This window comes from Oenanthe melanoleuca, chromosome 4A (assembly GCF_029582105.1).
Source record: "Oenanthe melanoleuca isolate GR-GAL-2019-014 chromosome 4A, OMel1.0, whole genome shotgun sequence".
NCBI lineage: Eukaryota > Metazoa > Chordata > Aves > Passeriformes > Muscicapidae > Oenanthe > Oenanthe melanoleuca.
The window spans coordinates 13660133-13790031 of NC_079338.1; the positions used below are offsets into that span (position 1 = coordinate 13660133).

Here is a 129899-nt window from a genome sequence, read left to right on the forward strand (position 1 = left end):
CAAACACACCTCTGAGGTCATTACTGCCATGAGATCACCACCTAGGCACAGTGCTCAGGACCTCTGAGGGCTCCTTTTGTCTTTTTTTGACATTTTTTTCTCCTATTTGAAGCTGATCCAGGGCAACTACAATCCACCAAAGGAACAAACTGAAACCCTTTACAAACCTGAGCTGTAACAGCAGGGCATGGAGATGGCATGCAGGGGCTGAGACAAAGTGTGTGTGGCTGTGGTCTGATTCTTCAGGACTCCAAACTCATGAAGTCAGTGTACATATCAGATTACCATGATCCTCTGGAATTTTGAGCACAGCCTCCCACTAGGTCACTATTTCTATGTTTTCACTTTCTGAAGGATATTTATGAACAGGTTTGATTTTTTTTTCCCCCCTCTACTTTGTCTTCAAACCTGTTAATTTTATTTCTCAACCTCTTTGGTCCATGCCAACTGCTTTTCAGGAACCTGGCTTAGAGAGGGGTCTGATTTCAAATCACTTGCTAGCACCCCAAGGTGTTTGGGAGTCAGCTGCATCTTGGTCTAAGAATGTGGGTCAAGCAGTCTCCAAACAAAGCTTTTTTTTTTTTTTTTTTTTTTTTTTTTTTTCTTTAAGCAGAAGAAGCAAAAACTTGAACTGCAAAATGTTGAAGTTGTAGGGAGGAGTGTAGTTGGAAGGCTACTGCAATGAAGGATGAAACTTCTGTTTTCCCTGTGGTAACACTGATATGTGTGAGTATTTTTTGTAAGGAGAAGATGGCTCAGTGACTGAAAAATCAGGAGAAACATTTCTGGAGGAGTTGCTCTCTAATGACCCTCAGACCCAACACTACAGCAGCTCTGAAGCCTCTCTGCATGCTCAAGGGAGCTTTGAAAAGATGCTGTCAGTTTGCTTGAAGGGATGGACAGCTCTTCCTGAACCTTGGCAGCCTACCCAGAATTATTTTTTTCAGACAAGGACGTTGGATATAGAGGATTAACAGGGTAAAATAGGGGTGTAGTTGGTGGGGTTGAAAAGGTGGTCAGAGCATCTGGGATGGAGTGTTCTGCTTGGCAGCCCAGAGCAGGCTCTGCATCCTTCTCCATGCCACCCACAGACATTCTGCCTCTCATCTCCCTTTGCAATCCTCTCTCACAGCCATACACAGCCTCTTTTGTCTCGTTCCCACTCCCTCGACACCACCCACCCACCCACCATCCACTCTCTCTCAAATACTTTCTTCTGCTCTGGTTTTCCTGCAGATGCCTCCCCTCTGGAGGATGTCTTGCACAACATCCCCTCCTGCCTGGCACTCGCAGCCTCCCTCTCCAGACCATATGCAGAGCAGAGGCATTTCCTCTCATTGTCCCTGCAGCCCCACCCAGCTCCCGCCTATTCCCTGCAATAACACATTCGGAGTGGAAATAGTCCTGCTCAGAGCAGCCACACAGACAACACAGGAGAGCTGTCTTCACCCCAAATTCTTCTACTTGTAGACTACTACTTCCTGCCTGTGGTCCCAGAGGAAGGGGTTAGCTCAGGCTTGGAATATGTGTTGATGAGATGTGCTGCTCAAAGGCTGTGAGAGTGTTTGCAAAGCACCTCTGTGCTCTGTTCTGCAAGAACAAACCTGGTACAGGCAGCTTCAACAAGGACTTCTCCAGCAGATGCATTCCTGGGACATCCACCTGGTCTGCAAAAATGTGAGAGCATGATGGGGATCAGAATGACATGGCAATGTCTTTGTGGGTGGTAAGGCACTTCATGTCCTTGTTGAGGGTGATGGCAAAAGGGTTGGACAGGACAGTGATGACCATCTGAGACCACCAGTTTGTATTACACAAGTCACAGGCAGAACAGCTTCAGTGCAGTCAGAGAAATAACACCAGCTTGTGCATGCCAAGGAACTGACCCTAAAAGGTAAATCATAGTAGGTGACAAAAAAAATCCACCAGAAATAAGATCATAACCAGGGCCCTGCCCATGTAATTAATTTCTCCCTTAGAAATGCAAGTTTGGAGGCAAAGAGCATTTCTGTATTGCAATAAACTGTGCATCCTACAGGACCACACTGGAATAGGGGAGATTTCCAGCAGTGCCTCTGAGCTCTTTCCTCTGGACTTCCCCATAAGGAACTCCTGTGCCAGTCATAAGCTGGGAGCACTTTTAGCTTTCCATCACTGTCCACTCACAAGAGGCCAAACATAAACTGGAGCCCACTATTTAATCCAGAGCTTGTCAGCCCCTTCACAGCAAATCTAAGTTTTCCCTTATTCCTCATCTCCAGAATTCCCAGACCCTGCCAGTGCACTGCCAGCTCCAGATGAATGTGTTACAAGACCTGCTCCTTGCTTTATCTTTAGTGTTGGTGTATTTTGCTGGCAGGGTGCACCTTGCTGGTGAAGGACCAGTGATGCTGCACAGGGCCAAGGGCCCAGTGCAATCAGTGCTGCAGCGTGCCAGGAGCTGTTAGTGAAGCACAGCCTGACCCCTAAATCATCAGACTCTGGCATGGAAAGGACAAATGATGCCCTGGTAAACACTGGAAGCTGGCTGGGTGAAATATATGTGCTGTTTTGCTGGGGTGAAGCTGGGATAAGATCTGCAAGCACCATGCAAACTCTGTGTCAGCACTGCTGCTGCTGCTGGTGGTGAAACCAGCTTATGCCAGATTAAAGAGAATCTGGAAGTTAAATATGGGCAAAGGGACAGAGAGAAGCCAAACCCCTGTGGTGGTCAGTGCCAGGGCTGGGATGTAACAGCCAGGGCAGCAGTCACTCACTCAAGCTTGCTGTAGACATGCAGAAGCAAATAAATACAGCAGGGAAGCCACAGAACCTGGAGACTCCAGGTCTGTATCTCTAACCTCTTCCTCTCCTCATGTAGCTGGAGACATTTGGCAAGGGATATTGTGTCAGGCCTTCCTGAGCTGGGGGAGTGAAGGGCACTGAATCCACCAGCCCTAACCCTTGATACACCATGGCTGTCCAAGAGTGGTGAGACCATGGGCATGTGGCAAACCTGACTGCTGCCTGGAGATGGTTTTGATAGAGAAACTCACATTGGGATCACTTCTGGGACATTCACATCCCTGCCAGCTGCCCAGAGCAGGAGGAGTAGTTGTAGGCACTGAGAGGTGCTCAGTGCTGATTTCTGGACATGTCTGACAGCCCCAGTAAGAACTACTGACTCTCCTTGCCAGGGAAGTGATTGCCAGAACTTTGTTCAAAGTTTAATTAATTATGAGCTTAATTACTTTTGTGTTATATGCAAAAGGAAACCCCTTTAGCAAGGCCTTATGCCACACAGACAGATGAGAGGCCTACATTTTTCCAACCAAAACTAATGAATCTGATGAAAATTTGGTGAAAATTTGCAAGTACTCAGATGTAAAACCTCCCAGTTCTTAGACCTCACTTCATTTTATGGCTTGCCAGACTTGGTTCACAATACTTTCCCTCCCACTCCATGTTTTTTGAGGTGTTAATAATGCTCATGAAAATGAGAATGAAGTGAGGACCTTGTGTTCCATTGTTTTATATCATTTCTACTACTAAAAATGTAACTACAAAAAGTCACAAGAACACTTTCTAAGCGTGAAGACATGCAAGTCCTCTGGCTTTGTAGTATGGCTGGGCATAATTCCATTAAAATTCATTAAAACACCATGTCCAGGTGAATGAGAGCCTTCTGGTGTGTGTTGTAATGGAATTATGTGTTTTTCATGCTCAAAATAAGCAAAGCTATCTCTTTATGGCCTCTCCCATCTCATATAAAGATATATTTAGGTTTAATTGTGAAGTGCTTCACAATTCTTGGGTGAAAAGTGCCAAGTACCACACTGCTGCAATTATCAGTCTGGCCCCCTATTAAAGATGCTGTGATGTTCATCCTTATTAGAGAGGGGAACCTTCTCATGAGGATGAACTGGTGTCAATCTTTTCTTTTGGAGTGTTGGATGCCAGACTTCCCTTCTGCATCTGACATATGGGTTTTATTGTTCAACTGGCTTTCTTCTTGCACAAACATCCTGGCTGAAGCACATGGAAAGGGAGGAGGGCAGACATTCCTTCTGTATATGTTTGAGCTCTTCTGTCTTCTTGCTATGTGGTCCCAGGAACACAGGGAGGTCCCTGCATATTTATAAGCTCTTTGTTTCCCAGTTTCCAAGGCCAGATGACACATTCTGGTGTCTTGTGTCTCTTTTACCTCTAGGCTCTGAATTTGTTATAAACAGAGCTGAGGTGCCCTCACCAAGGCACTGTACAGCTAAGGAACTTCTTATTGGTAACCACTGTGGTAATAGAGCAAGTTGCACCAGAAAAAAAGGCAGAGGAGGTCCTGGCAAGGCACTTTTCTTGCAGTAATCTTGGCAGAGGGCGCTGTTCTCATCACCATGAGATCTGGCACCCTGCACCTTGGCCACTGGCACAGCACAGATAATGGATTTGTTGGCCACACCCGAGTCCATTGGACTGCACTAAGTGCACAGGTGCCTTCCACTGAGCTTTAGACTTGGTCCTTTGTGCCTTTGTTAGCAAAACAAATTGTCAGATGATCCCACCTGGTTTTGCATCTCCTTTATTATTAAACAGGTTATTGTTGACTGGATTGTTCTAATACCTCAGTGTAAAATTTTACATAAGCTGAGGTCACAAGGAGGTGGCTCATAATCTCATGCAAGGAGAGGAATAGAAGAGTCAATAGAAGACTCAGGAGTAGAAGAGTCAGAGTTCATTCACTTTATGGACATACCTTTTCTCGTTCTGTTTGGAAAAAGTGCTCCAAACCATGTGTGATTGAGAAGGTGAGCTGGTAGTTTATCATGTGGACTGGGTTTCTGCTAATGTGCAGGAAGTAGAAGGAGGTATCCACTTGTCAGCACAAGGTCTTGTCTGAGATTGTGAAGTTACTTTTTATTTTTTTTAGAGGACAATATAGATCCATGACCTACAGGGCACAAAAATTCTTATTTATCTTTCAGTCAAAACCTACAAGGTATTTCATGTCAGAGAAGGGATGAACTAGGTTATGTGCTTTTCTGAAATGAAAACAGTGGGATGGCCAAGGCCCAGGGAGCTGAAATGCTGGGGAGTGGGAGCAAAAGGAGCCAGGACATCCTCCTGGGGTAGCAGTGAGGCTCTTTAACCCCCCTGGGCTGTGGGAAGGGCACCCTGGGCTGTGCACGGCACACTCTGCCCTGCCTGCCCACAGGGGCTCCAATGGCCAATCCTCCCTGAAAGAGCTTATTTAGCACCTAGGCGGGACAGCACAAAGGAGGCATGGAAGTGAACACAGTGAAACCAGGCTTTCAGCTTTCCACCCTTTAAAGGATGAAAACATAAGGGAAGGTGTCACAAGTCAATTTTCCTTGGCAGAGAAAGGGGGAAAGAAACCCAGTGGGCTGGCTGGGGGCCAGAGGGTTTGTGCTGGCCACAGGCAGGGAGATGCTGTGCTGAGGAACAGAGCAAGGTCTGTGCCTGGGGCTGCTGACCCAGCTCTGAGCACTGGGGAGGCATGAAGGTTCTGTGGGGTGAGGGCAAGGACACACCAGCTGCTGGTATCATCTGAGGTCCTGGCCTGTGTCCTGCTGTCCTGCAGGGAATTCCTTTCCTTGCTCCAGGATGTGTGTGTGCCAGACCCTGTGTGTGTGTTTGTGTGTGTGTGTGTTGGAATGGGGGGGTGGAGGAAAAAAAAAAAAAAAGCCACCATTCAAGCTAAATAACCTCCTTGGCATTAGCTTTCACCTTCCTGGCTTTTTCTGCCCAGCTGGACAAAGCAACTCTCTGAGGGATGAGCAAAGGAAGATCCCATTCCTCTATGCTGGGTAGCACACAGCCTTCTTTGCATGGAAATTCTTTAGGGACACCTCAATTTGTGTCTGTCTCTTGTGTCTCTCTCACTCTGTTTATGAATTTCCACATTCTAGACAGTACTGAAAGAGCCTGAACACCAAACTTGCTGACCTGGAGGAGATAGTCAAGGTTTTAATCTAAACTGGAAGTGAAAGGTGCATCTGCTGAGGCTCTTTAATCAGTAAAGCATGATCATGGTGTTGAGAGTTCAGTCCATGTCAAACCCTCCCCACCTCACACCTCTAGCAATAATTCCACCTCTGCTCACTGACACATCTGTTTGCAGCTGATTTTATTTTGTTGGGGTGATGGAGACCAAAACAGAAAACAGGACAGATCTTACTTAAAAGGACATGGAAATCCTGCTCTCATCTAACAAGCTGTATCTATCTCCTAACCTGTAGTTCTTGTTTTTGAGTCCTACATATGGAAATTGTTACTCTGAGTTATTACAAATAATTACTTCGTGACACTGGAATTCCTATCACACCCATGTTAAGGCTCCCTCGGAGGTGCTGGACTGTGCTGGCTGTTCTTAGGACACCACTGGGGCAGGAGCAGGCTGCTGTCTGCAGCCTGTGATTGCTGTTCTGAGGAAATGGGCTGTATGCAGCAGTTAGTCACAGAGCTCTGAAATGGGTGGAGGAGCTTTTCAAAACTGTCTCGCCCTTAGAAGCATCAGCAGGACCAGATCAAGCAAAGTGTCATCAAAGTGTTTCTCTCAACTGCCTCCTGCCTTGGACAGCTGCTTATTGAGGTGGTAAAAATCCCTTGTAGGGAAATGACAAACATGTAGAAACAGTCCCAGTCTCCTTCCAGCAGCTTAGTAATTTGCCTGTGACCTCACTCCTTCTGTAAAAGTTCATGCAAAAGCTCCAAGATTTTAATCTTACTCTCCACACCATTGTCCTGTGCTCCCAAAGGTGGAGCAGCTTAGAGAGCTCTCCAGGAAGTCAGAAATCCTCGAAATATTCCTACTAAGATGCAGCAATGCTGATATACAAAAGTTTGCCATCATCCCTCCTTGAAGAGGGAGGCCCATCAGCCTCACTGATGGGAAATAAAAGCCCATCATTGTGCCAGTCCTGGGACACTGTGGGGCACAAGCTGTGTGCATTGGGTCAGAGAGTGAGGCTCATGAGCCACGTCACAGAGCTGGTGATGTGACAGCCATGTGACCTCCCTCATCACACTGCCATTCTGGGCAGAATGAGCAGCTCTTCTTGTTCCCAAGCATTTTATGGGATCATTGTGAGACACTGTACAGTTAGCAGACATAAGTCAATGTCAGAAATGGATTTTTGTGACTCTCAAGAACAAAGAAAACAACATATTTCTTTCTGTTTTCTTTCTTTTCTGCACAAAGGCCAAAACACTTCAGAAATGAAACAAAACAAAATCAAACCAAACAGTTAAAAACAAACAAATGAAACGTATTGTATGTTTCTGTTTTGTTGTTTGTTTCCCCCCCCCAAATTAAACTTGGGTAGCTTGAAATCAAACTACTACTATTAAAACAAAAAAGCTACTATCCTTTGACTTATCACATTTTTTTTGGGTTTTCTGGACAAATAAACTGGGTAGAGGGATTTGGCTGCTGGAAATATTGGGGGCATTTGCTCTCAACAAGCATTACTAGTTTGCTTAATATTACTGGTTCTTTCTGCTCATCTTCACCAGGAAACTGCTGCTTGCTGATAAAGGAGAAAAACAGAGGAGAAAAGAGAAATAAACTCCAGGGACTTTGGCTTTCATTTGGCCTTTAGGACTTCGGCTGGCGATGCTCATCACCCTGGCAAAGAGAGCTCACACAGAATTCTTGGGAAGAAATGGCAAGGAGGGGACAGCAGAGCAAGGTTGGTCCAGGGGACAAAGTGATGTGAGGGTCTCTCTAAAACTCTCAATCTGTGAGTCGATGGGTGTCAGAAGAAAAACATCTAATGGCAGCAAGTGTAGGGGTATGGGGGCACTGGGGAAAGGGGAAACTGCTGAGGAGAAGCAATTTTAATTCTGTTCTGCTGTTTAAAGCTCATCCATTGGTTCACCCTGGCAGCCAAGACTGCCCACAAGGCTGGGAAGGGCCAGTATTGCCTGAGGAGCTGCTGGGGAACACTGGAAGGAAAAACTGCTGGGAGAACCACAGGAGCAGGGGATGGTGGTGAGCTGGTGTGAGCTGGATGGTTCTAGGGCAGTGGATGTCAGGAACTGCACACTGCTGCTGGACCCAGCTCTCTGCCTTCTGACCTTGCTCTCAAAAATGTCTGCAAGGACTCTGAGAGCCACATCCAGACCCTCTTCCAGCAGGAAGGAGCTCTCAGGGGGTAAGGCAGCTTTGTGAGGATATGTTTGAAGGTGGTTTCAAAAGACAAAATATACTGAGCTTTGTGCCTCCTTTCTATGGCCAGTTAAATCCATCAGAGACTCATTGAAGGGGGCAAAATTAAGATGAGATCTGATCTGCTGAAGCAATGAAGAAATTGAATTATTCCTCCTGAGCTTTACCAACCTCCTGCTTTACCACAGCCCTCATTAAGATTCTGGTCATAGCTCCAAGGCCTGGACACACTGAGAGCTCTGCATGGACAGAAGTATCCCTCATCCTTGTAGACCAGGGCTCAACCCTGCACATTTTGTCAGACAGCATTTCTCTGAACTGTGAAACATGGAGAAACATAGGAGATGTGTAACTTGTGCCTTTGACTTACATGAAATATCCACTGCAGTCAGGCTCCCACCCATACCTGGATGTGCAGGCACACCGTCCCGACATCACCGACCAACAGGTCGGAAATTCACACCCCGAGGCTTTTAAAATGTTTTTAATTTTTTGTGTAAAAAGTGTCCCCCTTCTTTCTTTCCACTAGTGCTACACACTTCCTAGGATAGGAATTAGCTGGAGAAAAAAGGATGAGGGAGACAGGCAAGCAGAAACATCTGTCAGCCAAATGGTGACCCAGAAGCGAAGCTCCAATTTTCAGTCCATGAATGGCACTTTTTGTCTCTGCCGGAGGGTGAGTCTGGGTGAGTGCCCAGGAACCAAACAAGAACTGAACACAGAAAGCATCAGCACAGTCAGTAATACAGGAAAAGGCGGAATTTTTGTGGAATCTTCACTCTTTCCTGCTGGTTTCCTGCTTGCTCCATGTGAGCCACAGAGACATCTTTTGTATTGCAAAGTAAAGTGGAGCAGTGATTCTGTGATGACCAGACTGAGAAAAATAGCCCCTGGATAACCCATTGCTATTAACCTGACTTCAACTTATGTTGTGATGTGCAAGTCAACCAACAACTGCTCTGATTGCCAGGAGTTTGGTCAAAGTTCCCATTCTCTTTATTTTCTCATTGCTTTGGTAACAGCCTGGCAGCCACCAGAGAGGATGGTCACACTGGAACCCAGTGCCATGACCAGACCTATTGATGTCACACAGGCACCCAAGCAGCTCCACACCTGCATGGGTTTTCCCTCTCATGGTTATAAGAGTTTGTGTTTATTGATGTATGCTAACCTATGTGTGTATTAATTCAGGAAAACCTTTATCTGTAGACCTCTCAAACCTTTTTGGTTTTGATGCAAGGACTAGAAAAAAAACTTTCACATGAGTTTCCTGCTGTTGAGGACAGAAATAAAGCTAAGATATTCACTAAGAAGTTTCTTTTATTTTGTTTTAGAGTTGGTCTGGCAGTGAGGTGATGTGATTTATGGTGAATACCACATCCAGCACAAGGCTGCTGTAAGCTATGTGAGTGTGTGTTTTTATAAAGAGATTACATTTATCTCAAAACCAGAAGGCTGGTGGGGGAAACTTTCCCAGGGTTCTTACAGTATCTTGAACAGAAAGGATGGAAAAAACCCAACATAAAACCTTACAAAATATATCATACTGCAGTTTTGGAATTGCTTCTACTACCAAAGCATGACCTACCCAAGAATAAAACTCAGAATAAATGAGTCTGCTGTTGAAAGAAATGCTTGGGTTTTTTTTGAAAGAAAACAGTCCATGCCCCATCCCAAGGCAACTGGCTTAAGAGCAAGTGCCAGAGAGATGGGAACCTCAGAGATAACACATGAACCAACCCTCTGTTATCATGGCTCAAACATGATTAATTCATGTGGAACTTGTTGTAATAATATTAGTCTGGTGACCTCATTTGTTATACATTTTGCTGCCATTAGAACTCCAATACATCACCTAAAAGATACAGAGCTCACAGCCATCTGTGCTGTACCTGCTTGTGAGGTTCTCTGGATCTCCTCTGCAATTGCTGCCCAGTTCTTTTCCCCTGGTAGCTGAAGCTGACAAAAGAGAAAACTGCTGGCAGTGATTTGGATGGTTTAGGTTTCAGGACCAGTCCAATGTCCCAGCATGTTCAGACCTTGTTTTGGTGCTGCTCCACTCACTGAGAAATCCACACTTTGTTCAATTTGTTGTTATTGAGTTTTGGTATTACTTTTTTTGGTTCTCTTTCCCATCACCCTCATCAAATCTCTCCTCTTTATCCATCTTCTTAATTTTCTCACCTGACAGATACTGGGGGTCTGCTGCCCTTCCTTCTGTCCACACCATGGCTCTCATCTTAACCTGATTATTAGAAAAAGCCAGAACTATTAAATCAGTTTTAAACTCTCTTTTGTTTGCCAAATGTATGTGTCAGAGGTTGCTGGGTTTGGATCTTCTACTCAGGGTTTAGGCTGGCAATCCATTTTCAGTGCAGCTGTCACTAAAATTCTCTCCATGCTGTTTAGCACTTATACAATCAAACAAAGTTTGTCAGGTACTTAGAGTCAGATTAATGAACTTCTCTTGAGTTTGAGCCTTGCTCCTAGAGGCTACCCACTTGCCTGTGCATTCCCTAGCCAGCAGGTCCAGAAGACTCCTGTGGGGATGCCCAGCACTGGAGATAACCCAGCTGTGTGGGGGCAGGCACAGGCTGCTTGATAACCCATGAGATCCAAATGTACACCCTGCAATCCCCTACCCTGAGCTACCCTGATCACTTTGCAGGTCTGCACTATGAGGTTAACACATGGGGACTTCACAGCAGTTTAAAAACTTCTTTGGTGTCTGCATCACGAAATGTGTTATTAACAATCAATTTCTTTGTTCTCCCAAGGACATTTTGTCCCCTTCTATCAATGTACAAACATCACTTAATGCTTTTCCCTTGGCTTTGTTTCATATCGTTCTTCTTCATTTTAGCTTGTATCTAAAACTTGTGGGATGCAACTGTGCAAAAGGATACTTAAGATTGAAACCTAGTAAGAAAAATGCCCTAACAGCAAGATTCGTAAAACCTTGGCAGCATTTCCCAGCATGAGGGGATGGAAGCTCTGCCACTTAAATCATGTTAGTCTGGGCTCAGTCTGCAGCTCAGGAATGTGCTGCAGGGAACCAACTTCTGCTAGGCCAAAGTACCTTTCCATGCATATGGATATTCCCACTCCAGATGTGAGGCTTGGAAGAGGTGCCATGGAGTACAGGCAGCTCTTTGTCGTCTTCCAGTTTGATTTTCTTCTGCCCTCATTTTTCATCAAAAGTCTCTGGAATAACTGACAGGTAGAAACATCTAAGAAATAGTGAAATTATGTAAAGCTGAGAAGAAATAATAATGTAGGGAAGGGCAGCAGAAAAAGCAGTCCCTTGGCAGTGGCCATCTCATTGCTCACCCTAGCTGAGCCAAGTGTATTCACTAGGAAGATGAGGTGCTGATTAGTGCACCTGAGCTGGGAGCTGCCTGTGGCAGAGGATGTGATCTCAGACTGGACACACAAATAGTTTTAAACAGTGAGTAAATAAAGAAAATGGCGGGGAAGAATGTCAGAACAGAAAACTTGCAGAGGGTGAAGTATCTTGGATCAATTACAAACTATTAGCAATTTCTGCTGTGCTCAAGAGAAAAAAATGAGCTGTTTAAGATACTCTAATGTCCTTCAAAACACATTAAAAGTCTTTATTCCTAAATGCTTTTCTTTTAACTTAACAACCTTGAGATGTTTTTGACTACTCTTCCATGGAAATGTGGACCACCCTGATTTTAGGAATAATCCACATCGATTCCTTCCTGAACCCAATAGTGCTTCCATAGTATCTGTATTCTGAACAAATAGCAGGAGCAAAGAAGCTTGCTGGGCATTAGAGGAACAACCAAGGCAGCCCTTCAAAACCATACTATCAGTGCAACCAGCCCTGATCCCAGTTGCTTTAGTATCCACAATCTCTAAGAATGGTACCACAATGCTACTTGTGATGCTGTCACTCTCCCCGGAGAAAAGCCTCCTCCTGCTCTCCAGGTGGCAATCCCCTGCTTGCTACAGACCCAGCACATCCATTGCATCCCATTCCTGCCAGAACCCCTACACAGTGTGCAACTCTTCATTCAGGTTCCTCTTTTGAACCAAAATAACCTGCATAGTAGAACTGATTTTGTGATTGTTTATATAACTATTACAGTGCTTGAATTATGCTATGGCAGCTGATGGTCCCTGAAAAAGAAGAAACAGGGTAGTGTTGGAAGGACCAAGGTTTCCTGATGTTATGGGATATCCCAGTTGGCAGAGCAGTTTATAAACTACATATCTCCCAAACCATCTCCTTCCAGCTTCCATTGATTCCCAGGCCGTGGCTATGCTGTGAACAAAACATTCTCAGCTTAAGAGCTTCAGCACTGGAGCAGTGATTGTCTATCCTACTTAATTATTAGCTCACACCCTGGCACTATTTTAGTTTTGCTAATAATACTCTCCTAAATGATGCCTGAACACTGTTTGGACAATATCATAAATCAGGAACAATTGCCAATAGGCAGCATGGGCAAGTGTACAGTTTCATGCTATGCAAACACTGCTCAGATGAACTGCAGCACAGGATGTGCTTTCTTTTATGCACTTTGAACTGAAAAAAAACCCCTGTGATCCAGAAGGTTTTAGGGGTTTGTGTCTTTCAAGTTCTTCCTGAGAGAAAGAGTTTTCACTGCAGAGGACCCACCAGGACCTCTTTCTCTGGTGCCACTGCTGGCAACGTCTGGGACAGGCAGGGTCCAACTGGCCAAATGCTGTCAGTGTGTGGCAAGTTCAAGAGAGGCTAAAGCCAGGACTCTGTGAGAAATGAAATGCTCCCAATCTTTTTTATGTGGGCTAAAAAAAATTGGGGAAGACAAACTTGCTTTCAAGCTATTGTCACACTGTACATGCAGGGAAGTGTGTGTGTCTGTGTAAACTGAGAAAAGGTTTAAGAGACAAATTCTCACATGAAGTCAGAAATACTTTGTATCTTTCCCATGGGCACATAATGCAAAAGGCTAAGAACCAAGGGATGAAAGGAAAAAGTATCTGAAATATGCATTTATTTTATTCTTCTCATGTTTTTGCAAGTGAAAAATGTTATATATCTTAAGAAACTGGAGAGCCCTCTCACTTCATCAAATAAATGAAAGGAAATGTGAGAAAGACCATGCCACACTCAGTATGCATGTATACTTTTATCTATCTCCCAAAGATTGATTAAAGTGAAAAAATGTGTCCCTGGGAAACAAAATGCTTAATTCCCTAAGAAAATGGCATTGTAAACCACATTTTCATCAACCAATTGCCCCAGTGACAGTGTGATTGGGAGCTGCTCAAAGGGGATGAACGAGCTCAGTGTAGCTGTGAGCAGGAAAGCTTGTGGCACCCCAGGGATGGCAGCCAGAGCCCTGCAGAGCTGCACGGGGAGCTCTGGGTCTGCTGCAGGAGTGAGGCACGCTGGCACGACCATGAGAGAGCAGGCACTGATATTTTGTCTGCTTCAGCCTTGGCTCTCCCCACCCCATGGTCATAGGAGCTCCAATTCCCATTGTTAAGTGTAGATACTCTTGATGATTCAACTCAGGTGTCCTTGAAGAGTAATAATGTCTCCTTTTTTGCCCTTGCTCTACTGTGGTTTGTAAATGCCATCACTCTTCCCAGCCAGCCAAACCCGCTGTCCCTTCTCTCCCCGAGGTTCCCCTTCCTCAGGATGTGAGCTGCCTGTGGGTCAGCTCAGTTCCTCATTTCATCTCATTTCACATCCTCTCAGGCCTGGCACAGGCCCCTTTCCTGCAGGACATTCCAGGGGTGAGTACACACTTGCACCCTGAGCAATGGCACCTCCACACACCCAGTGCTGGCTGTGTGACACAGTCTGTCACTCACCCATCCCTTCTGTTCCTCGAGTTTCCCCTGTCTCAAGGCATTAGTAGCATGAAACTCATTACAGTGCTCATCCCAACTGGAAACACCTGCAAAACCTGAGGGACTGTAACTGCCAGGTAGCAAGGAGGAAATTCCCCTGGGTCAGGCTGAAGGATGCACAGTTAGAGCAGTGATGGTCATTGTGATCCTGTGCAGATGCATGAGATGCCCTGTGCCCAGGAATTGGCTCCATGGCAGCTGTTTGCCATCAGCTGTGTGCACACAGTACCCAGAAATGCTTAGGGACAGTCCCTGAGCACACAGTGCTTGGCAGCAGGGCTGGGACGGGGATGGATATGGCACAGCAGCGTGAGTTTGATTATGGTTTGGGGCTGACAAGAACCAGGCTCTTGCCATTACTGACAACGGCAGGCCCTGCAGTTTTCCTTTTCAGCCGGGTCCCAGCAGAGAGCAGCGGCTGACACAGTGATCTCGAGGGCCACAGCAGGGCTGTCAGGAAGGCAATTCCCAGCACAAGGAATTCCTCGGTGCTGCAGCTTCCCGCAGTTACTGAGCGGGACTGCCCGGCGCTCACTGCCAATGAGCCTCCGGGCCCGTCAGCCGGCTCGGGATTTATCTGCAGTATTTTTACGCGGAATTTAAAAATAAAACCCGTCCCCCCCGCCTGCAAGTCGTCCTTGTCCCTTTGTGACCAGCAGCCCTCTCCCTGGAGAGGCCGCGAACCCAGGACCGCCAAGAATGTTCCCACGCAGCTCCGACAGCACCACCCGCGGCGGAACGCGGGGCTCTGCCGGCCGCCTGCCCGCCGGGGCGCGGGGTCCGCGGGGCGGGGCCGGGGGCTGGAGCCGGGGAGGGCCCGGGGCTGGAGAGGGGCCGGGCCTGGGGCTGGGCCTGGAGCCGGGGAGGGCCCGGCAGTGGAGCGGGGCCGGGCCTGGGGCTGGGGCTGGAGCCGGGGAGGGCCCGGGGCTGGAGCGGGCCGGGCCTGGGGTTGGGGCTGGAGCCGGGGAGGGCCCGGCAGTGGAGCGGGGCCGGGCCTGGGGCTGGGGCTGGAGCCGGGGAGGGCCCCGGGCTGGAGCGGGGCCGGGCCTGGGGCTGGGGCTGGAGCCGGGGAGGGCCCGGGGCTGGAGCCGGGCCGGGCGGCGAGCGGCGCGGCAGCGACACCTGACGGCCGCGGGAGGGAGCGGGGGCTGCTCCGCCTCAGCGCCGGCCTGGCCCCTCCGCAGCTCCGGGCCCTGGCCTGAGCAGGAGCCGCTCTGTGCTGGGGGGAGCCCGGCCCTGGCCTGAGCAGGAGCCGCTCTGTGCTGGGGGAGCCCGGCCCGGCCTGGCCCCTCCGCAGCTCCCCTGCTCTGAGCAGGAGCCGCTCTGTGCTGGGGGAGCCTGGCCCGGTTCGGTGCCGAGAGGCGGCTCTGCGAGGCCGGGCGGTGGCAGCTCATCCTTCCCTGCAACCTGCGGAGACTGTGCCTCTCTCCCCGGTGTGTCCATGCCTTCAGGAATACAGCCTCTCTCCCTCTGTGTCTCCCCCACCTTCTTTGCACCAATCACACTAAATTTGACTTTTTATCTACTAAAAAGTTTCAAATCCTTAATAAAACACATACTGCAGAATACACAGCAGAGACGTTTTTAAACGACACTTGTCTTCGTGGCCAGCCGGATTCCAGGCTGTGGCTATCCCGACAGGACACTACTGGAACAGCCGTGTCCCTGCCAGCCTGCTCATCGGGCTGGGTATTTCCCTGCTCAGAGAAGTGGCCCTGCCTCAAGTTACCCTGTCTGCTCCAGGTTTAGGTTTCAACATCCACGTTTGCTCAGCCTTTGACAGAAAGCCACGAGAAGGGCCGTGTCCCTGCCAGCCCGTCCGAGCAGCCCTGCAGGCAGATGGATGGCCTGACTCCTTGCCTGTGGGCATTTCAGCGGATAATCGGTGCTCTGGCACGAACACCTCACTCGGGCCATGTGCCCTGATGGGCAATTTCTTGTCTTTCTTGGTGCCAAGTGTAAGTTCACTGTCTGGATAAAGCTAGGGTGCTGCTTAAAATAGACTTAATGTGCCTTGTTGGATTTGTGCAATGTTCCATAAGCTGCTTTGGAAAGAGAAATTTGTGTCTACATTTGAACTTTTCAGCCTGAGTGTTTTTAAAGCTCATTCACATCCTGGGATAAGATTAAGCCATCAGGGTCAATAAAACCTCTTTCCTTCCATGTACTTCCATGCTCTTGCCTGAAGGGATCTCTGATTCATACCTGAGTAAAGGATGTGAAGCAACTCAGCTGCTTTGGGAAGGGGGAGAAATTCCCAATTGCTACAGGCTGGCCTTTCAGCCTGCATCACTGCTCGAGGCTGTCACATGAGGCACTGCAGAGGGAAGAGGTGTGCTGATAGAATTTCACTGGACTGGAAAACACCCTGGAATGTCTCAAAAGCTCCAATACAAGAGGGAAGATGTGATGGAAATGGATAATAAGTGTTGGAGAGATTCTGGTCTGCTTGGTGTGTTTGTCCCAGTTCAGCTACAGTGTGAAAGCATATGACTTAATGAATAATCTTTTAAGAGTCCAAAAGAAAAGAAAAAGCTGCCCAAGTTGTGGCTGTGGCCTTCTCTCAAAGTACAGTTTTCCTCTTGGGAAGGGTGAGAAGCCTTGCAGCAGCCAAGGCAATGCTTATGAAAACTGGGCTCCCACTTTTGCAAACTCGCTCGCAGTTGTACCAACCCACACAATTCTGTTTTGTCTTTTCTTGTGCCACTCTGAAGGGGTCTGATGAAGCAGGTGATCCTGCTGTGACAGATGTTTTTCCACAACATCTCTGAACATCTTCTGTGTCCCAAACGAGGAGGTTTGACGTAATGATTAAGAGGTGGCCAAGCAGCATGATACTCATTGTGCTGAGACAGAGGTGTGTTGTACAGAAAGCCCCTTTTGTTCTGTTATGATGGTCTTGGGGAAGCACTTCATTGCCACAGAGAGAGGTGGCTGATGTAAACCCAACTGTCACTGTTGAGCAACACAGCAGGAGAGCTGCGAGCCTGAGCCCCGCGGTCACATACTTCCCTTTGACAGTGACTCTGCAAGCAGCGGTGTCGAAATGGCCTCTGTGTTCTAAAAACTGCACATCTGCCTCCTCCTGGAAGCCCAGAGTGAAGGGTCTAAGAGGTCAATGCTCAAGGGACATCTCTGTGACACTGCAGCAGTTGCCTGTGGAGTGCTGGACTGATAAACACATCAGCTTGGCATGTAGGTGTCCTGGTATGTTGGTCCCATGCTGTTCCTACTGTCATTCCTGAGGTTTAACTGAAGAGCAGAACATCTGCCCAGGATCAGAGCAGGGGCTGGCTGACACAGCAGCCTATCACTTGGGGTTCAGAAGCAACAGATGCTAAAGGAAGAATGGAAGAACTGGGCAATTGGTATCTCTGTAGCTGCAGTGCTGGTTTCCAGTTATCTGTGACTTAGGAACCTTTAGAAGTGATATCTCCAAACATGGAAAGCCTGAAGTGGTTTTCTTTCCTGACTGCCAATTGCTTTTGCCAGCACTGGCCCCTTGAACAATGGGAGGGCAGTCTGAGAGCACCACTGTAAAGCTGCTTTTCCTGCTGTATTCCCATGTGGGAGAATGGCATGGCACAAAAACTGTAGTCACAGAGCAGGAGTGTGCAGGTTCATCACAGGCCTTTGCCTGCTATATCTTGTAGCCATCACCAGTGATTTGTACCCAGGATATTTATTTGGTAGGATCTCCAGAAAGTGGCAGCAGAGAAACTTGGCTAATGTGTGGTTTCTGAAAATAATATGCAGAGAAAAAAAAATTTAGTTACTGCATGTTCAGTAAAAGACACTGCTGAGTGTCAGAAGCACAGCTGCTGTCTGTCTTCATTGTCTGTGAAAAAGAATTGGCACAATCCTGTCTTGAACAACTTAAATGCTTGTTAATATTTTTATGGAAAAATATATATATCTGTATGAATCCACAATTATCTTTTTAGAATTCCAGGGTTGGATTCTGTTCTCAGAAGTAACTCTATTGATACCAGCAGTGAATAAAGCAGCTCCATAGCTCATTATTTCTTTAAGAAATAAAGTCTATCAATCTTTTACACCTAGAATAATATTTTACTTGTTGTCTAGCCATGTAATAAGTTTACTGCCAGAAAAAAAAGATAGTCCTTTGAGAGAGCAAATATGGGAAAATATAGCTTTATTTTTCAATGATGCACTGGAATTAAGGAGATAGGTGGCTGCAATACAACTTTATTTTGAAGCAAAATTCTCTAGACAAGGTTACTTAGCACCAATGAACAGAGAACTGGTCTCAACCACATGGGTATGTCAGACCTGGGGAAAAAAAAAGGAAATCTGGTTTTCCTCCACTCCTATAAAATTCCAAATGTACTCATTAAAATTAAATAAGAATAAATTGAAGCTACCTGAACTTGCTTGACCTCTGGCTGGTGCTATTTTTCTATTTCTTTAGGATTAAGTATCAACACTACTACTATCCCCTGAATGCTATTCTTAACAGTGTATGAGGTACAGGATGTCTTCTGGGTCATTCAGTAGCTGTGACAGTTATTGGGGTTTTCTTATCTCTCACTGTCCATCTGAAAAACAGCTTTGAACCTCCTGGTTGGTGTCTGCCTTGTTTTTTTTTCCTGTCTCTGTCTCTCTTTCTCATTTTCCTCCCCTTAACCAGAGGTCTAAAATAAATGTGCCAAACACATAATCAGCCATGAACAGAAATATCCTCTGTTTGCTGGAGCCCAGCCTCTGACTCTTGTTGCTGTGCACCTGCCAGAAAAGAGGGCAGGATGGCACTGACAACAAAACTTGAAGGTCCATGTGGTGTATGGACTTGTTTGTCTTTTTCTGAACAAGATGAAGAATGGAAACGAGAATAAGATGTTCACACAACTCAAAGCTCAAGCTGGCCAGTGAGGCAGGGTTCAGCTAAGTGAGTTTTGCTGACAAAAAGTGGCAGTTGAGAAGTCTTGTTCCTAGAGGCAGGTTGATGGTGAGAATGAAATTTCTCTAACCCTGCTGGCTGAAGAGATCCCTGCCCAGATGCAGGGATTAAAGACCTCCCAATTGAGTTCCTCCATCATGCCCAGCTTGGCCTTCAAGGAATAGTTGTGATATTTTCTTGTACTGTTGCAGATTGTTTTAGTGCCTGGAGCTAAGCTGTCATAATCAGCCATCTTCTGGAGGGAAGGAGCTGTGAAAACACTGACCCCATCTTGCTCCCTGGAGAATCCAGCACCATGAGTGCTTCCAGAGGCCAGGGAAATGCTGCAGTGGCAGCTCAGGGCTTAGGCCCTTCCCTCCTCTCCTTGCTCACATGGTTACTGTGGTCTCTCACATAAACACCCTTCTTTTCACTGTGTCCCCTGTGTGCATTCATGCTGGGCTCTCACCGGGCCTCTCAGCTTCTCCCAAGCAGGATCTGTGTGCTGACAAGTATCAAAGCTCACCCACATCTGGACAAACTGAAAAGGGTGGTGTTAGAGCTGGCTGGAAGGGTCACTGCTGGCTTTGTTAGAGCCTGAGTCATTAACACCTTGCTGCAGGGCAAGGCAGTGCCTGCTGTTCTCACAGATAGCTCGGGATAAAGTTTGGTAGCAACTGGCTCTCTGAGATTTAGTCTGAAAACTTTCCAAGAGCTAAGGATGAAAGAAAATTTGAACAGTTAGCCAATGCAGGAGTAAATAATAGTATTCTTCACCTGGAAGGAGAAACTTCAGAAGAGTGGTTTGGTATTCTTGAATTTGATGTATGAATAATTTGTCTTTTCCTCCCTTCATATGGTGGCTTCAAAACTGATGGACTTAATTCTGGATGCTGCTGGATGGCAGAACTGGATTGATTGAGCAAATTGAAATGGAAGACAGTCATTGATGACTGGAGTTGGGCCTGCCTTGGTAACACACAGCTTTAATTCCTTCATCAAAAGTAGCATATTGGCTTTGAAGATATTTATGCAAGGAGCTGTCCCAATGTAAAATATCCTGGTGTGCTGTGAAGGCGTGCTGACCAAAGACCAGATCACCTGCAATCACCTGGCCTTGGCTAAGTCAGTTTGGATCACAGAAATGCAGAAAGTTAAGAGTTGGAAGGAGCCTTAAAGATCATCTAGTCCCAACTTCCCCTGCCACAAGCAGGGACACCTTCCACTAGACCAGCTCGCTCAAGGCCTTATCCAACCTGGCCTTGAACTCTGACAGGGTTGAGGCTTTTACAACTTCCCTGGGCAATCTGTTCCAGTATCTCAACATCTTTATAGTAAATAATTTCTTCCTAATATTCAGCCAAAATGTCCTCTCTTTCAATTTGCACCCATTGCTCCTTGTTCTGTCACTACAGTTCCTGATGAAGAGTCCCTCTACAGCTGCCAGTATCTGTAGGCCCTTCAAATACCAAAGTTGCTAGAAGTTCTCCACACACCCTTCTGCTCTCCAGGCTGAACAGCCTCAACTCTTTTGCCTGTCTTTGTCAGGGAGGTACTCCAGTCCTCTTATCAACATTGTGGATCTGCTCTGGACTTGCTCCAGGAGTTCCATGTCCTTTTTTGTTTTGTTTCATGTCTGCATGGATTGATCTGCACAGGGAAGCATCAGTATTAAATGAGTCCCAGTTTTTCCATGTCCAGTACAAACCTGCTAATCCTTCAATCACTTTATGGAAGGTGAAAAGTACAAGATTTTGAGACTGCAGTGTGAGAGATATTGCTGCATGCTAGTCAAATGGATGCACTTTTTTTCAAGTGATTTTCCAAGGAAATTTGGGGAGCAGCATGCAGAAGCCTCTGAAACATTATTTGATGGCAGATGGTGTTACCCACAGCTTCTCTACCTCCTTTCTTCCTCTTCCCAGAGCAAGCTACAGAGCTGCATATATTGCAAGTGCACTGAAAACGCTCCATTGGGAAATGCTGAGTGTGGTTTCAAGGCTGTTGCACAGAGTCAGGGCAGTGTGGTGACATCTGCAAAGCATGGAGGAAATCAGCTTCTCTGAGAGCCTTTTGCCTTGGACATTACTGTGGGCCCACAGGACTGGGCTGGGGTCAGGTTCAGGCAAAGCAGAGTGTCCTGGCTGGGGAAGGGTGCTTGATCTCCCACTGCCCCAGCTGATGAGTCTCAGGTTTCTGGTGGTATGTTGAGTAGGAAGCCTTCATGGACTGAAGCTCATGCTGGCCTGCATAAAAAACTACATAGACTACATGAACAGACATACTTCTTTCCCCCAGTTAAAACCAAAGTAAAAACAGAACAAAACCACCCAGACCTGTCCATTCCTCTTTTGCTGTATATTTTTAAATACAGGCAAATGAAAGAGGAACTGGACAGTAACTGTATTCCTCATAATCTAGCTCTTGCTCGGGCACAGGGAATGGGTTTGACTGTTAGCAGGATGGCTGGTCTTACTCTGTCTGCACACAGCCTCAGGAGTACTTTGTGGGTGCTCCCATGGGGCTCAGTTACTTGGAGGCATAAGTAAGTTATTTCCAGATCAGGGGTTTGGTCAGAGCTGCAGAAACATGAAGTCTGTGGTTGCAGTCCTGGCATGCTGATAATGTAACTGAAAGCTGCTGGACTAGGGCAGGGCCCAGCCAGCAGCACTGGAGGGTGTCTGTGGGGTTTGGTTGAAGAGCCAGACAGCAGTGGGGAGGCAAAACTGGAGAGGGAGGGCTGCAGCTGAATGCTGGGAGTGGGAAAACCAATCCTACAAGAGGGATGTCCCTCAAGTGTCCATCACACTGTCAGGGCTAGCTAATGGCAAACATACTTGGGATGGTGCAGACACAGAGCAATGTATTTTTAATGAATCCTGGCCTTACAAAATATACTTTGTGTCATACTGGCCTAGAAAGATGAGGAATGTCTCTAAAATTCCTGCGTTTGCTTGTATTCATTTTGCTCTTGCATGGCCAGCCTGTGCTGCTGGGCTGGGCAAATGCAGCTTTTGGTGTCTGTCCCCACAGCTGCACTGGCCAGTTGGGGTTCTGGACAGGCTGGATGATTCCAAATACCTGAGACTGCCTCATGCTGAGGGTGGTACAGGGAGGGGACAGGAGAGGAGAAGCTGTGGGGCTTGCTTTGGTTACAACTCTAAACTAAACACTGGTGTTTACTTTTCTGTGCAGGGATTGTGGATGCTCCAGAGACAGGGATGGGGACTCAGTGGACAGCAGAGGGTGTGTGGAGAGACTGGCACAGAAGCAGGGCCAGCTCCTTGGTCGGGTGCTGCAACTGGGAAAGCAAAAGCTGTCTGCTCATGAGAGCGTGAGGGAGCAGAAGAAATGAGGCCTGGCCGTGAATTCAAACATGATGTGAGCCTTGTGGGGCTGAACAACCTCAACTCTTTTGGCTGTCTTTGTCAGGGTGGTGCTCCAGGCCTCTTATCAACATTGTGGATCTGCTCTGGACTTGCTCCAGGAGTTCCATGTCCTTTTTTTGTTTCATGTCTGCATGGACTGATCTGCACAGGGAAGCATCAGTATTAAATGAGTCCCAGTTTTTCCATGTCCAGTACAAACCTGCATCCTTCATGTCCTCCTACTTTATGGCAGGCGAAAAGTACAAGATTTTGAGACTGCAGTATGAATTTGCTGCATGCTAATCAAATGCATGCACTTTTTTTAAACTGATTTTCCAAGGAAATTTGGGGAGCAGTATGCAGAAGCTTTTGGAACAAAACTTCCTGCAATGGCTGAAGCTTCAGCCCAGCCCTAAGAACAGAACTGTGCTTCCCTGCACCTCATTGACTCCTCTCAGGGTGAGAGTGCTCTGTGCTCAGCCTGGGCATGAGCCTTTCTCCTGAACCAGAGCCCTTCACAGCCTCTGCATGGCCCCTCAGCAGCCAGGCCAGCCCAGCCTGACCACGGGGAGATGGATGCCTGAGGTGGCCGGGCTTGGGACACTCGGTGTGGCCTCACAGCTGCCCTGGTGACTTTCCTGTGGCCGGGCCGGCTGCAGGCCCCGGTGCCCGGCCCACAGAGGCGTCGGGGCTGCGCTGGGCAAAGGCCGAGCTGCTCGCCCTCACCCGCTCGTGAGCCTCGTGCCCCGCGGCAGGATGGGGAGAGCTGCTTTCACAACCTGGATGTGTTGTCACTCACATCCAGACATTTCCTGTTATCTAACCTCAGCCTTATCTTCCCCATTCGCAGCTTCCTCTTGAAGGAGGAGCAGCCCCTTCAAAACCAAGCGGTGTGCCCGGGCTGTGCCCCCACGGCGCTCCTGCACGACCCCCGCTCGGCCCCGCGCTGCCGGCCCTGCCTGCTGGCCCCTCCATGGTAGGTGTCTGGTCCCGTCCTGCCCACGGAAGGGGTGGCTGGGGATAGGGGAGGATGTGGCCTTTGGGGTTCATCTCCTGTTTCTCCCTCAGGAGGTCCCAAAGGCCCGTGGGTGTTGGGATACCGAAAGGTGCGGGGTGTCCATGTTCATGGCAATGAAGGAAGCTCGCACCCCATGTTACACATCGAGCTTTGAGGGGTCTTAATCCTGCTTGGGTTTGGGCTGCCTGCCTTCGGTGCTGGGGCTGTGTCTGCCTAAGCCTGAGGGGATTTTTGGTGCCTCCTTTCTTGGCTGGGTGTTCGTGGGGAGGGCTCAGGGATGGAATGCTGCGGGTCCCAGCCTGGGAGCACTGCGCTCTGGACACGGCTCCTTGATGAAGATGAATTATGATTAGCAGAGATACATAGACCTACTCAGCACTAGGGTACATGTGTGCGTGCTCCCTCAGCTCACAGACACACACACATGCTGCTTGTGAGCTGCTGGCAGTGGGAGATTTTGATCTAAATTAGTCATAGATGAGGCAGCTCACAATGAACAGCGGAGGGTGTGGGATGGAGGAGGGTGTAACCAGGGAGAGACCCTGTCCCAGCCATGTGCAAGTGAGCTCTTCACTCCATTTCTCATTGTCTTGGTGGCTTCAATAGAGCAGACTAAAGCTTACTGCCCTTCCCCTCTCCCCCTCTTTGGGTGCCTGGGGCATGAGCAGCCATGGGACAGAGAGCAATGTGCAGGGACAGGGGCTGTGGGAGCATGTGAGGCTGGTGACCTGAAGGTAATGGGGAGATTATCAGGCTCTTCCTGAGGGCTTTGAAGTGAGCCAGCGTGGGTCTGGCAAAGCTCCTTGCAGTGTCCACTGCTGGGCTGGGGGCATAGCAAGGTCATATATGGAGCAGGACAGCATCCAGTGGAAGCCTGCCATGAGCAAAGCCTTGTTTGTCTCTGTTATGACAAAGGCTTCCAGCTTCTAGGAGAAGCTCCACCCAAGGTTTCAGCTGGCCAGGGGTTCAGCAGACCCTGTTGCCATAGATCTATGGGGGCTCTTGCTTTCAATTCAGGCTGTGATTTGTGTTTCACCAAGTGGACAACAGAGATGACCCTGATTCCAGTTCAAATCCTGCATAATAAATGCAATGCCTTGAAATGGCTGCAGCCTTCATCCTAAGGCTCTGCTACTCATCATGAGAAAATCACACAGCCACACTTCCATGCACGCTGCTATTAGGTTTAGAGTTGTATCTATCCAATAATCTTACTTTTGATTTATTTTCATTACAGGTTGCTGAACAGTCTGACAGCCCTGTAAAAATACCTGAGTGATGATGTGCAGCCTGGAGGGGACTTTTTGTGGATTTGGTAAGGGACTGACTTAAAAATGCAGGAAGAAAAGTTCTTTCTATGTTGCCTTCAGAGTATGCACTAGATTGCTCAGTTTTATAACACTAAGCTTTTACTTGGAAATACCCACTTTAGCCTGAAACCAGAAGCTCTGACAATGACAAATCCATTCACAGCAGATATGATCTCTATGGGTAGAGTTGCAAGTTCCATTCCCATCTGCTGATAGAATTATCTCCATTGTGTCCCCACCCCTTATCTGTCCCTCACAGCAATATTTTAAGTGGCTGTTTTTCCCCTCAGAAAGCCACAATGGGGGATTATTTTAAGCTTCAATTGCAGAAGCAGTGCTGCCTTGTTTTCTTCTTCCCCCTCCAAGGCCAGATCTGCCCCCTATTAGACATCAGCACTGAAGCTGAAGGCAGTCTGGTCACAGATACCTGTGGAAGAGCCTGCTTAGTCCTTCTCTAGTGGCTTCCCCACATTTTGGTATGGCTTAGAGTCTTGGGGGTTACAGGTTCACATGTACTCCAGTAGGCTGATCTTAAATCATCTTATTAACACTGTTTTCTTACCTTCATGAAATGCACATGCTGCTGTTATCTACTGCCATGTAGTTTTATCTGCCATGGCTGAACTGCATTTGGAATGAGGAGCCAGAGCACAGAACTGGTCACTATCTACATTGCACCCAAGGCGAAGGTGGAGACAGAGGAATGCCAGAATTGCAAAGCCTGGGTAGTGACTCAGTCTGGAAGCAGATTTTACCTTTAAAGCTGTAGCTGTTATCTTGCTTTTAAGTCTTACTCCACTCTCTTCTGGGTTCAGTGAACACATATTTGCCATGCTTTCACCTCAAAAAAAACCTTTTCCTTTCCAGGTAGGTTTCTTTATGTGATATTAGATGGAATCCTATGATCATCTGTGTAAAATAGTGTCACAGAAGTTAGAGGTAGAAATGGCTTATGATACTGTTAATATACTTGATCTAATTCTACTTTAGTGTCTTTAATGGTCTACCTTAAAAATATAATTAAAAACATTTCAGTTTTTATTTTTATACTAAAAATAGTATGACTGCTTTCTTACAAACTGGTGATGCTGGTCATGTGAAATTAAAATCCATGGACTGGTAAGGAAGCTAAAACCCTGTGCTAAAAACTCAGTTATATCTGGACATGTCCACAAAGAGTAAGAATGGCATAAACAGTGCTGTACAGAATGGGTGTGTGACTTAGGAGCCAGTATAGATTTTTTTGGGAGAGCTGTACAGTATCAGAATTTCCGATCTGTTTTTAGACTGAATTTCTAAACAGTCAGCTTCTGAGAAGGACACAGAACGACTAATACTGTGCAACATCTTCTCTCGTGTATGTTTTGTTATTTCATTTTCTTTAGGTGCATTTCTGCATTTTCTGCACACTCCTTTTACAAGAACAAGGGAATAACAGTGCCTTTTATATCTGTGCAAGAAGTGTGTGTGTGTGAATAGAATGTTGACCCTTAAAGGCTGGATTATGCCAGTGTTTGGAGGTAGAAAGCTCATTTATTGCAGGAAAAGCTTTTTCTGTTTGCTAGAAATGAAGCAGGAGGGGATTAGTTTGTCAACGGAAGAGAAAGTTTCACTTCGCTTCTGAAGAAGTTCATTGTTTCCCTATGTGGAGTTTGGTTTTCTTTCAGCTTCATAACCTTTACAGTATTTTGCCAAATGGAGGAGCCTCTAACAGAATCACTGATGCCCCTATGTTCATGCCCAGGGGCAGAGTTGTATTTCTTTTTCTGACTTTTGAATTAATATAGTGGATATTTTCCTCAGCAGAAGTCAGTGTCTGCTGGTGTGGTTCTCTCTCACCCAATAAAAAGTGAGAGGAGGGGGAAATATGAGAGGATTAATGATGCTTTTTGCTAACTGGAAAAAGCCTTTGAAGTTAACAGCTGCTGTGCTTCTTTTCCTCAGTGTGCCCAGGCTGGCATCCAGCGAGGACACTGTGACCCCGGGAGCTGCAGTGTGGCACTGCGTGTATTTGACAAGCTGAGTCCGACACTCAGTGTGCAGAGTGTCAGTTTGTCAAATACCCCAAGTGAGGCACTGCTGAGCAGCGTGACGCCGAGGGTCCAGCCCTTCCCTCCTGCTCTGGCAGGAGTCTTCCTCCAGAAACCCACCGAGGTACCAATTCCAGCCCATTCCATTGTTCCAGAACACCTGACTGTTCCTGTGCTGCCAGGTTCCCTTCCACCCCGGTTTTGGAAGTGTTTGTCAGAGTATCCCTCCCAACAGTAAATCAGAGCAGAAGTGGTGCTGGTGCAACTTCTCTGCACTGTGAGGACAGGGAATTGTGCCCTGGGTCCTTGTTCTTTGCATGCAAATACAATGCTGTTCTCTTACACACCATTAACTAGCCAGTTATAAATTAAGCTCGGTTAACAAGCATCCTGGCAACTATAATCAAAACATCATAGGTAAAGGCAGCATTATCCATAATAAAGAATCTTTCCTTTGCACATGTAATAATCTTTTTTATATGGAGTACAAACTAATGAGGCTGCTCATTAACTTCCCTCTGGCCCATTAGCCTGTGAAAAATGCATGTTTGCTCAATCTGTTTTAAATTAGGCCATGGAGTTCCCTCCTGGGAGCCTTGCTGTTTGGAGAAGACTACTTGTCTCTGGATGGTTTGGATGGATGGCTGTTCTTTTGGAAAGTCCTAGTCAGCACTTGCAGCAAGGTTGCCTGTTCTGCTACTTAATTAAAGTAATTCCCTCTAAATCATCTGACTTGAAGATGTAATGGTTGATAAGTGTTTTCAGTAACTGACTTGTAGCATTTCAGATGTCAGGGTATGGGAATGACAGGGGCAGCATCCAGCCCAATTTGACAAATCAAACTCTCTGAAAGCATTTGACATGGAAAACTCAAAAATAAAAAATATCCCAAGACCCTACTGACTAGTTTTAGGACAGTACCACCAGCAAATTTTGCAATATTTGAGAGAATTAATAAACTTGAATACTAAGCTTTTAGACTTTTTGTTGTGACTGTTTCTCATTAAAAATTTTGAAGAGGTTGGAGTTTGTACAAAGCTGGGACCTATGAATGTATATCATTGCCTAAGCAAATTGTGTTGTGCTTTTTGAATACCTTGTGTACTTCTGGACAAACATGGTCCATAAGTGGTCAAGAAATGGCTCTGCTCCTTATGACTCACACTCCCATGGTTTCTCTCAAGCACCTCCTCATGACTCACACACATCACTCTGATCTTTATCACTGAAGTTAGCTTCAAAAGAGAGCAAGGTCTATGATTTCAGGCTTTGCTTTGTCCCCAGTGGATACTCCATGAAGCACACAGCCACATCAGCCCCAAGCCCTGCTGTCACTCACACCTCGAGGTTTCAACAGACCCCACCTTCCTTGTACCACAGTTGCCCAAGTGTTTGTTTATGCCCTTCATTCCTGTTTTCTTATGCATTTCTAATTTTTGCTTTCAGCAGTTTGCCCTCTGCTTTTTAGATAACTCCCCCCCTTCAGCTCCAGTTCCTTCCAGATAACTGGGGTGAAGGGGAAGAAAGTAAACCTCTTCCTCTCTTACTAGAACAAACAGCAAATAATAGTGGGACAAATTTCTCTGGGACTTCATCTCCCACCTCCCTGCTCTGAAGTATGGTAAAAACCCAGCAGCTGTAAAAGCCAACAGGTCCCCTCCATGGGACAGGCACTGGAAGGGGAACTGTCAGTCTCATGACACTGCACTGGGAACTTGAAATGTTGTGTTTTTGGGAGGCAGTGTCCTTTCAGGGCAGAAGCTGAGCTTATCCTTCCCTTCTGCAGCACAGCTCAGCAGATGAGCACTGGGTGAGTGACCAGTGCAAGGAAAGGAGAAGTTTTCTGGTTTGATGGTGATGCAACACAGCAGAAACCTCTGTGGCTTTCAGAAGAAAAATGTTCTCTTGCCAACAGGTTTTACTAGAAACATAGAAAACACGCCAAAAGTAAAATAAAGAAATAATGACACATTTGTTGCCCAGAGAAAAATACCTCAACACTGGAGACAGGCTTCTAATGTTTCTACTGTTCTACTTGTGACCAAAGTCCTTTTGCTGCCCTAACTAGAAGCAGTGGCAACAGGGAGTACATGGGGGCTGGTCCATCTGAGGCATCCACTCCCCCTTTCTTAATTCCTGTTGTCTTCTTCCTCTGTAACTTTGTCCCAGGCTTCATGTCTTCTGAGGAAGGTGTCCAGACCTTGTCAGAGCAGATCAGTGCTGGGAGGAATCACAAGATGGAAAGACCATAGTGTTACATAGTCAGTGAGTGAACCTGGAGCTCAGAGCTTATAACAAGCAGGAAAACTTGCACAAAACACCAAGTTAATTGAAAATTAATGAGGATGATATTTGGAGGGAAAGGAGAGTGCCATGTCATGTGTTTTGGGCTTAGATCTGCTGAGGTAAGGATGGGGAAGCTGAGAAACTTTCAGTTCCCTTCCCATCCAGTATTGACCTTGCACCATATGCTACTGCCCAGAAAGAGCTGCCACTCCTCATTCCCCTCAACTCCTTTGTTCTGCACCACCCCTGGAACTGCTGATGCCAGCAGCTTCTGCAGCATGGGGTCTTCAGGGCTGGCTGCCATGGGTCCCACAGGGACAGACTGGATCCTGTCTGCCTCCCTGGAGCACAGCCCTCCCTGCATGGCTGTCACCGTGTTTGTGAAGCCCTCACAATATAGGCAGGAGAAATTTTTTTCTCTAATATTGCCCATCTCATGTCCTGCAGAAGAAGCATCATTGCAATTCAGAGCTGTGAAGGTGAAAGTGTGGCTCTACACAGCACTCAGGCCACAAACAGCAATGTGACCCTGCTGTCAGGATGCTGAGCCGAGAAGGGATGATCCATGGCAGCAGAGATGAGCCTTGTGGGTGAAATCAGGGCCAAGCAGGAGGGTGTGTGTGACCTGAGCTCAGCTGCTTCCCCATGCTTTCTTTGCTGCACCCACTGATTTAAAAAAAGCTATTACATTTTACAAATTTGGTTTGCTAAAGCCAGGAGGCATTCCTCCTCCTTGCCAAACCTGGAGAACAAAGGGATGCTGGCTGGAGGCACAGAAAGGGAGCTGACAGAGCTGACAGCAGCACTGCAGCAAAGGCAAGATGCAAACAATTAACAATGACCAGGCAAATCAGGCTGCTGAGTGACACTGCAGCTGAAGGCAGGAACTGCATCCACATTGCACAACAGGTCAGCATTAGTAATCACACAGACTGACTTGCCTCTCACAGAGTAAATTGGTGGTGTATTCAGAGAGGTCCCTTACTCAATCATTATCTAAATGCCCCAATTTTATCTCTGTTTTATCATGTCTCTGGCCCCCATACTGTTCAAATGAAATGCCAGCATTTCCTTCAACATCAGTTCTGGTTTTCCAGAAGAAAGCCAGTGGGTGACAGTTCAGAGACTCATTGATTCTCTCTCTGAGCACTGAGCTCCAGTCTGACAGCAAAAATCACATTCCTGGGACATCAACCTCCCCTCTGTGGTGCCTTTATCATGCTGTAACAAAAAAAAAAAACAAAAAAAAAAACAAAAAACAAAAAACAAACAAAAAAAAAACCCACAAAAAAACCACAAAAAAACCACAAAAAACTCAAGGACAGGTAGAATGTACAACCAGTATTTGCTGAGTTGCAAAAGCCAGAGGATCTCCACTTCCAGCACAGTCCTAGTTCCTTGCAGCCTGGGATGTCTCAACAGGAACACACATTGGAGAGTACATCTTGCTAGTGTTACTGATTGGCAGCATTGAACTGACTGCTCCTGGATTTACAGGCTAAAGAATTTCATGTTCTCACTCCTTTAGATCCTCTCTTCCTGCCCTCAGTCCTTCAGGTTGCTCAGAAACAACTTGCTCTATAGAAGTGCATAGACAAACAGTTGGCTGGGGGTTTCTGCAGGGCCTGGTCTGCCAAAGACCAAAAGGTTATGCAGCTCCTCTGGGTTAAAGCAAGCAGTGAGAGCAGAACAGAGGGACAACAGGAGGAAGAGTTCCCTTCTGTTAAGTTCACTATTCAGTACCTGCAGCCCTGCATGAAAAGCTGGTACTCTACTACATTCCTTCTATTTCATATTGTGATTCCATTGCAGTCACAAGGTTCTCATACTCAGGACTTTTCCTGTCTTTCATGGTGGTCTTTTCAGTGTTAGAGCACATTTCCTTCTGTAGGCTCTTAGCAGGGACTTCCCCCTCCGTATGCAGCAGGGCGACTTCTGCAGTGCTGCGGCTGGGGCAAGAGAGACACGAGTGAGAGGGACGACTACAGCAGGTGGCACTTCACTTACATGTTAGAGACAAGATCTACCACATAACCTGTGGAACAGCAAAATTCATATTATTCTAGTCAGGGCCTGGGGGGCTCTGAAAGACACCAGAAAGTGACGTTGAAAGAATTACACAAAAAGAAGCACTGGTTAATACTGGTACTAGAAACTCTCTTGGCATGATCATGTTATACTCTAAAGTTACCAACAGACAGTTTAGCCTTTGGAAAGTAAATACCAAGAATAATTGGGAAAAATCAGATGGCTACAGTGTGTCTCTGAGTAGGAAAGCAGTATGAAGGTTGAAGATTGAGATGAGGACAGGCAGAAGGTGTGTTTGTATAATTATATACTAATAGGAACTCTGCAAAGTAATACTTGGCCAAGCACTAAGACATGTTTCTTATAGAGAAAGTGTAAGGGGAACTTAAAGGAAGAGCTGAGAATTTCTGTCCTTTGCTTTGCTAAATAATGGTGAGAATTTCCCAGAGAGGACAGGATGCCCATGGCACATGACAGGCAGAGCAAAGCACCCAGAGTATCTATCTGTTTTTCTACCATAATTAAGAGCAGTCTGGCTATCTCCTGTGACCACATGTTAAGTCCTCATGTTGCTAACTAAACTGCCAAGGTGTTCAGATCCTCCTCCTGCAAGGCAAATAAATCTTTGCTTTTCACTGAGCAAATAGGCTTTTTAGGAGCAGATACCAGTACAGTCTCAATGTCTCAAGTAGAAAATTGCACTCACAAAGCAACTTCATAGAGAGGTTCTGGGGGAAAGAAAAAAAAAAAGAAAAGAATCTAAGATATGCATCGATTTGTTTTATGTATCACAGAACAAAACCCAAGTTCAAGGTGTTCCCACGTTAGGGAATAACCCTCCCACAGGCATCTCCCTGGATGGGAGTGATGGGGATGGAAGTGATGGGGATGGGAGAGATGGAGATGGGAGTGAAGGGGATGGGAGAGATGGAGATGGGAGTGAAGGGGATGAGAGTGATGGGGATGGGAGAGATGGAGATGGGAGCGATGGGGATGGGAGAGATGGGGATGGGAGAGATGGGGATGGGAGAGATGGGGATGGGAGAGATGGAGATGGGAGAGATGGGAATGGGAGTGAAGGGGATGGGAGAGATGGAGATGGGAGTGAAGGGGATGAGAGTGATGGGGATGGGAGAGATGGAGATGGGAGCGATGGGGATGGGAGAGATGGGGATGGGAGTGATGGAGATGGGAGAGATGGGGATGGGAAAGATGGGGATGGGAGAGATGGGGATGGGAGTGATGGAGATGGGAGTGATGGAGATGGGAGAGATGGGGATGGGAGAGATGGGGATGGGAGAGATGGGGATGGGAGTGATGGGGATGGGAGTGATGGGAATGAGAGCGATCGAGATGGGACAGATGGAGATGGGACAGATGGGGATGGGAGCGATGGGGATGGGAGCGATGGGGATGGGAGAGATGGAGATGGGACAGATGGGGATGGGAGCGATGGGGATGGGAGCGATGGGGATGGGAGAGATGGAGATGGGACAGATGGGGATGGGAGCGATGGGGATGGGAGAGATGGGGATGGGACTGTCCCGCCCGCCCGTCCCCGCCTCCCGGGGCTGCCCCCACCGCCGGTCCCGGCCGAGTTTGTCGCTGCTCACCCTCCTTCCTCCGCCGCCGCCACCAGCCCAGCCCCGCCGCCAGCAGCGCGCCCAGCGCGGCTCCGCCCAGCGCGGCCGCCGGCCCGTACAGCAGCGGGGACGGAGCGACCCGCGGGGAACCTGCGGGGACAGGGGGCTGTCACTGCGGGGACACGGGGACAGCAGTGCCCCGCTGCTTTGGATAGCCTTTAAACCCTAACCAAGAAGGGGTGGAACCACTTGGGGATTCAGGCACTTCCCGGCAGTCACAGAATGCCGGGATGGTTGAGTTTGAAAGGCATCTTAAAGCCAATCTCGTTCCACGCCCTGCCATGGGCCGGAACACGTTCCACCAACCAGGTTGCTCCAAGTCCCGTCCAACCTGAACGGGATGGGGCATCCCAGCGTGGAAACGAACAGCAAACTTCAGGCTGCAAACACCCACCAACAGGAGTGTGGGCGGGAGCTGCTGCCTGGATAGTGCCTGGTATTTGCCGTGCCAGTGCAGCCGTATCTGCCACATGCACGGCAGCCAGATTCTGGGATGAGCAGGTCTGGGATGATGTTTGCCGCCCTGCCCTTGCCAGTGCAAATCTGGTATTTCTCAGCATAAGACTCCTCACCTGTGCCTGTGAAAGGCCCCAGTGGAGCAGTATCCATCCTGGACCCCCGCGTTGTTGGGACCAGATCTGTCAGTGGAGAATGGTGGATGCATTTCAGCGCCGCTGGGAGCTGCCCTGGGCATTGGGAAAATGGGGTCTGCTCTGCCAGCCTAGACTCACCTATTATCCTGTGTGTGTCTTGCCAGCAGGCCAGGGGCAGCATTTGGCACTCATGTCCCCCTCCGGGAGCATTGACCCACAGGTTCCTGGCAGCCCTGGCTGATATGATGCATCATATCTGGCTACAGCATGGACTGGGAATGCTTTGGCTTTGTCCTGCTGGCACTTCCCTAGATTTCCACTCCCTCTCTCCTATGGTGACTCCCTGGCTGTGTGGGGGGCTTTGCCATCAGCTGTACCATAAACTCCCTGAGGTGTGGAGGCCTGTGCCAGGTCACTTGCCCTAGGTGACCTCCCTATGAAGCTCTGTAGCCTCAACAGTTCTGGTCCCACAGGGACACAGACAACATTTTCTTGTCCTCTCTCATCAGGCACAATCTCAAGAAGAAAGGGTGCCAGCCTCTGATGTTGCCTCTCTGGGTAACAATCAAGACACAATATTCAGCATAGGTGTCTGATCTGGCCATGGAGGAGTAAACTTCCTCTCTCTGTTTTCTCCTGCTACAGAGATTAATAACCCTGGTCTGGGCACTCACCAGTCACTGTGTGCTCCATGTCATTGCTCTCACCCCGACCTGTGGTTGAGTGGTGTCCCCGTGTGGTTCCCACATTCCTCTGCAAGGTCGCTGTTGTTGTGGGCAGATCTGCAAGGTGAGGAGGAGGGAGAGGCTCACACAGGGGTTTGAGCACATTGGTGATGCTGTGTGCTACAGAATCCCCCCAGGTGGGACAGGAGCAGGAGGAAGCAGCCCCCTGGCAGTTACACCTGCAGCACTGAGCCCTGTTCCTGCTCCCTGCAGAGGGTGACTGCTGGGAAAAGCACCACGGGGCTTCAGCCAGAGCTTGGTGCCCTGGGAGCTGAGCAGCCTCTGCCTCTTTCCCAGGCCACTGTGTGGTGCCTGTGCTTGGCTCTGCCACATCAGGGGCTCCACAGCTCTGCTGAAGGAGTAACAGCCGAGGAGAGCTGCAAGTTTCCCACCAGGCACCCATGACAGAATGGTTTAGATTGAAAAAGGCCTCGGAGGCCCTTGGGTCCAAGGTGTCACACACTGCCCTGCAGAGCCTGGAGGTGTCAGAGCGTGGCGTGTGTGAAGTGCAGTGAGAATGTCCCTGGGACATGGAGCTGGTGGGGGGGAGCAAAGGCCAGTTTGGTTTGTTCTGCCACTGAATTACCACCGACTTGTTCCTGGTTCTCAAAATAGAGCCCCAACTCCTTGTCTAAACTGGCTGAACTGCAGTGGGCAGCATTACAGAGGCAGGGAGAACTTCAAAAAACCCACAGAGGAATAAAGAAATGTTGGAAGTAGAAGCCCTGTTTGCATCAGAAAGGAGCAGTTCCTCAAAGAAGAGGAAACCGAACAGAGCCAATACAGAAGCACACGGAGCGGAGCCGGCGGGAGGGGTGTGTCGGCGCTGGAGGCGTTTGGCGTTTCCCTGTGTGGGCAGGGCGGGAGATGCTGCTCGGTGCCCGCAGCCCGCCCTGCCGCGGGCGCTCACCTGTGACCGTCAGCTGCACGGCATCGCTGCGCTGCGCGGCGCCGGCCCCAGCCCTGTTCTCCGCCTCGCAGAAGTAGGTGCCGCTGTCCGAGGGCCGCAGGCTGGGCCAGGCCAGCTGAGCGCCGCTGCTCAGGAGCTCGGCCGTGCCCGCCGGGCCGCTGCGGAACCAGCGGTAGCTGATGGGAGGGGAGCCGCTGGCCTCGCAGCTCAGGCTGGCGCTGGCTCCGGCCGGCAGCGCCTGCCCCGGCTCCGCGCCTCTGATGATGGGCTTGGTGGCTGCCACTGCAACACAGAGCGCAGAGGCGCGGGTCACCGAGCCCTGCCTCTGCTGGGCACGGTCACCTCAGCTCCCACCTCACCTCCCTTCACAGGGTGAATTCGGGTCACCTGTGTGTTAACCAGCTTACACCAGCTGTGCCACCATTGCTGCTGCCCTTTCACAAAGTCCTGCTCTCTGGGTGGGTGTTCCCCTTGCAGAAGGACTTTACTAGCACACATTGAGGATGCTCAGGAAGGGGAGAAGGCAGACTTGGCTCACACAGCACCCACTTGCTGCAGGTACCACAGAGGTATTGGCTGCCTGCACAGAACCAGAGCTGGATATTATATCAAACATCATGGGTTCAACTGGCCCATCAATAGATCCAGCTTGGGCTATACACTAACTGGCTCCTTTCCCCAGTTCATTCCTACACCTTCACATATTGAGAAGGTTAACCAACACAGCAAGGGAGGCAGATGCTTCCACCCCCAACCTGGATGGGCCAGTGTGGTGTGAAAGACTATTCACACCAACACTGGCCCCCTACCTTCTTTTGGTTTAACCTGGCTGCACAAGAGCAGGGCTTTACTGCTGCATTTACCTTTGACAACTTTAACTGTAGTGGTCAGCTCTCTTGTTATCAAGCTGTTATCTGTAGATCTCCAGACAACTTGGCAGGTGTAGTGTCCACTGTCAGGCATTTCCAGTTTCTCAATGAGGAGTGAGGCATCCCCTGGGCTGTGCTTTGGGACGCTGACTCGGCCTCGGAATGTGGCTGGCAAGATGTGGTCACCAGAGTCGTCCCTCAGGAAGATGGTGGATTCGCTGGAGTCCCGCTCCAGACTCCAGCTCAGCGTGTGCAGCGTGAAACCCTCTGCAGGCACGTAGGTACACGGTACAGTGGTGGATCCCATCCATGTGCCTGTGATCTGGTGGACACCAGACAGATCTGGGAGGGCTGCAGGGAACAGCAGTGGGAAGGAAGAAATCAGAATGCAGCAGAAGAGGGAAACATCCTCCGGACAGAGGGGACTCACCAGGCAGTAGATGCCAGCACACAGCCAGGTCTCAGATGTGCTGTAGACCACAGCACTAAGCCAGCCCACATCATCAAGTGTGGGGAAGTGAACAGCTGCCCTGACCTCTTGTCTATTTTTATTGTGTCTCTCTCTCTCTGGACACTTGCCAATTCTTAATTCTTTCTCAGTGCAGAGGCTCCTTGTGGGCAGGAACATTTAGGGATATTCCCTGCAGTACTGGAATAGGAATGGTGGACCAAAACCTATCCTTTGGATTTAGCCTTGGAAAACTTCAGACCTGACCCAGATCAGTGCCCTGCCAAGCATTCAGGTAGGCCCAGGAGAAGAGTGGGCAGATTTTCTTCACACATTCTCCCAAATTCTTTAGCTGCCTACCTATGGATCCCACATCTCCTCTGGAAAGTGCATCTTGTAAGTAGCAAATCACTTGAATTTAATTTGACTTGGCTCATCTCTCCCTATACCTCTTATTCTGCCCCCCTTTTCCCTCCCCAGAAAGACACTGGTTATATTCAGCAGCTTTAACTCACAAGAAGTTGCTTGAGAGGCAGATCCCAGTAATCTGCAAAACTGGGGTTTTTTTATAACAAAAGGGGAATATATTTCAACCCAATTTTCTAAGTGTCAGGAGCAATCCCGTGCTTCTGTATACAACTTGTAAGAGCATTTTTCTCCTATTTCCCAAAACTATCCTTTGCTGCTGCCAGTATCCTACATCCCTGAGGAAGGGTATATTCAGTCAGGGGCATAGGAATTGAAGCCAAGGTTCCAGTCCCAGCTTTCCTGATGCAGCCAGAGAGTCACTAGGTAGGAGAGACCAAGGGGAATCAAATGTAGCAGCACCTGATCTCACAGCTCTTCTTCTTCCCAGGCCCATGCTAACAGAACAATGAGGATGAGTTATTAAATTTACAAAGCATATCCCAGCTTTACCAAAACTGTTTGGAGAGCTGGACATCACAGTGGGTCATTGCCAAGGGTCCCAAAAAGCTGTATTCTGCTCTTGCCTTGGGGCAGGGAACTGACTTTCCCAGTACTGCCCAATTTGCTGCACTCTTGAAAGTACCTCATTGTATCTAATGCCAAAGGAGACTTTTATGAATTCTTTGGCTCTGTAGTTGATGCAATAAGCTAAAGAATTTCTAATTGACTTGTCAATTAAAAAAAAAAAAAAAAAGATGCTATAATTCAAAAGATTTTCCCTACCCTCTTAGTACTCTGATTTTTTTCTTATATGTTGAAGCATTTACTCACCGTTGCAGCTGATGAAAGTCATCACAAACACCACTATCTGCCCAACTTCTCCCATTCTCCCAGAAGTGCAGGTCTGTCCTCCTTTCCCCAAGAGACTCCCACCCTCCTGGGACCAGACTGCAAGTGAAGAACACTTCCCTTTATTCTGTCCTTTGTCATCTAGGATCCTCTTTCTGAAACATCACGAGTCCATTTCACTGCTGAGTTAGGTGAAGGGTGAAGGAAGGAGAAAGGCTGTATGGATCTCTCCAGTCCCATTCCCTGTCCCCATCCACTTCTCTTGATGCAGCCCAGGGCCCAGCTGCCTTTCTGAGCTGCAAGTGCCCATTGCCAGGTCATGTTGAGCATCACAGACTCTCTCAGCTCACATTTCTCCAGTTCATGGGCAAAAGTCATGCTCTGAAAGCACACACTGTGTTTGCCAAGGAGGTGACTTCTGACAGGCAGCCAGGGGACATTCTGAGTGTGCTCTCACAGTACTTCAAAAGTACTTCCAAGAATTATCTAGGTGTGATACACAGGATTGATCTGTGCTTACTAATGAAGGAGAAGGACTTACAGAAAGATAAGAAACATGTATAAAAGCACATCTACTGACCAAGTGAATTCTGTTATAGGTGTTTAATAGTCAGTAGAGCAGCTTTTTGGGATTTATTCAATAGCCATGCCTTAGCATATGGTTCTAACAGTTGCACCAGGAAAGCAGTATCTATTGAGCAGGATGCAGATGTGTCTGAGGGACAGGGAGCTGTTTTCTACTGGAGCTGGGAGAGAAAGGTGAATGGGATGGTTTTGCCACAGCCTCATCCCATCACAGCAAATCCCTGTCTGCTTGGGCTGAAACATTCACCTTGCAGCTGAAACCATGTCTGGAAGTTCTGCTCCATGTCAGTGACAGCTTATTCCCTCTCTGCTAGGGTAACAAGAGCTGGAGATTTATCTTCATTTTCCCAATGTCAGTAAGCTAATGAGAACTGTGTGGATCTCATTTCAGTGCCAGGTGGTGATTCCAAGTTCCATCCTGCTGATTGCTGTGATGGGATTTGTCTGGAGCAAAAAACTAAATATTGTGCTGCAAAACCTGGTGTAAAAAAATTCATCCAGAGCTCCAAGCTGACAGCCACCACCAGCTGCCATCCTGCTGAGGAAGGTGATGGGGCAGCTGCACCTGTTCTTGCAAAGCTTGTCTATGTAAGACATTGAAACTTGATTTTTGCTGACTTTTCTTTTGGGCATCCTTGCTGCAGCTGCCACTGGGGTACCAGTGCACATGGCCTGTATCCATCTGCCCATGCTGCCCCCAGAGAAGAGTTTAGCAAGGTTTGAGTCCTGCCTAAAAGCCAGCAAACAAACAAAAAAGCACTTGTTGAAGTTGTAAGCTGTGTCACTCAAAGAAGGAAATGTGTCCACTTTCATAGAGGTGATTAAAACCCAACCTTTTCCACACCCTGATCCATGACTGGCAGTAGAGCCTTGTCCCAAACAAACAGTCTCCTACACAGAAAGTTTAAGAGAAGTTGGGTTTGGGGAACATGCCCTGAAAGAAGTTGAAAACCCAAGCTAAAACTGCTGATAGGATTATTTTTTTGAACCGGACATGCAAGACTTCCTGAGGCCCTAATTATACAGGATTAAAAAAAAAAAAAAAAAAAAGGCTATTTAACTAAAGTGGACATGAATAACTGTAGTTCCCCAAATGTGATGTACATGACATCTTTCTCTCCCTGGATACAGACACAGCTCCTGAGTCACACAGTCAGCCCATTTCTTCCTCACTTAAAGGACTCCTCATAGTTTTGAATGTGAACAAAAGAAGAAAAAGCCTTCAGTGTCTCAGACACGTTGGCTAGCTACCTGGTTTATTAAAATGCAGTATTTTATTCCAGTGTCTCTGCTCTGGGCTGAACTTGCTGCTCTCTCCCACGCAGTGCTGCAGGTGAGGCACTCTGCTCCTGTCCCCCAGGTACCCCCCTTCCTCCCACACAGGACAGGACACTTTTCCAGTCTCATTTCTTCAAGTGCCACAGCTCAGGCACTCTTTGTTCTGCCATTTCTGCTACTCATCCTAACCTAACTACAGGTGACACAGTGAAGTCCCCCTGTCCCCAAACCTGGGCACAGATGGACACTCAGACCCTGTTCATAGGGACCAGCTCTGCTGAGCCTGCATCTTACATTCATGTTCTGGCAAAGTTTGCCAATGTCCAGAGAAGTTTGATACCATTTTTATGGTGATAAATAAGATCCTTAGTGTTCAAGGAGATGAAATTCAGTACCCAACTGTGAACAAATCACCAAAAAGTAGATAACTGAAGAAGAAAGTTCTCAAAGTGCTCTTTTTCAACTGCATACATTGAAAAAAGAAGCAATTTTTACTTGAGACTTTCTTGTTTGGTCCAGCTATAGTTAACTCACAGATCTTACTCAACAGACTGTACTTTAATAAGTATTTTTTGGATGTCTCAGAGTAGCTGATAGTGTGGTCTCCTCCAGCCATTCACATCATAGTTCTGTCACATCAGATCATGATACAGCCAGACATTAAAACATAACCTTGTTCCATGTAAAGAAACTGAAATGAATGTCAATTAGCATTTCCCCTTAAAGCTTGTGTGACAGAAACAAGATGTACAAGTGCTCTCTCTGAAAAAATTCACTTCCCTTCCCAGGAATTCCCTGGTCAATGACATTAGTTCTGGGTTGCTGTTAGCTTGGCCAAATCCTTGTAAGCAGCTCCTGATTCCAAGAAAGTGAGCATGTGTATGATGCCACCTGAGTTCTGGTTTCTTTCCTGGTGCTGCAGGTGGGCTGCACAGCCCCAGCCATCAGAACTGGGCAGATGCTTCCTTCCCTGCAGGTACCACAGTCAGCAGCTGCTGGTCTCAGCACTATCTGATGCTGGCTTTTCCCAGGCTGCCCAGTTCCTCCTCCCAGTGCTCTGCAGAGGCTGGCTGAGCTCTGGGTCTGGTAAACAGAGCTGCTGGTTTGGGATGATCTGCTGAGACTTCAGCTCATCCTCTGGGCTGCCACTGCACTTCTGCAGCTCCCCTTCTGCCCAGGTACACCCAGACCAAGCCAGGACCTGGACCTTGCCCAGCTGTCCCCCAGTGCATGCAGACACAAAACACATGGAGACCATAATTCATGGATTTATTTTCAGTTTCATGAGCTTGCCTTACAACAGCTGTATTTAATATCACCAGCTCCTGGTGCTGGTTGTCCAGCCAGGATAACACTGCTGTTTAACCACATTGGTAGGGCAGCACTGCCCATGGCTTTGCAGTGCAGCTGGAATTGAGTGATTTTGGGGCAAGCTGTGGGATTTCTGGCAGCCATTACCCAGGGGGTTTCAGCAGTGAGAGCTCAGACCACGGTGTGACTGACCACCCTGTCCCTCAGTGGGTCCCCCTTTGCATCCCTGCCTTCCCTCAGTGCTCCCTTCTCCTCTGGCTGCAGCTCTGGCCACATCATGACCCTGAAGATGAGGAGCACTGCAGGTCATTTCAGGTGGCCAGAGAAGTCAGGCTGAGCTCAGAGGGATGGGCTGTGCTCCAGCACCTGCCACATTTCCTTCCTGCCTCCTCTGACCTCACACTCACACCTCGTTTCTCCACATCTGCAATAAGCTGCATGTACATGTTGGCAGTTTTCTCCATGACAGCACCAGCAGCTGCCATGTATTCTCTTTTCATTCAGAAATCAAGATGTCCCAGCCCTTGATTTTTAAGTACATTCTCAAAAAAGAGAAATAAAACTTGCAGGACAGGAGAAAGTATAAGGTCACTAATAAGCACCTGGAAAGTGTGCCTGGTAGTTTGTGCATTCTGATGAACTTTTAAATAAATCATTAATTCCTCTAATTTCCCATTAGACCCCTGGCTCTCAGTGCTGTGTTCCACATTTATTTCTGTGTTTCAGATAAAGAAGTACACTTCCTTTCCCTTTGAAAGTGCTATCAGACAATTATCACTGATTTCTGCATCCTTTTCAGTGAAGCTGAAAACAAATAACCCCTTCACCTTCTCAGTCCTGACCCCCATGGGCACACTTTGCTCTTTTATCCCTTCTTCTCTTTTTTCCCAAGAGACTGTTTGCACAGATGTGGTTTTGTACCAATAATTATTCTTTACAATCTTTCTCAGCAACTTTCTGCTAAACCCAAGATGAGGCCAGCATGTATAAGGCAGTGACATTCCATGGGCTTTACAGTACCAAATCCTGTTTTTTGGCCTGAAATACCTTTTCATTAGCACATCACACTCCCTTTGATTTCTGGTGAGTTTTGAACTGATGCTCAGGGATCTGCAGAGTGTGAGCAGCACAGCTAGGGCCCATTAATCCTGTGCCTGTGTTGCCAATGTCTCACTCATCCCTCAGTTTTACATGTTTGCATGGCTTTTAATGGGACACAGGATTGCCCTGTTTGGTTATAAAAAGGTTCTTCCATAACTCTGCATGATGGATTTATTCAGGGCAGTAGAAATTATTCATAACTTACCCTTCAGGCCTTTTAAGCTGGGAGGAAAGTACTTCTTGAATATCTAGTGAGGGGCTGTGAGTGGAAAATGAGCCAGTTGTGCAGAAATGCACATAGCAAAATATGTGTAAGCAATTCTACCCCAAACTTATGGGAAAGTAACTTCTTTCAAATACCCATCAGGCATTTAAATAGAGAACAGAGAACATGAGCTCAGAAAGAATGTGCCTGGTTGCAGTATAAGAAGCACCCAGAGCTGTGGCCAGTGTGTCCAGACCTCTCTGCAGTGCTGTGGAGGGGACCAAGGGCAGAACAAGGACTGCACGGGACATTCCTGCTCCCTGCACTGCTTCTCCCAGTGTGGCAGGTCCCTGAGTTCCTCTTGGCTTTAATCTGCCTTCCAGTGTTTCTAGAAGGTCTCTCTTATATTAAATCTGTGCAGCATCAGGTGGGCAGGAGAAGAACCATCAATTCCCAAGGCAGGCACATCCTGCCCTGCTCACCCCCAGGGATGGGGATGCTGAGCAGCCCTCGGTGCTGCCTCTCCTTGCACCACACGAAGGCTGGGAACACTGGTCCTTTTGGCCAGATAAAGCAATAAGCTCAGTTCAGTGCTCCTAGCCTGGGACCTGCATGCTGCAGCTTTCAAAGGGCTTTCTTGGATAGAGGTGGTGAGAGGGAATCAAGGAAAACAGAATCAGAAGTTCTAATCAGCAGTCTGTAACTGAAGTTCCTGACAAGATATTAATTTTCACTGCAGGGATGGTACAGGGAGAGCAGCCACTGCTTGTCCAACCTATTTGTCAGGGGCAAAAGTGAAAAGCAATATGTATTTTGTCTGGGTGAAGGTGCTCCTCAGGACAGTTATCTGCAGAGCACTGCTGGTTCTCAGGAAGTGTCCCCCACTTCATACTCAGATTCCTGGGGGTTTGCAACACAGTCAGACACATTCTTATTTACTTCTTCAGAGGTTTTGTTTTCCCCAAGCTCCATCACATAGTTGTTTTCAGTGGAAGAGATGGGTTCCTCATAGTAACCTGTGCTTGAAGAAGCTGCTGCTCTTGAGTTATGGCTGAAATTAAAAAGCAACCAGAGTAAACAAAGCATCTGCCAACCATCAGCATTTTGATCAGTATTGTGTCTGACTCAAACCCAAGTTAACCTGGGCCACTGGACTACAGCAATATTCTGAAGGAAAGAATTTTTTCCTTTGCTTTCTGATGGCAGAAAAACCTTGGTCATTGTAGCAGCACCACTTCCAACCCTGAGAGTTTCCAGGGAGAGGCAGCAGAGGGTGTGCAAGCAATTAAAGGATTACCACCATTTCTTGCACTGGCACAATCAGATAGTCGCTGAAGAGAAGTAAATATTTATCAAAATATTGGAGGAAGGGTAAATTGACAACTGAAAGCAGCCCACATCCACTGTCTGGCTCATGGTATCTAATATTTTTTAAAGGAAGAGAGATCCTCTAAAGAGAAATGCAATCACAGCATTTTGTCCATTACTCAGGGGTCAACTGTTACTTAAATTTATGCCTTAAACACTGATGGGGAAACACTGGGATGCTGGCACATCCCACTGTAATACTCAAGTCAGCAGCACTTTATAGCTAGAGAAGTGATTCTCCTTGTATGTTTTGACCAGATTATCAGGCTTTCCAGTAAAACTTCCACAGGTCACAAGTAGATCAGGATGTGAAAACTGACTTTAGAAACAGCTATAACTTCCTGCCACAGCTATGGTTAGAAGAAGCAAATTCAGCCAGGGATGTTTTGAGGATAAATCAGAGCATAACCAGTGGTCTCTAGAAGGGGGGTCCCTTTCCTTTGCTTTTGAAAAAACACTGGGAATCTAACCTTGGCAATCATCTTCTCTGGGCTTAGGGAGTCAATAAGCAGCTCCTGCTCACTCCTATAATTCTGATATTTCCTTGAAAAAGATCCTTCTGTTTTGCTGTGAAAAGCCCACAAGCCATCCTACAGAGTGCTGTTGAGCTAACTGTGAACCTCTTCACCCAGGCTGCTTAAAGGAGTTTTCATTAGGACAGCTAGAGCAGTGCTTTTTGTTTCTGCTCTGATACAGCACCCCAGGACTCATCAATGTGCCAGATAAAGGGTTATACTCACAATTTTACATCATAGACTTGAGCTGGAAAAGAAAAATCAGAATTTGTGTCAATAATTTGCATTTACATTCTTAAAAAAAAAAGAATTTCTTTATCGTCTTGGTTTAAGAAAATGACCTCTAATAAAACAAAAACAAAACAAAAATAACAGCCTTGGATATCATGTCAGATGGGTGAGGACTCAGTTTCCCAGGATTCATTCCAAGAAAACAAAAACAACCCAGCTATCACACAACTGGGTCAAAATAACCAGCCCAATGTCAAAGATAAAGTTGAGGTTAGAAACCAGAAGTCCACAGTTTCCCCATTTATTAGAAGTTCAACAAAGAAGAGTTTTGAAAGTGGCTATTCTGGATTCCTTTAAAAAAACAAAAGGGAAAAATAAGAAAAATGGCAAAAAAAAAAAAATCTGTCAATTTTATTATTAATTGGTAGCATGGAAGCAGAGGAAGATCATTAGAGAAAGAAAGGAGAAAATGAAGTCTGTGGGATCTCAAACCCCAAAGCACACCTCTGTGCACTCTGCACAGCTCCAAGGAACATTTGGTCAAGGGGAATTCTGGTGGCAGTGCAGGAGAGACAGAGGCATTCAGTGAATGGATGCTGTGACTACAAACCAGAGAAGAAACAAATTCATATGGAATAGGGAGATCTCTTCCCTCTGGGTGCCAACTACAAGAGCTACTGAGCAGCAGCTAGTGCCAAAGACACTTCCCAGCAGCAGGACAGGGTGAACTCTGCCAGAGACCCCAAAGATTTGAAATTATGAGCCTGGCCAAGCAGGCAATCTGAGCCTTGGGATGCCTGTGAGGAGCAGTGAGAAACAACCATCCCAAGGCTCTGTGGATGTCCCACCATCTGTGTCACTCCACACTCATCTGCTGCCTGCATGGTGCAGCTGCCAGAGCTGCAGGCACTGCTCCAGGCCCCAAAACCCATCGAGGGTAAAGCCATGCTGGGCATGTGTCAAACATCCAGGATTTCCAGAATATTCTACTCACCATCTTTGGGCTTTCTAACACAAAGGATGAGAGAGATGACAAGGAAAACCACAGCACCACACACCACAGCAATCAGGATGACCAGGTACAGGGACAAGCCAGTCCTCTGGAAATCTAAAGCAATACAACAGAGGATTTTCAGACAGGGGAGCCCTCCTGGGTGACAGCAGCAGCAGGTACAGGACATTTACCATGTCCCCAAGGACAGCAGCCAGCCCTGCCTGAGCACATGGGGCTGTGTCCCTGCAGACCCTTGGTCCCGTGGCTCTGAGTGGGTGCTGTGTGACCCAGCACTGTGTTCCCCTCACCCAGGGACCAGAGCTGTACAGACAGTGTCCATCTCATGCTGAGGTGACCAGGGATGTGAGCTGGGCAGGACAATTGCACTGCACATCATGAAATAAAGCTTCCCATTCCAGGGTGCTGCTCAGTTCTGTTTGCAGAGCTGGAGGATGTGTAGATCTGCTCGAGGCACACCTTGAGGCTTTTTTGCTGTTTCAGCTTTGACAGTCCAAGATAAAAATGGACCAACTGCTAAGGAACACAGCAACAACTCTGTGTGCTCCATATATCAACTTTTTTTTTTTTTCCTCTTCCATAGAAACATCCCTAGCCTTTTAAGGAGTCACCATGAACTATCTGGGTCCTTTGAGAACAGCTGTTAATGCAATTTGCAGCTAAAAAGGCAAGAATACTATTTTTGAGGCTGAAGTTCCTGACTACAGAGCATCTGGTTTGAGTCCTTAATCTTCTTCTCAGCTTGGTTTTGCTCTTACTTACCATGAATTGTTTCATTCTTCCCTGGATATCCCACATCACTCTCAGAAGTTGTTGCTGCTAGGGGCAGATCTGCAAAACAGGCACGAGTTAAAGTCTGACAGTGCATTTCCAGCCCTCATTTTAGCACCAGGAGATCTGGGATTAGAGCTGTAGGAGCAGAAGAGAATGTCTCCATCCCCTTTTCAAGGCAGTGAAAATAGGCAAACTGCAGAAATGAGCACTATGTATACACTATAATATAGAGAGTACACGTAGTGCCATATAGTCACTGGATGGGTACTATATATAATATATATCCTAATAAAACATAATCCAACCATAGAAAGTTCCCACAAGCAGACCTGATGTAGTCCAGGCCTAAATTCCCACATCCCACAAAAACAAATGGGAAATCACAAGCCCTCCCTCAAAACTGTTGTCCCTGGTCAAGAACATGTTTTCAGCCAGGTCTGAGGAAGCTTTTACATCCCTTGTGTCTGCCAGTGGAGACATCAGATCAGCCTCCCCTCAGCATCTTCCTTTAAGGATCAGATAACAAGCAAAAAAAAAACCTTTAGAAAAGAGCCAGACCCAGAATATCCCATCCCATATGCACTGCAACTCAGGAAATGGCATTTTCAGCAGTCCTAAAACACATACAGCCCCTCCTACCAATACAACCTACTAGCCCTCTGTAGATGGGAAACTGAGGGAAGGAAGATCTACTCCCAGAGACATCTAGACTGAAGTTCAGCACTGTCAATACTCATACCCAGCAATAAAGCCACGGCCAAGCACTGGTGTCACACTGCCCCAACACCCCATCCTTGCCACCAGCTCTCACCCCGACCTGTGGTTGAGTGGTGTCCCCGTGTGGTTCCCACATTCCTCTGCAAGGTCGCTGTTGTTGTGGGCAGATCTGCAAGGTGAGGAGGAGGGAGAGGCTCACACAGGGGTTTGAGCACATTGGTGATGCTGTGTGCTACAGAATCCCCCCAGGTGGGACAGGAGCAGGAGGAAGCAGCCCCCAGGCAGCTGACAGGAGGGGGATGCTGTGCCAGCAGCGTTACACCTGCAGCACTGAGCCCTGTTCCTGCTCCCTGCAGAGGGTGACTGCTGGGAAAAGCACCACGGGGCTTCAGCCAGAGCTTGGTGCCCTGGGAGCTGAGCAGCCTCTGCCTCTTTCCCAGGCCACTGTGTGGTGCCTGTGCTTGGCTGTGCCATCAGGGGCTCCACAGCTCTGCTGAAGGAGTAACAGCCGAGGAGAGCTGCAAGTTTCCCACCAGGCACCCATGACAGAATGGTTTAGATTGAAAAAGGCCTCGGAGGCCCTTGGGTCCAAGGTGTCACACACTGTCCTGCAGAGCCTGGAGGTGTCAGAGCGTGGCGTGTGTGAAGTGCAGTGAGAATGTCCCTGGGACACGGAGCTGGTGGGGGGGAGCAAAGGCCAGTTTGGTTTGTTCTGCCACTGAATTACCACCGACTTGTTCCTGGTTCTCAAAATAGAGCCCCAACTCCTTGCCTAAACAGGCTGAACTGCAGTGGGCAGCATTACAGAGGCAGGGAGAACTTCAAAAAACCCACAGAGGAATAAAGAAGTGTTGGAAGTAGAAGCCCTGTTTTTGCATCAGAAAGGAGCAGTTCCTCAAAGAAGAGGAAACCGAACAGAGCCAATACAGAAGCACACGGAGCGGAGCCGGCGGGAGGGGTGTGCCGGTGCTGGAGGCGTTTGGCGTTTCCCTGTGTGGGCAGGGCGGGAGATGCTGCTCGGTGCCCGCAGCCCGCCCTGCCGCGGGCGCTCACCTGTGACCGTCAGCTGCACGGCATCGCTGCGCTGCGCGGCGCCGGCCCCAGCCCTGTTCTCCGCCTCGCAGAAGTAGGTGCCGCTGTCCGAGGGCCGCAGGCTGGGCCAGGCCAGCTGAGCGCCGCTGCTCAGGAGCTCGGCCGTGCCCGCCGGGCCGCTGCGGAACCAGCGGTAGCTGATGGGAGGGGAGCCGCTGGCCTCGCAGCTCAGGCTGGCGCTGGCTCCGGCCGGCAGCGCCTGCCCCGGCTCCGCGCCTCTGATGATGGGCTTGGTGGCTGCCACTGCAACACAGAGCGCGGGGGCGCGGGTCACCGAGCCCTGCCTCTGCTGGGCACGGTTCTCCTGCCGCAGCAGCTCTCGCTTTTGCTGTCTGCCCTGCCATAAGGACGCAGCTCAGCTCTCGCATCACCTCCCCGCCCGGGCTGAGCTCAGCTCTGCCGCGCTGCCCTGCGGTCTCTCTGCCTCTATGAACCCCCAGGGAGGGCAAGCACACCCCGGTGAAATTTAGCCAAAGGACAGCCATACGACATCCCTGGGACTTCCCCACAGCTGCATGCCCCTGGGAAACACCGAGCCGTGGCTACAGATACAGCCACAGATGAACTGTACTTGAGGTTCTCCCCAGCTGCAGGGAGCTCTGTCCTGGACAGAATTTCTCTCTGATCTATTTGCTGCTTCTTGCTAGAAGCTGACACTGATCAGCAAAATGGTTCTGCATGAAAACATGCAGTCACTGCCTACCTGCTCTAATTCCCAAAAGCCTTCCTGGTCTAAGCCTTTCCCTCCTGAACAGCTTCCTTCTTGGATTTACCTTTAACGACCTCCAGATTGATGGTGATCTCCTTTGCTATCAGGCTGTTGTTGCTGTCTCTCCAGGTGACCTGGCAAGTGTAGGTTCCTCTGTCAGAGATCTCCAGGCTCAGGATGAGAAGAGACACATCTCCTGGGACATCCTTTGGGATGCTGACTCTGTCCCTGTACTCAGACAGGAGGATGTGGTCCCCAGAGCCATCCCTCCTGAAGATGGTGCCTGAACCCTTGTCATGTACCACAGTCCAGGCGAGGGTTTGCTGCACAAGGCCCTCCACAGGCACATAGGCACAAGGCAGAGTGACAGACTCCTTCCAGACACCTTTGATCTCACTGGGGCCACTCAGTTCCAGAAAAGCTGCAGGAAGAAAGAGGGTGAAAATTAAGCCACAGAGCAGCCAGGGTGAAGGCAGCTGCCAGGTGGTGAAGCCATGGCAAGAGCATTGGCAAGGAGAACCCACCAGGTGAGAAACACAAGCAGTCAGTGGGAGTGTGAGGGTTGGGCTGCTCAGGGGTGGGTTAGCCAAAAATCAGTGTGGCATGAGGCAGAGGGATGGGGATTCCTGCCATGTGTGCAGCCTGGCCCTGCTGTTCTGCCTGGTCCTGCCACCCCCAGCACTGAGCAAAGCACAGGGTCAGAGTTATTGGGTAACTTAGGCCTGAGGGAAGGAGTTGGTATAAAGTCCAAGTTGCAGCTCCCTGGTCTCAGCCAGTGTCTGCTCCAGACATCACTCTTGGGACTTCTGAGGAACAGCAAAGACTCTCCTGCTCCACTGCCCATTTGCTTTTCTGACACCACTCTCTCAGCCTAAGCCAAGCATGAGAAACTTGAACCACTGGGTAAAGAAACCTAAAACTTTTTCCTGTAAAAATGAGGATTGCTGCTTTTGTCCCAGCACAGCAAGGTATCTGAACAGTCTAGGCCATAAGCTGTATCAAGTGCACCAGCCAAACTACATTTAGATGTTTTTCTACATATTTAGCTGTTTTTCCATATTTTTTAGTTTAGACCATTGTTTATAACAAGTGCACTAGATGAGCCATTTTTAAGCGTTTTTCTGAGGTCTATCAAACTTTCTAGAACTCTTCAAGGCTACCAAAACATAAATTGTGCTAAGCTGGGGGAAAAGAAGCTGAAAAACAGAACATCAAAATTAGAAGACCCAAGATAAAGGTGGGCAGTGATGCTCTGGACTATAACCAATCATTTTACCTGCAAGACTCATGGACAAAATAAAGACAAAATGCATAATTGCACGAACAGTAGTTTAAAAATGTATAAGTAAGGTTAAAAGTAAACAATAAATCAACTTCTATATAATCATATTAATTTGCTGTTCAGAAGTCCTTCGCTCCCTCATCCCAGCACACTTCTCTCTCTCTCTGAGGAGTGGCTCTCAGCTCTTCCAGAGCAGAGCCTGCCAAGCACAGGGATGCCCTGGGGGCAGGGCTGTGCCAGCCCGGACTCACCGCTGCAGTGGAGAAGGGAGCCCACGAGCACGGCTGCTCGCAGCATCGCTCCCATCCCTCCCGGGCACACGGCTGCCGCCTCTCCGGCCAGGCTGAGCCTCTTCCCCAAGCTGCGGTAAATCAGGAGCACTTCCCTGCCTGGGCTCACTGTGGCACTGAGCGTCCGGGACAACGGCTGGTGCTTTTTCCTTCCTCTTTATCAGAAAACAAGTGTCTCAGTGACCACTGGCAGAGGCGTGGGCACAGCGGAAACCCTAGAGAAGGGTGCAAAGAGGAAAGTTTAAAAATTACTTCTACGTTATTTCGTATTTCTTGCTGAGTATGTTTTTCCCCCTTCTGTTTTTAAATTTTTTTCCTTTATTTCTTTTGATTCCTAGGCAACCTTTTCTTCCTCTTTTCCTCCTTGTGTTGCTTGCTGACAAATAAGTTTTAACACATAATTACACACACAGGTCTGAGAGAGAACTCATAAAAAGCTGAGCCATCTAGGTCATCACAATTCACTTTCTCACCAGCTCCTGAGGCACCCACCACTATGCTTTAAGTTAAGGCTCCTGAAACCCCTTAAATCTTTACATCACCAGTGCAAGACAGACAATTCTTGCAGGCCTCTTCCCACAAAACATTCAGTATCACTCTACCACATTTAAGAGAAGAAAAATTCAGATATACAAATCTAAAGCCAAAAATTTCCCAAGAGCTGTAGATACCTGGGCTACAAATCCAACTGAATCTCACAGGTGGATCTTCCCTTCTCACAGAGCAATTTAGCTGCTTGGTTTAATTGATTAATTGTTTTCAATTACAAGCCCTAATTGGGGCCATCAGACTACTTGGGAAACAGGTGAACATGGAGATGCCCAAAACGAAAAAGAGAAACTTGTCAAAGTAGAAAATCTTTGAGACCAAGAAATTGTGGTTTCTTAACTGTAATGATATATTACTCTTCATTAAATGCTATAGGTAATCTCTATAATTCAGTAATTGAGCACTACCCCTGTCTAAGAGAAGTCTCTGTTCTACTGAAATATCTCTTTCAAGGGATTTTACTGCCCTTACCTGCTTTCTACAGCTCACAAATTTTCTTCTGCTCCAGTAAAAGAATCTCTTCTTCTTCATTGCATTCAGCTGAACTGAAATGAGCCTTTTCTGTTGTTACATCCAAATTCAACATGCCATCCTCAAATACAAGTAATCAGACTAATTCAGTGCAGCCAAACAAATCCCAATCCCTGGTCTGGACACAGCCCTCCTGCAGTGATAGTGAGACATGGTTTGGGTCTGCAGTGGCCCAGTGGGATCCTCCCTTGTGGCCCTGCATTCCTCCATCAGAAATTTCCCTTGGGATGCCACTCCAGCCTGCAGCCACTGGGATATGGAGAAGCAGGAAAAGCTGCTGTGGGCTGCAGTGTTCATGTACTTGATTCAAGGAAGGAAAGACCATGTTAAGATCAAATCTTTGGAACTCCTTTGCTGGAGGAAGGCAGAAGCCTATACTGTCTTGAATTAAAAGACAATGGGTTGGCTGGGGTAGAATTGTCTTCACAGTGGCTGATATGGGGTTATGTTTTGCATTTCTGCTGAACACAAGGTTGACAGTAGAGAGATGTTTTTGTTATTGCTGATCAGTGTTTGCATAGAGCCAAGGCCTTTTCTGCTTTTTGTGCAGCCAGGCTGGTGAGAGGCCTGGGGGTACCTGGGAGGTGGGGAGGGGACACAGCCAGGACAGGTGACCCCAACTGACCACACCATATGGCATCACACTCAGTGTTTAAAGCTGGGGGGAAGAAGGAGGGGGACACATGGAGTGATGGGTTTGTCTTCCCAAGTCACCATTACAGGTGACAGGGGCTCTGCTCTCCTGGAGGTGGCTGAACACTGAACACCTGCCTGCCCCTGGGAAGTGAATTAATCCTTTGTTTTTTCTTGCTTGTGTGCCAGCTTTTGCTTTCACTTTTAATCTATCTTTATCTCAACTGAAGAGTTTCCCAGCTTTTACCTTTCCAATTCTCTCCATAAATCCCACTGGTGGGAGAGTGAGCAAGTGGCTGTGTGGGGCTTGATTGCTGGCTGGGGTGAAAACACAACAGGAATCTATCACTAGTGGGATCTGGACCAACCAGGAAGCTGAAACTCAGACTGTGTGACTAAAAAAGGTGTGTAGGTATTTATTTATTTATTTACATTTACCCTGTTGGTTGGGGGAACAGTGGCAGGAAAAATCTTGTCCTTTATACAGTGCAGCACCTGTACCTCAGGTGACTGTGGCAGCAACCCCTTGTTTCTGCTTGGGGCATCTGTGATACCATGATGCTGCTTTTCAAAACAAGAGTCTTGTTTTAGGAGGCAGCAAAACATTCTGAGCTGGATGAAGTGGCATCACACAGCCCAGGAGAGACAGAGCAAAATCAGTTTTTCCTGTATTCTGCAAAGCTCTGTTAGCCAGCACAGGAGGTATGAACTGATGGCAAGGCTCCCACGGTCGGTGTGGGGAGGGCTGGGTAAAACAGTGCAAGAGCAGATCTGAAAGCAGCCTGCAAGGGGCACTTGGCAGCTCCTCAGCCTGCTCTCACCACGCCTGGGAGTGTTCTGTGGATTCCCAGCACACGAACGATAAGGGAGAGCAATCTTTCCTCCCCAGACACAGTGATAAAGCCAAGGAGCCAGGCAGCAGCCACGTGCACTGATGCTGCAGAAGGAAGGAAGCTGCTGCAGAGAGGCCCCTGTGGTCATGGGTCACAAACTGGTGACAAGGCTGCAGTGGGGCAGTGCCCACACCCAGGCTGGCACATGGCACCCACTGTCTGGCCACTGGCCCTCGGGCACAGGCTGGGCAGCAGCTGCACTGGGCTGCAGATTCAGCCAGCTTGTCACAGCAGAGGAGTCTGTCCACAGCTCCACATGCCAGCTCCACTGCTGTGTCCTTGTCCTTATCCTGAAGAGCAGCGTGTTCTGTATAAAGATCCTTTGTCTTGGCAGTGGAAATGATGAACAGTTCCTTACTTCAAGGAAAATCCCACAAAAACTGTAATACCCATGGTACCAGTTACCCTGGGCAGAGTCTGCACAGACATGCCAGATCTGGGGTGTGCCTGATGCTGCAGATGACCAGGGCTGTTCCATTTCCTTCTACTATCTCCAGTGAATATTTTAATCCATACCTAATGGAGCTGAGGGCCTTTCCTACTGGAGTCTGTGAAGAACATGTGCACTTGTGCACTACATCTGGTGTATTTTTCAGCACACAGAGTATTTTGAGCTTTCACACAAACCCTTTTGAAAAACCAGCCCCAGGTGCTGTTATCCCAGGCTCTAGAAACAGACACTAGGCTCTCCTCATCACCCTAGTTATTCCTGAACCAGCAATAACCTGAACCTGCATCATGAGACCACGCCCCAGGAGCATGAAAGCTCTTTAATTCTGGAAACATCAGTAAAAAGGTTTGGGAAACATTGGCACAGACAGGAACACACGCCAAGAATGTACAAGAAACACAGTAATCTTTTTGCAATTCTTGAGTTTAATTACTTCAGCATGTGGGTTTTTCTTGTTATTCAGTCTTCCCCTTTGCATTGCAATCTTTCTTAAGAAAGTTGCACAAATACTTTTCCTGAACCTGTACATAAACCAGATACACAGATGCACAAACTTTTTTTTTTTTTTTTTTAATTTTCTTAAGCCTTGGTTTCTTAACTTCTTAAGAGAGAAAGTATATTAAAAACCCATGATGCACTCAGACCCAATATCTGACAGTGAGCTGTGCTGAGGGGAGAGGACTCTGAGACAGAGGAACATGACACTAATCCATGACAGAAATTACAGTCCAACCAGTGCAGGGAGCCAGAGGTGCAGATCAGCCTCCCAAAGAACTCTGTTGTCTGCATGGTGCTGTCAAACAGCACATCAGAAAAGCCTGGTTTTCACTGATTCACTCTTGGCAAAAACTGTGGCCTTTGAGAAGGAATTAACAAACCAAACCTGACCTGGGACAGATGCAACATGCCCAACTCCCCCTGTCCCTTCAGCTCACAAAAACTTGAGACTTTTCAGCCCTTGGCCTCAACAAGTTGGAGAAAGAAAGACTGTGAAGGCTTGAATGAGACAAACTTGACAAAAGGCAATTCAAAAGGAGGAAACGAGAAGGGCCACGAGGTAAGAACAGATACAGAAGCACAGAAATAAAATGACACTGAAGGTGTTACACACTCAGGAGCAGGACCTTCCTCTGCAACTCAGAGATTTGACAGTGAAGCACAAATCCAGCTAAGTTGGGCCACCACAGGTAACATGCATTATCTAGCAGGCTTCAGAATATCTACCTTGGATTCTTGAACAGAAAAGAGCTCAGCACTTATTAGTTCAGGAACATTAGAGAGAACAGAGCCTGCAGGTAGCCTGAACTCCTAAAACTTAAAAAAATTTAAAGTGTGCTGGTAGGAAATACCAGGTGATATTATCCAAGGGGGTTTCTACCTGCATCCAGGCCTCTTGCAGCCCCAGCAGCTGCTGTCATTTCAGCACATAGCAGGTTTGTGTGAAGCTGTGACATGCTTGCTACTAGCACACAACTTGCTGCTCCACTGACACCAGGGCTGGGCTCCACAGTGCAGCTGCTCAGAGAACTTGGGAAACAGTGCAAAAAAAACTTGGGAAACAGTGCCAAAAGAATGTGGGAAACAGTGCAAAAAAGGAACTTTGGGGAATGACTTTTTGGTGAAGTGGACACTAGTTTATGTAATTTATTGTCAAAAAACCTCAGATGCATCTAGTTAATTTGGCTTTAAGATTCCACGGGCAGAAACTGCAGTGTGAAACCCGGTGTGCATACAGGGGCTACCAGCACAGAGAAACCTCAGTGTGACACCCTGTGTCAGTGCAGGGCACCCCAGGGCTCCCCTTCTCATTTCAGGGACAGCTGCTGGCCTTGGCTAAACATGAATCAGTCCTAGTGACCATCTGCAAGGACACAGGGCCTGTGAACTGGGGGCAGGTTACCCCGAACTGCCATGCAATGTGCATGAGAAATCAGAGCTACACAGGGGGGCAAGCACTTCCTACCACAACTCCTACAATCCAGGGCAATGGATGTGTGCTAGCATGGTAAAAAATAATACTCCACAGTTAAATGTCATTTTCCATAGGAAAAATGTTCCCTATATACCTAGGAGCAAATCTAGGAGTATGAAAGTAATATAAGCAGATGCAAACAATTGTAGCCAGTAACTATCAAAAAAGAAATCTCAAATTAAAAACAAAATTTAAAACCAACTTAATTCCAAACAGTAGGCAAGCCACCTATTGAAGCAGGCTCTCCAGAGTAAAACCCAGGTTTAAAGTATTACACACCATTTTTGACATTACTGTCCAGCTAATAAAAACAAACACCATCCCCCAACAAAAAAAAACCCAGCCAAACTTTACAAACAGGATACAAACATATTTCCTCTTGCAATAAGAATATTGAATAAAAAGTTATGGAATACACTGTGGTATGTTTACAGGGCTGTTGTTCTTCCCCTCTGTCTGGTGCCTTCATTCCACCAGCTCTTGTTGTTGCTGAGCTTGTGTTCAGTTCTCCCAGATGTGCTCCCTGCTTGCAGCAAGAGCACTTCCACTTGTCTGCACACAGCAGGGTCCCCAGGAAGCAGGTGAGGACCAAGCTCACACTTTTTGCTGCTCCACTCCTTTGGTGGTTATTCCATAGCACTAAGCTGGTTACAGATGTTCTACGAGTTCAAGAAATTTCTATCTCAGAGGCCTCATCTATGAAGTTAGCAACAGGACTGAGAAGCAGGAGTGGAAACAGTTTATACTCTCCATTCCCATCTTCTGGGAGGAGAGGAGGATCACCCATTCCCAGAGTGTCCAGAGGCTCGGCCTGGCTTGCGGGAGCTGCAAGTGGCACAACGGTTCCACTGGCTGATGGAGGCTGGAGAGCAGGTTTCTCCTCCAGGGGAGGCAGCAGAAAGTCTTTTGGATCATCCACCTTCCCAGCAGCTTCACCTGAAGGCAGCTCTTCAAATAAGGAAAGCAGAGGGTTGGCCCTGTACTGGATCAGCTGCATATCTGAGGGAAAAACAAACAGTTCAAACTGTTTCACCAACTGAAGGCTCTTATTCAAGGCAAGGAAACCTGGAGAAGTTGCTTCAAACTTGGTGCACTACAGGAAAGCCCCAGCTGGGCTGGGACAAACCCTACACCCATGGCTGTCAGAGTGAAGCCAAGGCCCTGTGCCTGGAAACATCAGTGCCTGAAGCCCACTCCAAGCCCCTGACTCTCACAGCAGGCAATGGCAGCACTGCAGGGGTAACCTCAGCAGCTCTGCCTTTGGGGGATCACAGCCTGTGTAGGAGACACTGCTCACGAGCATCTGCAGTTCTGCTCCCCACTGTGGCACTTGTGTCATGTTTCCATGTGAAAAGGGACACAGGACAGGACCCATGTTTTTCATGTGAAAAACCACAGGGCACAGGATGAACCTTTTAAGACTGAGGCACAGCTTCAAGATCAGTGAAACATCACAGTCTTCACAAAAAGCTTAAGCCCAGACCAAACAATGAGATATTATAGGCTAAAACAATTCCATTTCAAAATACAGTTTTCAGAGTGTGGAGCTGCCACAGCACTCAGTGCTCCTTCCTGCCCACCTTTGCTTCCTGCTGTTTCCCTCTCACTTGCTCCCAGACCTTCAGTGCTCTCTGCCAAGTTTGCCATCTGAAACAAAGCAGACAGAGAGTTAAGACAGAATGTTTAACAACAACAACAACAAAATGGAAGTCTTTACTGACTGGTTAACAGAATTAGATGTGGAAGGAGGAGGGAAGAGACTGAGCAATGAGCCTGTTGTTGCACATAAAGGCTTGCACATAGGAGCTCTCAGAAGGAGGCACAATGAAATACAGACAAACTTAACTTACTAAAAAAAAAAAAGAGCTTCTGACTAGCAAGTATTTGTTTTACCTTCCAAACCAGAAGCTTTATTATAATCGGTCTTGTTAGGGTAACAGTGTTAGGGTAACAGTTAAACATTATTTCATCATGTAATTGAATTTTGCAGGCACTGCTTAAACACAGCTGCATTTCACATCAGTTGTTGTCAAAGCTCTTCTTACTGGGAAATCCTAATTTAAATATTATTTCAGGACTACAACAAAAATAACACTTGCAAGGATTTTTTTTAATAATATGAATCAATTTTAGGAACTGGACCAAGAGAAGTAAGTTTGTGCTGAACTTCTGTGTATCTTCTGAGGAAATCCCACAGAGCCATGTTCAGAACAACTACAGTGTATTGCATTACAGTTTTCATTTAGTACTTTTCCTTCAGTCTTCAGACAGGCATTCCAAGTGTATGACTGCACTAGGAATGCAGGACTGGAAATTATCTTGAGATCCCTCTTAAATTCCAGCATGCCAACACTCAGCTGAATGAGATGAACCAGCAGTGTCACCCTGTGCCATCAACCCCATTCCCACCCTTGAGGTGCATCAAGCAAGATCCAACTCCCAGCATCACATTCATCCTCCCCACCACAGAAGTAAATCTTACTCTTACATTTTCAATACCAGTGGGAGTTTCCATCAAGCTCACATCCAGGGCTGGCAGCTCCGGATTAAATGTCTGAAAATAAAACCAGACCATATGTCAACTAATAAAGTTCTTGATATAAAACTGCAGAGAGCTCCTGGAAGGACTGCAGGACCCAGTGTGCTGCTCCTTCCACTGAAGCATGGGGACAGTGGCACCTCCATGGGCCTTCAGCAGGCAGCTTCAAGCTGTGGCAGTGAACTGAGGTCACAGAACAGAAAGGGTTACCCTATTTCCCAGTGATTCTAGGAATACAGCAAAGTTTCACTCCATATCATCCATATCATCCAGCTGAATCAAATACACAGGATGTGATGGTATGTGATTAGGCTTGAGAAGGAGAAGTGAGGCAAATTTTTCCTTTTTTTCCCCTCCTTCAGTTCTGCAGCACAGGAATCCTGTATGACCTGGGAATGGCTCCCAGTATTACCTTGTACACTGTGAATACCTACAAATCATTCTGTTTGCAACTATTTGTTTTTCAAGATGCTCCCAAATCTTACATATTACAACATGGAATAAACCAGCAGCATTCCATGACACAACCTGAGCAGTATTTCTCAGAAATCTGACACAGTGAGAGGACACTCACGTCGCTGAGGGCGTCGGCGCCGAAGTTGTACTGCTTTCCTGACAGCATTGCTTGCAGCTCCTCAAGGCTGGCATCAATGCAGTTCAGAAAATCCTGAATTTCCTCTCTAAAAAGACAAAATTACATAGCACTGTAAGGCATGGGTGGCAGGCAGGCCCTTCTCTTGCCCCACAGGGCAGGTTGCTTACAGTCCAGAACAGCCAAATGGATGAAACCACATTCCTGTATCACCTTTAACTCCAGCTCCTTGAGGTACAGGTACAAGGAAGACTACCTGAACACAACTACAGCTATCAGGTCAAAAAGCAGTTCCTCCTTCCATACCTACTTCCTCCCTCATTTTAGTATCTGGTGAATGTTCTCAGATCCCAGCCTGTACACCAGTATCTGTTAAAACAAAGGTCCAATGGCTTTGCCCTGGGACAATAAGTGATAAGCAAAGGGCTGGAAATAATCTGGGCCTGAAGGAACTCTTCCTACTTTGAAACACCAGCTTGTTGCCAAACTGGACATGTTACCAAGGACAGTGGGCAGGACATGAGGGACAGTGACGAACCTGAGAAGGCAGCTGCAGGCACAATGCCCACACTGCAAGTCTTGCTATGCCATGAGGAGCTCCTGTACTGAATTCCCAGCACTGAGGAACAGGCAGTTCCAAGGCACTGCCCACATCCTGCAGTGCCCAGGAGGGAAGATACAGCAGGGCCTTCAGACTGCATGGGTGCTGGGACAGCAGCCCAGACCCTCCTACATGCTGCTGACCACAGCAGAAGAGCTGTAGGAGCAAGAGTTAAAGCTTTGTCCTCATACAGCTCTCCTGCAGCCACAGTGGGCTGTGTGATCTGACAGGACACAGAGGAAACAGCTTTGTACAAATGAGGGGCAGAGAGGGAAAGGAACAGTGAGATGACAACCAGCACAATCCACACCCAGGTCCCAGGGACAAAGTGCCCACAATGCCAGCCCAAGCTCAGTGCCCAGTACCTGCTGCTTGGCAGCCCCTGGCAGTGACAGCAGTGGGCTGATGGGACACACTGATGGATGCACCAGCAGTCAGGCACACGCTACCATAAAGGTGACAGGGACACAACCTTTTTCAATGTGTGATGCCAACATTTGGCTTTTTCAAGTTCTAGTAACAAAGCTGAAGAGAATTCACTTTGTCAATGACAATTCAAAAGCTAATTCCCTATGTTCTGCCTAACCAACACACCCTCCAAAACTCTGACAGGATCTCACGAGGTGACAACAGCATAACTCTCTTCAGAAACAAGTTAATACCTGTCCAGCAAGGGATCACTTTGGTTTCCAGAGTTGTTCTCATTCAAGATGGAGTCAATTACTGACACAGGGTCCTCTGGAGCATTTGGCTGTGCAGTGTGCAGCTCCACAGCAGCTGTGCCTATTTCGCCGGATTTGCTGACATCGTTTATAGGAACTGATGGCACAGCTTCTGCACAATTTAACTCACTTGGCTGTGATACTTGACAAAGAGGTAAGCCAGGATCCAGAGCTGCCTGTGGCTCTCTAAATGTGACCCAAACAGAAACAACACACAGGAGAATTTATCAACTGCATTACTATTCATTTCAGCTTTAGTATCCCAACTCTTAATAAGATTAGGCCAGGCAAGGATTCAAGTAACAAACTGGTCTTTAGAAAAAGCAGCAAAGTGGCAGATGAAGATTCTTACTACAGCTTATACACAGACCATGTATCAGAGCAAAGCACCTCAAAAAGCAGCAACATAGTATATAGGAATTAGGCAGGAGGGAAACTCCTAAAGAGACTCTAGAAAGAAAAGATTCCAAATCAGTCCATATTTCACTCTGGGTATTAGCAACTAAATAGGTTTTCAGTAAAATCTGTTGCCACACAGAGAATACCTTCCCTAGGATACGCTTAATGAAAGCAGAATTGAAACTGGAGATAAAACTATAGATCCTGATTTGTTAGCAACCTATATACATTTTGGATCATTAGAAGCCTATATAAGCCTTCAGGTCCCTGCTCTGTTGAAAAGTCAAGTATGTGTTCATTTGTTGAACAGACAGAAAAGCCTCAGCAAATTAAACCTGCAATGCTCATCAGCCTGACAGGCCTCCAGGGACTCCTGAAGAGACATGAGCTCTGACAATGACCAATGCTACATGCTGTAGAAGGAGAATCTACAACAGGCCTGTCATGCACAAACTGACATTCAGAGTTTGTGAATGTTTCCAGAACACAGATGGATCACCAACATTAACATAACTACTATCCATTTAACAATCCAGGCACAAATACTTCATATATTTTGGACAAACCTGGCTCTGCCACTTGTGTGTGCCACAGCAAGGAGGCCATTGGTGGCATTTTCCAGGGTGTCAGTGACATCTCGGATTATCAGACCTGTACCATTTCCATCCTCTTCATGTGCACTATGTTCAGAAAAAGCCATCTGCAGATACAGCACAGAATGAGTAAACCATAGGCTCTGATCTTTCCTTTTTTCATACTGAAGACCCATTCTCCTTGCAGCTTCTCTTTGCTGTTCACATTTAATCTGTGACCAGTTGCACTGATTTGCATGATTTTACAGCCAGAGTGCTGCTCTAAAGCTGCTCATTACAAAAGGGAGAGCATTTAACTGCAAGGTTTGGGTATTTGTAGCTATGAGGAAGACTGACATCATTGTGTATCATCCTGTCCAACCCACTGCCTCTGTCCCTGGGGAGACTTACAGCTTGGCCACTCTCCACAGGGATGCGGACATACTGCCGACTGTACTTGGAGGGTGAAGCACCCGCAGCATCCGTGAGAGACCTGAGACAAAGCACAGCTTTAGTACATCCTGACTGCCAGAGGCAAGAGCTGCAGCACTGCCAAAGACAGGCAGTGGTAGTGATCATTCCTGCCCTCCCAAGAAGCCTGGCTTTTGGGAACGTGTGTCAAGAAGGCAGCCTGTACTACACACACACTGTGGTTTGGAAGAAGTCAGTCACACGTGCACGTTTGGAGATTTACCACTTCTGATAACTGTGCCCCTTGGAATTGAAAATGTGTAGAATATTCTCTTCCCACCTGTTTTAGTGATAAGGAGGAAATATTTATTTTGTGCTTGACTGAACTTCCATCAGCTTTCTCAAGTGTGATAAAAATACCTGTCACACAACAGAGACTGATTCATCCGTACAATTCACATCTGACACTGATCTGGGACCTATCAAGTAATTACCTTTTTCTTTTGACCCCAACAATATAATTTCCTCGCATCAAACTTAGTATAAATTGAAGAATCTAAAAAGGAAAAACAAAAGAAAACCAAAACATCGGTCAGCATAGCAATCCTAACATTAAATTCTTAGTTCTGATTTTGCTATAAAATGATATAGTTACATGACAGAAATTAAGAGGTATTTTTAAAATCCATTTGCAATTGTATCTTAAAGAACAAAGCAAGAGTTAAAAACTGCATAGCCCACTTGCACAGTTGGCTTTTTTTAAAAAAAATGCAATGTAACAGCACAAGTCACTAGAGGATTCCAGACCAGAAACAGCTGAGGAATAAACCAGAGAAAATTTTTTCCAGCGTGCAAGCTCCTAGAGTTTCTGCATTCCAAGTTCACTTCTCAAGTGGTCTAAGTGTATCCTGGTCCAAGATCTTTCACAGACTCCATTCCATGTGCCTGCAATCTCTCAAGTTCTGGGCTCCTGTTACCATGCACTGTCTCCACACACTGATATCCTACTATGACTTTTCCTTAGTGCTTTGCTCGTGGTTCTTTACTGTGCTACTTCTGAGACTCAGGAACTGTGAATGTTTTCTTTATGCTGTATTAATACAGCCTGTTCAGCTCTGTGTCATTTGTCATTCTACATAAGCAAAGAATGCCATGAAGTATCACAGAGGCAGGAATAAGGATGGTAGCACTGAAGATGCTGCAATGGTACCTTAGACAGCAGCTTCTGTTGTTGACTGTGCTTCTGCCTTAGAACTGCCACTTCTTTCCACAGGGCCTTATTTTCTCTGCAATGCAGAATAAATCAGAAGACAGAGGATGAACAGAGTTTACTTTATATGCTCTAGTTTCACAGCTTTCAAACTTTTAGAGTATCTTGCAGAACCAATGGCAACATTCCTTCTGTGGATAACTAACCCTCAGTTAATTCGATCTACTAGCATAAACTCTGAGTTAACTTCACTTCATTTTCCATCAGCAGCATCACTCACTTAATAAGGACACCCTCATCCTCTGCTGCTCCACCAATGACCTTGATCTGAGGTATTCCTTCAAAGCCTCAAAGCTGTTGAATAAGGACTTTGTGTTACACTCAGCCTGTTTCCAAACACTGACAGCCTTGGGACACATCTAAAGGTGGTGTTCAAGGGGCTTGGTAGGTTGGTTTTTTTTTAAGGAACAGAGAGAGAAAGGTATCTCCTGAACTCGTTGATATCTGCTGGCATACCAATGAGCTGAATGAATTACCAGTGCCTATAGGAAGGGGATCTGAGAGAATAGAGATGAGGATGTGCAAAGTCCTCTTCCAGTTAGAAAGAAAACAAAACACCAATTGTGCCTCACTGCATCTAACCCTGTTTGTATTAAAAAAATTAAATGCTTTTATTGACCTAAGAAACTACTAGAGGTGCTGCCAACCAGAGTGAAATCTCAAACAAGCTCCCAGTCTAAATCTCCAGTCTGTAACTGAATTACAAAACCAAACAAGATTCAGAATGCTGTGTGGGGTGGAATGGGCATTCTTAGGAAAAAATATAGCTTCACCTGTTTCCAGTTCAAATGAAACCCATATTTAGCCAATCTCCATCAGATACAAGCAACATTCAAAGCGTAAGCGCCCCGAAACAGCCGAGTCTACCTCTTCATGTTAGCCAGCCTGACATCCATGTTGTTCTGCTGCTCTCTCATCTCCTGCACCTCAGACAGGACTTTGTGCAAATCCTCTGTGCAGACCTTGAGATCCTCAGTTCTCACTGCAGACACCTAGAATAGGTACACATGCTTTACTACAAACAGTGCATACTCCTTGCTGCAGGTAGAGTGCAGCAGCCTGCAGGGCAGGACCAAGCCCCATTGAAAGACCAGACAGGACTGCAATTCTTACATGGCACAAAACACAACTGCTACAGGTCACAATCCTTAGGACATGAAAAAACCAAGATACCAATGAAAACATGAGATTAGCACTTTGTACCTGGAGACAGTAGATTCATAACAACTTCACAATAAAAAAAACTGACTGCAAAGGGCTTTCCCTGGGGGTTCTCTGCCAGGCTTGGTGACAGTTTGCCCTCTAGTGTCACAGAGCAAACACCAGCCACAAAAACCCCACAGCTAATAGTGGAAGAACAAGATCATCACAGTCCTTCCAGGTATGAGTAAATTTGCCAGCAAAGGAGTAACAAATTTCCATTGAGTTACTGGGAGATGAAGGTGTATAGTTAGATGCATCCTACTCAATCAGGAAATTTATCCCACATCAGTTGAATTGCAGGTTCCCTTATTGGTGTTTCCTCTACTACATCTCTGCCCAGTGACATTCCAAAGTTATGGAGACTTGTCTGCAGAAAGAAGAGTCTAAATTGCTCTTCTGCTCACAGCACAATCCGTGAATGCTGCTACTTCAAATGATGGTGGAAAAGCCATCAGAGAGCAAAAAGCTCACCATCTCCTTCCTGCACTTCTACATTAAACATTTTCCAGTTCCTTCAGCAACTCTCTCTGCAGTAGAAGCATTGTTGGCTGAAGCACAACTCAGGATTTTGAAAAAGACAGGTCTATAGTGCATCACTTGCATATATCTGAATGATACATCCAGGTTTTGTGGGCATAATTTCGAACATCATTTTGCCAAATACTGACTATAATTGAGCCACATGGAGTTGTACCAGGTGTTTTTCCCAGCCTACAGCCTGCTGGGAGTTTTCTTGTTACTCTGCTGAATTCCAAGGAGGATGTGAAAGCATCTCATGTAGATTCCAAAGGAGAGGTGAGAGGTGTGAGATAACTTCTGTGCAGGTTGGGTCACACATCTTGTCTTCCAAAGAGGAGTGGGATGGTCAGAAATGAACCAATGGTGTTACACACCAAGATCCCATCCTCTTGTGCTGGAACAGAACACAGCTGTTGTGTAATCACTTCTCAGACATGACTAACTACTTTCTTGCCACAATCCAATGGTGCAAAGGATGGACTGAAGGATCTGACAGTTCTCCCTGTCTGCAGTCTAGATGCTTTGTGTTGGCTGCAATTAATAACTTAGGCTAATGTACACAGGGTGCATCCCAAATGGAATTCAAGGCTCCCTGATTTCTCTTCAGCACACCACCTCTCTGTGGGAAGACAACCAAAAATTGCAGGGAATGGGTGGAAATTCCAAATGCAGCCAGCTAGCCTCCAACAAGGGCCATTGAAAATTCTGCTCAAGGAACTGCTCTACAGAGTCCTCAACTGGCTAGTCAGGGTGTCCTTGGGTGCTGAGGCACTGGCACAGGCTGCCCAAGGAAACCTGGCTGTCCCATCCCTGGCTGGATGGGGCTTGGAGCAACCTGGTCTAGTGGGAGGTGTCCCTGTCCATGGCACTGTGTAGAATGAGATGAGCTCTAAGGTGCCTTCCAATTCAAATCATTCTGATATTCTGTGATGACACACAGGGTATCTGCACACCAGCAGAGCCAAAAGTGAAAGGGAAAAAGTAAAGCAAGCCCTGAGAGAGGCTTGAAACACAGTTTACAGCCAATACTGGAATATGGCCCCATTCCAGGCAGTAAAACAGCAAGAAAATTAATGACTGTTTTGCAAAAAATCACTAACATTTCCTGTGCAACAAAGAGTATCTTTCACCAACCTATTCAACACTTGGCACTGAGCAGAGCTCTTGTCTTTCCATCTAGAACACTCCACCCAGTGCACCACCCCTGGGACACATGGTGCCACACCTGACGTCACGGTGCAGCGGCCCTGGCAGGCGTGCAGGCTGGGACACGTGGTGACAGCAGGGGGGGAGCACAGCCCCCCCCAGCACCACTCCATCGATCCTGGCTCCAGCAGGGGCAGCTCAGTCAAGAATCAATCCTAACACAATTGTGCCTCTCCAGCCTACCCCGGGCTTTTATTACCCTGGACAATGCAGCCACACCTGACAACAGCCTAAAGAAAAGATTCTGCTGTTCAAATGTCAACGTGATGTATCATGATACTCTCTTCCTCAGGATATTATGGGCTGTAATGTGCCAATAGAGGATAAATATCTGTGCAGAAACAGGTCAGACAAGGCCTGAACGTACAAAAGAAAAGCAGAAAGTGTTTGTAAGGATGTAGCTTAGTGGCAGCACAGTTTTGGAGGAGCAATATAATTTACACAAACTCATCCAAATGAACTGGTTACCAATGACCTTGCTAATTTTTAATGAGTGCCAAATGGGAAAGTATTTTCCTCTGCTTCTTTCATTTTGTGCCTTTCTCAGGCTGGAGATGCTGACAGAACTGCAGACCATGCTAAGTTGCAATCAGGGATATGAGCTCTGTGGAGAAGGGCTGTGGTTTGATGCTGATGCAGAACATGGCCGTACCCCATTTCACGAGCAAGAGCAGAGCAGATTTGTCTGAGCACTGGCACAAGGAGGCCCAGCAAGCACTGGCCTGGCACTGTGAGGAAGTTACCTTGGCTCCCATGGTATTTGCTGGCTGTGTTTGATTCTCCCATACGTGCTCCTGATAAGCCACTTTCTGTAACTAGGTGAAATAAACATGTGCTTCGACTGTACCTTGCGCTTGATGTTCTCCAGTAAATGTGCCTTCCCTTGCTTGAAGAAAGGGTGCTGGAACTCAATGACTGAGCTTTTCTCTGCTGTAATGATACCATTCTCCAGAGCAATCACCTTCCTGAAACCATCTGTGGAGAGGAAATCAACACAGGCATTTCTTCCAGTTGGAAGTTGACTTGGAATAGATACAGCTTAAGGAAAGTCTAGTGCTACCAAAACACCCACTGCACTACATTTACTGGGAGCAGAAATTATGAAAAGCACCCAAGGTAGCTTTTCTTGGTGCTCAATAATTTCATTGCTCTGATCTTCACAGCTAGAGAATATGTCCACAGTACCACTGCCTCTCCTTGGCAGGCTGCACAGGCAGCTGCACAGTGTGTGTCTGTAGGGAAGACAGCCATTGCCAAACCATCAGCCATGTACAAACCTTCACAACAGTTAGTCAGAAATGAGATTTATTATGATATCTTGAATAGAATCATGTCCCAGTGGAAGCAGAGGAATGGTACACTTTCCCTTTTATCCCTGACAACTACTATCAGAACAAATGCTGTCATATACCACCATGGTCTACAGAATAAAGCAAGGCAGAGAGGTTAGTTCCTTGCCTGTCTATATAAAAACCTGCAGCAGAGCACCTTCTTCATATCAGACTGTCTGTACAAAGTAAGATACTGCCAGTTCTATTTCAATCACTGCTCAAACATCACAGGGTAGATGAATGATTCAGCTGACAGGCCAATCCATGTCTCTTCTCAGTCAAGGTTTTAATACAATTAAAGCACTCCAACTATTATTAGAAATCCAGAATAGATCTAGCAGGAAAAGGAGGCTGCCACTACACTGTGTATCTACATAGGAATATTTGCTTTTTTTTCATTTCCCTGGCTACAAGGAAAGAGACAATTGCTTCTTTGGATTATCCTCTGTCACTCAAGTGGATCTTACAAACAAAAGCACACAACACAAACAAGCATATAGCTTCTGCCCAGAGACTAAATAGATATGCTATCTGTGCTACAGGTTACAAAACCTATACAGGTATCAGCTAGAGAGATCAGGCAAACCTACTGGGCAAGGACAGAGCTCCTCCCTGTCAGTCTGAAATTCTAAGGCAGCACCTCCTATGTTGGTTGTCCCTCCACTAATCCCAGAAGCTCCTGCAGTTATTCCTGTTGGTTGCTGCAGCCTTGCATGCTGCACTGTGCCCCTGAGCCACCCCCACTGCACCCCTCTGCCTGGCCATGCTGTGCGTGTGCTATGAAATGCTGCCACATGATGCTCACAAGCTGAGCAAACATAATGAAAAATGTAGTCCAGCTTGGCCCATCAGCAGGATTGATCTGATTCCAACACAGCAAAGCAGGCAAGAGCAGTGGTAGCCCCAAAATCCAGGCAATTATTTTTCACATTCTAGGTATATGGGTGAACACTCAGCCTCTACTGCCCTGGGTACACATTTGCTGCAAGAGCAATGCTGGAGCTCAGGGAACCTCACCTTTAGGCACCAGCATATGCTCTTACAGATGTTACTCAAAAGAGCTTGGAGCTAAAATACAAAAACCAAACACTAAACCAAGCTCTATCATCAGTCTTTTCTTTTGTGAAGCAAACTTAAAGCCAAGGCTCAGAGATGAAGCTTTTTATCAGGCTTTTTAGGGGTGAAAGACTTGCCAAGTCCATTAGCTTGTTTAAAGAAATCCAAACCAAGTAGCTGTGAACTTGGCAGAGTGTGTAGGAACCGCTGATGCTTACACATGTTGAGCTGCCGTATGAAGCTGGAGATGTTGTTGTGTTTGAAGTACTTGGGCAGCAGCTCCTTGGCAAACCTCTGCTCATCCAGAATGCAGAAATTCTCGCCATTCTAGGAAATAAGCAGAAGTAACAGTCAGTGAACAAGCACAGCTTTTCTAAGGTGTTGCTCTTAAATGAAGATCATAAATCAGCAGAGACAGTTCTGACAGCAGAGAAGGGCAAAGACTTCACCAAGAGAATTGTCTGTGGGAACACTTCTGAGTACTTGGGACTGGACTAAAAAGTTTGAATTCAAAGACAGAATTACATGGAACACTTCTATTGAAAAAGGAGTATTTCTTAAAGCCCTAACATACTGATCTTAATCCAAAGCAAAACCGTTCTAAAAACCTGCTCCCTTTGTCCCCAGGAAACATAAACATTGCACAAGCCCAATGGAATTCATGCTACCAAAGAGATTTCATCTCCCTTCATCAGACTGCCCAGCTCCTGACAAGATTCTTCCATTGTAGGTGCTATGTCATCACTAAAAATAACCACGGAACGTTGCTGAGTTACCGAAAGTTCAGACAACACAACCCAGTGGTGACCAGGGGTAAGCGTGACACCAGCAGTGCCAGATTCATTATATGCTCAAGATCAAACTTCCTGGAAACAGGAAGAGCGTTTTGCATCACTTTTATATTGTTAATGAAGAGAACAAAAATACTGCGTTTCTTTTCATCTTTGCCTTTGTAAAGGGCAAACGGCTGGGAAAAAAACAAGAAGTGAAGAGAAATCCTACGGATTTAAAAACGGCAGAGAACAAAAATAAACACAGTGCGTGTCTGGACTGTCTGGTCGGCGTGTCCGTGCCCTCAGCCCGCGGGGCACATCTGTCTCCGCTCCGCAAGGAAAACGGACAGTTAATGGCTCCTGACAGCGTCCTTTCAGCACCCGGAGCTGCTGTCCGGGAACTCGGGGCTGTCCCCGGGGGATGTCCCGCTGCTCCAGCACCGCCGCCGCGGGCCGCAGGCGGGAGGGGCCCGGGCACCGGGGGAGGCCCCGGGCACGGCCAGGTGACAGCTCCGGGCACAACTTCGGGCACCGGAAGAGGCTCCGGGCACGGCCCCGGGCACCGGGAGAGGCCCCGGGCGCGGCCAGGGGACAGCTCCGGGCACCGGGAGAGGCCCCGGGCACGGCCAGGGGACAGCTCCGGGCACGGCCCCGGGCACCGGGAGAGGCCCCGGGCAGGGCCCCGGGCGCGCCGAGCCGCCAGCACCACTGCAAGCGGCGCGGGGAAGCGGGCTCGGCACGCTCCGGGCAGCCGGGGCTCCTCCGCCACCGCCCGCCCGCAGCGCTCCGCACCCCGGCCCGGCGCCCCCACCACCCTCGAGTCCTTCGCGCGGGCCTCCCCGGGCCGGGCCCCAGCGGCCACCTCACCCTGCTCCAGCAGATGACGTCGTCGCTGTCCGGATCCTCCAGCAAGGCCCAGAGCTTGGCGAGGAAGCCGGGCACGGGCACGGGCCCGCCGGGGGCGGGCGCGGCGGGGGCGGCGGGGCCGCGGGGCAGCGCGGGCGCCTCCCGCATCCTCGGACCGCGACGGGCCGCGCGAGCGGGGACGGGCCGTGCGGGGCCGCGCGACGCACCCGGGGGCGGGCCCGCCGCGCGGAGCGGCCGCTGATTGGCGGGAACCGCCAGGCCCCGCCCCCCGCCCCGGCGGCGGCGAGCGTGACTCTTGTTGTGCTCCCGAGGGAGCGCGCGGCCGCGTGACGTCACCGCACGCATTTAAAGGGGCCGCAGTCGCCGCCGCTCCCCCGGTAGCGCGGTCCCCGGGGAGCGCTCGCCCGGTGCGGCCGCCGGTCCCGCCCCGCAGGTGGGTGCCGCCGGCCGCGGCTCTGCCTCCGCCCCCGGCTGCCCTGCCGGGGCTCCCCGCTGCGGGGTCGAGCCCCGGGCGGGGCGGGCAGGTGCACGCGGCGGGCCGGGCTCCTCGTGCGCGGCTGAGGCGCGGCCGGGCCGGGGCGCTGCCGCAGGTGCGGGGCGGAGCAGCCGGGCCCGCCCTGTGGGCGGGAGCGGGCGCGGGCGGCGCTGCGGGGCCGGGCTCGGTCCGCCCGCGGCGGCAGCGCCCCTTTGTCCCTCCCGGGCTGGTCCCCGCCGGCGCTCCGCGTCCCGCTCCGCAGCCCCGCCGCCCGCTCCGCACGTAAGGGATAAGCCCTCCTGCCTTCCTCCTGTGCTTTCCCGTCGCTCTCGGGCTGTGCTTTCCTTGTATTCCGGTGTCGGGGAATTATCCCTGCATCGTCCGCCTGGATCAGATGGGATTTGGATCCCACCGACCCGCCTGAAATCTGGTTTCTGTTCATTCGCGATTCCTGTGCTGTCGGGGACTCGGTAAAGGGCAGCCCTGGGGGAGGATTCTGCTGTAAAGTGCAAGGTTCAGGGATGGATGTAATATACAACTTGGGTTGGTTTTGGTTTTCCTTTTTTTTTTCCTTAATCAAGGCAAATATTAATATCAATGAAAAATTGAAAGCAAAAACTTTTGAAACTAATTTAACTACTTCCACCTTGCGCTAGTCGAGTTACTAAATGGTGATTAGTCACTGCGAAGGGTACGTGAGCACAGAGTTTGTGTTAGCAGCTACATCTCCATTCAGGGATATTTTTTGCTGTTCCCTAGAATTACCCCAAAGGTGTAACTGCGATCAGTCTCCAAGTAGAGTCCAGGTGGGACTCTTGGGGAGGCTGTCCCGAAGGCTCGTCCTTGGCTGTTGAGTGGCAGAGCGCAGCGCAGAGCCCTTGGGATGCCCGGCTCGTGGTGTGTGCTGTCCCGCTGGGTGCGCTGAGCAGCGGCTCTGGCACGGCGGGTTTGTGTCCCCAGGCGCTTTTCACACCAGCTTTGCGAGCCGCTGTTCTCCCGCGGTGCCCGCACAAGCCATGGGGATGCGAGCAGCCTGCCCCGGCTGCCGGGCCTTGAGGAGCCACCCTGTGTGCCGGAAACTCCTGCGAACTTTGCCCTGAGCAGACAGAAAGGCCATAGCTTGGGCTGAGTCAGGAGCATCCCGCTGCCCTTCCCTCGGGGTGTGTGCTGGCGGGGTTGCAGGTTTCAAGCTAAGGACTGGTGCTGCTGTTTCTTTCTTTCCACATTGCTGTCACTACTGCCTTTTGCTGGTCTGCTGTGTGAAGCACAGGTATGATTTGACAAACTCCTTCGAGTCCACGTTGGCACTGAGTGAGTCAAAGAAGGTATTTTACCTCCCTGTGAACAGCAGCAGGGAATAAGTCAGTGACTGAGTGATGTGTAGGGGTGGGCATGAGCCAATGTGCTGCTGCTGTTCCCACACTGCTGTAGATGCTTTGAAGGGGCTGTTCTGTATCTGAGTTTTATCAGGTGTATGACCAGGAGCTTCTGAAGGAGACTGGCTGGTAGAGCCACTGGAGCAGAGCTATACTGTGTTCATGAATCCAAAATATCTCAGATTTAGAGATCCCTACAGCTCCCTTCTGAGAAAGGAGAGAAAGAAGGTGGCTCCAAACTTTGTCCAATTTAATGACTGTTTGGAAACAGCAATACTTGATTATCATTAGCTTCTGAGAATAGCACAGCATGTTTGGAAATCAAGAAGTAAAGCTTTGGAAGGTGTTCAATCCATTGCCATGTGCTGGGGTTGAGTCATGTCTGCTGGGTATCAGATGTTAGAAGGGGTTTCAAAGCAGCTCTGTGTGATGCTGTGCTGACTGAAAGCTCAGAGAATATCCAGCTTTGCTGCAGAAAAACCTTATACATTCATGTTGCTGTTACAAAGACAGTAAGAATAAATAATAACAATCTCTTTATGACAAACCTTTGCCGTGGTGCTGTGTCACCACCCCTTTCTGTATGAAAAGGAAAACTGATTCTTCTGAAGTTTCTTTCTCAGTCATGTTTCTCATTCTCTTGCTTTCTGTTTCTCTGCGATTCTGAGTTGCTGTTACATGTCTCAAGAGCTGTATCTCAGCATCTCATTTAGGTGCTGTTTGTTTGTTGGCTACATCCAGCTTTGTAAAGGGTATCATTGTGCGAGAACTTTTGTAGTCGTTTTCACGTGGTTTTTAAATGCGGTTTAATCCTTCCTTATCTTTTGGTGTAATTCTACTGCCCCATATTGCAACAGCTTCTCCTTCATACAGGCAGTTCTTTGAGCCTGTATTCACACAAACATGCTTTGATGATTTCAGGCAGTTTCCCCAACTTTATTTAGAGTATTTCTGATGCTTATTGCCAACAAGTTTAGTGTCAATTGGAAGTTTTATGAGTAAGCTGCTTATTGATCAAAATCATGGGGAAAATGATGGAACAGAAAGGAAAAACCTTGTGCAGCCCATTTGAGATATACTCCTGGATTACAGATAGCTGCTCCGTAAGAACCATTTTAAAGAAATAAAAAATTAAAATTACTTCATAGTGACTAAATTTTACTTCCTCAGATGACTTAGAGAGATCTTGGTGAGAGTTTAAAATATACACGTACTTACTCAGCACTATTTCCTTGAGTTTTGTATTTGGACCTGTAAGATGATTTGGAATGTGAGCAGTAGTGAAAAAATAATTATTATGAGAGCAGTACATTTGGTATTGGGGGATCATTACTGAGGCATGATTTCTATCCACCTTGTGTGTCAATTTTCTTACAGAGTGATTTCTTTATTCAATAACGATCCCAATAGTACTTATTCCTGATTTCTTCATACCCTCTCAAAATGTCCAGCACCTTCAAACCAAATGGTCATAATTCTCTTTAATTCTTTTTGTGTTTCCCATATAGGTGTAGCTTCCAAAAACACCTTTCAGGCTGTGATGGGATCAGTCTGGTGGCTGCTGCTCTGCCTGCCCATGCTGTCACCCACACTTGCTGAGGGTGTCATCAGAGTCTATTACCTGGGGATCCATGAGGTAGACTGGAACTATGCTCCAACAGGGAAGAATGTGCTTGCTAACCAGATTATTGCAAGTAACCGGTATGTTTGCTTCTAGCAGAATTTATTCTGGGGCTGCTTTAAGCTGTCATTTGATGTGTAATTTAATGCAAGTATTTTGGGGCATCTGAGCAAGCAAGAGACACACTCCTGTAGATTCTGATCTTTATGAGCTTAATGTTTAACTTGTTTTATGCTCCTGTGGTAAAACCTGTGTCAGTGGGAAAAGGGATGGTCTGGAGAGTCCAGAGCCTGTACACTGGAGAGAAGTGTATGGAAAACAAACCCGGAACAGAAAATAGAGCAGATACAGAACACATTGTTCTAAAATCACCCAGATTTTGCAATGCTCTACCCTGGAGTTTCATTTTGCTTAGTTCCAGCTGGTGATCTGCTTGTTTATCCTGAAGCATGATGACTTTTTGTGTAAATGACTTCACAGAGCCAGCTTGTTTTTGTTTCAGTGGAATTTCAAGCCTTAGAGTTAATGGGACTTCCTGCATGGGATTTTTGGGGCTGTTTGAAAAACATTCTTGTTTTTATTGCAAAACTAAGTCTGGAAACTGCAATAATTGGTTTGAGTTACTACACAAACAGTGTTTTAGGTTTAGCTTTCAAAACATTAAGACTTTTTCTTTGGTTGAAGTTTTTTTGTGTGTGTGGTTTGTTTTGTTTTTTAAAGGTTTCCATAGAATTTTAAAGACTTTTGTGCTTTTTTTTCCTTGCCCTCATTTTCTGTGGCAAATAGCTGGTATTTTTTGACCTGCTCTCAGTTCTTTACCCCTTCAAAATAACTAACACTCAGGTTCAGACACCTCCTTCAGAAGCAAGAACAGGAAGGGTGAAGAGAAACATCAAAGTCTGTCAATTTAGTATGGAAAAGTCTCTGTTCTCTGGAGATGCTGTGTAGATTTAAATAAGTCCACAGGACTCAAAATTCAGGGTTAATAAAAATGTTACTGCTGATTCCTGAAATGATATTGGATGTAGTGGATTTTATTTGGTTTCTCTCATAATTCATGAAGAGAAGGAAATAAAATTCAGGGCCACTGAACATAAAAGCAATTTAAAAACTGTTGTCACTGCAAACAATTACTTAATGGGATGTATTTGTACAATGATTGCAGAAATGAAACCTCTGGCAATTAGAAAGGGATGAGATGTTGATATGATTGATAGAGGTAGCAAATTATTTCAAGGACACTTTTTGTTGGGAAGAAATGGACTGTGTGGGGAAAAAGAGGCATATCTGTAAAACCAAGTGTGAATTATCTAAAGCTCTTTGCTGAAAATGGCTGCAGGGGTGACTTGGCAAAGGGCTGAACTCTGGATTGCATAGCTTGTAGAGCCAAGCCCTGCCTGTTTTTGAATGAGGCCAATGCTTAGTATTTGGGTCTCCACTGTTCATACTCTGAGATGTGCATTAGAGTTTACCTCCCTTCCAGGGCTGCTCTTCTGCTGTGGGTGATCAATCCGAAGGGGGAAGTGAGGGGAGTGACCTTGGCTCTCTTTTGGGCTGGTTCCACTAATACCTGGACTGTGATTCATCTCTTATCTATTAAGAATTACCCATAAAGAGCAAATATGCTTGTGAGTTAAACTTTAGTACCACTATGTTTTAACTTGGGAAGCTGGTTACGTGCTGGGTATGTACCTGCCTGACTTATCTACCACTCTGGAAGGAATTTGAAAACTGTTAAGTAGAGAACCATCTTTCAGGCTTCAAATTTTGGCCAGAGAACTCAGGACTCCACTCTATCTGCCTTGTGATTGCCACAAAGGAATCAAAGAGAGTTTTAAAGAGCCCAGTGAAGGCTGAAAGAGGCATGAGAAAGGTTCTCCCTGCAACACCCACATGGGATTGTCTGGGAAGCACCATCCTTCCCATTTCTTATTTGCAGGGCACAGCTCAGGGTGCACTTTGTCTGTTGGTGAAGAGCTGGGGTTGAGATTGTGGCTATGCATGGATGGCTTGGAGCATCCCAGGGTCTTCTAATGCCAAAGCTTTTGGCTGTACCCCAGAAAGTGGAGTGTCACCATCACTCTGCTGCAGTATTGACCAGCTGTTGTGTATAATGATGACTCACAGTGCCTTTCCCTTTGAATTCAACAGCCAGGCCTCAGCATTCCTGCAGTCTGGGAAAGACAGGGTGGGAAGCACATACAAGAAAGCTGTCTATAAGCAGTACACGGACTCCACATATACCACTGAGATCCCCAAACCTGTCTGGCTGGGGTTCCTTGGGCCCATCATCCGAGCAGAAGTGGGGGACACCATTCAAGTACACCTAAAAAATTTTGCTACTCGACCATATACAGTCCATCCTCATGGTGTTTTCTACGAAAAGGACTCTGAAGGTAAATGAGCTACTGCCACCATGGAGACAGATTTTTGTCATTGGGAACTTGGGAGTGTGTATGGGGGAGAACTGTCCATAAAGGCCCAGCTGGAAAGCAAGTGCATTTGGGTGTTTGGTGAAGACACCAGGTGTTGGGTTAGCAGGGTCATGGGGCTGCAGTCCTGACCTGGGCCTGGGTTTCTTGCTTTTAGAACCTCCAAAACACTGACCAACTCTAGAGATTGTAGAGAGACTGACTGTGAGGGCACAGTGCAGAATTGAAGGCAAAGCAGCACTAAGCAGAATGGAAATAATCTTGCTGACTCTGTGCTGACCTGTTTACTGGGCAAGTTGCCTTACAGTGGCTCTGTGCCTCAGTGCCTCTTTGAGGAAGTGATGACTAAACATTATTTCAGCCTTGGGATGGTGAGTCTCAGCTCAGTATAAGGTTACATGTACATGTGTGGGCATCTTGGCTCTGCTTGAATGGATGTTGTGATTGCTCAATTGTTCTAGGATCCCTGTATCCTGATATGTCCCCCCAGGATCAGAAGAAGGATGATGCTGTTTTCCCAGGGAAGAATTACACCTATACTTGGACTGTCCCTGAAGATCACAGTCCAACTGATGATGACCCAAACTGCTTGACCTGGATCTACCACTCTCATATTGATGCACCAAGGGACATTGCATCTGGATTAATTGGGCCTTTGCTTACATGTAAAACGGGTAAAAACACCAAGAGAAAGCAGCTGAGGCCTGCAATGTAAAGTCTTGTGGTGACATGAATAAGGACAGGAAGTGAAGATCCTCTGGTGTGCAGCTTCAGGGGGAAATGCAGCTTGGTTGGAGAGGACAGTAGGACAGTACCTGGGTTCTAGCTAGATCTGGTCATTGCACTGTCATTGTCCCTTAGTGGTTGGGCAGGTGAGCTTGCAGGCCCCTTGATCCAAGAGAACTGCTTGTATCCATGTTAAAAGCAAAACTCTTGTCCAAGATCTAGTTTGTGTATGAAAAACATGGTGGTTGGTTTCAGCAGGAGTGAGAAGACTGAAGGTGTTGTAGTTGAGGCCTGCTGTGGCAGAGCTGTTTGTGAGAGAGAACTGTATGGGCAGGGGTACATTGGAAAAGGGTGAGCTCAGGGGTATATAGGAAAGGGGTCAGCTCTCTGCTCTGTAGTGAGCTATGGCATGGTGGGAAAGCATCTGTCTCCAACTCATGTGACAAGACTTACTCTGCTACTGCAGTTCTGATCTCTTGCCTGATGTGTGATTTTCTGCATGAGTGATTTTCTGCATTCACTCCTCTCTCACCTCAGGAACGCTGACTGGCAGCTCTCAAAGACGCTGGGATGTGGATGTTGATTTCTTTCTGATGTTCAGTGTGGTGGATGAGAACCTAAGCTGGTATCTGGATGACAACATTGCATCATTCTGCACAGATCCTGGCTCTGTAGACAAAGAAGATGAGGAATTTCAGGAAAGCAACAAAATGCATGGTCAGTGTCACCTCTGTGAGGCCACTGTGTCTGCTGAGACACTCAGGAGTGTCAGTGCTCCAGGATCTGCTCTGAGAGAATGTGCTTAGCAACTACTATCTCAGGGACAGGGCAATGACTCCAGAAGATGGAAGTATTGTTTTGGTTTTATCTTTGGCTTGATTGTTTTAGTAATGAGCTGTGGAGCTGGGTTCTCCAAAGCAGAAGAGGAGGAGTTCTGGTTAGGTCCATCCTCCTATTGAGTCTGTGCTGTCACCTGCTGAAGGCCCCTTTTCTGCTCTCTAATTTTGCTTTGCTTGGTTTTGCAGCTATTAATGGTTATGTGTTTGGCAACCTCCCTGAGTTGAAGATGTGTGCTGGGGATTCTGTTGCATGGTACCTCTTCGGGATGGGCAATGAAATTGATATTCACACAGCCTACTTCCATGGAGAGACACTCAAAATCCGGGGCCACAGGACAGATGTGGCCAGCCTCTTCCCAGCCACTTTTGTTACAGCAGATATGATCCCCAGGAACCCTGGGAGATGGCTGCTGAGCTGCCAGGTCAATGATCACATACAAGGTAAGACAGAGGGTGGAATAGGTCCTGGACTCTGTGTCCTCTGTTTGTGATGTACATGATGTACAGTGTGGTAGGGAACAGTGCCTTGGGCATGAAAACTGTCCCCACATGGGTGGGTGATGCCTTGTCATGTCAAAATTGGAGTGGGCTGGTTACTAATGTGCAGGGCAGCTTTGTCAGATGGGGCTGATTTGTACCATGATGTTTAGTAAGCTGAAAGCTGAGATGAGGCAGTGCCTGAAGAGCTCTGGTCCCTGTAAGAGGCACTTGCATGATATATCTGAGGAGCAGAGCAGAAATTGGAGTGGGCTGGTTACTAATGTGCAGGGAAGCTTTGTCAGATGGGGCTGATTTGTACTATGATGTTTGGTAAGCTGAAAGCTGAGATGAGGCAGTGCCTTAAGAGCTCTGGTCCCTGTAAGAGGCACTTGCATGATAGATGTGAGGAACAGAGCAGAAGGCTCTGGTCACTCTGTCCATACTTCCATAGCATCCAGTATCTAAGATTGGATGTTCTGCTCACTGACACAAAACTCCTTGCTGTGGAGTCACTTGCCTTCTCCCATCCCTGAGCCTTTTGGGACAGCAGAGGGAAGGTGGGAGTGCCCATTAGGCTGGCTGGAGGGGTAAGTGATGTCCATGTTCATGTCTTGGCCAGCTGGGATGGGAGCACTCTATGAAGTCCGGCCCTGCTCTCGGCAAGCTGCAGCCCCCAGCCTGGAGGGGAGGGTTCGGAGATACTTCATAGCTGCCAAGGACGTGCAGTGGGACTACGCGCCCTCGGCGCTCGACCGCCTCACTGGGCGGCAGCTCAGCGACGCCGGCAGGTGAGTGAGAGCTGCTGGCCTGGGCAGCGGCTGGGGAGCCTGCCTTGGAACAGGAGTGCTGCTCAGGAAAATGTGCAATGTCTTGCTTTTCAAAATACATGCCTGCTGCTCACATGGGGTGCATTCCCTGGGGAGGCTGATCACCCCATCTCCTGTAGCTGGACTGCACTGAGAGCAGTACAGCTACCTTGGGGCCTTGCCATGAGAGTGCTGTGTGGCACAGCTGTACCCACAGGCAGCAGAACTTCCAGCAAAGCTGCCACATTTGTCTCTGGGCTTCATTTCTGCTTGCTGTGCCTAACTTAGGAACAGACTGAACTATTTGAGAAATGATTCAAAAAGCCCCTGGTGCAGCAGACACAGGGTGGCAGAGCTGGCCTGCAGATGGGCCTCAGGCTGGTGTTGCTGCAGGAAGCAATTTCTAGGAAATCAGATACAAGGACTTGGATGGCAGCCCTCCATCCCATGGTCAGGTGACTGGCATAGCAGTTGAGAGACTTCCCATTCAGTCTTCGGCTAACTGAAGGAGATTCTTCTCCTCCCACAGAGATTACTTCCCTTCCCTAGTAATCTGTTGGAGAGGATATACCTTATTCAGATGGAGAAGAGGAAATGTAGAGTGGTTAATTATTTACTCAATGCCATGCAGCAAGCCTTGCAGACCTTAGACCTGTGAGCTGGCCTTGTAACTACACTGCCTCTCCTCCAAGGCTTGTACTTGTATTTGGTGAGGGTGGTAGTGGAGGAAGTAAATACCTTTACAGCTGTTTATTTTAGTTGTAACTGGAGCTGTCCCCAGCTTCTGAAGAGGAGTTCTAGCACTGCCTTCCCACTGACTGCACTGCAGTTTTGTTCATTCCTTCACACATCCTGTGTAGTGATGCTGGTCACACCTGGCAGGTTCACCTGGCAGAGGGCTGTGTGCTACAGGTGCTCCCTGAACACACAGGTGGATGAGTCTGTAAGGGCAAAAAGCTTTGCAGAATCAAACTAGATGTGCTGTCCTTGTCTGAAATCCTGCTTGATTGGAGATGCTGATGGCCTTGCCAGTGGGAGCAGGGGAACAGGGCTGATTTTTCTGTGACATGACCTGACATTTGTTTTTTGCATTTAGTCCTGCTGAGCAGTATTTCAAGCGTAGCCTCGACCGAATTGGGGGTGTCTATTGGAAGGCAAAGTATGTGGAATATACTGATGAGAGCTTCCGTGAGGAAAAGCAGCAATCAGCAGAAGAGAAACACCTTGGAATACTTGGTGAGAATCATCCAGGAACACAAATCCTCTGTCAGTGTCTGAGAAGGATGCTGATGCTGAGAGTGCTGAGTGGCTGTACCTGCCTGCTCACTTTGAGGGGCAGGAAAGGAAACAAGAGGAACTTCACAACAGTCACATCTGAGAGCAAAGGGAACAGGCCAAGGTGCAGGGTGGTAGAATGGACAGAATCACTTCAGGGGTCATTCTGAAGGTGTTCTAGAGGAAAGAGCTGAGGAACACAGCGTAGTATGTGTGACTAGAGCTAAACAGGTCACAGCTATAGCTCCTGGTTATGAGTTTTTACTGAGCCCCTTCAAGGCATGCTGCAAACCCCATGTTCTCAGAGAGCTTTCTCTCCTGAATGAGTTCTCAGGGACAGGCATGGTGAGGGCTTGTAGCTCCTCTCTGGCTGGCTGGATCATGGGGTTACAGACTCTGGTGGGCTTGGAGCATCTCACACCTCTGAGGAACTGATATGCTCTCTCTGCTCTATTCTAGGTCCAGTGATCAAAGCTGAAGTTGGAGACACCATCCTGGTGACATTTTTTAACAAAGCCTCCTGGCCCTTCAGCATCCAGCCACATGGAGTGTCCTATGGGAAGGAATCAGAAGGGATGTGGTACCATGATGGTTGGTGGATCCCTTTTCTTGAGCACACCCCCATCACCCTTCAGAGGTTCTGGGTGTTTGGTTGACACGAATGAAATAAAGCCTGCTGTGAAAGCAGCTGGTGAGAGGGTGTAACTGAGTTTGTGCAGGGACTTGGGAATAACCCTGTAATCCCTGTTTTAAAGGCCTGTCCCAGAGTGGGGTTTCTGTGGCACCACTGCACAACTTCACATACCGCTGGACTGTGCCACAGCACGTGGGGCCCACGCCCAGCGACCCTCCCTGCCTCACCTGGATGTACAGCTCAGCTGTGAATCCTGTCAAAGACTCCAGCTCAGGCTTAGTGGGGCCTCTGCTCATCTGCAAGTCAGGCACTTTGGATGACAACAACAAGCAGGTAAAGGGGTTTTCCTGCCCTCTTCCTACCAGGTTTTTGCTTTCACATAGAGAAAGGAAACATCAGCAAAACATTAGGGAGTATATTTAAAAAAATGTGATGTAGTGTTAAGTCCAGGAGAGTCAAATCAAAGCCTTGTTGTTAATGCTGATACAACTGGTGCCCAGGTCTTGCCTGAGAAAGGCCAGTAGTGTTCTGGGCTCTTGATAGTTCCTGAGCTCTTCTTTTAATTCACAGACAAACTTGGCTGAACAGCTGTATCTTGGAAGAGGTAACTCATTGGGAACTCTTGTCCTGGGGCTTGTGTAGCAGGCTGCTTTCAGAGAGGCATGTGGAGTAGTCCTTGCAGTCCCAGAAACACTGAAAAGACATTTTTGCTTACAGGTGTTCTACTTGGGTGATAACAATGCTTTGAGGTTTTGGTAAGCCTCATTTATTCTGCCAGAGAAGTTAATTTTCAAGCAAAGGTGGCTACAAAAAAGCATGTGAAAATCTGTGTCAGTCTTGTGCTTTTGATGGAGAGGTGAAACCAGAAGGGCAGCCAGAACTTCCTCTTGGAATTTCACTCAGATTAGTCTATTCCTGACAGTAAATCTAGGGAAAACAGTAAATTGAGGTTGCTGGAGTGGTACCAGACAGAGGTGAAAGACAGCAGATGGCAAATCAAACGCCCACTGCCGTCCTGCAGCATAGTTCAGGGAGCGATGACAGATCTGGGGACTGCTGTCCTCAGAGCCTTTCTGGGGGAGCTCACATTCAGTGGGGGCACCCTCTGACTAAAGCAGGAGTGCAGAAGAAATCAACCTGCTACCCTGGGTGAAAATGTGAATCTGCTGAGCAAAGAGGATTGGGAATACATACAGCCCTCAAGGTGAAGGAGCTGTGATAATGAAAAACATGGGCAGGTATTGGAAGGATGTAAGTGAAAGAGACAGACCTTTGTAAATGTAAGACAGGGAAAAATCACCTGGGGTGGCAATTCCAGCTCCACAATCTTAGGCAAACCTTTAATGAATGCTTAATTGTGGAAGGTATGGCCACTATTCTGTACTGTGTGCTGCAGTCTGAGAGTTGCTCACCTTCTCAGCAGGCTGGCTGCCTGTGTGCTGCTGGGGACAGTGACACCAGTGGGAGAGTCTGGACACCACCACAATGTTCTTTAAGTGGGGAAACATCATGCTTTGGAGTGCATTTCTTAGGAGAATGAACACTCTCAAGGATTTAGGTTAATTATAAAATCTCCAATCCAGGCTTAGTGGTGCCTTTTGTGAAATAAAAGAGGAATGTTCAACATGAGTAAAGGGATGGAGTCCTGTCCCTCAGTGAGCTGTGTTTTAAAATAAAGGGGAATACAAGAGCCAAGCAAAACAACTTTAAGGATAGTTAATTTTGTTTTAAAAGCTAACAGCCATCATTGTAATTACAGAAAGGGATCGACAAAGAATTTTATCTTCTCTTCAACGTGTTTGATGAGAACCTCAGCTGGTATTTAAATGCCAACATAAAGTACTACTTGAGGATGGAAGAGACTTCTGTGAATAAGGATGATGGCTTCGAAGAATCCAACAGGATGCATGGTATGGTTGGATGCTGCTCTTTGACAGTGGAGAGGAACCTGCAAAGCACAGGCTGGTGTTCTCCTAAAGGCTGAGCTGGGGGCTGGAAGGCCTGTGTGGTGTTGGCCTGGAATCAAACCAGGCTGGAGGCAGCAGGTCCATGGAGACATGGACAAGCAGCACAGTTGTCTGGGGAAGTGTGCTCTCAATGTATTCAGGGGTGAATTACATTCAAGTTACCCTTCTGACTGGCATGCCTGTCCTACATAGTGTATGCTCAAAATCTCCTGGCTGACACCTGCCTGCAGGGGGTTAATTGCTTTCTCCTTTCCAGCCATCAATGGATTTATGTTTGGTAACTTGCCTGGGCTGGACGTGTGTGAAGGAGACAGAGTGTCCTGGCACCTCCTGGGCTTGGGCAGCGAAGCAGACGTGCACGGAGCTGTGTTTCAGGGAAACACCATGGAGATGAACGGCATGCGGAGAGATTCAGCCAGTCTGTTCCCCCACACATTTGCCACTGCTTTCATGCAGCCTGATCACAGTGGTGAGTGCCTGCACAGCTGACTGGGCAGATGGAAGAGTCTTCCATTGTGCTGTTTGCTCCTGTGGCAGATTCTCTAGCATGGTGTGAACTCTTACAGGTTGAGCTGTGCTACAGGTGCTTATTGTGTAAGAAGCTTCCTGAGATGATGTATGTGTAAGACTTTGTTGTTCCATTCCTGCTTGATTTCTCCTGTGACTCTAACTTTGGCTTGTGACAGCCAAGCCCCCTAAGCACCACAGAGATACACAAAGCACATACTGACACTGACTGGGGAAGCAGCAGTTTCCTGCAATCCTCAAAAGCCACTGATTTCCTTGTTCATCCTGCCTCCCTCAGGGACTTTTGAGATCTACTGCCAGACGAGCAATCACTACCAGTCTGGGATGAGGCAGCAGTACAAGGTTTCCAGCTGTGGGAAGGCAGGCAGCGCCTCTGCCCGGCGCTACACGGGCGTGCGGACGTTCTACATCGCGGCCGAGGAGCTGCTGTGGGACTACGCACCCGACCGCAGCTGGGAGAGGGAGCGCCACAGCCACTCTGCACACAGGTAGAGCCACCTTCTGGGGAGGCCTGCCAGTGTCCCAGCACACCCTGCTGGGGCCTCTTGGGTGTCTTGGCCACCCTGTGACCTGCTGCCTGTGCTGGTGGTGCTGCTATGGGCGCGCAGCACTCCATGTCGTTGTGCTCTCCTTTGCAGCCCCAGCTGGCTCTGGGAGCCCCTTCAGGTTGTGAGCCCCCTGACACAAGTTAGTTGTTTGTTCCTTGTGAGGTTTTGGTTATCTCAGCACTTGTTCTGCATTTCTCAGCTATGCTGATGTGTTTCTGAGCAACGAGAATGGACTGCTCGGCTCCAGGTACAAGAAAGCCATTTACAGGGAGTACACAGATGGCACTTTCCAAACCCCCAAGGCCAGGACGAGTCGTGATGAACACCTAGGGATACTGGGTAAGGATGTGTGCAGAGGATTCACCTTCCTCTCACTCAGCAATGGGACTGGGGCTCTAAAGCTGCAGTGGCTCACAACTGTAATCTGAAGGCTCACTGGATATTTAGGCATCTGCTGTGTATGTAAGTGCAGAGAAATTGGGACTATCTCCTACTCACATCTGCCACCTTGGAGACAGAAGTTAGAAGAGTCCTGTGCACAGCTTGTAGGAAAGCCTGGGCTTTTCCACTTGCCTTTGCACCAGTGTTATGTCATGGCTTGGGCAAAGCATGTTTCACAGCTGCATTTCTCTGACTGTGGCACTAAAACAACCACTCACTTCTGTAGGGAAGTCTGAGAAATAGAGGGGAAAATCTGTAGCTGTGAGAAATGCTTCTGGGGCAAAGGCAGCCTTGGGAAGTGGAGGAGCATTTTGCACTGACTAGTGGAGGTCTGTGGAGACAGAACTATGTGTTATGAACCCAAGGCTGAGTGTGGTGTCAGGGCAACCAGGCTGAGGCAGCGTCTACCACTCAAAAAAGGCTGCAGCTCTGATTTGTTACAGGCTCAGTTGAATATTACCATAATATTTTGAAACCAATATTTTTTGAAACCAATAGCAAGGGGTGATCAACATGTGACACTTAGTATAAAGTATTCAGAAATCAACCCTTAGCTGTGCTGGGCCCAGTTAAGATGTGTGACCACCTTCATTGCCCTCATTGTGAAAATCAGTCCAGTTTCTTAATATTTGAATTGGGACTGACATCCAGTTCTCTTTTTGGGAGGTAGAGAAGAGGAAGGGGAACATCATAAATATTATAAGGTACTATTTTTGGGGAGAAGATATTGAGAGGGGGGTGGGAATATCCCAGGAGGTGTGCTGATGGATTTTGCTGGTCTCAGAGTACACTCTTCCTGTCTCAAGGCCCTTTCCTGTGGGCGGAAGTGGGCGAGATTCTCAACATCGTGTTCAAGAACAACGCCTCGCGACCCTACTCTGTCCATGCACACGGGGTGCTGGAGCAGCAGGCTGGACATCCCCAGGTGGCAAACCCTGGTAGGTCTCTGTTTCTAGCTGCACTCCTTAGTGGGTTCACAGCTGATTTTATCCCATAGCCAGACTGTTTCCTTAAGCAGCCTCAGATGCTGTGGTTTTGTTACAGGTGGACAGTAACTGGTCTTTCAGGTCCAGCACAGTTTTAGTGATACCATTTGTGTGGGGATGGCAGCTGTCTGGGACGTGTAGGACATTCTTCTGTGTGCTGCCTTATCCCCCCAACACTGAGTATGGTCTCTGTGGGAAGGGGAAAGTGATGGCAGCTGGTCCTGGGGTGGGGGAGCCTCTTCTTTGGGCTGCTTGAGCACAATAGTATAAAAATAGTATGAAACAGGAGAAATTCACAATTGTTTGCTGGGCTCTGATTGAAATGGCCACTTTGTCTCATGATCCAGATGCCTGTGTATTTAATTTTTGGTCTCCTCCAACTCGCGCAGACTGTCCAAGCCACAGTCAGGCTGTCAGATCCTATCTTTGTGAAATGGGCTGCTAATATGAAAGAAGGGTGATTTTAAACTCCAGTTTGTATCAGCATCATAAATTCACTTCAAAGAGAAGAAAGATGGTCTTAAGCTCCATCTGAATGAGCTTCCATGGTCATTTCCATGATCAGGTCCAGTCTTGAAAGCAGCAGATAAACCTGCATTGTGCAGGTTTATTGTGCAAACAGTGTGTGCATCCTATGACTCTTCTGTCTTGCTCTGAGAGGGGAGCTTGCTTCCTGCTTTGTGTTTGGGAAAGCCAGGTGCAATATCTGGCAAATACAGCATTGAAATTGGGCTTTGGAGACAGGATTTTCTTTCTCCATTTGGTTTTGCTGCTGCTTAGTGAGGGGGTGTCACCTGGTATACGGTGCTGTTCTGTCCCTCAGGTGACATTGTGACATACCGGTGGGAAGTTCCCGAGAGATCTGGTCCAGGGCCAAATGATTCAGCCTGTGTTCCTTGGATCTACTACTCTGCAGTGGACCCAGTAAAGGTAAAATAAAGTTATAACCAGAAAAGCCTAATTAAACCAATTTTTTATCCCATTTAGAAAACTATGTGAGTTGGGTACAATTTAGAGATTGGCCCAGCCAAGAGGTGGAAAATCATCTGGTGACATGTCCAGTCCTCTCCTTGGAGAGGAAATAATCTGAATTTGTTCTGATGTCTGTCCTTATTTTTTCCTAACAAACCTTCATAAGACAATTCCATCATCTCTCCTTGCTACTAACCTTCCTCCAGTTATTTATAGGCAATCTCCATGTTGATCATGGTTTCTACTGGTGAGAGTCATAGGGCTAATCTACAAAAGGCAGAAATTGTACAAAATAAATCTCATGAATAAAGCAAGCAGATTTGATCTTTGCTGGAAGTGTCATAGTGCTGATTTCACAGGGCAACAACCTGGAGGATCCTGTAATAAACCATCGCATTCAACCCAGAAATAATAGCCTTTTTATCTCAAGTTGCAGATGTTTTTGCAGTCACTGAGTGGAAAAAACTTTGATACCATCCATATTTATGACTTTTGGATTTGCATTTATAAGAGCAGATACAGTTTCTGTTCCTTTGCTTCAGTGGCTGATGTTCTCCAACAAGAATACTTGTACAGCAGCACTGGTTGTTTTGAGTGGGGTGATGTGGGAATAGGAAATGATTGCTGAAAGGCAAAGAACAGTGCATAAAAGAGGGTGAGAAGGTCCTTGCCTCAGAGCTCTCCTTCCTTCTGCTCAGGATATGTACAGTGGGCTGATCGGGCCCCTGAAGGTCTGTCGGAGAGGGGCCCTGCGGTCCGGCGGCACCAGCAAGGATGTCAAGAGGGAGTTTGCTCTGCTCTTCCTGGTTTTTGATGAAAATCAGTCCTGGTACTTGGAGGAGAATGTGGAACGTTTCAGTAAGGGAAATCACGAGGAGATCAACCTGCTGGATGAGAAATTTGTGGAAAGCAACAAAATGCACGGTAATGTTGGTGTTGATTCTGCAGCCTCTCTAAGTAAGGAGCCTGGCCTGTGGTGAATGTCCTCAACTTTTTTCATTATCAGTGGCACAAACAAAATTGAACTGTCTGTTCTCAATATTGCAGCACACCTACAGCCCAAATCCTTGTTCTGAAGTGAAGGCTGATCATTGTGGCTGTTCCTGTTAGGAGGAATAGCAACATCCAGGCCAGAGAGGTTAATCTTTGATGTGTCTGAGTGACTCAGAAAAGGAAATGAAATCAAACATGAAATTAACTTGTCAGACAAATTTAATTGTTTGTCTCAGGGACCATCAGAGTATGTTAGACTTCAAATTAAGTTTCAGCTATGTGGCTGCAAGATGTGGCTCAGTTGTTTTAGATTATTTCTACCATAGAAGGCTGAACACATTTGTTTAAATTAGCATGTTATTTTAGTTAGTTTCTCTCCATATTATACCTAAGATACCCTCAGCAAAACAGGTCCCTTGACAATTGTGGAGATAAGAATACTGAGGAGTTGCATTTTGTGTACTGTCATTACTACTGGTTTTGTATGGGTGAGATAAGGACTCTCCAAATACATGTCCATGAAGGTGTAATTGTTTACCAGTATTACTGCTAGCAGAACCAGCATGCTGAAGTTGGTCACTTGTTTTAGGCTACACAAAGTGCCCAGGGCAGACCTGGGAGTAAAAACCTGGTGCTGTGCCCTCAGATCCTGCCTCTTTCCATCTTATTCCCTCTGTTGTCATCTGAGCACAAAAGTCTCCATGTGTGTCAGCTCACTCACTGTTTTGATTCCTTTCCTGCATGTGCAGTCACAGCAGATTCCTTCCAGCTGTGCTACTTGAGAGGTAAAGTCCTGTCATGTAGGATTTTACAAGTGGTTGGAATGTGATGTATGTGGCCAGTTTAAGGCTCAGCACCACAGGGCTGCCCACTGGCAGAATTTACCCCTTTTCAATGTTCATCAAGGACATTTCTCAGACATTTATGTGTATGTAGGTATATACATGTTTCTTCATCATTGGGCTGAAAATGCCGTTCTTATGCATTTTGGCTTCTAGAAACAGCCACTTCTGCTGGCTGACTGCAGGTTTTCAGCAAAGTTTTTGAGATTTATTTGAGCTACAGCATGGCCTTGAGTGCAACTCACTTGTCCTGGCTGTGAGCAGAGTGGATAAGTAGCTGAGCTGGGGGGACTGTCCTGTGGGGGACACTAACTGCTGATACACTGGGTGCTGTATGAGCTTTGTAGCTTCTAATTTTCTGTGTTCCTCTGGGGAGGTGCAGCACCCATTCAGTGTCACTGACAGCCTTTTCCCCTCTGTGTTATTCCCTGCACAGCAATCAATGGCAGGCTCTATGCCACCTTGCCTGGGCTGACCATGTACCAGGGAGAGAGGGTGAACTGGTACCTGCTGGGAATGGGGCATGAGGTTGATGTCCACACAGTCCATTTTCATGCTGAGACCTTCTTATACAAGGTGAGAACATCTGCTGATGGTAAAGCAGATACTGACCACTGATAACAGCACTTTTACTTGACCCTGTATTTTAATGGTTTTTAATGACTCTGCAGAGGCTTCACCTGCTAGGAAAATTATGTGGTTTTACACATCCCAGTCTGACTCCCTGAGCCTGTGTTGTGCTGAGATGTCCAGCCTAATCCTTGTTAGGGTTAGGCATTACCATATGGCTTGCTTCCTTTCCAAGCTGCAGCCCTGGAGCTGCTTTTTGAAAGCTTTGGGGTTTTTTGAACATTGAAAAGCTGAAGTGATCCCAAGCAACACTGGCAGAATTTTCTTCCTGAGAAGATGCATTGAGCACTGCAGCTAATGGCCTCCCTTCTCTGACAGAATGGCAAAAGCTACAGAGCAGATGTTGTGGATCTGTTCCCTGGGACCTTTGAAATGGTGGAGATGCTGGTTGGGAACCCTGGGACATGGCTGCTTCACTGTCACGTGTCTGACCATATCCATGCTGGCATGGAGATCCTCTTCACTGTTCTGCCCAGAGGAGGTAGGGAGCTGTCACTGTAAACATCTAGCAGCACTTCCTGCTACTGCTGTGAAATTCTGACTGTTTGTATCTCAGCTCTCTTACATACTGCAAAAAGCCAGTTAATGGAGTAGATAATTACTTAATTATTATTAAATTATGATCTTCCCTTTAAATATGGTAATACCTGGAGCTGGAGCTAAAAACAAATTAGTTTCTGGAGTTTACATTACCTATGTTGTTATTCTGAGTTTGGTTTTTAGCTTGTGTCTGAATTGCCATGTTCAGCTCTCAGCCTATAATTGCTCTTACTGAGAGCTAGAAGATGCTCAGAGGTGAGTGACTCTCAGGACTGGATGTGGCTGCAATGGAGCTCTCATGGTGATGTGGTTTTAGATGTATTACCAAAACAGTGAATGCCTCAGTATTTCAGCTGTGGGTGACCAGTGCTTGCCCAGTGTCAGGGCCATCTCTACTTCTCCTTCAGCACTTTTGTTTTGAAGGCTGGAAGGGTTGTGCACTGGAACTGGGGCTGCCTCTGAAGCAGGTGATACAAAAATTCTCTTATCTCATGTAGAGAGGGAAAACATGGACAGGACAAAGGACAGCCTGCTAGTCCTGGAAAACCATGCTGCCTTTGGATCTGATCCTTGCCAGATGTGCCTTGTTCTGGGCTTTGCCTGCTCAGCCCTCCTTCTCACCTTCTCACCCTCCCTTTGTTTCCTTTCAGAGTCAGAGCTGGAAGACTTGACTGCCATCCCAGGTATGGTGTGTACAGCACTGCCAAACCCTGTCTGTGGGAAGGGGAGAGGGCAGATCCCTGAGCAGCACAGATTTGGATCTGTGTGAGGGGAGGGAGGAACACACAGCACCCACAGCCTCTACTCTGCCAGCCTGGCAGTGCCTTGGTGTGAGGCCTTGCCTCAGTAGATAACAGGGAGGGCACCAGTCTGTCCTCTGGTGATAGAAATAAGGAAGTTGGGCTGGTTAGGCTTGTTTGCCTGTGTTAGGTGGAAAAAGTTAGTGACCTCACACCCTGTTGTGCCTGCTATGTGTGGATTCAGATTCAGAGTATGAACTTAGGTACTGGCAGAGATTTGGAGAAGCATGCCTGGGATGGGTTGTCCTCTGGACTGTCAATGTAGTTTAGGGAAGTTTCACAATCATCTCTGCAAGCTGAAGGGATGGAGTCAGCATGAGAACAAGCACATCTGCCTGGTGCTCTGATGTTCCTCCAAGAAAAGAGCCCAAGCACATGTCTGGAGTTTTTTGGGTGTTGTAAAGAACAGATGTGAGAGGACATTTGGTTGAGCAGCACAGGGAGAAGAGGAGTAATAGATATGGTCCCTTTGAAATTTTCTGTGGTAGAAGTCTGAGTAATGTACACTGGTGGTTTATTTTCCTGATTTTTCATCTTTTTTCAACTCCATTTTTCAGCAGCTGTGAGGAAATTCAGCTGAGTTGATTTGAGAGCCAGTTCAGGTCACCTACAAATGCAGCCACCTACCTACAACTCAGCAGGCTTTCTCCACTGTTATTTCAGTCATTTTCTCCTCAACATTTTCCTCACTCAGAATGGACAAAGCAGTGGAGGAGTGGGAGATATGTGAGAGCAGTAGTGGCAATATTAAACAATTTGGTTTTATACCATGTGCAGAAACCAGCTTGTGTATTTTCACCAGGCAGAAACCTTGCCTGAGCAGACAGCCCCTTTTCTCAGGAGGTGGCTGCTCCCTCTGTGTGGGGGCACAAGCAAGCTCAGGATCTTGATGATTCCCCATGGGCATGGCTGAGTGAGTGCACTCAGTGGTGTGTAGGACAGCAACCATGGGCACAGGGAGCATGGACTGGGGGAACTTGCAGCAGCCCCAGCCTGGACATATGTTCTCATCTCTGGGCTGGGGACAGCAGTGGCTGGCTGGGCTGGACATCCTGAGACACTGTCAGGTTCTGAGGTGGAGCAAGTTAGAGAAATCTTAAATCTCTCTGTGGGCTCAGGGATGAGGCTCTGACAGATGGATGACACTGGGGCCTCCTTTGGATCATTGAATCAAGATTGGAAAAGACCCCTAAGATCATTGAGTCCAACTGTTAACTCAGCACTGTCATATCTACCACTGAAATATGTCTTTAAGCTCCATATCTACACATCTTTTGAAAATTTTCAGGGATAGTGATTCCACTACTTTGCATCATGTTTTTCTTAAAGCTCCTTTGTTGCATTTCTTGCAACCTCTCAGTTCTGATATTGCTGGCTCTTGTTGAAAATACCTTTCTGTTTGTCCCTCAGGGTTGCCACCTGAGGATGAAGATGAGTCCCAGAAGCTGATGCTTTTTGGATCTAAGGTGAGCCAAGAGCAGATAGAGGCCACAGTCATCTCTCTGGCTGTTGTAGGAGTCCTGCTGCTCCTGGCTGCTGGTGTCCTCCTGGGAGCAGTCATCCATCTGGAGAGGCAGAGGAGGTTACGACGCAATCGGAGATCCATCCTGGATGACGGATTCAAACTCATGTCTCAAAAGAATTCTGGTCTCTGAAAGCCATGTGCAAACATTGGGCTGTGTGCTCAGAGCAGGGGCTGGATCCTTGTCCACAGCAAAGATTTTGGGGCATCATTTCAATTCTGCACTGTACTTCTAGAAGCTGAGGAGGGAAAGCTGAAGCCCTGACCTCTTCATATATTCTCCTCAGTAAAGAAAGTCCAGGAGAGATCCAAGGACCCCTTGAACTGACTGAAGACAAGTAATGATTAAAAAAGGTCCTTCTGGAATACTCTCCATCCCCAAGGAAGAGAGGGGACATTTTCTTCTTTCCCAGCAGAGTAGCTTAGGCCAGATTCCAGTCTTGCTCCATTGCCAGAACCGAGTTGGGAATTGTCTCCCAAGAAACTGTGAACCACTAATGTAATTAATCTGAAGGAGAGGAAGATAATATTTTCAGTTTTGTGAATCAATGAAGAATACAGAAAAAAGATTGTTAATTTAGAGTTGGATTGCTGTTTTTGATGAGTAAGTGGGTGGACAGAAATTCAGGGCACTGCACATCACTGTGAGAACCCCATGAAGGGCCATGATGAGCTGTGCCTCACTGTCAGCCCTGCTGACATCCTTTTGCTCTTTGCTGGGGGCCAAACTCAGAGTGGGTGGTGGGACCTCTGTAGCTCACCTGTGGGCTGTGGTAGCCATCTTCCAGCATCAGCTGTGCCCACCCATACCACCATAACATCATCCTGTGTGTGCCCACACATCCCACACTCCCATCTCCCTGTGGTCAAGTACTGAGCCCTTCCCTGTCCAGCTCCCTCCCTTGAATCCCAATTGCCCAAATGGCTGCAGGTTAATGCTTCCATATTTCTGTGCCTGGTTTTAAAATGGAAAGAGCATAAAAGCAATCTGTTGTGGGTGGCTTTCAGAGGCAATTAAAGCAGCTAAGTGGCTCTAATTGCAAGGGACTGCTTCGGGCTCCTTAGGTATAACAGCACCATTTTCTTCAGAACAGTGGTTATCACATACTTAATCATGTTCAATTCATATCAAGCCCCTGCATATTTCCAGCTGCCTTTTCCTTTGGCAGTGAGGACAAAGCTCATTATTTTTCTTTCATTACACTTCATTAAGCCTGGTGAGGGGCTAGAGGACTGTTGAATACTCTGAATATGGATGATCTTCACTCAGATTCAAGCCTGGTTCAGTTGCTAATGCAAACCAGAGGTTTCCAAACCCATGAGTAGTTGGAAATTTTAGAAACTACGGCATGAGAAATAAGAAGTCTTTATTTTATTTTTTCTCCCTTATTAAAAATATATTAAAAATGTTTTGGGCCCACACTGAGACAAAGGAGTGAGTTTAAATGTATTCCCTTGCTTCAGGGCAGCAGAACAGGAAAATTGTCCTTCCTGCAGCTCTGCAGACTGGGCTTTGGGTGCTGGCTCCAAGGAGGGCAGCAGAGGGCTAGGAGCTAGATTTTACACATTCCATAAACAGCAGGCTGCCAAAATTCCTCCAATGTAATGTTTTTTGGGCCAAGTGGAGCATGAGTAGCAGAAGTCTCCTCTCCAGCAGGGGTTGTGAGGAACACTGGGGGCAGGCTCTGCAGAAGCCTGTGGTGCAAGGGGTGTGTCCTGTGAGCACCAACTCCCCCTCGAACTCAGAAAACTCAAGGGAAAGCCTTGGACAAAATAGAATCAGGTCATTTTTCTAGAACCTTCTATAGCAGCAAACTGACAAAGCACAGTTTATCAGTAAGTTCACAGCTGCTTCTAAGTGGAAGCCAGCTCTCCCAGCCAGTGTGCATGTGAGGAGCAGAGATCACAGAATATTCTGAGTTGGAAGGGACCTACAAGGATCATAGAGTCTGGTTCTTAGGTGAATGGTCCATATAGGGATTGAACCCTTAACCCTGGCATTATTAACACCCTGCTCTAACCAACTGAGCTAGTCCAATAAACCTCCACCATAAATCCACCCCACTTTAACCCACACTGCCAGTACCAGTTCAGAACAGGTTTACTGCCATGGAGGAACAGGTGTTGCAGCCTTTGTATGGGATAAATGTAAGAAGCAGGTAATACTGCCTGTAGTCACTTTAGGTAGTGCTTTCTGTCTGCAGTTCTAACATTGCCCTTCCTAGACCCCCATTAGCTGCGATGACATTTTCAAAAGTTGACCCAGATGATCACTCACCTCTTTGAAGCCTTCCAGGCCATCTCAGGTGCCTGCAAAGCAGAGTTGTTTGTCACATTGCAGCAGCTGGCTGTTTGCAGCAGGGCTGGGATGGGGTCCCTGTGCTGTCACCCTGCTCAGTGGTGGGCAGGCAGCCATGCCCTCAGCCATGGCCTTGTGGCTCATCCTCCTGCTGGCTCCCACTTTGACTGCACGTGGGAGATGTGTGAGTCTAAAGCCTTTTGGTTGTGCACATGGAAATACAACGTGCTGTCTTTGTACTTTTTTCTGGAAGCACAGAAGTTAATGTGGAATAAATCCATGGCACTCCATAAAAGAACTGACACTGGTAGTTGTCAGCAAAAGGATTTGCTGGGCTCTCAGCTGTTGTGCAGCCTCTAATTCTGAACTAAATTACTTGGTGATCCAGACTGGCCATGCAGCCAGTTTGCAGTTTTGTTGGTGTAGCAAATTATAGGAGCAATGGCAAGTCTGGAGTGATGTGTTCATAGACTGCCTGGGGAGAGGAATTCAGGAACAACAGCTGCCAAAACAAGGGGCTCTGCAAGGTAAAATCAGAGGATGGATCTGAGAGAAGAGAAAGCCACATCTGGCTTATTCATGTGTGGAGTCTGGGATATGGGATGTACAGACCTGCTGTAGCACTCGTCTGGGAAACAATCAATGAATGCAGTCACAAACTGTTCTGGGATGTGAGAAGAGCAGGACTGGGCATGTGATTGATCAAACAACTGTTGCTGAAATTAGCATTTATGGTGTTAAAAATCAAAGTCAGCCTGTCTTGGAAATCAATTTGTTTGTTAATTTGCTCTTATTTTGGGGAAAGTAAATCTGTTGCTCACCAGGTGCTCTATAAACCTAATGTCCTTTGGTGTTCTTGAGAGACAGGCTTCATTCTGAATTCTTTAACTGTGGGAAGGATGGGCAAGATGAAACAGTCACCTGTCCCTGGAGAGACAAGGGAACAGTAAAGGAGGAGTTCAGGCTGTTGGGAGAAGATGTGGGCAAAGAACTTGCTGCATAAGAGACAGTTCAATGCATGCTGTACATGTCTGATAGGCACAGGAGAGAGAAATACTCTTTTATTCAGTGTCATCAAGTATAACAAAGAAAATCTCACCTGTAGGACCTTTCTACTGGATCCTTATTCTTCATATGTAGGATTTTTTTTCTTCCTAGGAAAGCTTTCCTTTTCAGAGGCAAGTGAAGAGCAGCCATCTTCTTTGGATCAGGCTGACCTGCTTTGTGAGAAGCAAACAAGCACAAAGCAAAGCTGAGGATGGCAGTGAGCACAGTGTGTCCCTGCCTGCCCGGGGGCTGCTGCTGCAGGAGGCTGTGCTGGCACAGCAGTGGCTGTGTGAGGGAATGGGGCTGGCAGTGAGACTGTTCTGTTCCCCATGTCACTGCTAAATGCAGGAAGGTCTTAAGCAAAACATGATGTGTGGGAGAGGCCACTGGTGTGGGTGCTTTTGTAGCATCAGTCCCTCCAGGTTTGGTGTTTCCTGCCAGTCCTTTTGAAAACTTTCAGGTTATTGTGCTTTGGAGTCAGTGGGCGAGGGATGTACAGCCAGATTTGGATGTATCAAAACTGAGCCTCTTGTACAAGGCTGAGCATGAGGATTGTGACTAGTCCAATTTGCAGACTCTCAGTTTGTTAAACATCAAAAATCCCCAAGGAATGAGAGCAGCATGGGTGTGAGGGGACAGCTGGTCAGCTGCTGAGCGCTGCAGTGCTCCAGCAGGGCCGGAAGAGCTTGTTAGTGCTTCATTGAGCTGAAACAATCTTCAGCCTCCTTTCATCAATCCTCTGTGAATGTACAACTCAGTAGGTTACAGCTGGCATGTGACCCCGGAAAACTTACTTTCTGCTTCGTTTTCTCAATGTAAAAATAATTTTTCTTGGGAAGAGCTGCTGTTTGATTTATCTGCTCAATGGCCCAGATGTTTGAGACTGTGCTGCTATAAACCTGTGTACAGATGTTCATTTTTGCACCAGCCCAGTGTACAATACCTTATTCCAAGGGCTGTACAACCACAAGGGAGTTTTCTCATAGGTTGTACAGCTGTGCAGGAGGTGCCCTGTTGCCCCTGCCAGCCCTGGAGCACTGCAGTGGCTGGCTCCTGTCCTGCACCAAGGTCTGGCCACACACTTAAACACATAGCTCTGTGCAAAGCTGAGCAGTTAAAACCATTTTCCTCTGCTGAAGGCATGTCATGCCTTTAAGTTGGAATCTCTTGTTCCACAGAAAAAGTCAATGCACATTTCCTGGCTGAAAGATTTTTCTTCAATAAAGCTGGAACAGGCATTCCAGCTCTACTTTCTGAATATCTGAAGGAGATTTATGTCAAAACTACCCCCTTTCTTCTGAAAAGTCTTCACAATGGAAAATGGAAATTATCCTTTCAGTTCAGAAAGCTGTTTTGATGTGACCAGAATGATTAATTTGATATTTCACAAGGTATGACTGAAACTATGAAGAAAAAATATATAGACTTTTTAGGCTGGGACTAGAGCCTACAGTGATTGAAGTTTGAGTTTGCCTCTTTCTCCAGTCCTTGGCACAGACACAAGGCAGCTGCCTGGGAAGGGCCAAAGATTGTCCAAGCTGCCTTTTCCTTGTGAGCTCCTCCCTCCACCCCCCTGCCCATCCTTGCTCCCTCTGGAGGTCTGGCTGCAAGTCTTGTGCCAGAATGGATTGTGGCTCATGATTTTCTCTCTACAGCCTTTAGAGATTTTCAGCTTAGGGGAGTTTCTTGAGTTAGCCTGGAAGAACTGGCCAGGATCCCTTGGCATTGCTAATTGCCAGTCTAAGCCCAGTGGGTGAGAAACCACCCCTGGGTGTTGTCATGGCTGTTATGCCTTCGTTAATATTCTGGGTGCACAGTTCAGAAATGGATCCTCATGGGTCCTATTTTGATCTTCAGTGAGTAGAACCTGCAGACTAATGGCAGAACTGCAAATTTTAGGTGTAAAAATACCAGGTTTCACAGTTGTTTTGTGAGGACCCTTCTGGGAAATTGATTGCTGATGGTGTGTCTGAGTTATGTGATTTCCCTTGGGTGAAGCTCCACAAAGATTTGATAAAACTGATAGCAGTTTAATTAGCCAGCAAATTCCCAAAAGGAATCATCCACCAGAGCATCAAATTACTGTCTGCAGTGATACAGGATGGGAGACTAGGCCACAGCTTTTATTGCTTTGAGAAACTCAGATAAATCACTGTCAGGGTAAGTCATGTTGAGAGCCTGAAGACTGGTTACAAGTGGAGAGGCTGTGGACAAGGTCTGGAATCATCAAGCTGAGGCACAGTAAGCTTGAAATGCCCAGAGACATCACTTAGCATAATGGTTGATGCCTACATGCTGTGGCCTCAGGGTCTGTGAGGAAGCAGCTGGCAACTCAAAAGGTTATGCAAGGCTTTGGGAATAAATTGCTGCTGCTCCTTAATTTTCTAAGAATTTAAATAGTAATGTGTGATGTTGGTATTTCACAGCAGTTTCATTCTTACCCAAGGGGATATCAGTATTGATGAAACACAAACTACATCCTAATTTGGGGGATTTTGAATAGTTAAGTGAAATGGAACCAAGATTTAAAATTCTTCTCATTCCAGTTTGCCCAAACATTGCCCAATCAAACAAACACCTTCTCAGACTTTGCCCATATTCAATCAATATCATCAAATTCTTGTGTCCTGAGCCACATAGCTCCTGTACTTGATCTGTGACCTCTGACAGCTCTTCAGCTATACAGTCACACTGTTAAGGCTTTTCTGGGAATTCTTTTCCTTAGGCTGCTTTGTTCTGCTTTATTTATCTGCCCTTCTCTAACCTCACTGCCTCAGTAGTGCTTCATGACAGCAGCTGCTTCATGGGTTCCATCCCTGCCTACCCACCAGGATTTGTCCCACTGACTGTCCTGACTGTGCTCCTTTGAACAGTTCTCTGAGCCACCTGTAACATTCAGCTTTACTGCTGCTTCTCTCCAAATGGTGAATCTCAGAAAAACAGCAAATTTGTTTTACAAGTGTGTTGCCATGGCAATGCCACATCTGGATCTTGTGCCTGTTTGTACCTGAACCTGTACAGGTACATCCTGTAACTGAGAACCTGGAGTCAGAGAGCAGATGATGATTTTGATGGAACAGGGCAATAATTCATGAAGCACATTCTGAACATGTCCTGCACCTTTCTGGGTCTGTTGCTGACCTGCCAGCTGACACTCATGACCCAGCTTTCTGTAGGCTAAAGATACATAAATTACTAAACCAAATGGAGGAGAGTCAGTGAATCTCTGGATATCTTGTCTCAAGATGATGGCAAATAAATGTCACAGTGTGGACTGGAAGGGCAACAAACCTTAATTGGATTTGTACCTAGCACAACAAATTCCTAACTGCAGGGCACAATTCCACACATGACAGAGCTCAGCTGGGCTTCTCTGAGGTTCTGGAGTGTTTTGTGTGATAAAAAAGAATCTTTTCAGCAGGTTGTCTACCTGTTCCATTTGACTTTTCGATGTCAAACCTCCGTGATGACCGAAGTAATTTGTTCTGTTCCTGCTGAGTGAGCCCCTCACTGGCTCCTGCATTTGTGTCACAGTGATATTGGCTGTGGCAAACGTGATCAGCTGAGTCTGTGGAGCACAGGGCAGAGAGGGAATGTGAGAATTGATTGAGGGAAAGTCTGCAGGGCTTTGCGAGGAAGGAGGGTCCCAAAGGAGCCTCAGTGCTCAGCCTCAGAAATGTGAATTGCAGTTTGTGTGCGTGGCTGCTGCCCTGGCAGCACCAGCCTCCTCTGGTTATCTGGGGTTGTGGCTGGTTGCCCCAGCCCAGGGCTGTGGATTCCAGGCCTGGATCACCACCCACAGCCCTTGCCAATGCACTCTCAAACATCTGTGTTTGTTCTGATGCTCCTCACCAACACCTGAGATGTTTTCATTGCTGTCAGAGCATTTAGCACAGACATTAGCACACCTTCCATGTCCTGTGTGTAAGCTCTGGGAATCTGGCTGCACAGAAAACAGGAAAAAAGTCATATTGTCCAAAATGCTGATTAGTAACAGATGGAGCAAGGTGGTGGCCAGAGATTCAGGACTGCTTTTGCCTTTATTGGCCTGCTTTTCTGTTGCAAAAAGACACTAAAACAAAAAAAAATCCTAAACCAAATGCTTATGCAGAAGTAGTTTCTTTGATTTTTGTTTCACACACATGGGGATGTTTTCAGTGCTCTTGCAAATTTGGCTGGCTGCTTATGCTTGTAACTGCTTTGCCTTCCAGCAGCTCCAGCTGCTCAGCACTGGCTCCAGAAGTCCCTGCCCAGCATGGGTCAAAGCAGCACTATGGATCAGGGGACAGAAAGGCATCCTTTGTGTGCAAGGGCTTGTTGTTTTGCTTCAGGTTGACTCATGCAAATGTTCCAGTGATTCAGAAAGAGACAATATTTGGTTATGGAGACATGCTGTGCTGGGTCTGAGGTTCAGCAATCCAGGTGCTGTTGTTGATAATTGAACTTTTGTAACTAATAGCCACTTCCATTCAGGGTTCTCAAGGTTTTTGAGTATTGTCCTGTTAAGTTGGCAGCAGAAGAGGTTTGTAAAACTACCAGGCACAAAATCCTCTGCTCAGCATGGGAGGAGTTTGGACGTAATTCAGGGCCACTTTGCTTCAGATGGACTATAATTAAAATTTCAAAATAACTTCTGGAGGTGAGATTTATGTGCAAATCAGGTGCACGGGCACATAAAACCTAGAGGTGCTGAAAGGAGACAGCCTGTTCCCAAACAGATTTTTTTTTTGCTCTTTCATGGGGCTAAGTTCTGCAAAATTTTAGGAAAACACAAACAATAAGAATACCATTCATTTCAAAGGGATCAGGCTTAGAGCTAAAGACAGGAATAGCTGTGTAGACCTCTAAGCTACTTTTATAAAATTAGGTGCATTTCTCTGTGTTTTGAGTCAGTCCTCAGTTAGCACCTTTGGAGCTGCTGGGATGTCAGGGTTTTTTTCTCCCTTGCTGTTTTTTTTTTTTTTTCCCCCTCCTGTATTTCTCCCTTGTTACACAGTGTACCCATTCCAGAGTGATGTGTAATCACCCAAACCAAATCACTAAGAAGTCATTGGAGAGCAACATTTCTAAATTAGATTTTTTGGCTCCCAAATTGCATCTTCCCCCTCTTCCCCACAACTGAGTTTAGGACAGATGTAATTGCAGTCATGATCTATGGATGACCAGAAGAGATGTGAGCCCTCAGAGAAGCTGCCTGTGTTTGATTAATGCCTCAGTTCTGTCCAGCCTAACGAGAAGGTCCTTAATTTAAGCAAACAGCAGCAGAAAATAAAAAAAAAAAAGTAGGAATTTGTAGTCTGCATTGAAAACCTCTCACACAGGGAACCTCTCGTCGACTTCAGTATTTCTTTTCAAATTGTGACTAAGAAAAGAGATAATACAGTCTCAGACTTTATTTCTTCCTGTTTTTCAGTTACCTCCTTTCAGGCATTTTTTCCAAGCTGAGAGCCTAGATACAATGGCAGTCCTTGGAGAAAAATAGTTATGATGACAACTGCATCTCTGGTGGCATTGTTCTCCCTGAGATTCACCAGTGTTAAAGAAATTAATGACATTACATTAAAAAATGTGTTCTGGAAGCAGGTGAGTCTCAGTCAGGCTGCTTCATCAAGCAAAGCCTTTAGGTAGTTTGACTCAGGCACTTTTTTCTTTCCCTAGCACATACTTCCCTGCACCAAGGAACTCCATTCTCAGTGATTCAGTCCTTTGGAATGGCTTTATCTGTCTTCAGAACATTTTTTTCTTTTATTGTTACTTCCAGGACAGTGAATGGTTCAGCACTTGCCAGTGGGTCTGGCTGAGCTGTGTTCCTTCTGCCTGACAGGGAACACAAGAAGATGTTCTTGTCTCTTGCTTATTTTAGCTGGATGAGGTTGACCTTTTTCTCCTTCTCTTCTCTTCTCTTCTCTTCTCTTCTCTTCTCTTCTCTTCTCTTCTCTTCTCTTCTCTTCTCTTCTCTTCTCTTCTCTTCTCTTCTCTTCTCTTCTCTTCTCTTCTCTTCTCTTCTCTTCTCTTCTCTTCTCTTCTCTTCTCCATTCACTCTTGTCGTTCATGTTGCAGAGAAATAAAGAAGAACAAAGACTGTCTCATTACACTTTTACTGCCAAGTAACTCTTCTGGAATGTGTTTGAGTGTCTGGAAAGTGGAAAAAACAAGACCAAATAATTTCTATTTTGCTGATCACTGGCAATTTACAGTATGGACAAGAACTTTAAAATACCAGTAACTCGGAGTTTAAAAAGTTTCAGGAAAGGTTTTTAAGGAGAAAGTGGTTTACTGAAGAAGAGTTTGAGACTGATGGGGTGATGGTGTTGGGACTGCAGAGGTGCCTGGTGCTGTCACTGACCTGAGGGTCAGCAGAGCAGTGCTGGGGTCAGTGCTGGGGGCAGCAGGGAGGGCAGGTGCTGGCCATGTGCTCAGGCTGAGCTGCAGGAGGGGTCAGTGCACCCCATTCCTTGGAAGTGTCCTGGTGGCCAAGGCTCCCAGATGCTCAGGTGGTGAGGGGGAGTTCAGGCTGTGGTGTCCCAAGCTCCCCTGGCTGCCCTGGGCAGGTGGTGGGCAGAGAGCAGGGCTTGACCTGGCTGTTTTTCTTCTGTCTTGAAAATACTTCTGCACAGTAATTTTTATAAACACCCCTATTATCCCCCATACCTTTTCCAAGTCACCTAACCAGGTTACTGGTGGTACTTTGAGAAAAGTGCAGTCCCCCATGCAGGGGGCTGTGTCAGGGCAGAGTGCCACAGCCCTGTATCCTGGTGCCAGCATCAGACCTCTACAGCAGGAGTCACACTGAGACCAGAAGCCTGAGACTGAAAAGGAAAAAGGATACTTCCAAAGGATTTTGTAGTTTTTTCTAATATCTCTTTCTCTTTAGAACCAGCTCAAACAAATATCTCTTACTGGACATACATTCAGCTTTTCTTCCCAGCTTTCTTTCAAATCCAAGTGTCATTGGATTTGGAGTCCCTCAAGACCAAGCTGCTGCCACCTGCACTGTGCTGGAGCAGCAGCTCCAGGGCAGCCCACTCACTTTGGGATGGAGCTGCCTGTGGGAGCTGTGGGACCCCCAGTGCTACAGGAGTGTGGGGGGTGGCTTTGGGCACCTGTCCCCAGCTTCTGCTCTCAGCTGGGAAGAGCTGCTCTGAGACCACCTCCTGCCACGTTACCCAATGCCAAACCCAAGGAGCAGTGGTTTGGTCTCTGATTTTTGCTCTCTGTTTCCCTGAACTGACTGCTGATACCATCCACCTGGCTTCCCCCAGCACCAGGAGACAGGCAAAGAGAAGAAAGGCTGGGATGTTATGGAGAGAGGGTAGCAGCTGTGTAATTTTACATAACAGCACAATTTGGGGAGGTTTCAGCTGATTGTACCATAATAGCAGCTGGTTTTGTGCACCTGATGGAGCTGCAGTCGGTCTGTGCTCAGAAATGGGTCAGTGAGAGGAGCAAGCTGTTAGGGCCATCCATCAGGGCAGCAGTGAAGCTGTGCATTTTACTTTGAGTCCTGCAGTTGGTTCCCATCTCTGTGAAGACATGCTGAGGCACAGGGTGGTAGGTTTAGCTGGGAAATGGTCAAAACCTCTTTAACACCAGCTGTGCCCCTGCTGCAGACACCCTGCCAAGCTTTCCTGCAGCTCCAGCCCTTGTTTGGAACTCACTCCTGAGCACTGTCATCACTCTTGCAGCTTGCCAAGGAGCCTTTTGCAGCCCACAGAGTCAGGAGGGGTGCTGATGTGTCTGTGTGCCAGGGAGTGTTTTGCCTTCGGGGTGTGTGGTGCCTCTGTCCCTGAAATTTTGGATGTTGAAAAGAGATATGGGCATTCACAGATCATCTGGGAATGTGGCATCTGGCATTTAAAGGAAAAGGCACAAGCAATTTTTGTTTTCTTTTGCAAGCCAGGAATTGCAGTGAGTGCAGCTGGGGCAATAAGGAGACAAAACAAAACAGTGGTTAATTCTGCTTTTCCTGGGGCAGTCAGATAAAGGGCAGTTGAAAAGAGAGAAGGGAATGAATGCAAGAAATGTTTTTCTCACTAGGAATGCACACTAACCCAAGCTGGAATTGCCATCAGCGTTTCCAAAACTTCGCCCCTGAAATATCTGAAGAAATGGAAAAGAAAAAACAAAATCCAAGAGTGAGTAAGAGGCACTGAAAAAGCCTGTGGATGCTTTAAAGGCAAAAGAATCCCAGACTGGCAAGGATGTGAAGGGCACTGTGGAGTAGAGGAGCGCTGGCAGGAGGGGGTGAGGAGTGATGTCTGGGCTGAGCTGCTTCCAGAGCTGACCTCCCCACACTTGAGACAAGGCCACTTTCTGCTTCTCACTGTCACTCTACCACCCCTCTCCTCCCTGGGGGACCCCTGCACAGGGCCACATCCCCTGGAGGCATTTGCCTCCTCCAGCTCTCTACCAAGACCCCAAACTCAGCAACCAAAACTCTGGGTTGAGAGACTGAAGTTGGAAATTTTGTTATTTTAGGGAAGTATTTTGTTCTGAAGTATAGCAAGGTATTTTTAATTTTTTAAAATTGAATGGAGTAAAATGGGTTGTCCATAGCTAAAAGTTCACATTGTTGGTGGTGACACTTATGTCCAGGCTTTCATTCATATTTTCAGTGAAAAAACAGCATTTTCAGAATACAACTGCAGAACACCACCTATTCATCAATCATTCTCTGAAAAAGAAAGCTACTGTTCATGGGTGGGTTTTGAGACTGTTTGTTCAGAGCTCATAACATCCCTATCTTCAGAAGTGCTTCCTTTCAAATCATATTCTATCTTCTGCATCACTTATTCAAGGACCCTCGCTCTTGATTCCTCTCTGAACAATTGTAGCTGCTGCTAAAGTCAGACTGGGGTTTTTTTGTTATTTTTCAAAATTTCAAAGTAGTTTTTATTCTGCTCCATCCTTCCAGAGGAGTTCCTTTCAAACTAAGGAAAAAAGACTTGCCAGATGCTTCCAGAGCAAATCCCCTCTCTCTGCCAGGATCAGCTGGCTCTGGAACAACCAATCTGGGTTTTTCTCCTGGTATTGAATCCTCTAGAAAGTGAAAAACCCCCAACATTGCCTGAAGCTGGCAGTGCCCACTTCTCCTGAGGGACCATGAGTGACAGTTGCCATGTCAACTCCCCTGTACATCCTGTCTCCTCTGTGTCTGCTGAGACTTTTTTGCCAAGAGCCAATCTTCTGTATTACTGCATGTCAGATCCCATGTCCTGAGCTGATAGAGACTCCCTTGGCTTTACTTTAGAGCCAATTGATGGCCAGAGGGAACAACTTGAAGTTTTAGAATATAAATTTGTCCTTCCAGTTGAGAACAGCATGCCTTTACCCTGTACAAGCATTTTGCTGTGTGTGCTACAGCACACACTGTGTCTCTGGCACATGGAATTAGAAATAATCAGAGAAATAATTAGAAATAATTGCAGGTACAGTAAAAAAGTGAACCTGTCAGGTACTTTGTATTGTGTTTAATAAAGGTGATGGTCTGGAGATGACTCTTCCTCTGACTCTGGGGAGTTCTTCCTCACCAGGTGAGGGACACTCAGCTAACCCAGGCTGCTCTCTGGAAAAGGATGTGGTTCATTGCAGCAGTTGGATCCAAGGCCATGCAGCTCCTCCCCAGTGTTCCAGTTCACTGTGAATCATTTAGATGTCAGGCTTCACTGCAGAAAGGCTGGTCTGGTGTGTTTGAAGAAGTCATTTTCAGCTCCTAAGTCAAGCATCAGCACCCTGGTATCCCACACATGTCCTCCATTGTTTATTCCTTCTCTGTCTGCAGCATGAGAATCCAATTACACTGCCTCCAAGAAAGCTCTGAGAATAAAAGCTCAAATACTCTTTCAAGGGAATGTAATTGAGTATCTGGCAGGGAAACTCCGTGCCCAGCACCCTCCTTCCACATATTTTCCCCACAAAGAGGGATTTTTCTCAGGGAAAAAACAAAAGCCATTGAGACTGGTAAATTTACCACATTGAGAGTGATAAATATTATGATTTTGCCTAGAAGTCTGCCCTCAGTAAGTGAAAATACTTTGTAAAAGCTGGATTATAGCTTCAATGGCTCTCATATATCAAGAGGGAGCATGCAGTGAATGATGTGAGTGGGATGGAGGAACACATAGGTGACTCTCCTGTTGCTGTGAGCTGAGATCTTTCTCTCCCCAGGAGCCAGACCTTGGTTCACCTGGACAGAAAGGCATTGTGTGTAGTGTGGTTTTGGATGGTTACACCTGTGTGAATTACAGAACTGCTGTGTTTAATAGGTTGCTGGGGTATTCACTCTGTTATCACCGAATGGAGTTTATTTATTAAGTCTTATGATCAAGTCCATGAGATGCCCTGGAAAATGCCTGTGCCTGTTCATCCCACGTTTTCTGAGTCACAAAAGCAGGACTAGTCATTTCAAATGGAGAGGAACACAGTGTCCCAAGTGCATTAAAGCAAATATGAAAAAAGAAAAAGTTTCCCATTCATGGTTTTTGAAGAGTGTTCAGACTCTTATTTCTAATGCACCTTTTGAGTGAAATAAAAATTCAGGGGTTGTTTTGTTGTTTCTGTTTTTCATCAAACTTGTGTTTAATGTAGAAAAGGTAAACTATGAAACTCTAGGGCAGAGAAATCTTGCAAGAAGCTGCATGGTGCAACAAACATATTGAGTTGAATTTTCTTCATTTGGACTTGACAAATTCAATTGTTGAATTTTCTCTCTTTGGACAAGGCTCAGGCACTGGAACATCCTCTCTGCTTCCAGCCACTTTTATCTCTGAATGGCAAAGCAGAGACTTTCTTTTTCAATCCAGAAATCTCATTATTGCACCAGCAGACCTTGGTTTAGGCTTTGCCAGGATCCATGTGCTCCCTGCTTGCTTTGGCACAGCTGGTAGGACAGGGGATTCTCTTGGAGGCTGGACGCTTTCCTGGTGGGTGCTCTGGGCATCAGCTCTGTGTGTCCTGAGTGCAGACCCAAAGTGGAGGAGCACTTTACCTCAGCAGCTCTCACCTTTCCTGATGACATGGGAAGCCTGCACTCAGCATCAGGAGTGGAGCTTGGGGAAGGATGGATGGAGAAGACGAAGAAAAGAAGCCAAAAAATACACGTTGGAGCATGATGGAATATCTGCATTAGGAAAATTTTAATGCAGTGGTCTCAGGTTAGCAGGATTTCTCATCTGCCCATTTGTGAGGTCTATATGAAATAGAGCAATCTGCAGGGATTTTTAGGGACAATTCAATTCAGTTTTTGAGCTCAATACTCCAGTCATGGAAGCATTTTCTGTACCTGATCATTGGAGCAGACAGGGACAAGCATTTGAATGCGTGTACCCACTGAGCCTATAGTAACAGCCTGGGAGAAAATCTCCATTGCTATTGTGATTTGCCTCATCATTAAATTCTGTCCAGTAATGGAGATGAATCATGCCTTTAGAACTCATTTCCTTGAAATTACCTTAAATTCAGGTGCGAGTTCAAGCAGCTTCGACTCTGGATGCTTTTACATGCTGAACAATGGGAGTGACTGCTGAATTATCTCACTTCTCTCTGTCAGGCAGGAAAAAAATCCCTGGAGGGAAGTACAGAAAAGATTCAATGAACCCACTGAGCTCAGGGACTTGTTCCCAACAACCCCCTTGGCCTCCATGAGCAAAGGCAATGAACCATAGCAATGACCTGTGAAAATGCTTGAAATCTGGTGTTTTGATATTTCCAAGGATCTGAATTTTTGTAGTATAACTCTGATTTCTCTGGCCCTCATCAACACTGCTACTGCTCTTGTTAGATTACATTAAATCTGTTCAGAAAATGGATATGCATCTCAATGACATTTCAGCAATCTGACATTTCTTTTCTAAAGAGCGCTACAAAGAAAATGCTAAATAATCTCACAAAAATGAAAATTTCCAAAAATTTGTGTCTCAAGTAGTGTTAACATGTGAAAGCCAAAAATCTTCCAAAGAAACCAAGCGTGGCACAATTCACCTGGATGATTTGGCAGAAGTACCTTTCTCCTTTGCTTTGTCTGTCCGACTGAGAGGAGCTAGCACCAAAGCATGATGAACCCCAAAGTCTGCTTTGAGCAGCTCAAAATGTTTGCAAGTGGATAATAACTGCAGCAAACCAGCATGTGATTGTTGAAGTGTTTGTACCAGCAACAGAATAAATCTGCTCTGCAGGAATATGGGATGAGAGTCACTCACCTCTCACCTGGGACATCTCACTGCTCTTGGGTTTGTGCATGTAGAGCCAGTGCTGCTCTGCCCCTCACCCTCCTGATGCACAGCAGGGAGATGGCAGGGAGCATGGCAAAGGGGCCATACAGCAGAGGAGCCCAGTGTGGAGCCCTGTGTGCTCCTGCAGCCTCTGCCAGGCTGCTGCAGAGGTGCCTGAATGCCCCAGGGCTCAGAGTAGAGCGGGATGCAGAGAGTGCAGCCGGCCCTCCTGGGTGCCCCCCTGCATCTCTTATTGCCAGACTGCATTTCACTTTTCACTCTGTCCTCTGCACCACATGACAGCAGGAAGGGGCTGGGGCCAAGCACTAAGCCCTCAGATGTTTTCTGCTAAAACTTTGGGATGAAGAGAAAGAGAGATGCCACAAAGTCATGAAGATGCTTCACCCCTGTGTAGCTGTTGTGCTGGGTGTCCAGAGAAGAGCAGAGAGCAGACAGGGGAGATCATAGCACATCCACCCTCCATCTGTGTTTTGCTGCTCTCTGGATCTGCACATGTCAGGCTGTGCTGTTGCCCACGTGTGGGTTGTGATACACCTCAGGAAAAACTGGGAAGAGATTTGCCATTGGCTCCTTCCTGTGCAGTGTGTCATCTGGCAGCTCTGTATATCACAGGGAACACAGGGACCATTCTGCTGCTGAGCAAATCTGCTTCACTGAGTAGTCACAGATACTTGGAGGGAGAAAAGCAAAGCAGAAGGCAGCCCTTGCTTTTTTTGTTTCTGCCAAGCTCTGAACTCTTGGGAAAAAGAAACCTGATGGATTAAAGACTGTGTGGAGAACCAGTAAAGCAGATTTCTAAGGATAAGTTGCAGATTGAAGAAGTGTCCAGAAGGAAATATTCACTAAGATTTTTTCCTTGGTGCAGGGAGAAAGTGTTTGGGGATCTCTGATATTTCAGCCTCTGAAGCAGCTTGTCTCTGGGGGATATATGGGACTTAAGAAGGACAGCCAAGAGGGAGCGTCTGAGGTGAAGCTGATGTGTCCCCAGCACAGGCAGAAGAACTCATTTATCAACTCTTTTCTCTACTTTGCACCCATGGGGCAGACTTTTAAAATGCAAGTGTGTGCGTTCTCTCCTGCAACCACTGGCTTTAGCAGCTGAGCTGGCAGAAGGTGCTGACGAGTGTGTGGCTGCACCAGGGCTCTGCTGCCCCAGCCATGAGACACATCTGGTTCCCCTTGCAGTTCATGCCCAAGCCCTTCTGGAGATCAGAGAACCACAACACGAGCAGCTTCTTCTCTGCACTATACGGCTTCCCTAACCAGTCCTTCTTCCACAGTGACTTGAACCTGGAGGACCTGGGGGACTTTGACAGCGGAGCCAAGTACGAGGGCGAGTCGCAGAGCCGGACAGTGCAGGCGCTGCTGATTGTCGCCTACTCCGTGATCATCTGCATCTCTCTCTTCGGCAACATCCTGGTGTGCCACGTGGTCATCAAGAACAAGAGGATGCACTCTGCCACCAACCTCTTCATCGTCAACCTGGCCATTGCTGACGTGATGATCACCACCCTGAACACCCCCTTCACACTGGTGAGCCTGTCCAGCTGTGCCTGCTGCTGTCTGTGTGTGCCTGTCAGCTGTGTGCTAGCACTGAGGGGCTGGGACCAGGCTGCTATCCACACTTGCTTTTGCCCCCCTTCCCCCTTTGCTTTCTGCAGAGGGTGCAGTCATGGCCCCCATCCCAAACACCCCCGGGCAAGTGGACTGAGGGCTCTTGCCCCCACCTCGCAGTCCATTGCAGGGGTCACTCTGCTGCAGCTTCCCCCCCCTGCCTGGGCAAGGCACAGATCTGGGACCCCTTTTTGCCTGTAGATGGGGAAGGAAGTGGGGACAAGTTAGACATGAGAAAATTCCACTAATGGCTGGTTTCCTATGGAAACAACATGAACCAGGTCAGTCCCTGTGCAACATCTCAGGAAAGTGCTCAGGCTGCACTTAACACTGTCGGTGGCATATCCCTCTCTCAGCCACTACAGACTGTGCTTCCTGGGACTGATAATCCTATTTTTTTTTCAGTGACTGAAAAATATATGATATAAAAGAGCATTAAATGAATGAGGTGGGAAAAAAATAAAGATTAATTTTTTGCCCCACTGTCACAGACTATAAATGCCATGTAAACAGGACTCTGCTCCTGGATTTGACCCAGCATTCCTGTTCAAAATCCTCTGGCTTCACTCCTGCCCAGAGTGCTCTTCTGCCTTCCAAAAGCAGGTCTTGAATTAGCTATTTCAATTCACCCTTTCTTAAACTGATGCTGTTTCTTTGGTGGATTTCCCTACCTTGCTCTGATGGGATTTGCATCCCTTAATTTGTTCAGGGAGAGCCTGGAGCCCTCTTGCGTGTTCACACACCAACAGCCACACACTAGGCGTGTGTAATTTAATTTTATCAGCTCTCTCAGGAATGAGCTTTACACCAGCTCCAGAGATCCAGCACACTGCTCCAGTTCAATGACAGTGCTGCAAGAGTCACCCCTACAGGGAAATTAATTAGATTAATTGAAAACAGATTAGCCAGTCTTGACTAATTTTCTGTGGACAGATGCTTTGTAGTAAATACACTTTACTTCAAATTAGCTTAATCTGCAGCAAAATGAGTGACATTAATTTGTGATTAATATTACACAGTCAGGGAAAACAAGGGAATGAGTCAATTTGGCACATTCTCCTCTGCAGAGAGGCCATCATCAGTAACACCTCTCCGGGAAGAGATGAGATGGATTCCATAGATTTCTCTCACTAAGTTTGGAGACCATGCAGCTTTCAGCATCCACATGCCATGGGAGGCACCTAGTGTGCCCTGCAGAGCCTTGTTGAGAAGCAGAGCTAACACTTCTTTATGTTTTCCAGAAGGGCCATAGTAAACGTACACATGTACAGATACACAAATGTACACATGTACACAACATACACAGAGCACTGCTCAAGTTTGGTTTGCACAGTGCAGTAAATCTCACCTCAGTTTGAGATCTTCTCTCACAGTCACTGTTTCCCAAGGAAAAACTGAGGATCAAGCACCTCCAAATCCTCAGGAAGCTGAGTGTTAAAGCATTTCTTCTGTACTGTGCACCTGGGAAGCCAATTTGCTTCTCTTCATGTACTGCTCCTCTTAATGTGACACTGTCTGTTCTTCAGGTGAGGTTCGTGAGCAGCACCTGGGTTTTTGGAAAGCTGATGTGTCACATCAGCCGGTTTGTTCAGTACTGCTCTGTCCACGTGTCTGTGCTGACCCTCGCTGCCATTGCACTGGACCGGCACCAGGTATGTTGGAGACATATGTTTGCTAGAAAATAATGTGCTAAATATGTAGTTGTTTCCTCTTCAAATCCCGGTACCTGGAAATCTGCACTGCCATGAGACTCAGAGAACTGAGAGGAGAACTCCAGCTTTTGTGGCAGTGAACAAAACACCCATGTATTTTACAGTGAGGGTGATGAAATACTGCAACAGTCTGTCCAGAGAGGTTGTGGTTAGTGGGAGTCTCTGTCCTTGGAGATACTGCAGACCTCAGGAGATCAGTGCCAGACAGACTGGTCCAGCCCTGCTCTGCCTGGGTCATTGGGCTCTTGGGCTCCCTGCCCTCCTCAGCCCTGCCTCAGAGCACAGCCTCACCCGCAGAGTGGAGATGAGTGCTGAGTTCAAACAGCAGCCAGCCCACACGTTCTCTCCACACAGATTTAAGAGAGTCTGTCAGTTCTGACACTTGCCCCATTCCTTGCCTAAGGCTGGAAACAATAAGAACTATGTTAACTCATCCAGTACAAGGTAAGAAACTCTCTCCTTCTTCTCCAGCCCTGATACTTACCAGCCAGGAAAACCTTTCAGGTCAAGCAATGAGTTCAGACTGAAGGGTTTCTATAAGTGAAACAGAGATTGTAATTTGTTCTGTAGATGATGAGTGCTGAGTGTTGGGAGGCCAGATCCAGCAAGGTGAGCTCTCAGGCACCCTGGATTTCTTGCAGTGCTGGGATCACTGAAACAGTTGCTGCAGAAAAGCAATTTCACATTATGAATGCCATGACTGGGTGAAATTCAAAACAAGAACTGGCTCCATCTGGTGTCAGAGAATCACAGGGACTGTGGCAGCATAGATCAGCCACTTTTGTCTTTTTTACCACAAAAAGTTTTGACAGTCTGCCCATTTCATGTGCAGTATTACGGCTCCTGAAATCAAAGCACTTTAACAGTGGTCAGTTTTAATCAGTAGATTCTGGGTTGATTGCTAGGTATCAAAAAGTGTTTGTTTAATTAATGGCAAACAATACATGCCCTTAAATTCAGTGGAGTGGGTTCCTTAGGGCTGGAATGAGCTAGTATGGCCCAAGGAGAAAAAGACAGAAATGAGGACATGTCCTGGACAAAAGAGAAACCAACATTGCCTCTAAAAATATTTCTAATCCTGAGAAGTACCACAGCAGACAGACAGTCCGGGGGAGGTGTACAACTTGATTAAGTAGGTATTTATAATAGGAATAGAAATGGCATACATAAAATACTGAGGACTTAATCAGCTAAGTGATCATCTGCATGACGTGACAGGTCTATTTTTAATTATTGTTTCATTGCCTAAGGTAATCCTCCATATATATAGTGCATATAGCTCAACAGAGATCTCACCACTGCAGTCTCTGGAGTGCTGAAGGGTCACACAGAATGTGTTTCTCTGCCCAGGCTCTGGGCCAGCAGTTAACACCCAATACGACTCCATGCATTTCCCAGCCCTCCTGCTCCCTAAGTCATGTAAAGTGTCTCTCTGCCTTTTAACACTGAAGAGATGTAGAGCTGCTGCTGCATGCCACATGTAAAATGGGGCTCAAAGAGTGACCAAGACTCTGTAAATCCTCTGGAATCATTGTTCTCTGCAGGTGATCATGCACCCTCTCAAGCCACGCATGTCCATGGTGAAAGGAGGGATTTGCATCATCATCATCTGGGTTATGGCCAGCTGCTTCTCACTGCCCCACGCCATTTATCAGACTCTGACAAGGTTTTATATTGGGTAAGACATTTACATAGTTTTTATTGTATGATGTTTGCAAAGCCCTGTGTAAACCAAGGTCACACCCCTCCATCCATGTTATTAGAGCAGAAAGGGTGGTGAAACAGAGAAGTTTTCATTCACTTTGTGTGGGTGCTGTGTCTGTCACAAAGGGACAGTGACAATCAATGGAATTGCTTCCAGCCTGGTTCATTAATTGTTTTGGGCTCAGAGGTTCAACCATGTAATTTGGGTCAGGTACAGGGGAGAGGCCCCTCGTCAGCAGAGGACACAGATGTCAATATGGATGATTTCTTTATTTTTCTGTGGATGTGTTTAAGATAATCTTCATTGGAGACAAAGGTCAAACCTAGAATAAAAATTTCCATTGAAAGTGGCACCTGCCCGTGACACCAAATGAGTTCTGCTACCTGTACCTGTACTGAAACTTGTCTGAATGTCTGAGCTGTGTGTCCTCAGATGTGTGCAGCTCGTAGTGGAATTGAGAGCTCTTTCTCTTTGATCTTCAGAAACAAAACCATCCGAATGGTCTGCCTCCCCAGCTTCCCTCCTCCTGCTGATCTTTTCTGGAAGTATTTGGACCTGACTACATTTGTTCTCTTGTACGTTCTGCCTTTGCTTGTGATCTCCATCACCTACACCATAGTGGCCAAAAAGCTGTGGCTGAGGAACGCCATTGGGGACCTCACCATGGAGCAATACTATGCGCACCAGCGGAAGAAGAAGATGACGCTGAAGATGCTGATGGTGGTGGTGGTTGTGTTTGCCGTGTGCTGGTTTCCCCTGAACTGCTACGTGGTGCTGATCTCCTGCAGGGCCATCCACAGCAGCAACGCTCTGTACTTCGCTTTTCACTGGTTTGCCATGAGCAGCACCTGCTACAACCCCTTCATCTACTGCTGGCTGAACGAGAGCTTCCGCGCGGAGCTGCGCTCGCTGCTGTGCGTGTGCCGGCGCCGGAGCGCGGCCCAGGGCCACGCTCTGCAGCCCATCTCCCCGCTCCTCCGGCACGCCAGGGCTGAGGACTGCTGCTACAAAGCAAGCAGCACGTGCCAGAAGGCACAGACACCCTTCCAGAGGAGCTCTGCAAGGACTGACATAACCAGCGTGCAGCCGATTGTGGCAGAAAGCTGAGCAGCATCGCACAGGGATTGTAAAATCATGGGGGAAATGGGTTTGGAAAGACCATCAAGTCAACCTTCTGCCATAGCACACAAACTTCAGCCTTTGACTGGGTCATTCAGGACCTTGTTCTCTCAGGTATCAAAATTCTCTAGAGATGAATTGCCCACTTGTGGGCGGCAGAATGAGGGGTGTTGAGTGAATTTTTCATTGAACAATCAGCAAAAATGAATTATTAAACCTCACACAAAGCCTTTCATGGTCTAAGCAAACACGGGGAAGCTACACTGGTTTTACACACACCAGCTGCTCACTGTAAAGCTGTTAGGGCTTTAACTTTGTGAATTGACATTTTTTTGGCATAAAATCTGAGTTATTTTCACTTTCAATAATTTATTTTTTACCAGTCCTCAAGAACTGTGTTGTTTGTGGCTTCCCTGCCAGCCTGGCAGCCCTTCCCCATTGGACCAGCCTGTCTCCCTGTCTTGTAGTTATCCTGTAGGCAGCAGCAGTAGCAACATTTCAGCAGTTCCCTATGGAACTTGGGGCTTTGTCTGGTTCCATCACAATGGAACAAACCAGACCTGCAGGCTTTCAACCCAACAGGCAGGAGATGGAAGAACTTTAACACACCTGTAACATGTGGACAGTCAGGTGTGCCCTGCTCAGTTAAACTGTGCATCTGACAACGTGCCACAGCATTCACCTCAAGCACAGATCTTGTGTTCCCACCTCACTGGTGGCAGGGCACACCAGCAGTGCTGGTCCTCGTGCCTCTGGAATGCAAGAGACAGCTTGGATTCCTGGGGATCTGTGTGCCTGACAGCTGGCACCAGCAGCTGCTGCTCTGGGGGCTCACAGCAGAGCCAGCCACCATGTTTCAGAGCTGGGTTTGGGTCACTAGTGAGAAATACCCAGTGGGAGCACATGGCCAACTTCAGCCTATGGCTATGAAAGGCCATCAAGTTGTGTTTTCCACTTTCTCAGAAAGAATAACCAGTTTCTTTGTGACCATTCTGCACTGGCTCAGCCTTTGTGGTGGTAAAGGGTTGAGCTTCAAAAGACAGTGAAAAGGAAATGAACTTCAGTCTTCCCATGCAAAAAGACTCTAAATTACATCTCTATAGCTGAGCATTTCCACCCAGACTGGTAGCATGTCACAGCTACATGTCACCTGTGTGAAAGGCTGCTTAAATTTGGAAATCAAGATGCTTTGATGGGTGCAAAAATATGTGATCTGAGTATATATTTGTATTTCATAAAGAAACTGTGAAGGGGATGAAAAAGTAAGAGCAACACTAATCTTGTTTTTTCCTAAGTTATTGTGGGAAGGAGAAGGACAACAGCAGCTAGGACAGGGACAGAGACAGGGACAGAGACAGGGACAGAGACCTGGCATGGCCTGGGACACTGCAAATCCCAGTGGCATTGACAGTACTAAGGCTTCAGGTCTGTTCCCATCTAAAGCACAATGATCTCTTTTTCTTCACGTCTGCAGGAATTACTCTGCTGAGGATATACTATGGGGAGGAAATGGAAACATCTCTCCAGAGAGCAAATATCCAAGGCTCAGGTATTGGCTTTGACCAGGTGAGCCTTTGATTTTGTTCCTCTGGAGTGGAGTCCTGCCTGGAGCAGGCACAACAGAGGCAGTACCAAAACCTTTAATTCTGTGTTGCAAGTAAATTACAGCATAAACCAGACATTACTCCTAAGCTGGGTTTTTACTGTCTGGAAAACTGGGAATCCACAACACTACAAATAGCATTTCCCTACTATTACTGTCTAGAGGTTTCTATAAACAAGATGTCTCTTCTTAAAAAACCAAACCAATCACAAATGCAAATAAACATTGTTACTATAACTTAATAAAACTTATTCTCCTTCGAATGCTCTTCTCTTTACATTGGAAAAAATCAGTGAGATTAAATAATGCAGTTTGCATGTGTATCCCAACCCACTCCCAGAGAACTGTCAAACTCCTTACTCTGGGCTAAATAAATGCTAAATAAATCAGTCTGTTCTTGCTCCTCATCCTTCAGCATGCTGGCTCAGCATCCTTCAGCCTTGTGTGAATGGGTGGATGGTGCAAAGGTTAAACCCACAGGGAGCCTGTCTGACTGGGGCAGTAGGCAGACATCCCTCACCTGGCAACAGCTCTCCAAGGGTGGTTTGCTCCCAGATGAAAAGCTGACATTGTTGCCTCATAGCACATCCCATGTTGATCCTTGCATTGCAGCACCTTCCTCAGTCGGAGTCTGCAGCCTGGCAGTGTTGAGCTGCATTAACAAACATTGTTTCTTTGAGGTGATGGTTTTTCTGAAAGTCTGGCAAACTTCCCCCTAATTACACACAACCTCCCACCGGATGCTCTTGCTTTAACACGTGCTCTGTTAAAATATCTGTGTGGTTGTATTACAGTAAGATTTGATCCACTGATGTTCTTTGGGGGCTAACAATCAAATAAAATACTGGTTCAGCACCCTCTCTCTCCTCTGGATTTTGTATAACCTTTGAGCTATGAAAATGAGATGATATTTCCTCTTATAGAGGATTAGCAAGAAAGCATAGACTGCTGCTCATGGCAGACATAAACCCATGACCAAAACTTTTGTCTCCGTGTGTTTTGACTTCTTTCAGCATGAAAAGCCCTTCACACAAAGAAGTTCTGTGGTTACCCTGGTGGAGAGTCAGCCATGGATGTGCCCTGACTGCAAATGCTGTTTCACTGCCCTGTGCTTCCCTGCAGCTTGTGCAGTCAATGGCTGGTCCCAGCAGCACTCTTTGCCTGGTACCTCAGTCCAGGCAGGAGCATGGGATACTTTGAGGTCTCCTTGAATTTAATTGTCATTCTCCAATAAGCACTTCCACAAAGAGAAGCACAGCCTGATCAATCCCTTGTGCATTTCTCCCTGGTGCTCCTGCTGGGATGCTCAGCCATCCCCTGGCTCCCTTCCCCTTGCTGGGGAACTCGTGCTCTCCCTCACCTGACTGCAAGCAAGCAGGGCAGGAACTGTGCACAGCAAGCTTGCTACAGCTCTGCCACACGTGAAAACTGGTCATCAGTCAGATTTGTTTGGAAGGGGCTGCTCAGTAACAACATGTGCACTCTGTGTCAGACCCAGGCTTGTTGGGCAAAGCTGCAAGTAGGGCAGCAAGAGCTCAGGCAGGTAACTGGTCACCAAAGATGGTACATCAATTTCCAGCTACACTTCTACTGAAAACCAGCAGAATGCCAAATACAGAACCCTGCAGCTACATTAAAATAACCCTTTGGCATTCAAAGTGTTAAAACCAGGTGACTACACCAAAAGAAGAAAATATTTTATTACCCTCTCTAAAGAGCTGTTTCTTATCTCTCCTTTTGAAGAAACTTTCCAAGCAGAATAATGAACCTGCAGCTGTGAATCATTTAACCAGCTCTGATGAGCTCTGTGCAGCTCCACAGAGGGCTCACAGGCTTCTTGAAGTGACTCTTGAGTGATTAAGCTGTTAATTGAGTTCACTTCAACATAAACCAAAGCACTGTGGCACCCTCCAAATCTAAACCAAATGGCTTTAGTTTGAAAAATAGGGAGATGTAGGAGTAGAATTGTGGAAGTCAGAGGAGTGGGGAAGACATGAAGGGCAATGGAGGGTTCTTCACACTTGGCTTTAACTGGTAAGAAGACACCTGAGGGTTTGCTTATAGGGTGCTCTGCCCCCCAGCGCAGTGTTGAACATGGCAGAGGGGTCACCTGAACTGATACTCAATTTGGGATTGCTGCTATTGTCAAAGAGTCCAGTGCTCATTGTGCAGCAGGTAAGCTTGCCAGTGAAGTAATTATTAGCTAGCTGAATAACTATTAAGCTGGTAAAACCAAGTTGGTCTGACACTTTACTGCTACTGTGGACTTTGACCTTTTAAAAAATTTTCATCCCTGACTCAGGTACAGGAATTGCTTCTTCTTGATGACTTTTTCCATACAAGAGAAGTGTTGGCTCACACAGTGCTATTGTTTGCACAGACTGATACTTCAGGTGAAGAAGAATGGGCCTGGTCTCCTACACATCAAAATGAGAAGCCACTCTTTTTTTCACAGGAGAATAAAATTCAGCCTTCTCAAGTGAAAAATCCTCTTCTATGGTATCTGCCTTGACTATTAAATTATCCTGAATTCATTTTAATTTTTAATATTCCTCTGTCATTATGTGGACAAGAGTAAGTGGGGGTTGTCTTGACACTCACCTGACAGAGACCTGGTATAAAGTGTCTGCCAGGATGTGTGTGGGCAGGGGACTGGGTGTGAGTGGCTGCCACAAAGAGATGAAAGAGAGACTTCAAGCACAGGGACACTGCAGGAGCAGACAGAGCCTGGAGGAGACTGAGCTGCTGGCAGCTTTTGGAAAGGCTGAAGACTCAGAGGGTGGCACATGACACAGACTGTGTCCTGTCCCATGTCTCACCCAAAGGCCAGGAAGAGCAGAGTCTATTTGTAAGCTGGAATGTGTCATACTGAGGTTCTGCCATTGCTGAAGGTCTTGTGATCCTTTATAAGATCTGCATTGCCAACAGGGCTTTATACAGGTACTTTATACACCTGAGCTAGCTCAGCTGTTCCACCTCTGAATGAATTTCAGGGAATTTAATTCCCTGTGAAGTGCAGGAATTGATGTCTCCGGTGGTTTCTTTATTCCTGGAGGTTTGCTCTGCTATATGCCAGAATGTGAAGCATGGAACCAACTTCTCACGGGAGAAAGTGCCCACTCAAACACGCCGTGTTCGGCTGCTCCCGTGCCAAAGGGAGTTTTGAGTTCAAACAGCAGGAAAATACACACGGGTCTCATCGCCACAAGCGGTCCCGAGGAGCCCAGAGGTGCCGGGATCTAATGACCGGGGCCCACCGAGAACCACCGGGAAGGGCCGCAACGGCGCCGTTAAATAGAGAAAGTGACCCGGGAGAGAGCACCGGGACAGGGCACCGGGAGATGGGGAACGGCGGCAGGAACCGGGAGAGAGTTCGGGGAGATGGGGAACGGCGGGAGCCGGGAGAGGGCACCGGGAGATGGGGAACGGAGGAAGCCGGGAGAGAGCACCGGGAGATGGGGAACGGCGGCAGGAACCGGGAGAGAGCACCGGGAGATGGGGAACGGCAGGAACCGGGAGAGAGCACCGGGAGATGGGGAACGGCGGGAGCCGGGAGAGGGCACCGGGAGATGGGGAACGGCAGGAACCGGGAGAGGGCACCGGGAGATGGGGAACGGCGGGGGCCGCCAGGGGGCGCTGTGGTACCGCCACGCCGTGAGGGCGGACAGGCTGCCCCGCAGCGCCCCCTAGCGGCCCGCGCTTCGCGCCCCGGGCGGCCGCGGCGCCTCGAGGAGGAAAAGGCCCGAGGGGAAAAAGGCCCCGGGACTGCCGGGACTGAGGGGGAAAAGGCCCCGGGACTGCCGGGACCGAGGGGGGAAAAGCCCCGGGCCTGCCGGGACCGAGGCGGCGAGGGGTGCCCGTGACCCGGGGCAGGCCGCCGGGCTCGCCCTCAGCCGCTCACCCCAGCAGTGGAGCCCGGCCCTCCGCGTCTGCCGAGCTCGGCAGTGCTGGCGTGCTCCGTGTGAGCGCGGGGTTCTCAGAGAATTTGAAAAATCGGATCAAAATGTAATTCAGGGTTTGAGAAACACCGTACAGACTTGGGCAGTGATCTGAGCTTCTCAGTCATCTGTTACAGGAGAGAAGAATGTGATCTGTGATAAAAAGTCTGTTCCTAAGAGTTCACCTGCTATTCCAGAGGTCCCAGGTGTGGATAAACCAGGCCCCCTGCTCATTTGGTATATGCGAGAGTGACATTTCACCCTGCTCGTTTGGGATGTGGCACAGTGACACTGCACCCTGCTCATCTGGGATATGGCACAGTGACACTGCTCCCTGCTCATTTGGGATGTGCCACAGTGACACTGCAGGATGTGCCACAGTGACACTGCTCCCTGCTCATCTGGGATGTGCCACAGTGACACTGCAGATGTGGCACAGTGACACTGCTCCCTGCTCATTTGGGATGTGGCACAGTGACACTGCAGATGTGGCACAGTGACACTGCTCCCTGCTCATTTGGGATGTGCCACAGTGACACTGCTCCCTGCTCATCTGGGATGTGCCACAGTGACACTGCAGATGTGCCACAGTGACACTGCTCCCTGCTCATCTGGGATATGGCACAGTGACACTGCAGATGTGGCACAGTGACACTGCTCCCTGCTCATCTGGGATGTGCCACAGTGACACTGTGGGATATGGCACAATGACACTGCTCCCTGCTCATCTGGGATATGGCACAGTGACACTGCAGATGTGGCACAGTGACACCAATGCCAGTACTGCTGGTCTGGAGCTGTGCTGGTGCCTTGGCAGGGACTCCTTGAGCCTCAGACACAGCAACCGCCGGGGAGTTTGGTGTCTCAGCTGACAGAACACGGTCGAATGAACAAGATAAGGCAGCCTGAACTAAGCCCCAGTCACTGCCCTGGGCCCTGGGCTCCTGAGAGTGGCAGCACAGAGGAAAGGCAGCAGTTGTGTCCCCAACACCTCCCTGGCAGACCCAAGCTGCCAGCCTGGAAGGGGGCTGGGGGGCTGCAGGAGGACTGTGCCAGGGCTGTGGCACTCACAGCCCCACAAACATCAGTAGAAGGTGGAACTGCTCGGACCCTGGCTGAACCCTAGATAAGCACAGACCCCCCCATTTGAAACCATTTCCATGGGGAGGCTGTGGGCAGAGGAGATGTGACTCATAGCACACACTGGGATGGAGAGCTCTGAGCAAATGAACAAATCAAACACTTGCAAACAAGCCCCTTTGAGTGCCACTGCCACATTCTTGTTGAGGCTCAGGACATTTCAGGACCCACTCCAAAATCTTTCGTTATTCATGTGTCTAAAAATAGGTCTTGATGGCTTGCAGTGGTCAGCCAGAGCAGACTAGCCAAATAGCTCTGATACACTGAACTTAAATCTTCAGACTCTTCCAAAAGAGACCAGGGAGGTGACAGATTTCCGGTGAAGCTGAACAAAACGTTGGGGGTGTCAGTTTTCATCCTCTGACATAATATCTTTCCTTTCCAGCTGATGATTTGTGAGTAATAATATTACATTTAATATACATGAAAGCCCACAACTGAAAAACACTTGCCCTGGGAAAGTTAAAACAAACAGATGAATCCCACAGATACTTCTCCCAGTCATTAATGTCTCTCAGAATATCATCACTGCTCTGAAGGCTGGTTTGAACAAGGTATCATCTTTTTTCTCCATTTCTGCTCATGAGTCAGCATCCTGTCTTTTGTTCACTCTTCTCCTGAGTCTCCTGAGGTAGCAGAATCAAACTGTCAATAAACCACTGTAAATCATTACTTGTTTCCATGGCTTTCAGACAGGCAATAAAACCTTTCCTTGACTGTAACTGAGTTCATCAAACCAGTGGTACTGCAGCCAAGCCCAGGTTTTCTGGAGATGCCCCAGAGCCTCACACAGCAGCTCAGCCTGGTGGGATCAGGCACCTGAGGACCCAGACAGACCAGCAGGTGTCACTCAGTCTGAGGCAGTTTAAACCAAATCCTGTGGAGCATCATGCACTGAGTACCCATGGCTGTGAACTAAAGGTTATTTATTGGCTCTGTTACTGCCTACAGCATGTTACCCAGGCACTGCAAAGCCAGGTACAACTGGCTAAGTGAAATTCAAGGACCATTTGCCTTTCCCTGTGTCCTCGAGAACCAGGTTGGGCATGTTCTGGGAGCCTCCTCCTGGGATTAGGGATGTTCTTTGGTGTATTGCTCCCAGCTGAGGAGGGCTGGCTGCCATCCCAGGACTCACTGCTGGGGCTGGAAGGTAACCTGATCATTTTGCTTCAATTGTCAAATTGTTGTGCTTCTTTTGAGCAGAATGGCAGTTTTTTAAATGAAGTTGAAAAGAAAGGAAAGCTAGAACTTGGCAGGTGTGTTTAAAGAAAGCAAAAATCACTTCCAATCTGAAGAGTTCCTCTTTTTTCTGAAAACAGGCAGTTTTCTTCAACAGCTGTTCCTGCTATTTCTAGAAATATTAAATGGAAAACATAAACTTCTGCCTTTGGATAAAGAAAGATTACAACTATAATTTTTTTTTGTAAATTCTTTACCTGCCTGAAACCCAAGCAAACACACAACAGAGAAGAGCTCCCAGAGGCACTGGTTGAAGAGGAGAATCTGTTCCCTTCAGCAGATTGTTATTTCAGCACTGCCTGCTGGAGATGATCATGATCTAAAACCACCATGTGGGGTGAAGGAAGGGATCCCAGGGGTTCTGCTGCTCCTCTGCTGGGAGCTTTTAACCAGTTTCCCAAAACCCTTGAGATAATTTAGACACAAGGAAGGAGATGACAGGGATAAAACAAGAGAGTCTGTGATGCCAGTATGACAGCTGTCAGTCAGACAAGACTTCCAAAACATTTTATGGAAAAGGCCAGTTTCACAGGAGATCCAGCCAGCAAAAGGATTTGCCAGTTGCCATGGGAAAATTAAGATGTTTTAGCTTAAAATACAAGCTAGCACTATCAGTCTGAAATTTGAAAAATCTTGGTTGAAAAATATTTTCCAGTAGCAAATTAAGAAGTATACCTTTTGCACTATTATTGCAGACAATTTTTTTGCATGTATTTGTATGGAAATCTCCTGCTGTTCCTGGCACAGGGCTGGCTGGTGCATTTCTTTCACTGGGAGATGGACATCAAAGTAGGGGAACAAAAATGAGCCAGTATTTTCTTTCTTGTTTCCATTCAGGCTGCTGCCCAGGACTCTGTGGTCTGGACTCACCTGCAGGCTCACATCACCAACCCCACTGACCTTGGTTTAAAGGTTTCCTCATTAAGTTGGTGAGTCCCAGAAGAAAGACCCTTCCCTGTGCCTGGTACTGACCAGACCATGTTCCTGCTCAACAGAGCTGTCCCCTGGGAAGCTTCTTCCCCTGGGGCTGTCTCAGCACCCTGGCAACCCCCATCCTCCTCCTAAAGCCTGGGCAGTGTTAAAGGTGTTGGATGTACCACAATGAGGCTTTAGTAGTTTTAAGACATTCAAGCTCAGTTTTAATGCCTTCACTGACGAGCCTGACAACCTGTAATCGTGTGAGTGAGTCTCCTCTTAATTCCTCAAGGAGCATTTGGTGATACAGTGTAAACCACAGAAAGATCTGAAATGTGAAATATATATACAATGGGAAGAAAGAATTGTAAAACTAACAGTGGGGTTTTGCTAGGTCTGGAAGCTCAATGGGAGGGTCCCCATGACCTTATACTACTTGAATCTATGTTTTATGGTTTTAAAGTCTATTGGAGCAAATTGCAATTAGCTCTGGGCTGATCAGGGCTTGCAGGTACCACCCTTTCATGGAGCCTTGCAAATTAGAGTAAATATTCACTGAATTGATGCTTCTGGACATTTCTCCCTGCTCAGTCATACCCAGAGGCTCTTCTCTGGTATCACTAACTTTATGTGAAGAGTAATCACAGGTTCTTTCAATTTCTAGAAACTGAGATGTGAAGTCCAAGCCCTATGAAGGAACTTGTTCCTCAGCAGCTTTATCAGTTCTCATGATCTGTTTAACTGGTGCTCATTCTGGGTAAATCACAGCTGGTGGAGAACAGCAGAGGCACTTTACTGAGACATTTGCTGCAGCTCTGCTGGGGTCAGGTACTGGTGAGACAGCAGTGGTCATAGTAATGAGCACAGCTCATTGGGAATTGGGAGGGTGTGTGGCAATCAGGGAGATCTGTCAGATGAGGCAACGGGAGCCTGCTCAGCCCAGGCTCTGAACCTCTGAACTGCTCATGTCTTAGCACAGGACCTTTCCCACTACTTTTTTTCTTTTTTTTTTTCCCTGAAGGAGGCTAAAGTTTAGTTGTTTTCTAATACTTTTTGGGTCTGGAAGTCTTGTGAGCACTGGCATGCTGCTTCCCATCTATCCCATCCCTTGAAGTGACTTTTTGATACTGACACCTACTTCCCCACATCTTTGGTGGGATCAAATCTTCTCCAGCTCCTCTCCCTTTTTCTTCTTTTCTGATCATGCTGAACTAGTCATCCTGGGCATAAAGCCATTGGAGGAGGAGGTCACAATGTTCCTATGCAGTGATTAATGGGAAGTGTTCTTGGAGCAAAGAAGTGAGCTGACTCTTTAAAATAACATTCATCAAAAGAAAGAGCTTGCTGGTTGCTAATTTTTGAGGGATAGTCAGTATCCTCCCTCTGTGGGCTGATAATCCGGAATTGACTCACTGACTAAAGTTGTCCAAACCATCATATTTCTAAAGTGTTGCATTTCAGACCAGGGCTTAAAGAGCCAGGAGTGGGGCTGGCTGACACCCTTAGGTATGTGTCATCATCCAACTTGAGGGAGTATTACAACCACAGGAGCAATCTCTAAAAGCTCCAGCCATCAAAAGCTGCCTCTCCAATTGCTCCCAAAACCCCCCTCTGTTTTCCCATATAAGCCATGTGCTCTGGAAAGAGGCAGTGTGCTTGGGAAGTCAGTAACTGGATAGGACACAGAAAAGAGATTCTCCCACCAGTGTGTTTGAAGAACTTGGTCAGGCACACTCTCAGAGGGGATGCCAGACACGGACCTGGAATGATCCTCAGAGCTATGTGTGTCTTGAAACCGTGCAATTAAATCCTTGCCCAGCAAGTGGAAGGCTTCCTCCTTGGTGGGAATAGCTCCTCCTGAGCTGAGGGGCTTTGGCCAGTGTACCCCCCTCCTCCAAGAACACCCTTGCCTGCACACATGGAAAGACTGTTTGAAGCACAGGCCTTCCTGTGGAAATGGTTCTGCTTCAATGGTGTGTGTAAGTTAAAAATCATCTGAAACAATAATTGGTTCCTCGGTTCAGCAGGGAGCTGCTCAGCTCTGTTCACCACCATTGCCAAAACAGGGGGAGATGCATCAGCTGCAAGTGGGGCTGAGCAGGCACTCACAACCCCACAAACCCCACAGGGGGCACCGAGGGACACAGGAAGCACTGAGAAATGCAGTCATTCACAGGAATGCACATGGTACCACCTCTGAGACCTTGGCAAGGATCAAAACTTGCTTTTCTAAGCCCAGCTCCAGAGTTTCTCTCCTGCTTGTCCCAGCTTCATGGGCACTTATCCAGGGAGAGGGAAATCTGGCAGGTTTGGCAGTGAAAAGCATTTGTGTTTGGTAAAATGGGAGCCTGGACTTTGCTCTGCATCCAATGTTCAGCCTTTGTTGTCTCCAGGCAGAGCCAGCTGCAGAGAAAAGAGGTGGAGGAGCAGGATTCCCATGCAGGGCAGTGTTCTTCAGCCTGTGCTGGTACCCTGCCCTGTGTGCCCTCACTGTGCTCCAGCCAGGTGTCCCCAGGACCACCAACAGCCTGAGTGCTGCTGTGTGCTGCTGTTTAAACATGGAAAATCACAAAGCAATCAAAGAACTATCAGGAAAGCCTGTCTTTCTTGGAGTCTTACCCAGATTTCTGCAAATTGCTCAACACAAAGTGTTTTAAAATGATCCCCAAACTGCTATGAATTATGTGTTTGGGTTTCTTGGTAGCCTGGGAATGGAAGGCTGCTGCAACCCCATTCTGCTATTATTAATGCTATTTTAACTTTTACCTCTTGGGTGGAAAAAGCATTTTATGTCTTGAATATTTCCTCTTGCCCTGGTCATGCAGGAGTTCTGAATATTGGCAGTGTCATTAATTGTGCCTAGCCTTCAGCAATCAGTCAGGCAGCTGGCAAGGGCTCTTGGCAGAGGAGTTTTTGGTGATAAAGTCGGTATGCTTTGGGCTACAGACAAAATAATTATTTTAATGGACACATCTATTGGAAAATTCAGCACATATTCAGAAGACCAGGAAAACTGCAGTAGAGAAATAGTCTCCTCCAAAATAAAAATCTCCAACCATCGAAGTTGCCTCTATGGTGACTTCTAATAACTCCAGTTTCCTGTTCTTCCATAAAACCCTCATGCATTTACAGGGGAGAAAAAGAGAAAAGGAAAATGCAGATAACTGTCCCTTCTCCCAAGCCTCAATAAATACCTGAGGCATTAGTATCAGGAAAGCAAGTCCCCTGATGTGTGCTCTGCTTTATATCTTGGTTCTGATTGGGGAGTGCAGGATCCTGTGTGCACAGTGAAATTTATCTTCTACACAAAGAGCTTTTCGTAGTAATTGCACTTCACTGATTGAGCTTGTCCAGAACTTCAAAAATATCTTTCCTAACACCTCCCCATGCTGAGATGGAGTGTTGGGCAGTCTGAGCTCCTGCTAGTCAAGATAGGAGTTTCCAGTACATGTACCATTAAAAAGGGGGAAGGCTGTTTTGTGCCAGTGTCAAGTGCTGTTGGCATGTTTGTTGTGGCTCAGCCATGCAACAGCTGGGACTAGGTCACCCCTCTGCGGGTCAGACGTGTCACTTGGTAAAAATAAAACCAGCTGAGAAAGCCTTGCCTTCAGGGCACAGCAAGGTCTGTTCCCCTGTCACAGCCAGGATGCTGTTGGGGCAGAGTTAGTTTCACCCTGGTGTGATGTCAGGGTTTGTGCCAGTGTGTTCCCACAGATGTGGCAGAGCCCTGTGATGCCCATGGAGTGTGCAGCAGTGCCCGTGGCACACAGCAGTGGTGTCCAGGGTGTGGCAGTGCCTGTGGTGCCTGTGGTAAATGTGTTGGTGCCCAGGCTGTCGAATCTGGCCCAGGTGCCCCTGCAGTGGCAGCCAGTGTTAGGACAAAGCCCAGTGACTGGCCCCAGCTGAGGGCCAGCGGGTGTTCTCCCTCTGCAGGGTCTGGGTGTCATCTTCAGGCTGAGGAAAAGGGCCACTGAGTGCAGGGACTCTGAAGGGATGCTGCTGCAGGGCAGACAAGGGAGGGAAGGCAGGGTGGCTTCCCTTGTTGTTCTGGTGCCTGGGCAACCCTGGTGTTTATTGAACAGGTTGTGTGGAATGAAACAGAAGAGCAGATGTGAGCTAAGTGCCATGTATGTCTCTGCTGGCCACCCAAAAATGGATGCCTGCACTGCTCTGCTGAGGAGAGGGATGGCTCAGAGATGGAACCTTTGAGCTCTCACTCCCACGTTAATACCAATTTTCCCTCTTTGCCCTCAGCAACTCATTCCTCCTCTCTTTTCTTTCCATAAAGTGAGGTTAATGATGAAACAATTTCTCTGCTTCACGGGAGGGCTGAGTATGAATTAATATTTTTCAGATGAGACATTAAAAACAATATTTATGTGGAATAAAACTTCTGCAGAGGAAATGCAGTTTTGAAATGTTTGGGATCTCAGGAATGAAATAGTTGGACATGATGAGTCTAGACTGAGGAACACAAATTAATGTCAGAAAGATTTGGGAGTTCATGTGATCTGGAATGCCTGTGGCTGGCGTGGCAGGAGCACAAGGTTTGGGGAGCAGAGTTTTTTGCAGAGCACAGAAAAGACTTCTGTCACTGGGAGTTGAGAGGAGACCCAGGGGAACAACGGGATCCTAGTGATGGGCTTCATCTCCCTTTTTGCAGCAGCATGTTAGCATTACACATCAGGATTCTAACATAAACCTTCCCAGCAGCCGACAAGCGTCTCCCTTGGAAAGCCTGGCCCAGCATTTATCCCTGTGCCAGCACTGAAGTGGAAAAGATAAATGAAGAATTCATATTGTTGGACTAGAGTCTCTTCGTCAATAATTCCAAGTAGTTCCTGAATTAGGCTATTACTAATTATCTATTTTCACCATAATTGGGAGGACGAGGGTTTCTGGCAGGCAGCTCATGAGACATACAGGAGAAAATGATTAAAGCAGAGCCAAAAATATCACCATACTGGAGTCATGAGTCAGATCCTGACCTTTCAAATAGCACTGCGGAGAGCCTGAGCTCATTTGGATGGGATCCCAGGGATCCAGGTGAGAGGGACTGGATGGTTCAGCATGGCCAGCTTTGGAGAGAGGGAAGAAACTGGGGATGTCCTGGAGGGGGGACAGAAAGCTAAAGGACATGAGGAGCTTCAGATGAATCTGTGTCTCCTTCTGTCTCTGGGCTTACTGAAGAAAAGGGTAATTCCACACTCTTGAGCTTATGTGTTTTACCTGTCAGCACTCCTGATCACTCCCTGAAAAGAATGTGCATTCTCTGGTTAATGTGATTATCAGCAGTAATTAATTCCAGCTTCCAGTAATGAATTACAGCTTCTTTTCGATCAGCGTTTTAAAAGCCCTTTAAGCTTGTGTCAAACCACGTTTGCTCAGAAAGAGGAATTATCCACCTCTGCTATGGCACTCACAATTCCTTGTGGATTGCTGCAACTGCAAGAGACTCAGTCTCACAGACAAAGTGCCTGTTGTGAGACTGGCCACGGAACTCCAAACTGGCTCTGCAGGGACAGATGCAGGTGGATCCTTGTCAGGGCTAGGGATGCTCCATGTTTTTTAACATTGAGCTGCTGTGAAGAGGCTGGAGGAAAAGCTCTGTCCTGAGCAGGGACCTGTGGGGTCCTCCATCATGCTCTGTCTGGAAACTCTTTTGGGGAAGCTGCTGCAGGGGGAGAACCTGGCTCTGACACCATGAGGGCACCCAGCCCCACAAAGGAGTGTCCCCAAGGCAGCTCCACCGACCTCCAGTTGGCACAGGGAGCAAGAGTGTCTGTGCCTTGTATCAGGGGTGACCCAGCTGAGCTCTGTCCATCCCCCTGCCCTCCCACTCCCTGGGATGTGATGCCTGCCAAGCCACACAGACGGCTGCCAGCAGCAGAGGAATATTTGTCTGCGTGCATTCCTTGTTAATAAAAATAAGTCTTTTTTAAGGTCATAGGCAGAGGAGTTGTCATGTCACATCCTGTTCTGTGTCTCTACAGCAACTCCAAACTTCCCAAACACAAGGAGCAGAGCAGTGATGGTCTGTCTGCAATGCATGAACTCTCCTGGCTGTGTCACCCACTGGCCCCCTTCCCAGAGTGGGAGCATGCAGAGCAGCGTGTGCGGCGAACTGACACAGTGCTGCCCCACTGATGCTCCCTGCTTCTCTCCCCTGGCACCTGGAGATGCTGCCTGTGCACCCCAGCAGAGCCACAGGGTCCCCTCAATGACAGATGAAGAAATAACATTGCCTCTCAATATTTGGCTCCCAAGTCCAGAGTCACTCACGTTCCCTTGGATGTACGGGTGTTTGACCACGGATGTTTCACAGGATCATGGGCACTATTTTCTCTCTCCTAAGAAAAAATTACTCAGCCAGATCAAACACGCAAAAAATGCTGGTTGTGCTGATTCATAAGGAAACAATTTCCCTTCTATTTTAGCACTGTACAGCAGGAAATTGCAGAGTGATTTGCTGGAGGAGCAAGAAAATCAGGATAGGACAGATTGTACAGCATTTTCTGAGGGCTGGATAATTCTTCACAGGCTTAGAATCTGTGAGCAGGTTTGTGCTGCATGATATGGTGTAGGCTAGAGATTCATCCACATCTTCAGTAAGCTCCAGCTTCAGGAGGAGCATAAATGAAGAAGCCTGGAGCTCAGTGGATCTTATTTATACCACTGGAAAAGGATATTTGAGGGGCAGCGAATCCCTGGCTGCATTGGCTGTGCTGGGGTTTGTGCATGAACTGTTGGGTATTTAACAAACCTCCAGAACTACCCTTGGAATGGTGGTTTTAGCACCCAGGCCCAGGGGGTTTGTGTAGGGCTGAGCCCAGAAGGTTTGGGAAGGTCTGGGCTCTGTGAGTGGAGGGGTTTGGTGGGTCTGCATCCAGAACTAATTCCTCTGGGCTGTGGGGAGCTGGGGCACAGTGGGGTCTGGTTGTGTCTGCTCTGTGTTTCTGGCCTTCTCCAGCTTGGTACCCACACTGGGCAGGGGCTCTGCTCCTCACAGGGATGTGGCTGAAGTTCCATTTCCCATCTTGAAGCACTTAAGGATTTCAGGAGTTTAGGCTTCACTTTGCACCTAAAAGCCTAATTTGCTGCCATATCAGTATAATTGCCTATTCTAGTCTGCTTTTCAGAGTTGTGAAGTGGTTTCTCCCTCCAGGGAATCCTTCTATTCTTTCTCCTCTGTTGCTGGTCAGGCTGTTCCACAGCTCTCCCTTCCCTGAGGGTCACTGCAGTCCTGTGAGGATTCAGTGCATCAGATTATTCTGCCCTTTTTGCCTTTCATAGTCCAAATTACCTGCAATGCAGGAAGGACACTATTTTGTGATGCTTGGAAATGCCAGTTCAGAACTCCTGAAAATTCAGAACCTCAGGGTTTGCCTCCCAATCCTTTTGCACTTTGAACAGCATCTTGATGAAGGATTAGCTCAGTTGCAGTCATCTTCTCTTTGTGTTTCTGAGACCTTGGTCATCCCTCTCTGCATGCAGTTTTTCATGCTAAGGGAGCATTAAGCCAAACATGTGCTAAGATATGGAAAAACAAACCCATGGAGGCCGGGGGATGTTAAAGATCACAAAGAGAATGAGGCTGCAGTGGGCAGAGGATAGGAAGGAGCAGCAGAGCCTCCTCCCCACTTTGTCCCTCTGCTCAGGAGGTGGGCTCCAGGAGCTGTCCCCTCTGGCCATCCTTGCAAACCTGTGCATCTTTATAAATTTCTCAAGAAATTTTTCTCTGTCTTTCTTGGCTGGGAAAGAAACACAGTGCAAAAGGGCATAGGAGTAGGGATGCTGTTTTTCTGGCATCCTACAAGATATCTGAAGAGGTTCTAGGAAATCTCGGTCCTAACCCAGGAATAAACTGCCTGAGTATCCAGTAAGAGTTTTCTTGCAGCAACTCTAAAGGCACGTTCCCCAGCCGGTGAAGAGCTGGGAGCACTTGTCTTCTGGTTCCTCTTATGTTGTTATTGCCAGAGATTAGTGTTAATTGCTGAGCCCTGTGGAAAGGAAGTGCTTGGATGGTTTGGAGTGCCTGCAAAAGGAGTGTCACATATTTCAAAGTGTTTGATAAACAGGGGAGCAAAGGCAGATAACAGCATCAAAGCCCACGTTGTGCTCTCCTGGTGTAAGGGGCAGCTTTTGAGAGGGGAGATAGATTGCTGAAGGCCATCATGTTACTGGAGAACCTGCTTGACTCTTGACCCCCTGCAGCCCCAACAGATGATGGACAGCACAGAGGGAGGCACTAGGAGGACAATTACACTTCACATCTTTTCTTTTAGGACTCCTAGAAAGGAGGTGTTAGCAAATGTGAAAAAACCCCCATTGTCTTACCTAGATTTGGAGTTCTGAATATTCATTGTTTATCTCCAGACTGCTCCAGTGTTTCAAGTGGGAGAGCTACAGGTTGATTCAAAGCTTTTATTAGAGAATAGGGTTCATTTGAATCAAAATGCCTATGTAAGAAATTTGAATATCATCCAGCAGAAAGTGTCTGGCAGCTCATCTTTGGAATGTAGCTGCATGTTGATGAGGTGCTCATTGAAAAAGAATTATTCAGTCCTGGAGAAGAAACAGAAGTCCTGAAGGAGAACTGTAGAAGCAGACCCTCATCAAACAGACATGTATCAGTCAGGGTTCATTTTGCTCAAGAGTTCTTCACTCTGGTTGTATCTATTAGTCATATCTATTTGCTCTGGCTCTGAGCCTTAGTGAGGGCTCTGCTGAGGCTGCTGCCCTCAGGTGAGTCTGGAGCAATCCTGAGCTGGGAGAGGATGCTCTGAACCTGTGGTACCTGTCTACTGTGCTGCAGGAGCCTGAGCTGCCCCTGCTCCTGGCAACATCTACAGCTGGAACTCCCCAGACTTGGGGCATGGTTTATTTACAGGGTACGATTATTTTGCTGCTCCTATTTCCCCACAC

General features: G+C 47.4%; 5 protein-coding genes across 13 annotated transcripts; 2 read left to right on the plus strand and 3 right to left on the minus strand.

Moving 5' to 3' along the window:
- Window positions 1-28541: 28541 nt before the first annotated feature.
- Window positions 28542-37545, minus strand: LOC130253239 (V-set and immunoglobulin domain-containing protein 4-like). 2 transcript variants are annotated; one of them, XM_056491656.1, is made up of 9 exons: window positions 37403-37528; window positions 35710-36066; window positions 34847-35128; window positions 33886-33993; window positions 33191-33256; window positions 32589-32708; window positions 31682-31703; window positions 30691-30896; window positions 28542-28881 (listed from the first exon to the last, which is right to left on the minus strand). In XM_056491656.1, the coding sequence occupies exons 1-8, from the start codon at window positions 37455-37457 to the stop codon at window positions 30722-30724; spliced, it is 1185 nt and encodes a 394-aa protein (XP_056347631.1). In that variant the 5' UTR covers window positions 37458-37528; the 3' UTR covers window positions 28542-28881; window positions 30691-30721. The 2 variants fall into 2 exon arrangements, with proteins under 2 accessions (XP_056347631.1, XP_056347632.1); XM_056491657.1 differs by lacking the exon at window positions 33191-33256 and having other exon boundaries at window positions 37403-37545.
- Window positions 37546-40535: 2990 nt separating this feature from the next.
- VSIG4 (V-set and immunoglobulin domain containing 4) lies at window positions 40536-50016 on the minus strand. 4 transcript variants are annotated; one of them, XM_056491734.1, is made up of 8 exons: window positions 49852-50016; window positions 48383-48739; window positions 47571-47852; window positions 46618-46686; window positions 45789-45857; window positions 45009-45122; window positions 44009-44030; window positions 40536-42951 (listed from the first exon to the last, which is right to left on the minus strand). In XM_056491734.1, the coding sequence occupies exons 1-8, from the start codon at window positions 49904-49906 to the stop codon at window positions 42768-42770; spliced, it is 1152 nt and encodes a 383-aa protein (XP_056347709.1). In that variant the 5' UTR covers window positions 49907-50016; the 3' UTR covers window positions 40536-42767. The 4 variants fall into 4 exon arrangements, with proteins under 4 accessions (XP_056347709.1, XP_056347708.1, XP_056347710.1 ...); XM_056491733.1 differs by having other exon boundaries at window positions 46612-46686; window positions 49852-50008; XM_056491735.1 differs by lacking the exon at window positions 44009-44030 and having other exon boundaries at window positions 42777-42951; window positions 46612-46686; window positions 49852-50009.
- A 3336-nt stretch (window positions 50017-53352) lies between these two features.
- LOC130253020 (heat shock factor protein 3-like) lies at window positions 53353-69187 on the minus strand. The gene is made up of 13 exons (XM_056491236.1): window positions 68981-69187; window positions 67559-67667; window positions 65801-65928; window positions 62893-63017; window positions 61966-62041; window positions 61250-61311; window positions 60756-60837; window positions 60339-60472; window positions 59314-59559; window positions 58033-58138; window positions 57408-57473; window positions 56500-56566; window positions 53353-55918 (listed from the first exon to the last, which is right to left on the minus strand). The coding sequence occupies exons 1-13, from the start codon at window positions 69125-69127 to the stop codon at window positions 55587-55589; spliced, it is 1680 nt and encodes a 559-aa protein (XP_056347211.1). The 5' UTR covers window positions 69128-69187; the 3' UTR covers window positions 53353-55586.
- A 116-nt stretch (window positions 69188-69303) lies between these two features.
- On the plus strand, window positions 69304-90989 carry HEPH (hephaestin). Of its 5 annotated transcripts, none has more exons than XM_056491233.1 (21): window positions 69304-69413; window positions 72340-72532; window positions 74604-74848; window positions 75346-75558; window positions 76148-76327; window positions 76636-76890; window positions 77549-77717; window positions 78832-78971; window positions 79470-79601; window positions 79766-79977; window positions 81404-81554; window positions 81868-82080; window positions 82417-82627; window positions 82887-83026; window positions 83935-84066; window positions 84938-85044; window positions 85785-86010; window positions 87358-87497; window positions 87870-88032; window positions 88742-88774; window positions 90302-90989. In XM_056491233.1, exons 2-21 carry the CDS (start codon window positions 72372-72374, stop codon window positions 90544-90546), a joined length of 3468 nt encoding a protein of 1155 aa, XP_056347208.1. In that variant the 5' UTR covers window positions 69304-69413; window positions 72340-72371; the 3' UTR covers window positions 90547-90989. The 5 variants fall into 5 exon arrangements, with proteins under 5 accessions (XP_056347208.1, XP_056347206.1, XP_056347209.1 ...); XM_056491231.1 differs by lacking the exon at window positions 69304-69413 and adding an exon at window positions 69629-69737; XM_056491234.1 differs by lacking the exon at window positions 69304-69413 and adding an exon at window positions 69630-69925.
- A 15626-nt stretch (window positions 90990-106615) lies between these two features.
- LOC130253070 (G-protein coupled receptor 83-like) lies at window positions 106616-114598 on the plus strand. Its single transcript, XM_056491349.1, has 4 exons — window positions 106616-107522; window positions 109130-109255; window positions 110860-110993; window positions 111503-114598. Exons 1-4 carry the CDS (start codon window positions 107148-107150, stop codon window positions 112125-112127), a joined length of 1260 nt encoding a protein of 419 aa, XP_056347324.1. The 5' UTR covers window positions 106616-107147; the 3' UTR covers window positions 112128-114598.
- The last annotated feature ends 15301 nt before the right edge of the window (window positions 114599-129899 follow it).

What these genes read in the sequence shown, in the direction of transcription:
- LOC130253239 (XM_056491656.1), bottom strand. Translation starts at nt 37,457, where the DNA reads ATGGGAGAAGTTGGGCAGATAGTGGTGTTTGTGATGACTTTCATCAGC. An exon ending in GACTTTCATCAGCTGCAACG is followed by an intron (nt 36,067 to 37,402) that starts GTGAGTAAATGC and finishes TGTTCCCTGCAG; the next exon opens with CCCTCCCAGATCTGTCTGGT. An exon ending in CGTGCAGCTGACGGTCACAG is followed by an intron (nt 33,994 to 34,846) that starts GTGAGCGCCCGC and finishes CTCACCTTGCAG; the next exon opens with ATCTGCCCACAACAACAGCG.
- VSIG4 (XM_056491733.1), bottom strand. Translation starts at nt 49,906, where the DNA reads ATGGGAGCGATGCTGCGAGCAGCCGTGCTCGTGGGCTCCCTTCTCCAC. An exon ending in GAAGAATGAAACAATTCATG is followed by an intron (nt 45,123 to 45,788) that starts GTAAGTAAGAGC and finishes GTATTGCTTTAG; the next exon opens with ATTTCCAGAGGACTGGCTTG. An exon ending in CAAGTCTATGATGTAAAATT is followed by an intron (nt 42,952 to 44,008) that starts GTGAGTATAACC and finishes TTTTAATTTCAG; the next exon opens with CCATAACTCAAGAGCAGCAG.
- LOC130253020 (XM_056491236.1), bottom strand. Translation starts at nt 69,127, where the DNA reads ATGCGGGAGGCGCCCGCGCTGCCCCGCGGCCCCGCCGCCCCCGCCGCG. An exon ending in GTTGGGGTCAAAAGAAAAAG is followed by an intron (nt 60,838 to 61,249) that starts GTAATTACTTGA and finishes GCTTTGTCTCAG; the next exon opens with GTCTCTCACGGATGCTGCGG. An exon ending in CTGTGGAGAGTGGCCAAGCT is followed by an intron (nt 60,473 to 60,755) that starts GTAAGTCTCCCC and finishes CTGTATCTGCAG; the next exon opens with ATGGCTTTTTCTGAACATAG.
- HEPH (XM_056491233.1), top strand. Translation starts at nt 72,372, where the DNA reads ATGGGATCAGTCTGGTGGCTGCTGCTCTGCCTGCCCATGCTGTCACCC. An exon ending in AGAATCCAACAGGATGCATG is followed by an intron (nt 81,555 to 81,867) that starts GTATGGTTGGAT and finishes TCTCCTTTCCAG; the next exon opens with CCATCAATGGATTTATGTTT. An exon ending in CACAGCCACTCTGCACACAG is followed by an intron (nt 82,628 to 82,886) that starts GTAGAGCCACCT and finishes TGCATTTCTCAG; the next exon opens with CTATGCTGATGTGTTTCTGA.
- LOC130253070 (XM_056491349.1), top strand. Translation starts at nt 107,148, where the DNA reads ATGAGACACATCTGGTTCCCCTTGCAGTTCATGCCCAAGCCCTTCTGG. An exon ending in TGAACACCCCCTTCACACTG is followed by an intron (nt 107,523 to 109,129) that starts GTGAGCCTGTCC and finishes TCTGTTCTTCAG; the next exon opens with GTGAGGTTCGTGAGCAGCAC. An exon ending in TTGCACTGGACCGGCACCAG is followed by an intron (nt 109,256 to 110,859) that starts GTATGTTGGAGA and finishes TGTTCTCTGCAG; the next exon opens with GTGATCATGCACCCTCTCAA.